This window comes from Coregonus lavaretus (assembly GCF_964263955.1).
Source record: "Coregonus lavaretus genome assembly, chromosome: 32".
Classification (NCBI taxonomy): Eukaryota; Metazoa; Chordata; class Actinopteri; order Salmoniformes; family Salmonidae; genus Coregonus; species Coregonus lavaretus.
This window is the reverse complement of record NC_140019.1, coordinates 17,726,708-17,870,886: the sequence shown is the minus strand read 5'-3', so window position 1 is coordinate 17,870,886 and position 144,179 is coordinate 17,726,708. Positions and strand designations below refer to the sequence as shown.

Genomic DNA, 144,179 nt, shown 5'->3' with positions numbered 1-144,179 from the left:
TACAAAATCAAATACTTTTTTCCCTCACTGTATATACACCTGTTCTGAAAGGCCCCAGAGTCTGCAACACCACTAAGCAAGGGGCACCAACAAGCAAGCGGCACCCTGAAGACCAAGGAGCTCTCCAAACAGTTCAGGGACAAAGTTGTGGAGAAGTACAGATCAGGGTTGGGTTATAAAAAAATCTCCAAAACTTTGAACATCCCGCGGAGCACCATTAAATCCATTATTAAAAAATGGAAAGAATATGGCACCACAACAATCCACCAAAATTCACGGACCAGGCATGGAGGGCATTTATCAGAGAGGCAACAAATAAACCAAAGATAACCCTGAAGGAGCTGCAAATCTCCACAGCGGAGATTGGAGTATCTGTCCATAGGACCACTTTAAGCCGTACACTCCACAGAGCTGGGCTTTACGGAAGAGTGGCCAGAAAAAAGCCATTGCTTAAAGAAATAAATAAGCAAACATGTGTGGTGTTCGCCAAAAGGCATGTGGGAGACTCCCCAAACATATGGAAGAAGGTACTCTGGTCAGATTAGAGTAAAATTGAGCTTTTTGGCCATCAAGGAAAATGCTATGTCTGGGGCAAACCTCTCATCACCCCGAGAATAACATCCCCACAGTGAAGCATGGTGGTGGCATCATCATGCTGTGGGGATGTTTTTCATCGGCAGGGACTGGGAAATTGGTCAGAATTGAAGGAATGATGGATGGTGCTAAATACAGGGAAATTCTTGAGGGAAACCTGTTTCAGTCTTCCAGAGATTTGAGACTGGGACGGAGATTCACCTTCCAGCACGACAATGACCCTAAGCATACTGCTAAAGCAACACTCGAGTGGTTTAAGGGGAAACATTTAAATGTCTTGGAATGGCCTAGTCAAAGCCCAGACCTCAATCCAATTGAGAATCTGTGGTATGACTTAAAGATTGTTGTACACCAGCAGAACCCATCCAACTTGAAGGAGCTGGAGCAGTTTTGCCTTGAAGAATGGGCAAATATCCCAGTGGCTAGATGTGCCAAGCTTATAGAGACATACCCCAAGAGACTTGCAGCTGTTATTGCTGCAAAAGGTGGCTCTACAAAGTATTGACTTTGGGGGGGTGAATAGTTATGCACTCTCAAGTTTTCTGTTTTTTTGTCTTGTTTCTTGTTTGTTTCACAATAAAAAATATTTTGCATCTTCAAAGTTTTAGGCATGTTGTGTAAATCAAATGAAACACCCCCCCCTCAAAAAAAATCCATTTTAATTCCAGGTTGTAAGGCAACAAAATAGGAAAAATGTCAAGGGGGGTGAATACTTTCGCAAGCCTCTGTATTTCATGTGAGAAGTCAAATGTAAACAGCATCTATGTACAGTATGAACATATCTACAGTGTTCTTGGCTTTTGTTACTATTGCAGACACAATAATAAGAATCCCAGCTTAGCGAAGTGCTTTTGAAACCAGTGTGGTCTGGACTGAGGACTGGCATTGTTCAGCATTTCTATCAGGGCTAAGTAAATGTTTTGCAGTTTTCAGATGCAACACATTTCAATGGGTCTGAGTGCTCTTATGAATCCCACTTATTAATAACAAAGCTTGTGCAAGCCATCCATCTATTCACTAATCTTTGCAGGTTGTGAGTACACGATCCAAGCACATATTTCCAGTAAGCCATTCAGCTGTGGTTGTCATGCTTTTATGAGACAACAGAACAGTGGGCTCTGAAGAGGATTGCGCTTTTTCAGCACACATTCAGTTGTCCATAGCTAAGTTGTGAGAGGCCACCTTTGTGTAAATAGCTCTCAATAGAATACTGCTGAATATCAACAGACATACAGTATTCCCTATTTGTATAATAACCTTATTTGCTAAGCTTGAGAGCTACACTTCCATTTTCATAACAGATCATTTCCTGGCCTTCTCTCTGAGGATGTCACCTTGGAGAAAGGGTAAGAGCGGTTAAGATATCGATAAGAGCTTTAATCCCTTTTGCATTAGCCTCTAGAACAGGAACGAGAAGATTCAATGTTCTGTGTGTCATCTAAATACAGCCTCTGTACAGAGCAGACGCGTGTGTCTTTTGCGGCAACACGTGTAGGACTCAACCAGGGAGACATTTAGTTGGTGCGTGGCATGGGTCACTAGACTGTATGCTAAGTGAGGGCAGTGGCTAGCCGACGTAGCCGTCATTTCCCAGCAGCCCCGCATAGATAATTAAGTGAATTATCCATAGCTAATATTCGGAAGAGTTGTGTGTGTGTGTCTCAAGGTGTCACATTACTCAAGCAGTCTCAATGAGACAATATGAAGAAATATGGGCCGTGCAATGAGGTAGGACAACATGATAGAGACATAGATCTCTTTTGTTTGCCTAATAGTTAACAATATTACATTTAGGCCTATAGGCACAGAGGTAGAACATACACTGAGTATACAAAACATTAAGAACACCTGCTCTTTCAAAGACATAGACTGACCAGGTGAATCTAGGTGAAAGCTATGATCCCTTATTGATGTCACTTGTTAAATCCACTTTAATCGGTGTAGATGAAGGGGAGGAGACAGGTTAAAGAAGGATTTTTAAGCCTTGAGACACTTGAGACATGTATTGTGTATGTGTGCCATTTAGAGGGTGAATGGGCAAGACAAAAGGTTTAAGTGCCTTTGAACGGGGTATGGTAGTAGATACCAGGCACACCGGTTTGTGTCAAGAACTACAACGCTGCTGGGTCTTTCACACTCAACAGTTTCCCGTGTGTATCAAGAATGGTCCACCACCCAAAGAACATCCAGCCAACTTGACACAACCGTGGGAAGCATTGGAGGCAACATGGTCCAGCATCCCTGTGGAACGCTTTGGACACCTTGTAGACACAATGCCCTGATGAATTTAGGCTGTTCTGAGGGCAAAAGGGAAGGTGAAACTCAATATTAGGAAGGTGTTCCTAATGTTTGGTATACTCAGTGTATATTTTATTATTATTATTATTATTATTATTATTATTATTTTCAAATTAGAAAACATTACCGAGGTCCGAACCTCGGTGTCCTCATACGTAGTTACGGCCCTGTGTACAAGCATTATGTGGTAATATAACACTGTGTTGCATCATTCCCAAAGCTCTACAACCCATCAAGAGATTTGGAATTCAGAGACTCTAGCCTAAGAGTTGATCTGGGAGTCAGTGATTTTAATGTGTCACTACAATATCATCCAATTCTCTTGGATCCCTCTTATGTTATGTTCCCTGATTTTGGAAACCCACATACAGACAGTAGCTTTGATAGGGTTGCCTAGCATCTCAGAGAGTGAAAGCGAAAAGCCACGGTGTGAAAGTTGACAGCTATGGCACATGAATGGTCTCAAGTCTAGTCCCCTGTCAAGGGGATAGTCGAAAACCGAAGCTCAATCAAATTCAAAAGCTCCAACGAAAATCTGAACTCACACTTCATATAATCCACTTTATAGAAAAGGAAATATTGGTTTAAATAAACACATAATTCAAGATCATTATCAAGTTTGAGTTCTTAATTATGGTAGTTTATCTTGAATCAGGACTCATAAAGGGGCAGTGCAGACAAAAACGTGATTTTCCTGTTTTTTTATTAACATTTCCAAACAATGACATTTCGATAATTATGATAATTACCTTTTTTGTGCAAAAGCCTGTTAAGGTGGAATGGAGTTTTTGGCCCAGATCATGACATCACAATCTGATTATTCTGAACAATGACCAGTCATGTTTTAGTTGCATATGTATCCTCCTACTTTGAAGGGGTAAGCGTGATAGGCTATAGAGCAGGGGTGTCAAACTCAGCGCACAGGCCATATTGAAAAAACACAACGAATTCGCAGGCCAGACTGGCCTTTGTTTTATTTGAAAAGATATGGCCCTTTATAATGTCCGCTTATGTACATAGGATGCTGTTGTCACGATCGGTCATGAACGAGACGGACCAAGGCGCAGCGTGATATGCATTCATGTTTATTTAACGAGTAAACGCACAACCAAAACCACAAACGAAACGTGAAGTCCAAGGTAGACAAATAACATACCTCACACGGAACAAGATCCCACAACTAACTGGTGCCAACAGGCTGCCTAAGTATGGTCCCCAATCAGAGACAACGAGCAACAGCTGCCTCTGATTGGGAACCACACAGGCCAACATAGATCTACCCATTCTAGATCTTAAACACAGAACATCGACATAGCAAACACAAACCCAGAAAATACACACCCTGACTCAACAAATACAAGTCCTCAGAGTCAGGGCGTGACAGCTGTATATAGCATTTAAACATATTTAAATTAAAGAAGAGATAAATTATATTTGTCCAGCCCATGCTTGCAGAAGTGCATAATATGCTGCAAGCCTAATCACAATGTAATTAATAACTCCAAATATCAAAAACGTAGCTATATTTTTTGGCACTATATGCATCAATGGTGAGGTTGAGTGCAGCATTGCGGCAGGTAGCTTAGTGGTTAAGAGCATTGTGCCAGTAACCGAAATGTCGCTGGTTCTAATCCCTGAGCCGACTAGGTGAAAAATCTGTCGTTGTGCCCTTGAGCAAGGCACTTAACCCTAATTGCTCCTGTAAGTTGCTCTGGATAAGAGCGTCTGCTAAATGACTAAAATGTAAATGTAATTGCTGTATGGCTCACTCAAAATGTCTTGTAGTTGAGTAGCCAGCCTAGGCTACTGATCAAATGTTGCTTTAATAGGCCTACATGTTTCTCCTTTGCATGGTGTTTTGTTGCAGGGTTATGGTTTTGGTTATTAATTGTCAAGCTTTAAAAACCGAAGCCAGACTGCAACATTTTAGTAGCCTAGCTAGGACTATGTCATGTGTCTGTACACTTTTCCTCCGCTGCGTGCTGTAAACGGACACACAAACGCAGCGCAATTGAATTTGAATTCACCAATGCAAGCTCATCAGGCTGCAATTTCATAAAGTAACTGTTGACTCATTTATACTCGCTTGTGTGTCCTATTGTCCTAGAAGTAATGTATACCCTCGTGTGAATCCTTTATCTTATAACTTTTTGACAACCAAGATGACATTTTCTGTATGCTACAGCAATAACCTACAGTGAAGACACCTCGCCATCCATCACAATTCTTAGGCCCCCCCCTTTTCGTCTCATCAACTCCTATTTGTCCCATTCCTCTTCTTCTCCGTCCACATCCTGCCTTTTTTCCCCTTGTGCCATTGTGGTTGACTCCTCAGTGAATTCATAACTGTAACCGACCTATCCGTCATGCTGTCTCTTCACCTGGACTCCCTGAGAATGCCACATCCGCTCTGTGATTCCTCTTCGTTTTCCTGCCAGGCTTCAGTGTGTTGTTGCTGTTGTTGATGCCACAGTGTGTTTGTGGCATACTTTTGTGGGCTTTATACAAGAACACTCAGCTCATGTTGGTCCAGGTCATTTGTTGATGATAATGAGCAGTATTGTGTTAAGTACTGTAAGACATTATTCAAATACACCAGTTTTTGTTATATGGCATTTCCCCCCAACTGTTTTTAGCTCGAAGGACTAAATTGGTCTGTGTATAGTGGGTATCATAAGTATTCACTCCCCCTCCCCTGTGATTTTTTTTTGTCATTGATCAACACAAAATACTCCATAATGTCCAAGTGAAAAGAAAATTCTACAAATGAATAAAAACTCAAATATAGCCGTTGCATAAGTAAGTATTTAGGCAAGCCTAAATTAGTTCAGGAGTAAAATGTGGCTTAACAAATCGCATAATAATTTACATGGACTCACTCTGTGTGAAATAATAGGGGTTGACATGATTTTTTTATGACTACCCCTTCCTCTGTCCCCCATACATACAACATCTGTAAGGTCCTTCAGTCAAGTATTGCATTTCAAGCAGAGATTCAACTACAAAGACCAGGGAGCTTTTCGAAAGCCTCATAAAGAAGGGCAGTGATTCGTAGATGGTTAACAATAACAGATCAGACATTGGATATCTCTTTATTAAGCATGGCAAGTTAATAATTATGCTGTGGATTATGTATTAAACCACCCAAATAGATACAGTCGTCTTTCTGAACTGAGCTGCAGGACAGGAAGGAAACTGCTCAGGGATGTCACCATGAGGCCATTGGAGATCTTAAATCGAATTTAGGGATTGTGATGGGAGAAAACTGAGGATGGATCAGCAACATTTTAGTGACTCCACAATAATGACCCAAATGAGTGAAAAGAAGATAAAAATACAGAATACAAATATTTCAAAACAAGGCACTGAAAGAATACTGAAAGAAAAATAAAACACGGCAAAGGAATTCACTTTTTGGCCTAAATGCAAAGCCTTATGTCTTGGGCAAATCCAACACAACACATCACTGAGTAACTGCCTCCTTATTTTCAAGCATGGTGGTGGCTGCGTCATGGTATGGGTATGCTTGACATCTACAAAGACTGATGAGTTTTTCAGGATCAAAAGAAACGGGATGAAGCTAAGCACAGGCAAAATCCTGGAGGAAAACCTGCTTCAGTCTGCCTTACACCAGACACTGGGAGAGGAATTCACCTTTCAGCAGGACAATAACCTACAACACAAGGCCAAATCTACACTGGAGTTGCTTACCAAGAAGACAGTGAATGTTCCTGAGTGGCCAAGTTACAGTTTTGACTTAAACCTTCTTGAAAATCTTTGGCAAGACTTGAAAATCACCAACACCTTGACAGAGCTTGAACGATTTTGAAAAGATTAATAGGCAAATATTGCACATCCAACTTACCCAAGATGACTCACAGCTGTAATCACTGCTAAAGGTGTTTCTAACATGTATTGACCCAGGGGTGTGAATACTTATCTAATCAAATATAATTTTTCTTCCACTTTGACATTGGAGTATTTTGTGTAGGTCATTGACAAAAAATTACAATTAAATCCACAATAAAATGTGAAAAAATACTGTCACACCCTGGCTCTGGGACTCTATATGTTGAGCCAGGGTGTGTTCATTCTGTTGTGTTTATTTCTATGTTGGCTAGAGTGACTCCCAATCAGAGGCAACGAGTGTCAGCTGTCGTTGGTTGTCTCTGATTGGGAGCCATATTTATACTGTCTGTTTTCCCTTTGTGTTTGTGGGTTCTTGTTCCGTGTTGGTCATTGTTACCGTGGACTTCACGAGTCGTTTCTTGTTTTGTTGATTGTTGTCTATTATCACTAAAGATAATAAAGTTAACCATGTTCGTTCATCACGCTGCGCCTTGGTCTATTCAATACGACGATCGTGACAAATCCAAGGGACGTGAATACTTATGAAACCCACTGTATATGATCACATACTATAACTGTTATGGTAATAATCAGGTTCATTTCTTGCTTATGTCTTTTAATAATTCATCACATGCATTATTCCTGCCTGTGAGCTATTACGATATCACCTTGCTAGCTCCTCAGAAGCTGCACAATATGGTATTATTACTTTGATGGGGGAGACTTGCTATTCATTCAGGATTTCCTTGATAATGAAATGTATTTAGAGGAATCTAGTTTATCTGTGTACACACGCATTGCAGACAGCTTCCTTCTTCTCTTGTTCTCTTTTCTGTCTCTACAGAGGGTAGACTGTGAAATAAACATATGCTTTAAACACCATATTCTGTTTTATTTAACCCTTGTTTTACCAGGTAAGTTGACTGAGAAAACATTTTCATTTACAGCAACGACCTGGGGAATAGTTACAGGGGAGAGGAGGGGGGATGAATGAGCCATTTGGAAGCTGGGGATGATTAGGTGACCATGACGGTATGAGGGCCAGATTGGGAATTTAGCCAAGACACCGGGGTTAACACCCCTACTCTTAGGATAAGTGCCAGGAGATCTTTAGCGACCACAGAGAGTCAGGACACCCGTTTAACATGCTTAATTCTATAGCTAGATGACTCCTGATATCTCCAGTGATAAGTATCATTTTTTTGCATTTATCTGTTGTGGTCTATTACTGTCTTTTTGCTAGCTAGGGGTACCTACTTTAAGTGCTGCCTGTCTTCCCAGTGGCCTACTTAGTGTGTGAACTGCTGACTGCTTATAAATTGCAGATACAGTGAGGGAAAAAAGTATTTGATCCCCTGCTGATTTTGTACGTTTGCCCACTGACAAAGAAATGATTCACCTATAATTTCAATGGTAGGTTTATTTGAACAGTGAGAGACAGAATAACAACAAAATAATCCAGAAAAACACATGTCAAAAATGTTATAAAGTGATTTGCATTTTAATGAAGGAAATAAGTATTTGACCCCTCTGCAAAACATGACTTAGTACTTGGTGGCAAAACCCTTGTTGGCAATCACAGAGGTCAGACGTTTCTTGTATTTGGCCACCAGGTTTGCACACATCTCAGGAGGGATTTTATCCCACTCCTCTTTGCAGATCTTCTCCAAGTCATTAAGGTTTCGAGCCTGACGTTTGGCACCACGAACCTTCAGCTACCTCCACAGATTTTCTATGGGATTAAGGTCTGGAGACTGGCTAGGCCACTCCAGGACCTTAATGTGCTTCTTCTTGAGCAACTCTTTTGTTGCCTTGACCGTGTGTTTTGGGTCATTGTCATGCTGGAATATCCATCCACGACCCATTTTCAATGCGCTGGCTGAGGGAAGGAGGTTCTCACCCAAGATTTGACGGTACATGGCCCCGTCCATCGTCCATTTGATGCAGGGAAGTTGTCCTGTCCCTTTAGCAGAAAAACACCCCCAAAGCATAATGTTTCCACCTCCATGTTTGACGGTGGGGATGGTGTTCTTGGGGTCATAGGCAGCATTCCTCCTCCTCCAAACATGGCGAGTTGAGTTGATGCCAAAGAGCTCCATTTTGGTGTCATCTGACCACAACACTTTCACCCAGTTCTCCTCTGAATCATTCAGATGTTCATTGGCAAACTTCAGACGGGCATGTATATGTGCTTTCTTGGTCATGGGGACCTTGCGGGCGCTGCAGGATTTCAGTCCTTCACGGCGTAGTGTGTTACCAATTGTTTTCTTGGTGACTATGGTCCCAGCTGCCTTGAGATCATTGACTAAGATCCCCCCGTGTAGTTCTGGGCTGATTCCTCACCGTTCTCATGATCATTGCAACTCCACGAGGTGAGATCTTGCATGGAGCCCCAGGCTGAGGGAGATTGACAGTTCTTTTGTGTTTCTTCCATTTGCGAATAATCGCCTTGTGTAGGTCTACAATCTTGCCCCTGACATCCTTGGTCTTGGCCATGGTGGAGAGTTTGGAATCTGATTGATTGATTGCTTCTGTCGACAGGTGTCTTTTATGCAGGTAACAAACTGAGATTAGGAGCACTCCCTTTAAGAGTGTGCTCCTAATCTCAGCTCGTTACCTGTATAAAAGACACCTGGGAGCCAGAAATCTTTCTGATTGAGAGGGGGTCAAATGCTTATTTCCCTCATTAAAATGCAAATCAATTTATAACATTTTTGACATGCGTTTTTCTGGATTTTTGTGTTGTTATTCTGTCTCTCACTGTTCAAATAAACCTACCATTAAAATTATAGACTGATCATTTCTTTGTCAGTGGGCAAATGTACAAAATCAGCAAATACTTTTTTCCCTCAATGTAGTTATTGACACATCAATCAGGATCAAGGGGCAGAGCAATTTGTGACTTGTTTTGGTAATCAGTGGCTGTATTGGAGGGGGAGTGGTTTCACCTCTCCTAGGCAATTAGCAATTAGTACAGGGAGGTGTGCTCTCTACCTCTGCTAGGCTATTAGCAATTAGTTCTTTAGTCTCTCCTGGTTTCTCAGTGGCAGCTGTAAGCGGCAATCGTGTCAGTGGCGGTTTTGTCGCAAAACTAAGACCGTCGCCGAAACAAACACGGTTCTGCCGAGTTGTTCTGCAGAGTTTTTTGAGTAAGGAAGGAGAGGAAGGCTCCACACCACTCTCTCACTTGAATATTTTACCTAGTTATTTTCAGATTATCTCATTTTGCTCTTTTGTAGCTTTGTCAACTATGTGTGTTTTTTCTATACCTGTTCGCACTGCTCGCTGTAGGCTTTACAGACACTCCCCACCCCTTGGCTGCAACCCTTCTAATTTAGTGTACCCTGCAGTGTTTGGAACTGCCGATCTGTGGTCAAGAACGGCAAGTTCATCTCAGCCTATGCTGCCCTTATGGAGACATGGATCACCCGAGAGAACACTGCTACTCCAGCTGCTCTTTCTTCATCTGACTATGTTTTCTCTCATAGTCAGAGAGCATCTGGTCCCCCTCTCACCTGTCCATCTCCTCATTTTAATTCCATGCTGTCACTGTCACTTTTCCACTCAAGCTTAACATTATTGTCATCGGTCACCCACCAGCTGCTCTTGGAGAGTTCCTCAATGAGTTTGACACCATGATAAGACGATGGCTCACCGCTCGTCGTGTGTGACCCTGGACAACACCCTCACACTGTCATTCTCTGCAAACAACAAAGCAGTTACCCGCTCCTGCAGGTTCATGCTCTACAACATCCGTAGAGTACGACCCCACCTCACACAGGAAGTGGCGCAGGTCCTAATCCAGGCACTTGTCATCTCCCGTCTGGACTACTGCAACTCTCTGTTGGCTGGGCTCCCTGCTTGTGCCATCAAACCCCTGCAACTTATCCAGAATGCTGCAGCCCGCCTGGTTTTCAACCTTTCCAAGTTCTTTCATGTCACCCCGCTCCTCCGCACACTCCACTGGCTTCCAGTCGAAGCTCACATCCACTACAAGAACATAGTGCTTACCTACGGAACAGCAACAGGAACTGCCCCTCCCTACCTTCAGGCTATGCTCAAATCCTACACCCAACCGGAGCACGCCGTTCTGCCACCTCAGGTCTCTTGGCCCTCCGACCCCTACGGGAGGGCAGCTCTTCTCTGTCCTGGCACCCCAATGGGGGAACCAGCTTCCGCCTGAAGCTAGGACAGCAGATTCCATGCCCATCTTCAAACAGTATCTTAAATGAATGTACTTTCTATGCCTGTGATATGTGGTTGTTCCACCTAGCTATCTTAAGATAAAATCACTAACTGTAAGTCTCTCTGGATAAGTGTGTCTGCTAAATGACTAAAATGTTTAAAAAATAACGTCCCATCTGAAAGACGGCACCTTACACAGGGCAATGTCCCCAATCACTGCCCTCCGAGCATTGCCAAACCTGTAACGTTCCTCTATATTAAGGCATGTTTCTAGGATGAAAATGCATGACGGACAAAGAAGAAGAAGAACACAACGGACTTAAGAGCTGTGGGGAAAATAATGTATGAATAAAAGTACCACTAAGAACCAAAGTTGTTGTATCAACGCTAAGCTATACAGTTAGTTCCTGCAAACAAGTGTTTTCATTCATCCTCCCCTGACTTTAATCACTTCAAATGCTCCGGAGGGCCCCAATAGAAGCATATAAAACAGAAAATGATGTCTCAAAGGAGTGAGTCACACAGCATATGAGGCACGTTGAGAATTCCTCCCAACTCCCCATTCTTTCATCCGGCTTCAGCCTTGATCAGAGTAGAGTAGATCAGAGGTGATATCTCTTTGGGGGGAAACCAGAGACACAAAGTAAATACCTTAAATTACAGGCACGTTACAGGTTTGGCAACGCTCGGAGGTACACAACAAACGACCATGCGTGTCTAAACACCCAATGGCAGATGGCAAGCGGTGCTAGACAGGTAGTGTGTTGTCCGATAACACTCTTTGACATGCTGTAGGCTGCACTCAGCGAAGTGGAATGGCGGCAGCATGCACTCTGAGGTGAGGTCACACTGCCGAGCCCACTGGGAATCCAGCCATTATGAAGATGTAGCGTAGTGCCCTTGGCTAGCTGCTAACACACCGCATGACCTCTTGTCGCGGAATAGGCAATTAGCGCTAAATGAAATCCGTGAAACCGAGTTGATTGGATTATTTTGTCCCCTCTCTGAGATGGCAAGGCATTAATGCAGTGAAAAACAGGCCAGGGTGATGGCTCAGTAGCCTCTAGTACACTATTGTCTTTCTGCAATTATAGTACCATATCACTGCTGTCTCCTTTTTGCTGAGGGCTGAGTGTGCTATGATTAGCATTAGCTTAAAGGGTAAGTACAGAGGACTTGTCTGGGCTCAGTGAGCAGCAGTGAATCCCTGGCTGTTTCTATCAAAGCATCACCAGACTTTAAATGTGGCATGGTGTCTTCAGGGAGAATTCCCTCTCAGTTCTCATACACCTGTACAGTCTCTCCAAGTCTCTCAGGTTCCATTCTCTCGCTCTCTGCTCTCTCTCTGTAGAGCAGATGTTTTCCCTGTTATCTGGGCTGATTCAAGGGCAAGACTGCATATAGAAATTGTGTTCTCTGAAGCCGGAGGGAGAGTATCAACATTCACAGGTTAAAAAGCTGTATTTAGCATCTTGAGCTCTGTATTCTTTTGACTCTCCCTTAGTTATTCATCCTGGTTGATATGTCCCAAGCCATTCATTCAAAGCAAGTGCTAGTTCAAACATATTTTCATTGTGTCATTTCAACAACCCCATTTAAAGCGTTGCTCTATCCTAAAATATATAGCACTTCCTCTCCAGAAATCCCCATTTGTTTTTAGTACAGGAATAGATGTAATTATTTTTTGGTAAATCAAAACTGCAACTCATTTTGGAAGTTAGGGGTATAATACAGTATGCAGTCAGGTCCGAATGTTGACAACATTACTGTTTTGAACAAAGATTATTACAACAGGGAGTTGAACTTTATATTATGAATATGAATTGTATATTACCATATTACCCGAAAATGCAATAAAACAAAGCAATTTTGAGAGGGAGAGAAAAGAGAAGCAGAGAATCCTTTCTCTTTTCAATAACACAAAGTTTATCAGGAAATATTGCTTATACAAACTGAAACAGAAGATAAAAAATATAGCTGCGGGCAGCAATGAACGGGGTTCACAGGATGACAGAAAGGATATAAGATCAGTTGGATAACATAGCAAGCACTCTATCATGTAGGAACTATCTTCCTTTATGTGCAATCAGGGAAAGCATTACTATGTTTATCTCTCAATACCACAAGGGTGACTCAAGTGAAGTTACACGTGATAGCGCTATCAGCGCTATGACCAAGCGTTATGACCATAATAGCGATGACAAGTTTCAAGTTGATAGGACACTGTAGAGTGGATTTACTGTGGTTTCAATGGACACAGAAAATCAGACTTTTGATTTGTCAATAACTCAGCCATCTTTTGACTGATCCCTTAGATTTTGTCAAATTAAGGTAGGACATATACCATGTGCCTGCATTCCAAATGGTGTCATTTGCATATTTTAGCATATTAGCGTATGTGCTAATATTCATCTATGGTATAGTATGGCCATCTTTGAATGGATCAAACTCTTTAGGGACTATTATGAGTCCAAAGACCACATTTTGAGTGAATCTGACTTTTAGTCCATGAGAAGAAGATTTGTTATGATTATTTTAAGTGTTACATAGTCCAACAAAAAGTGAATTCTTAATAGTTTCCTTATTTTTTCAGATATCAATACCAAATATAACATTGTTCATCATAGTGATGTCTGTGATGACCCTAAAAAGGTTCAAGTTGATAGGCCATTGTGGAGTGGATTTACAAAGGATTTAAATGGACATGTATAATCAGATTTCCTGATTTTATGTATAACTCAGCCATCTCTTAACCAATCCCTTAGCTTTTCTCAAACTATGTTAAGAGATGTATCATGGGCCTACATACCGGTGTTGTTTTGAGTTATGGTTCATGAGACTACATTTTTCAAAGGTTTTCCAAAATTTCCAAGATGGAGGAAAATCTATCCTGACAGACCTTATGGGTCCTTGAGGCACATTTGTTCAACATAAGGAAAGACACCTACATACAGTGGTTTTAGGTCAAACGGGGCAGCGGATATGAGGGTTTAAGTCAGACTGCTTATAACAGCTCCACCTATATTCCAATCAGTGCCATTCTTTTTGACCAAATTAGAAAAAAAGTTACCAATCTATGCTTCAGTTATTTGTTATGGTGTGAATGGCTAATTACATTGACTTCGTCATACTCAGCACCATGACCCCTTGTATTCAGTCTAACAACCCATATTTATCATTCAGAGAATGATTTCATCAAACTAACTGGATCTACTATTTTCTTCATGAACTGGAAACCTTCCAAAGAACAATCACTGAGGTGTTATAAAGTGGCGCAGTGGTCTAAGGCACTGCATCGCAGTGCTAACTGTGCCACTAGAGATCCTGGTTTGAATCCAGGCTCTGTCGCAGCCGGCCGCGCCCGGGAGACTCATGGGCGGCGCACAATTGGCCCAGCGTCATCCAGGGTAGGGGAGGGAATGGCCGGCAGGGATGTAGCTCAGTTGATAGATCATGGCGTTTGCAACGCCAGGGTTGTGGGTTTGATTCCCACGGGGGGCCAGTATAAAAAAAAATATGTATTCACTAACTGTAAGTCGCTCTGGATAAGAGCGTCTGCTAAATGACTAAAATGTAAATGTAATAAAGATCATTATTTTAGTCTATTGGATGCGCATCAGGCATTTTATGACAGGACATAAATTAAAATGATGCGTACATTAGTATTTCAAATAATCTTAAATAAAACAGATACAGTCTGGCTGTTGTCAATGTAGAATCAGTGTGGTGCTAGAAGAAAGACTGTTTGGCAGACTAACGCCTAGCAGATGTTAGACGATGAGAGATGCTGAGGAGGAGGAATAGAAGGTGAGCTTGGCCTTTAAGTGCTGCTGTTATCCATCACACCGCATGACAGCTGAATTTAAATTGAGGAGCAGAGCTCTTCAATCAATCCATTTTGGATGTCTGCTTCTGAGCAAAGGTTTTCTGAGAACACTGCAATGACAGGTCCCAATAAGTTGGCCCAGGAGAGAGAAGAAAATATAAATTGACTACTTTTCACCCTTTTGTGGGGCTCTTAAATTAACTGCGTGTATATCTTTCACACAATACATATTAGTAAAGTTATGTTTCCTTATTCCTTATACAGCATTGGTAACATTTCGGGTTTCTGTGACGAATACAAACACTCTGCCTTGACAACGGCTAGATGTCCAAAGCTCTGCTACTGCAGGACTAGGATCTGTTCCCTTCCTCTCCACGTCCCCCTCCATCCCCCACACATCCTCCCTTGTTATCCGCGTAGCACCTTATTGGCGAGGCACCCTGTCCGCAGGCTACATGATGACAGGGACCATGGCCAGTGCTGTAGCCTTCCTGTTTAGGTGTCAGATAGAGGTGAGAAGTGTCTACTTGTCCTATAGTAACAGCCTTGGAAGTCATTGCAGTAATCAATACTAAGCCGACATGCCCACAATTGGAAAAGGTGTTACATACTGTACAGTACAGTAATTAGATAAAGTCCCAGCATTTCAATTTATATCTTGTATTTCATCTTTTTGGTTTTTAACGTGCTGTTTACATTTAATCTGATAAGTCAGTTGTACAACTGAATGCATTCAACAGAAATGTGTCTTCCGCATTTAACCCAACCCCTCTGAATCAGAGAGGTGTGGGAAGCTGCCTTAATCAACATCCACATCATCGGCGCCCGGGTAACAGTGGGTTAACTGCCTTGCTCTGGGGCAGAACAACATATTTTCACCTTGTCAGCTCAGGGATTCGATCCAGCAATTTTTCCGTTACTGGCCCAACGCTCCTTCCCACCAGGCTACCTGATTAGCGCTCGACAGTTTTGTTTCCTTTCCTTCTTCTAGGAGAAGAAATGTCAGCTCTCTCAAATGTTGAGGTTTCTGCCAGGATGTGCAATTCCAGAGGCTATGTCAGCCGTCAAGACAAAGTACAGTATAAAGATACCTCAGTGTGAGAAGACCACCTATGTTGCCATCGTCTCTTCCTGTTGTCTCCTGAAGCTGGCAGCACGTTACATGAGAATCTCTTGGGCTGACAGCACCCACATTCCTGCCAAGCGCAATTACACACCCAGCGCACATAGGCCCTACCAGCAGTGAGGGCCTTGTGTACCCTGTCCCAGACCTCTTTGGTGGATCCATTGACCTATCTCCACTAGTTGTCAAACACTAAGTTCCTGTTGGGCACTGGCTCAGCATTCAACCTGAATGTAGGCTTGTTCTGTCAGGTGCAGCTTGTTGGCAGTGAAACAAACACCTGGCAGACTGGCCGTTAGTGATCCCTGTCCACAGTCTTTCTTTTCCCCGGACAGATACCGTGCTGTTGCATGGAATTTGTTTGGGTTATATAAGAACACAGAACACATTTGAAGTACAATTTGGCCAGTAGCTGTTATGAATTGAATAGACAGCTGTAAATGTAGGTATGTTTATGCAACAGCCTACAATATCTTGTGGTCCTTCAATCTTTAAACAACTATCTCTCAGATTATGTGGATATTGAATCTCCTATGCTGTGCCAGTGGAAGACTTGGCAGAGACTAAGGTCTTATTCATTGATCCAACAGGATGACATCAATAACTGTCACCAGCCTTACAATCTAGCACACCATGAAAGCTTGTGATGCGTTAAATTGATGAAATACATAATGTGTGGGATAAATCAATAGGATCTCTGGAATAATCTACATGGATTCAAAAAGGATCAGGACCCTGCAACCCAGTGGACAAATGTAAGAGCTTCTACCGCTCCCTCAGCCTTATCCCCCAACATTCCAAAACATAATTTAAAAAGCGTTTGGCAACTCAATGTGCAGTCAACTGTGTAGGTCCGCCTCAGGTAAATTAATAAATTAAAGTAAGCTGTGAACTCTAGAAAGATCACAACATTGAACTAATTGGCCAGTTTAACTAATTGGCCTATTAATATTGGAAGGGGAAGTTCCTATGGGCTTCTTTCACTTGGGTTTCCTCCTGCAGTTTTGATATGTTTATTAACCTTTCTCCCATGTACAAATGGGAATTATTAACTTATCAGTTAACCTTTCATGTATTAGTTAGTTACCTTTACAGAGGCAGCCATTCTAGGGCAACAAAGTACACAAACAGAGAGGATGGCAGCCATACTTGAAGGTCATGTGTGAATGTCAGACCACTCAAAAGTTTATGAAGATTTGGCTGGTGTCAAGGTGGTGTTAATGAAGGACTGCCAATCATAGGCTACTGCTCAACTTCAAAGTACTACCTGTTTAGTACCCATCTCACACTGTGTGGCCTCCCCCAGGCATTGTTTCAGGGGATAAAAGACAGGAAAAATGGATGTACTGCGGCATTCATGTTCCATTGCCTTGCACGCCTCACCGATAATCCTTCCCATCAAAGACCTGCAGACCTGGACAACAGCGGGAGACCAACATGCTTTTCAACTAAAGTAAGAGCACAATCATTCTGTTCTGCAGTTCCAGGGACTTAACAGCTTCTGTTGCTCTGTGCTCAGTTAATAATGCCTGCTTTATGGTTGGATATCATGTACAATAAATTCATATAGTTCTGTTCCCACTACAGTCTAAAGGACTGTTAAACTGTCATTCATTAGATTCCTCACTTTAACTGATCCAGCATGGTTAAAACTGCCAGGGGTCTAGGAACATAAAGTTGTAAGCATCATAAATATGTTCTTAGCCAAGGTCACAACAAAGGGACACTGACAAATGAAAATAACAGTGAGAGAGAACATTAGAGAGAGAGCGAGAGAGAGAGACAGAGAAAGAGAGAAATAGAGTATATTACCTACCAAAAAGACAGCATGAGAAAAGGTTTAGAACAAGGTACTTGTTCTTATCATTTATCACAGCTCAACTGTAAAATGGTCAAATGTAAATGTAACTGTTTCTCAATCTTATCACATGACAGTGGTTTGAAAGTTGCACCGTGGGGATGGCTTAAATAATATAACGGGAAACGAATTGATGCACCGGACCAAAGGTGGTCCCCATAATTAATTTCCCCCTTTTAATGATCCTGTTATGATACAAATTAACAATTACATTTCCAATATTGTTACTGTCACCCAAAACGTCTTTGCAAGAATCGTAAGTCCTTTAAGGCACCATGGGTAGTCAACTGCTAAAGCAGCATGGTCCTTGTTGGTCGGAAGTGGGCACTGTAACATGGCTTTTTATCATGTTTAATAAATTCCTCTTTGCTCTCTGGTAGGATTTGGGTTGGTGGAGTTCTGTTGAGAAATGTTGATCAAACAGTCGGTTGATTAAAAGAGTTCACACTAGCATTTCAAAGCGTCTTATTTTTTCCGGATACTTTGAGAAGTTTCTTTGCCAACTACATAACATGCACAAGTAACAAGCGTTATACTTGTTAAAAGTCTTGCATAGCAACAACGACTTTACTGACAACCTGTATGACTAGTGTATAGGATGACAGCGTTTACTTTGTATTGGCTTTTGAAGTGTCCCTTTTTTGGAGTGCAGAAGTGTAATCATTGCCAAAGAGGAGTGGGCGGTATTCTGCTGGGAAGGCATGAGTTATACAGCAGTCACCTTTTTGGGTGCCATACTTTCAGATCACTCTTGCGCCAAGGAAATATTGACATTCAAAGTGATATACAGTTGAAGTCGGAAGTTTACATACACCTTTGCCAAATACATTTATACTCAGTTTTTCACAATTCCTGACATTTAATCCTAGTAAAAATTCCCTGTCTTAGGTCAGTTAGGATCACCACTTTATTTTAAGAATGTGAAATGTCAGAATAATAGTAGAGAGAAAGATTTATTTCAGCTTTTATTTCTTTCATCACAAGTTTACATACACTCAATTAGTATTTGGTAGCATTGCCGTTAAATTGTTTAACTTGGGTCAAACGTTTCAGGTAGCCTTCCACAAGTTTCCCAAAATAAGTTGGGTGAAGTTTGGCCCATTCCTCCTGACAGAGCTGGTGTAACTGAGACAGGTTTGTAGGCCTCCTTGCTCGAACATGCTTTTTCAGTTCTGCCCACAAATTGTCTATAGGATTGAGGTCAGGGCTTTGTGATGGCCACTCCAATACCTTGACTTTGTTGTCCTTAAGCCATTTTGCCACAACTTTGGAAGTATGCTTGGGGTCATTGTCCATTTGGAAGACCCATTTGCGACCAAGCTTTAACTTCCTGACTGATGTCTTGAGATGCTTCAATATATCCACATAATTTTCCTTCCTCATGATGCCATTTGTGAAGTGCACCAGTCCCTCCTGCAGCAAAGCACCCCCACAGCATGATGCTGCCACCCCTGTGCTTCACGGTTGGGATGGTGTTCTTCGGCTTGCAAGCCTTCCCCTTTTTCCTCCAAACATAATGATGGTCATTATGGCCAAACAGTTCTATTTTTGTTTAATCAGACCAGAGGACATTTCTCCAAAAAGTACGATCTTTGTCCCCATGTGCAGTTGCAAACCGTAGTCTGGCTTTTTTATGGCGGTTTTGGAGCAGTGGCTTCTTCCTTGCTGAGCGGCCTTTCAGGTTATGTCGATATAGGACTCGTTTTACTGTGGAAATAGATACTTTTGTACCTGTTTCCTCCAGCATCTTCACAAGGTCCTTTGCTGTTGTTCTGGGATTGATTTGCACTTTTCGCAACAAAGTACGTTCATCTCTAGGAGACAGAACGTGTCTCCTTCCTGAGCAGTATGATGGCTGCGTGGTCCCATGGTGTTTATACTTGCGTACTATTGTTTGTACAGATGAACATGGTACCGTCAGGCATTTGGAAATTGCTCCCAGGGATCAACCAGACTTTTTTTTCTGAGGTCTTGGCTGATTTCTTTTGATTTTCCCATGATGTCAAGCAAATAGTTACTGAGTTTGAAGGTATGCCTTGAAATACAGTCGTGGTCAAAAGTTTTGAGAATGACACAAATACTAATTTTCACAAAGTCTGCTGCCTCAGTTTTGATGATGGCAATTTGCATATACTCCAGAATGTCATGAAGAGTGATCAGATGAATTGCAATTAATTGCAAAGTCCCTCTTTGCCATGAAAATGACACTTTCACTGCATTTCAGCCCTGCCACAAAAGGACCAGCTGCCATCATGTCAGTGATTCTCTCGTTAACACAGGTGAGAGTGTTGATGAGGACAAGGCTGGAGATCACTCTGTCATGCTGATTGAGTTAGAATAACAGACTGGAAGCTTTAAAAAGAGGGTGGTGCTTGAAATCATTGTTCATCCTCTGTTAACCATGGTTACCTGCAAGGAAACACATGCTGTCATCATTGCTTTGCAGAAAAAGGGCTTCACAGGCAAGGATATTGCAGCTCGTAAGATTGCACCTAAATCAACTATTTATCAGATCATCAAGAACTTCAAGGAGAGAGGTTCAATTGCTGTGAAGAAGGCGTCAGGGCGCCCAAGCGCCAGGACCGTCTCCTAAAGTTGATTCAGCTGCGGGATCGGGGCACCACCAGTGCAGAGCTTGCTCAGGAATGGCAGCAGGCAGATGTGAGTGCATCTGCACGCACAGTGAGGCGAAGACTTTTGGAGGATGGCCTGGTGTCAAGAAGGGCAGCAAAGAAGCCACTTCTCTCCAGGAAAAACATCAGGGACAGACTGATATTCTGAAAAAGGTACAGGGATTGGACTGATGAGGACTGGGGTAAAGTCATTTTCTCTGATGAATCCTCTTTCCGATTGTTTGGGGCAACACCTTGTCCGGAGAAGACAAGGTGAGCGCTACCATCAGTCCTGTGTCATGCCAACAGTAAAGCTTCCTGAGACCATTCATGTGTGGGGTTGCTTCTCAGCCAAGGGAGTGGGCTCACTCACAATTTTGCCTAAGAACACAGCCATGAATAAAGAATGATACCAACACATCTTCCGAGAGCAACTTTTCCCAACCATCCAAGAACAGTTTGGTGACGACCAATGCCTTTTCCAGCATGATGGAGCACCTTGCCATAAGGCAAAAGTGATAACTAAGTGGCTTGGGGAACAAAACATCGACATTTTGGGTTCATGGCCAGGAAACTCCCCAGACCTTAGTCCCATTGAGAACTTGTGGTCGATCCTCAAGAGGCGGGTGGACAAACAAAAACCCACAAATTCTGACAAACTCCAAGCATTGATTATGCAAGAATGGCTGCCATCAGTCAGGATGTGGCCCAGAAGTTAATTGACAGCATGCCAGGGTGGATTGCAGAGGTCTTGAAAAAGAAGGGTCAACACTGCAAATATTGACTCTTTGCATAAACTTAATATAATTGTCAATAAAAGCCTTTGACACTTAAGGAATGGTTGTAATTATACTTCAGTATACCATAGTAACATCTGACAAAAATATCTCGTAACACTGTAGCAGCGAACTTTGTGAAGACCAATATTTGTGTCATTCTCAAAACTTTTGACCACGACTGTACATCCACAGGTACACCTCCAATTGACTCAAATGATGTCAATTAGCCTATCAGAAGCTTCTAAAGCCATGACATAATTTCCTGGAATTTTCCAAGCTGTTTAAAGGCACAGTCAACTTAGTGTATGTAAACTTCTGACCCACTGGAATTGTGATACAGTGAATTATAAGTGAAATAATCTGTCAGTAAACAATTGTTGGAAAAATTACTTGTGTCATGCACAAAGTAGATGTCCTAACCGACTTGCCAAAACGATAGTTTGTTAACATGAAATTTGTGGAGTGTTTGAAAAACGAGTTTTAATGACTCCAACCTAAGTGTATGTAAACTTCCGACTTCAACTGTATGGTCAGTAAACACTGTGGAGGTTGGATAGAGGAGGGTAATCCCACTGGGCAAAAACTGGTTGAATCAATGTTGTTTCCACGTCATTTTAACAAAAACATTCAACGTGATGACCTTGAATCAACGTAAAAAGCTGATTGGATTTGAAAAAAGTCATTGTCTTTTTTTCACCCATCTTTTAACCTACATTTTTTGTTGATTTCACGTTGAATTCACATTAATTGACAACTCAACCAAATGTAAATAAAAACTAGACGTTGAACTGGCATCTGTACCCAGTGGGATGTATGGATTTAGATTCATAGAATGCACGGTTTCTTCCGCCGTTCCAGTCGCGTAGCTGGTAAATCATTTATTTACACTCTTTCCTCTGGGATATGATGAACCTTCAAGCTTGTGTAACTAAGCCAACATGTCTGACTACACAGCCAAACACCATTCCATAGCACTGGAAATTATATCCAATAAATTAGACCACACCTTCCTTGCCATATTAATTCATTCAAAACTTATAGTTTTATTATTTTGTTTATTGTTTTGTTCTTTGAAGATTACATATTCAACAGCATAGTTCAATGGATTGTTCAATAAGTAAAGAATCGTTCATTGTGCAGACCCTGAAGAGTCTCCAACTGCGAGCTGTGAAGTCATATTTTGTCACAAGGAATTGAGTGACCCTTCTGTGTGTCTCTGCTTGTTAGTGTGGTGTTAGTCTTCAACAGCATGCACAATCATTCTGAGTCTGAGGGCTTGGTTCTCACCATCAATTCACCTCACAAATGCTAAAATTGGAAGTTATACATTGCATTCAGAAAGTATTCAGATCCCTTGACTTTTTCCACATTTTTTTACTATAGCGGGTGATTTAGGACGGAGTCAGGCGCAGGAGGGTAAATCACAGAATAAATTGTTTATTTGGCAATACAGCGGTACGCAGCAATGCGTAAAACACTCCAGTGCGGTAAAACGGCACACTGGGGAAAACAAGGCACACAGGTGAATATCCCGGCGATACACAATACAATATAGCTCCACCGAGCTATAGTAACCTCCACAATAAACAATCACACACAAAGACAAGGGGGGCAGAGGGAATACTTATACAGGTACTGATGAGGGGATATTAACCAGGTGTGTGCAATAAACAAGACAAAACAAATGGAAGGATGAGATGAGGAGCGGCAGTGGCTAGAAGACCGGTGCCGACGAATGCCGAAGCCTGCCCGAACAAGGAGAGGAGGCAACTTCGGAGGAAGTCATGACAGTTCCCCCCCCTTGACGCGCAGCTCCAGCAGCGCGCCGACACCGGCCTCGAGGACAGCCAGTATGCCGGAGCCCCCTCGATGTCCAGAGGGGGCAGATGGACATCCCGCACCTTAGACTCCTGGAGCGGACCAGCCACCACCGGCCTGAGGAGAGACACATGAAACGAGGGGTTAATACGGTAATCAGGAGGGAGTAGTAACCTATACGTAACCTCGTTTACTCTCCTCAGGACTTTGAACGGCCCCACAAACCGCGGGCTCAGCTTCCGGCAGGGCAGGCGGAGGGGCAGTTTCCGGGTCGAGAGCCAAACCCGATCACCCGGTACAAAGACCGGGGCCTCACTGCAGTGGCGGTCAGCGTTGGCCTTCTGGCAACGCACGGCACGCTGGAGGTGGACGTGAGCAGCGTTCCACGTCTAATCCACACGCCGCAACCAATCATCCACGCAGGAGCTTCGGTCTGGCTCTGATGCCACGGTGCCAGGACCGGCTGATAACCTAAAACACATTGAAATGGAGATAGGTTAGTGGAGGAGTGGCGGAGAGAGTTCTGGGCATATTCAGCCCATGGCAAGAACACGACCACTCCCCCGGCCGGTCCTGGCAGTAGGACCGCATGAACCTACCCACATCCTGATTCACCTGTCCCACCTGCCCATTAGACTCGGGGTGAAACCCAGAGGTCAGGCTGACTGAGACCCCCAGACGTTCCATGAACGCCTTCCAAACCCGCTGGAAGATGCTTAGAAGTCTTACTCTGGGCACACACTGAGCAGGAGGAAACATACACCCTCACGTCCTTTGCCAAGGTAGACCACCAGTACTTCCCGGTCAGGCAGCACACTGTACGGCTGATACCTGGGTGACCAGAGGAGGGGGACGTGTGTGCACAATAGATGATCACGGACAAGAGACGGCACGTACTGTAGCCCAGCTGGGCACTGAGGTGGAGATGGCTCTGTGGGTAACGCCCGCTCTATGTCCGCGTCCACCGCCCACACTACAGGCGCCACAATGCAGGAGGCCGGGAGTATGGGGGTGTTGTCTATGGACCTCTCCTCTGTGTCTTACAGCCGTGACAGTGCATCTGCCTTCACGTTCTTAGTACCTGGTATGTATGACAATGTGAAGTCAAACCAGGTGAAGAACAAGGCCCACCTGGCCTGGCGAGGGGTCAGCCTCCTCGCTGCCCGGATATACTCCAGGTTACGGTGGTCAGTCCAGACGAGGAAAGGGTGTTTCGCCCCCTCGAGCAAGTGCCTCCACACGGTCAGGGCTCTGACAACAGCCAACAGCTCCCGGTCACCAACGTCTTAGTTCTGCTCCGCCGGGCTGAGCTTCTTAGAGAAGAAGGCACAGGGGCGGCGCTTGGGTGGTGTGCCTGAGTGTTGTGATAGGACAGCGCCTATCCCTACCTCGGACTCATCCACCTCCACTACGAACGGTAATGATGGATTGGGATGGAGAGCCCTCAGGTTACTGAAAGCCCTGTCAGCCTCAGCAGACCAGCGGAGCTGATGGGGGCTGCGACCTTGCCAAAGCCCTGGATAAACCTCCGATAGTAATTGGTAAAGCCAATTCATAAACCCTTACGCTGAGGTGGTGATTTGGTATCCGAGGAAGGAGACGGACTGTTGGAAGAACAGACATTTTTGTGCCTTGGCATAAAGGTCATGTTCCAACAGTCGGCCCAGCACACTGTGAACCAGGGACACATGCTCTGCGTGCGTAGCGGAATACACCAGAATGTCATTGATGTAGACCACCAAACCATGACCAAGCATGTCCCGAAAGCCTCGTTCACAAAGGACTGGAAGACTGATGGAGCATTCATCAACCTGTATGGCATCACCAGGTATTCGTAATGCCCCGTGGTTGTGCTGAATGCTGTATTCCACTCGTCCCCTTCCCGGACACGCACCAGATTGTACGCACTCCGGAGATATAATTTGGTGAAGAGGCGCACCCCGTGCACTGATTCAATAACAGAGGAGATGAGGGGTAGAGGGTAACTATAGCGAATGGTAGTTTGATTAAGTACCCGGTAAGCAATGCAAGGGCACAGACCTACGTCTTTCTTCTTCACAAAAAATTAACTTCAGGAGGCGGGTGAAGTGGAGGGACGTATGAACCCCTGGCACAGGGACTCAGAGACGTATGTCTCCATGGCCTCCGTTTCAGCCTGCGACAGGGGATAGACATGACTCCTGGGAGGCACAGTGTCTAAACGGAGGTTTATCGCGCAATCCCCCGCCCGATGAGGTGGTCATTTGGTCGCCTGCATTTTGGAAAAGCGCCATAGTGAGGTATTCAGGGGGAATGCGCACAGTGGAGGTAGTGTTTGGACTTTCCACCATGGTTGCACCAACAGAAACAGCTACAGTGGCTTGTGAAAGTATTCACCCCCCTTGGCATTTTTTCTATTTTGTAGTCTTACAACCTGGAATTAAAATTGATTTTTTGGGGGGGTTGTATCATTTGATTTACACAACATGCCTACCACTTTCAAGATGCAAAATATTATTTTCGGGACACAAACAAGAAATAAGACAAAAAAACTGAAAACTTGAACGTGCATAACTATTCACCCCCCCAAAGTCAATACTTTGTAGAGCCACCGTTTGCAGCAATTACAGCTGCAGGTCTCTTGGGGTATGTCTCTATAAGCTTGGCACATCTAGCCACTGGGATTTTTGTCAATTCTTCAAGGCAAAACTGCTCCAGCTCCTTCAAGTTGGATGGGTTCTGCTGGTGTACAGCAATCTTTAAGTCATACCACAGATTATCAATTGGATTGAGGTCTGGGCTTTGACTAGGCCATTCCAAGACATTTAAATGTTTCCCCTTAAACCACTCGAGTATTGCTTTAGCAGTATGCTTAGTGTCATTGTCCTGCTGGAAGGTGAATCTCCGTCCCAGTCTCAAATCTCTGGAAGACTGAAACAGGTTTCCCTCAAGAATTTCCCTGTATTTAGCGCCATCCATCATTCCTTCAATTCTGACCTCCCCACAACATCCCCACAGCATGATGCTGCCACCACCATGCTTCAGTGTGGGGATGGTGTTCTCGGGGTGATGAGAGTAACTACTAACTTTAAGCATCAGTTGTCAGAGCACCTTACCGATCACTGCACCTGTACACAGCCCATCTGAAATTAGCCTACCCAACTACCTCATCCCTATATTGTTATTTATTTTGCTCTTTTGCACCCCAGTATCTCTATTTGCACATAATCTCTTGCACATCTAGCATTCCAGTGTTAATACTAATTGTAATTATTTTGCACTATAGCCTATTTATTGCCTTATCTCCATAACTTGCTACATTTGCACACACTGTTTATATATTTTCTGTTGTATTTTTTTGACTTTATGTTTTTTTACCCCATATGTAACTCTGTGTTGTTGTTTTTATCGCACTACTATGCTTTATCTTGGCCAGGTCGCAGTTGTAAATGAGAACTTGTTCTCAACTGGCTTACCTGGTTAAATAAAGGTAAAAAAAAAAAAAAAGAGGTGTTGGGTTTGCGCCAGACATAGCGTTTTACTTGATGGACAAAAAGCTAAATTTTAGTCTCATCTGACCAGAGTACCTTCTTCCATATGTTTGGGGAGTCTCCCACATGCCTTTTGGCGAACACCAAACGTGTTTGCTTATTTTTTTCTTTAAGCAATGGCTTTTTTTCTGGCCATTCTTCCGTAAAGCCCAGCTCTGTGGAGTGTACGGCTTAAAGTGGTCCTATGGACAGATACTCCAATCTCCGCTGTGGAGCTTTGCAGCTCCTTCAGGGTTATCTTTGGTCTCTTTGTTGCCTCTCTGATTAATGCCCTCCTTGCCTGGTCCGTGAGTTTTGGTGGGCGGCCCTCTCTTGGCAGGTTTGTTGTGGTGCCATATTCTTTCCATTTTTTAATACGTGATTTAATGGTGCTCTGTGGGATGTTCAAAATTTATGATATTTCCGTATAACCTAACCCTGATCTGTACTTCTCCACAACTTTGTCCATGACCTGTTTGGAGAGCTCCTTGGTCTTCATGGTGCCGCTTGCTTGGTGGTGCCCCTTGCTTAGTGGTGTTGCAGAATCTGGGGCCTTTCAAAACAGGTGTATATATATTTATTTGTTTATTTTTTATTTTACCTTTATTTAACTAGGCAAGTCAGTTAAGAACAAATTCTTATTTACAATGACGGCCTACACCGGCCAAACCCGGACAACGCTGGGCCAATTGTGCGCCGTCCTATGGGACACTGTAGTGACTCCTCAAGCACTGAGATGCAGTGCCTTAGACCGCTGCACCACTCGGGAGCCCAATATATATAGTGATATCATGTGACAGATCATGTGACACTTAGATTGCACACAGGTGACTTTATTTATCTAATTATGTGACTTCTGAAGGTAATTGGTTGCACCAGATCTTATTTAGGGGCTTCACAGCAAAGGGGGTGAATACATATGCACGCACCACTTTTCCGTAATTTTTTTTTTTGAATATCTTGAAACAAGTAATTTTTTTCATTTAACTTCACCATTTTGGACTATTTTGTGTATGTCCATTACATGAAATCCCCAAAAAATTCATTTAAATTACAGGTTGTAATGCAACAAAATAGGAAAAACACCAAAAGGGATGAATATTGCAAGGCACTGTAGACACCTACCCTGACACTCTCACGACCACCCCGTGAGAACACTCTGCGGCCATGACAAGGTGGGGTCGTGTAGTGCGAGCCAGGGAAGACACAACACAACAGGGAAATCAGGGGACTCAATAATATTTGCCATATTTTTTTCAACTGTACTGTGATGTTTTACAAAAGTTCTGAATCCTTCTATTGTCATTGTTTCTACAGGATTATTATATTATTGATTGATTGACTATGACTTTTCAGATTACCCAGTAGTTCTAGCTGCAGGGTTAGCGGCAGGTAAATATTGCAATCCTTTAGCCATTCCTGGACCTGTGTCCAAAAACAAGCTACAAATGGACAGTACCAAAAAAAATGATCTAATGATTCTGTCTCTTCGCAGCAAAATCTGAAGAGCTGGGAAGATTGTATCCCCCATTTAAATAACATTATATTGGTAGCAATAATTTTATATAATAATTTTAATTGAAAGATTCAAAGTTTTGAATCCGGCGTCATTTTGCGCATCAGTTCATAAACACTATGGTGTCTGGGATGATTGTGTTGATGTGAGCCATGACCAGCCTTTCAAAACATTTCATGGCTACAGATGTGAGTGCTACAGGGTGATAATAATTTAGACAGGTTACCTTGGCGTTCTTGGGCACAGGCACAACAGGGGTTTGCTTGAAACATGTAGATATTACAGACTGTGTCAGGGAGAGGTTGAACATTTTAGTGAAGATAGCCACCGGCTGGTCAGCGCGTGCTCTGAGTACACGTCCTGGTAATCCATCTGGCCCCACAGCCTTGTGAATGTTGACTTGTTTAAAGGTCTTACTCACATCGGCTACAGAGAGTGAAATCACACAGTCGTCCGGAACTGCTGGTGCTCTCATGCATGGTTCAGTGTTTCTTGCTTCGAAGCGAGCACATAAGGAATTTAGCTCGTCTGGTACGTTCGCGGCTGGGTTTCCCTTTGTAATCCGTGATAGTTTGCAAGCCCTGCCATATCCGATGAGCATCAGAGCCAGCACAGTAGGAGTTGATCTTAGTCCTGTATTGACGCTTTGCCTGTTTGATGTCCCCCCAAAAGGCATAATTTATTTGGAAACTAATGAGGATGGCTGAGACAATTATGCTCGCTTCATTCAAAGAAAACCATTTTTTTATCCCAGGGCCTGAAAAATAATAGATGTGATCACACCACTGTGAAGTCCCCTTGAGAGGAAGTTACTATACATTTTGCATTACACCTTGTTTTGTAAGTTCTCCTGATGTGCCTATTACAGTTGCACCCCTCCTCAAAAAACCTACACTCGATCCCTCCGATATCAACAACTACAGACCAGTATCCCTTCTTTCTTTTCTCTCCAAAACTCTTGAGCGTGCTGTCTCTAGCCAACTCTCCTACTATCTCTCTCAGAATGACCTTCTTGATCCAAACCAGTCAGGTTTCAAGACTGGTCATTCAACTGAGACTGCTCTTCTCTGTGTCACGGAGGCTCTCCGCACTGCTCTTATCCTTCTAGACCTATCTGCTGCCTTTGATACTGTGAACCATCAGATCTTCTTCTCCACCCTCTCCGAGTTGGGCATCTCCGGCGCTGCTCACTCTTGGATTGCATCCTACCTGACAGGTCGCTCCTACCAGGTGGCGTGGCGAGAATCTGTCTCCGCACCACGTGCTCTCACCACTGGTGTCCCCCAATTCAAATCAAATCAAATCACATTTTATTGGCCACATGCGCTGAATACAACAGGTGCAGACATTACAGTGAAATGCTTACTTACAGCCCTTAACCAACAGTGCATTTATTTTTTTATAAAAAAGTTAAATAAAACAACAAAAAAGTGTTGAGAAAAAAAGAGCAGAAGAAAAATAAAATAACAGTAGGGAGGCTATATATACAGGGGGTACCGGTGCAGAGTCAATGTGCGGGGGCACCGGCTAGTTGAGGTAGTTGAAGTAATATATACATGTGGGTAGAGTTAAAGTGACTATGCATAAATAATTAACAGAGTAGCAGCAGCGTAAAAATATGTGGTGGGGGGTGGGGGTGGGGGGGCAGTGCAAATAGTCCGGGGTAGCCATGATTAGCTGTTCAGGAGTCTTATCGCCTGGGGGTAGAAGCTGTTGAGAAGTCTTTTAGACCTAGACTTGGCACTCCGGTACCGCTTGCCTTGCGGTAGAAGAGAGAACAGTCCATGACTAGGGTGGCTGGAGTCTTTGACAATTTTGAGGGCCTTCTTCTGACACCGCCTGTTATAGAGGTCCTGGATGGCAGGAAGCTTGGCCCCAGTGATGTACTGGGCCGTACGCACTACCCTCACTGGCTCAGTTCTAGGCCCTCTCCTATTATCTCTATACACCAAGTCACTTGGCTCTGTCATATCCTCACATGGTCTCTCCTATCATTGCTACGCAGACGACACACAATTAATTTTCTCCTTTCCCCCTTCTGATAACCAGGTGGCGAATCGCATCTCTGCATGTCTGGCAGACATATCAGTGTGGATGTCGGATCACCACCTCAAGCTGAACCTCGGCAAGACGGAGCTGCTCTTCCTCCCGGGGAAGGACTGCCCGCTCCATGATCTTGCCATCACGGTTGACAACTCCATTGTGTCCTCCTCCCAGAGTGCAAAGAACCTTGGCGTGACCCTGGACAACGCCCTGTCGTTCTCCGCTAACATCAAAGCGGTGACCCGATCCTGCAGGTTCATGCTCTACAACATTTGCAGAGTACGACCCTACCTTACACAGAATGCGGCACAGGTCCTAATCCAGGCACTTGTCATCTCCTGTCTGGATTACTGCAACTCGCTGTTGGCTGGGCTCCCTGCCTGTGCCATTAAACCCCTTCAACTTATCCAGAACGCTGCAGCCCATCTGATGTTCAACCTTCCCAAGTTCTTTCATGTCACCCCGCTCCTCCGCACACTCCACTGGCTTCCAGTTGAGGCTCGCATATACTACAAGACCATGGTGCTTGCCTACGGAGCTGTGAGGGGAACGGCACCTCCTTACCTTCAGGCTCTGATCAGACCCTACACCCAAACGAGGGCACTACGTTCATCCACCTCTGGCCTGCAAGCTCCCCTACCTCTACGGAAGCACAGTTCCCGCTCAGCCCAGTCAAAGCTGTTCGCTGCTCTGGCACCCCAATGGTGGAACAAACTCCCCCACGACGCCAGGACAGTGGAGTCACTGACCACCTTCCGGAGACACTTGAAACCCTACCTCTTTAAGGAATACCTGGAATAGTATAAAGTAATCCTTCTTCCCCCACCCCCCATAAAAAATAAATTAAAAAAAGGTGGTTGTCCCACTGGCTATCATAAATGTAATGCACCAATTTGTAAGTTGCTCTGGATAAGAGCATCTGCTAAATGATGTAAATGTACAGTGTAATATTGATGTGTTTCAAGAATATTGGTATATAGAGATCTACTATAAAACCTGTAGAGGCCACCAAGTTTTCGCCAGAGGTATGGTGTCTTTTCTGCAGAAAATCTCAATAGCTTTCTGTTTTGAAGTGGGATAAATAGTAAATTGTGGCATGATTTATTGAGTGTGATGGCTTGGCCTGACAGCTCGTTCATCCTTCAGCCCTGTTTTAAGGTGATTCACAGCGAGCATGTGTGTGTGTGTGTGTGTGCGCTTGTGTGTGTGTCACATAAATGTTTAAAGATCTGCTCACTCCAGTGTCCACCCAGGAGACTAGAGTACCATAGGCTGACCTCCTCCTTGCATCATGGCTCTGGTGATCACACTCTCTATTGTAAGGTTTTAAAGACAGAGTGCACTGGGAACCAATGGTGTTCAAGTGGCATGTACAATTATTTTTAGTTTACTATGCATGCATCAGGTTTGCTATGCATCAGGTGATCTCAGTCTCACAGAAACAGGATTAGACAAATATCCTCCCATTCTAAGGCTACATTTCAAAGCCAGGAAAACAAGGCATTTCATTTTGCCACTGTGTTCATACACTGAGCACCCTGTAAAATTCTATTTCACATTTAATCAATTAATAAATAGCTTGATTCGTTCATCAGTGTTAACGTGAACAGTACTGTATATACTGTAGCTTACGATACACTGGGATTCACACAGCATGCAGTGTTAATTACATACAAGTGTTTAACACTTGATTATAATTAAGATAATTATGGATGAGCTGAATATTTATAAGGGTTTATATGGGTTATCATTCAGGATTGTGAGAGCATCAGAACCACAGATTAGTTTACTAATCAAGCTTGATACGTACCTGTGTTGAGACAAGTAAAATAATGGCTGGTTGATTTAAAGCCAGAATCCTTAGTTGCTACATTCTCACGACTTCCTCCGAAGCTGCCTCCTCTCCTTGTTCGGGCAGGCTTCAGCGTTCATCGTCACCGGCCTTCTAGCCACTGCCGCTCCATATCTCATCATTCCATTTGTTTTGTCTTGTCTATTACACATACCTGGTTCATATCCCCCCATTAGTACTTGTATAAGTGTTCCCTCTGCCCCCTTGTCCTTGTGGGTGATTGTTTATTGTGAGGAGTAGTAGCTCGGTTGAGCTCAGTGTATTTTGTATTGCCGGGGTATTTTCCCCGTGTGCCTGTTTGTTCCAGTGTGCCTGTTTTGCGCACTGGACTGGTTACGCTGTCTTACGGAATAAACTCTTTATACTGTGATTTACCCTCCTGTGCCTGACTCCTTCAAATCACGCATCACAGAATCACCCACCCCACTATGGAGTCAGTGGGAGAGAAGCGATTGCCTGGAGTAGTGGCACGGGTCCAGGAGCATTCAACAATGCTAGGCAGCTTGGGAGAAGCGATGGATCGGGTTCTCCAGGTCGTCCAATGCCTGGAGAGGAGAGGACCCGATCTGTCGAGACCAGCTGGGCAACCGGATCCAGCCACCCACACCAACTACTGGGAGTTTGCTCGCCTCTTTCGGGCTGTCTTTGATCACCCGCCCGAGGGTCGAGAGGCGGGCGAGCAGCTGGTCCACCTGAGGCAGGGGACGAGGACCACGCAGGACTTGGCCCTGGAGTTCCGGACTCTAGCAGCTGGGTCCGGGTGGAACGAGCGGGCCCTTATCGACCATTTCCGGTGCCATCTTCGGGAGGATGTCCGAAGGGAGCTAGCCTGCCGGGACACCATGTTGTCCTTCTCTCAACTGGTGGACATGGCCATCCATTTGGACAACCTGCCGGCGACCAAAGGACATCCTGGAGTGGGTCTGCCCGTTCCAACCTGCCCGACTCGGATCACGAGCTGATGGAGCTGGGTGGAGCGGCGATCTGAGAGAGCGGAGGATGACAGCGCCAGTGTCACTCTGGTGGCACGAGAGGACATTTCACCGCACAACGTCGTCAACGTTCTTTTGGGTCTGGAGGCGGCAGGCAGGGCACTCGCGTCACCCCAGGTATCGAACACCCACACTTGTTCAGAGCAATCTGCTGCGCGCTGTACCCTACCCATCCGCTTTCATGATTACATTGTAGTTCCCCAGTGTAAGGCACTAGTCGATTCAGGCGCAGCTGGGAACTTTATGGACAGGTCATTCTCACACAGTCTAGGCATTTTATTGGTTCCCCAATCCATTACACTCCCCATCAGAGCACTTGACAGTTGACCATTAGGGTCCGGGTTTGTTAGGGAACTTACAACACCAGTCACTATGATTACCCACGAGACTCGCAAGCAAGTCACTTTTTTTTATTATTGAGTTTCCTGCTTTCCCTGTTGTATTAAGTATTCCTTGGTTAGCACTCCACAACCCCACCTTCTCATGGCCGCAGATGGTTCTCACGGGGTGGTTGCGAGAGTGTCAGGGTAGGTGTCTCTGTGTTTCCGTTGGTGCAACCACGGTGGAAAGTCCAGACAGTACCTCCACCGTTCGCATTCCCCCCGAATACCTCGATTTGGCACACGCGTTTTCCAAAAGCAGGCGACCAAGTTACCACCTCATCAGGCGGGGGATTGCGCGATAAACCTCCGGGTAGACACTGTGACTCCCAGGAGTTTTGTGTATCCCCTGTCACAGGCTGAAGCGGAGGCTATGGAAACATACATCACTGAGTCCATGCGCCAGGGGTTTATACGTCCCTCCACTTCGCCCGCCTCCTCTAATTTATTTTTTGTGAAGAAGAAAGTCTGAGCCCTTGCATTGATTATCGATCACTGAACAAGGAGACGATACGATTCAGTTATCCTCTCCCCCTAATTCCTTCAGGTTGATCGAGTCAATGCATGGGGCGCGCTTCTTCACCAAATTTGATCTCCGGAGTGCGTACAACCTGGTGCGTGTCCGAGAGGGGGATGAGTGGAAGACAGCATTCAGCACAACCACGGGGCATTATGAATACCTGGTGATGTCCTACGGTTTGATGAATGCTCCATCCGCCTTCCAGTCATTTGTGAACGAGGTGTTTTGGGACATGCTTGGTCGCGGTGTAGTGGTCTACATCGATGACATTCTGGTTTATTCCACTATGCGCGCCGAGCATGTGTCCCTGGTTCGCAAAGTGCTGGCCCGACTGTTGGAAAATGACCTTTATGCCAAGGCAGAAAAGTGTCTGTTTTTCCAGCAGTCCATCTCCTTCCTCGGATACCGCATTACCACCTCAGGTGTGGAGATGGAGGGAGATCGCATTGCAGCCGTGCGAAATTGGCCAACTCCAACCACGGTTAAGGAGGTGCAGCGCTTTATTGGCTTTGCCAACTACTATCGGAGGTTTATCCGGTTGAAGGGTGGGTCGTCCCGGCTCCACTGGTCTGCTCAGGCTGACAGGGCCTTCAGTAACCTGAGGGGTCTGTTCATCTCAGCCCCGGTACTGGCCCACCCCGATCCATCTCTACCGTTCGTAGTCGAGGTGGATGCGTCCGTGGTAGGGATAGGCGCTGTCCTGTCTCAACGCTCGGGCACGCCACCCAAGCTCCGCCCCTGTGCCTTCTTCTCCAATAATCTCAGCCCCGCGGAGCAGAACTATGACGTTGGTGATCGGGAGCTGTTTGCTGTTGTCCGAGCCCTGACCGTGTGGAGGTATTGGCTTGAAGGGGCGAAACGCCCTTTCCTCATCTGGACGGACCACCGTAACCTGGAGTACATCCGGGCAGCGATGAGGCAAATTCTCGCCAGGCCAGGTGGGCCCTATTCTTCACCCGGTTTGATTTCACACTATCATACATCCCGGTTATGAAGAACGTGAAGGCAAATGCATTGTCATGGCTGTGTGACACAGAGGAGAGTCCCAGAGACAACACCCCCATACACCCGGCCTCCTGCATTGTGGCGCCGGTAGTATGGACGATGGACGCGAATATAGAGCAGGCGTTACGCACAGAGCCATCACCACTTCAGTGTCCAGCTGGGCTGCAGTACGTGCCTGATCTTATCCGTGACCGTCTGATCTACTGGGCATACACGTCACCCTCCTCTGGTCACCCAGGTATCGGTCGCACAGTGCGCTGTCTGACCGGAAAGTACTGGTGGCCTACCTTGGCAAAGGACGTGAGGGTGTATGTCTCCTCCTGCTCGGTGTGCGCCCAGAGTAAGGCACCTAGGCACCTCCCAAAGGGTAAGTTACAGCCTTTACCAGTTCCACAACGACCATGGTCTCACCTGAGTGTTGATTTCCTTACCGATCTAATCCTCTCTCAAGGTAACACCACCATTACGGTTGTTGTGGACAGCTTTTCCAAGGCCTGCCGCCTCCTTCCTCTGCTAGGTCTCCCGACGGCCCTGCAAACCGCAGAAGCCATGTTTACACACATCTGCTGGCTCTACGGGGTACCAGAAGATATAGTGTCTGACCCAGGTCCCCAGTTCACATCCAAGGTCTGGAAGGCATTCATGGCACGTCTGTGGGTCTCGGTCAGCCTGACCTCTGGTTTCCACCCCAAGTCTAATGGGCAGGTGGAATGGGTAAATCAGGATGTGGGTAGGTTCCTGTGGTCCCACTGCCAGGACCGGCCGGTGGAGTGGTCGGTGATCTTTTTTTAAATTAATTTTTTTTTTTGGGGGGGGGGTAGATCAGCTTAATATTGCAGATAGATTGTAACTTCCACCAATGTAATTGTCTGCATCACTTCCAATACCCCATGTTTTATATATATATATATATATATATATATATATACACATACACATACACACATACATACATACATACATACACATACATATCCTTTAAAAAATATATATATATACCCCTTTATTACGTTCCAACCCCGCCACCCTTTCCCCACTTGGAGTAAACTAGTGAACAACAACGCCTAGGCCTCTACTTCCAGCCCATACCCACTATCTACATTTTATGGACACAGTCAATTTTACAATAATTACATTTTGTTTGTTCTTTCTCCTGAACTTCTTCTACTCTCAACCTCTCGGATCATTTTCATGAAGTCCATCCGGTTTGCTTCTATATGCCATATCTTTCTAACTGTGCCCCTTCACAAAAGCTCCCAACCTACAACCCATACACTTATTATGGACACAGCGTGCCTACATTATTAGTTATCTTGTTATTGTTTGTTGTTAGTTGTTATTAGTCCCATCCTTCAATTCCATTCAACACCTCCCATCTATCTTTTAACACCATCCATATAGAATTTATATTTGCCATATATATATATATATATTGTACTGTGATGTCTTACAAAAGTTCTGAACCTTTCTATTCTCATTGTTTCTACAGATTGTGAATTGAAAATAAACATTTTTGCTAATAGTATTATTATGTTATTGATCGATTGACTATGACTTTTCAGATCACCCAGTAGTGCTATCTGCAGGGTTAGCTCCAGGTAAATATTGCAATCCTTTAGCCATTCCTGTCCAAAAACAAGCTACAAATGGACAGTACCAAAACAAATGATATAATGATTCTATCTCTTCGCAGCTAAATCTGCAGAGCTGGGATGATTGTAACCCCATAGAGTGGGGAGAACAAGTATTTGATACACTGCCAATTTTGCAGGTTTTCCTACTTTCCTACTTACAAAGCATGTAGATAATTTTTATCATAGGTACACTTCAACTGTGAGAGACGGAATCTAAAACAAAAATCCAGAAAATCACATTGTATGATTTTTAAGTAATTAATTTGCATTTTATTGCATGACATAAGTATTTGATATATCAGAAAAGCAGAACTTAATATTTGGTACAGAAACCTTTGTTTGCAATTACAGAGATCATACGTTTCCTGTAGGTCTTGACCAGGTTTGCACACACTGCAGCAGGGATTTTGGCCCACTCCTCCATACAGACCTTCTCCAGATCCTTCAGGTTTCGGGGCTGTCGCTGGGCAATACGGACTTTCAGCTCCCTCCAAAGATTTTCTATTGGGTTCAGGTCTGGAGACTGGCTAGGCCACTCCAGGACCTTGAGATGCTTCTTACGGAGCCACTCCTTAGTTGCCCTGGCTGTGTGTTTCGGGTCGTTGTCATGCTGGAAGACCCAGCCACGACCCATTTTCAATGCTCTTACTGAGGGAAGGAGGTTGTTGGCCAAGATCTCGCGAAACATGGCCCCATCCATCCTCCCCTTAATATGGTGCAGTTGTCCTGTCCCCTTTGCAGAAAAGCATCCCCAAAGAATGATGTTTCCACCTCCATGCTTCACGGTTGGGATGGTGTTCTTGGGGTTGTACTCATCCTTCTTCTTCCTCCAAACACGGCGAGTGGAGTTTAGACCAAAAAGCTCTATTTTTGTCTCATCAGACCACATGACCTTCTCCCATTCCTCCTCTGGATCATCCAGATGGTCATTGGCAAACTTCAGACAGGCCTGGACATGCGCTGGCTTGAGCAGGGGGACCTTGCGTGCGCTGCAGGATTTTAATCCATGACGGTGTAGTGTGTTACTAATGGTTTTCTTTGAGACTGTGGTCCCAGCTCTCTTCAGGTCATTGACCAGGTCCTGCCGTGTAGTTCTGGGCTGATCCCTCACCTTCCTCATGATCATTGATGCCCCACGAGGTGAGATCTTGCATGGAGCCCCAGACTGAAGGTGATTGACCGTCATCTTAAACTTCTTCCATTTTCTAATAATTGCGCCAACAGTTGTTGCCTTCTCACCAAGCTGCTTGCCAATTGTCCTGTAGCCCATCCCAGCCTTAAGCAGGTCTACAATTTAATCCCTGATGTCCTTACACAGCTCTCTGGTCTTGGCCATTGTGGAGAGGTTGGAGTCTGTTTGATTGAGTGTGTGGACAGGTGTCTTTTATACAGGTAACGAGTTCAAACAGGTGCAGTTAATACAGGTAATGAGTGGAGAACAGGAGGGCTTCTTAAAGAAAAACTAACAGGTCTGTGAGAGCCGGAATTCTTACTGGTTGGTAGGTGATCAAATACTTATGTCATGCAATAAAATGCAAATGAATAAATTAAAAATCATACAATGTGATTTTCTGGATTTTTGTATTCCGTCTCTCACAGTTGAAGTGTACCTATGATAAAAATTACAGACCTCTACATGCTTTGTAAGTAGGAAAACCTGCAAAATCGGCATTGTATCAAATACTTGTTCTCCCCACTGTATAAATAACATTCTATTGGTAGCAAGAATTTTATATAATAATTTAAATTGAAAGATTCTACGTTTTTAATCCGGTGTCGTTTTGCGTATCAGTTCATAAACACTATGCATTGGGATCGGTGCATAAAAAATCTCTTCCCAACTATTTTGCAATCTATATGGGACGGCTGTCAATCCTTTGGTCCTTAAATGAAACTGATATACTTTTTTATTTTTCACAGTTTTCCTTAACCAATTATGTTCTTTAATGCAAGGCCGACAGACAAGTTCCTTACTTTCTCCTCCTTCCACTTTCCTCGTCCATTTTTGCAATAAGGTTGCAATTATTTGGTTGTAATTTTGGGTAGAGCAGACATTTCCATATGTTTTTGTTAGCTGCATGTGCAACATAACTCCACCAGTCCTACCGATGATATCATTTACAAAGATTATACCTTTTTTAAACATTTTGTCAAAAGAAAAAGGTTTTTTGTCAATTTCAATTGTACCACAATATTTGTTGCATTATTTGTTCTGTCGTTTCTGGAGGATTAAATTGAAATTGCAACCAACTTTCTATGGCTTGTTTTAGAAATAGTGATATCTGGGAGATGATTTCCTTTTCAAACAACTGAAAGTGAGTGGTTGTAATCTGAATAAAGGGAAAAAGGCCATTCTTGAACATTGGGTGAGACAATCTTACTAATTTGCTAGAGAACCAGTTCGGATTTAAGTATAACTTTTGTATGACTGAAGCTTTTAGTGATAGGTCTAATGCTTTAATATTTAATAATTTCTGTCCTCCGAATTCATATTCAATATATAAATAGGCCCATTTAATTTTGTCTGGCTTGCCGTTCCAAATAAAATTGAATATTTTTTTCTCATATAATTTAAAAAACTGTTTGCTAGGCGTAGGCAAGACCATCAGCAAATAGGTAAACTGGGATAATACTAAAGAGTTAAACAGGATGATTTTTCCACAAATTGACAGGCACACACCTTTCCATGGTAGCAAGATCTTATCTATTTTTGCTAACTTTCTATTATAATTTATTGAAGTGAGATCATTTATTTCCTTTGGGATATGTATTCCGAGTATATCCACATCACCATCAGACCATTTTATTGGTAAACTACATGGCAATGTAAAAATTGTATTTTTTATTGATCCAATACGTACTATAGTACATTTGTCATAATTTGGTTGTAATCCAGAGAGGTTATACAATGTATCTAGATCCTCTATGAGGCTGTGGAGTGATTCTAGTTGTGGATTTAAAAGAAAACATGAATCATCAGCGTACAATGACACCTTTGTTTTTAAGCCCTGGATTTCTAATCCCCTGATATTATTGTTGGATCTGATTTTAATAGCTAACATCTCGATGGCCACAATAAATAGATATGCCGATAGTGGACAATCTTGTTTCACTCCTATTGACAGTTTAAAATTTTGGAGAAATAGACATTATTTACTATTTTACACCTAGGGTTACTATACATAATTTTAACCCAATTTATAAGAGATTCTCCAAAATAGAAATGCTCCAGGCATTTATATCTAAACCCCAGTCGTACTTTATCAAATGCCTTTTCGAAGTCTGCTATGAATAGCAGGCCTGGTTTCTCCGATTTTCCATAATGTTCTATTGTTTCCAATACTTGCCTTATATTATCTCCAATGTATCTTCCATGTAAAAAACCTGTCTGATTAGAATGAATAATATCCGACAATACCTTTTTAATTCTATGCACTATACATTTTGCTAGAATTTTTGTATCACCACTGAAGTGTAAGGGGCCTCCAATTTTTTAAATGGACTGGATCTTTATATTTTCCACTTGTATCCTGTTTCAGTAATAATGAGATCAGACCTTCCTCTTGAGTGTCAGATAATCTACCATTTACATAGGAGTGGTTAAAACATGCTAATAACGGTCCTCTTAGTATATAAAAAGGTTTGGTATACTTCGACTGGTATGCCATCCAACCCTGGAGTTTTCCCAGACTTAAAGTCTTTAATTGCATCCAGAAGTTCCTCCTCTGTAATTTCACCTTCACATGAGTCTTTCTGTTTTGCTGTTAATTTTACATTATCAATAGAAAAACAATCTCTACAATTAGCTTCAGTTAGAGGAGATGGAGGCGACTGAAACGAAAACATAATAATAATAATAATAATATGCCATTTAGCAGACGCTTTCATCCAAAGCGACTTACAGTCATGTGCGCATACATTTTTACGTATGGGTGGTCCCGGGGATCGAACCCACTACCCTGGCGTTATAAGCGCCATGCTCTACCAATTGAGCTACAGAGGACCAAAGTACCTTGTTTCCTCCTTCAAAATATAATTTGGTGAATCATGGGTTACTCCGTCAATTGTAACCAGTTTCATTCAATTCTTTTTTGGTAGCATTCCTATGTTGAAGATTAAAAAAGAATTTGGTGCATTTTTCCCCATATTCCATCCAGTTTGCTTTATTTTTATAATATATTACACTTGATCTTTCTTGAATAAGTTTCTCAATTTCTTTTTGTTTTTCCTCTAATTTATTCTGAGCCTCTATGTTAATTTTTTTATTGCCATCTATGTGTTCTGTTAGACTTTCTATTTCCTTTGTTAGTATAAACTCTTTTGACCTAAATTGCTTTTGTTTTCGAGATGATTAGTGAATTGCATGGCCTCTAAAGGCACATTTAAAGGTGTCCCATACAATAAGGGGATTTGCTGTACCTATGTTATGTCGGAAAAAGTCAGTTATAAATTCCTTTGTCCTAGTTAAAAATAAGTTAACATCCAATAGGCTTTGATTACATTTCCAATATCCTCGCCCACGTGGAAATTCAGTAAGAGTAATGTATATGCCAATTATATGATAGTCCGACCGCATTCTGTCCCCTATCAACACTTTTTAAACTTTTGGTGCCAACGAGAATGATAAAGAAAGAAGTCAAGACGACTAGCTTGATTGAGTCTCCGCCATGTATATCTCACTAGATCAGGATATTTAACCCTCCATATATCTACTAGTTCTAATGTATCCATGACATTCACAATTTCCTTAAGAGCATGTGGGGTGATTGTTTGTGGTGTGATTTCCTTTACGGTCCATTGAGCTATTTAAAACAGTATTATAATCCCCCACCATAATAATATTGTCTTGAATTGCTTGCAGGGTTGATCATTTATTATATATATTGTCAAAGAAGTGTGGATCATCATTATTTGGTCCGTAAATGTTAATGAGCCACATCTATTTATTGCCCAATAACATATTTAAAATAATCCATCTACCTTGCGTGTCTATTTGGACAATTTGCACATTCGGATCGAAATTACTATTAATTAATATCATCACCCCTTTTGAATTTCTTTGCCCATGGAAGAAGTATATTTCGCCCCCCCCCCCCCCCCCCCATTCCCTTTTCCACGCAACTTCAACTAGAATTGTTGAATGAGTTTCCTGTAAACAATTGATATTATATTCCTTCTCTTTGAGCCATGTAAATATTGTTCTTCTTTTGTTATTATCAGCTAAACCATTACAATTATAACTGGCTATACTTATTTCACCATTAACCATAATGAGATACAAGTTTCAAGTCTATTTATCAATATATATGTTTGTAAATTTACCAATAATAAATACCGTAATGATTGAGTGTCCATATAGCTGGACCATGATATTTGCATTGCTTCTAAGTATCCCTTCAATTGTTCTCCACTAATTCCCCCGCTAAAGCCCCTCCCCATCCCAGGTTGAGCCGTCATCCCAGTGATCGGCATCCCACCCACATCCCTCCGGATCCCTAGGGCCCCGAGAGGCCAGGACCTATCCATCGAAAACAGCACAGTGCCACGCACAAAACAGAAGCAGATTAACCGCCAAAAGCATTTCCAATGCTGTCACCTCTCTATATAACTATTTAAAAATGTATATCTATTCAAATATCTTGCATATCTTATTTACCATCATTATCAATTAATATGCGTAATAATGTCGGCAGTTCATGCGTAGGATTTTAACATATAACCCGGATTGCCATTTTATTACATTTAATTTATTGACAAGCAATTATTATCCTAGCAAATAATTACCGTGGTCCATCCCATACCCCCCCAACATCCCCACCCCCCCCACAACAGATGCCGGACAAACACACACGCACATACTCACATACTCCAACACACTCAACCCCGCTCCTCCACAATCCACCCTAAAATCAGATACTCAACGGTTGTTATATCCTAGAGCCCAATTCAAGTGTGCACATACAGTTACAGCTGATTGAGAAAGCATGCAAGATTGAGCAGAAATTGACAACAATGTGAGATTTGATTAATCTACTTAATCTATGTCAAGTCCTAGGTGATGGAGATCAGATCCACCCTCTTCACCTGAGACACAAACACTCTGGTCCCCCGTTGTAACCATTTCCCAAGCATCTCCATGCAGTCAGACCTTTGATTATTGTGTGCCACCTGGGCCACAATGATAAACCCCCTCTCTGATTGTCCGAGTGTGACCCCCTCCCCATGGCTTACTGCAGCCAGTGTTGCCAGCACTGCCACTACCTGGGTGGGGATACCCCACCGGAATCCCCACTAGGTAAAAGGTCGTCAAGGTTCTCATTAGCAGCTTTGAGAATTTCCTTGTATATAATGCTCTCCCATCAGGGGGCTCTGGCTTTGTAGGACCAACCCTGCCAGGCAGGCTCAGAATCTTGAGGGGGCGGTGCTGCTCAAGTAGGTCTCTGACCGCATTTATTTCTCTGTTTAGGCTGCATATTCACAGCAGGTCCATAAAAGAGATGGGAACTTCTCTTTGGTGTATGGCTCACTCAGGTGGGTGTCCAGGAAATAGGGTTGGGGATCTTTCCATCATGATAGGACAATAAAAAATTAGATTAGATGTATACTATATTAAAAACTGTAAATCCCTCATCTACACAAAATTGAAAGCTCTCTCTCACTACCCCTGCTCATAGACACCCGTCGGCTCTAGGATATGCAACCATTTCCCCTTTCACTCAATTAACACCGCACCTTTCCAAACACAAAAATGCACACTACATGGTTGACTGCGGAGGAAATGGGCCGAGCGTGCAAACGCACCCACATCCCACACCTGCCGCAAGGGGGAAAGGACGCCAGGGAGAACACAGGACCAACCTCAACAACCGTCCGCCAAAGCAACAATTGCCCGCCAAAAAAGCCATGTTCTAATTAGTTGTATTTGAAGATGTATTATTCTGCTTGTTATCTTTTCTTGTTATATCGTTTTATCCTTTTTTAAATACTATACTTACTATAAATGTTATTTAATATTCCAATCCCTATGTCACGGATTCAGCCGAGGCTGCTCCTCCTCCCTGCTCGGGCAGGCTTCGGCGTTCGTCGTCCCCGGAGTACTAGCTGCCACTGATCTATGTTTCGGTGTTTGACTTGTTGTGTCTGATTGGGTACACCTGTTCCCCATTATGTTGTATTGTATTCCCTATTTAACCCTCTGTCGTGCATTGTGTGTTGTGTGTTATTGTTTGTGTCTTCGGCAGTGTGCGGGTTGTTAGTTTTTCTCCGTTGTTTGGAGACTGTTTATTTACTGGCGACTTTCATTAAAGTACGGTTTCCAGTAGCTCTGTGTCCTGCGTGTGACTTCGCCTACCGCATTTCACTGTCGCCGTTCTGACAGAATAACACACCATCATGGAGTCAGCAGGATCGGTTGTACCTAGGGGATCACTGGAGGAGCACGTAATCCTCCAAGAGGCCAGGATCCAGCACCTGGGTACCACCATGCAAGAAGTGATGGACACTTTGAGGCGATGGGAGAGGGGAGGTTTGCCCACACCTCCTCCTACGATGCCACCACCATCAGCCATACCCATCGGTCCATCTCCGGAGTCCAGTGGGATTCGGCTCTCGCTCCCGAGGGCTTATGATGGCACCGCGGCCGGGTGTCAGGGGTTCCTACTCCAGGTTGGACTCTACCTCGCCACCATTCACCCGGCGCCCTCGGGATACGAGAGCGTGTCCGCCCTCATCTCCTGTCTGTCCGGCAAGGCGCTGGAGTGGGCCAACGCCGAATGGGGTGGGATAGACGCCGCTACGGTCAGCTATGCGGAGTTCACCCGCCACTTCCGGGCAGTATTCGATCATCCCCCAGAGGGTAAAGCGGCGGGTGAGCGTCTATTCCACCTTAGACAGGGGAGGAGGAGCGCGCAGGAGTTTGCGCTGGACTTCCGGACGCTAGCCGCCAACACGGCATGGAATGAGAGGGCCCTCATCGACCACTTCAGATGCAGCCTGAGGGAGGACGTGCGTCGGGAATTAGCCTGCAGGGACACCAACCTCAGCTTTGACCAACTGGTGGACATGTCGATTCGCCTGGATACCCTGTTGGCTACCCGCGGACGTCCGGATTCGGGGCCGTCCATTCCATCCCCCACTTCCGAGCCGACCCCTATGGAGCTCGGGGGTGCTGGTGCTAGGGAGACTAGTAGGGAGACCAGGAGGGAGGCTGTCCCCTGCACCAACTGTGGCCGCAGAGGACACACTGCTGGTCGGTGCTGGGGAGGGTCTCCTAGGAATCGAGGCAGTGGGCGACGCACTGATGAGTCTTTCCCGGTGAGTAGGCACCCAACTCACCCAGAGCTCTCTGCTGATCATATGTGTATTAAAGTGGTGTTTCCCGAGGTTTCTCCTCACTCCCAGCATAAGGCACTATTAGATTCAGGCGCAGCTGGGAATTTCATTGATCGCCAGTTCACCTATAAGTTAGGGATTCCTATCGTGCCTGTTGATGTGCCCTTCCCCATTCATGCCCTAGATAGCCGCCCGTTGGGGTCTGGGTTGATTAGGGAGGTCACGGCGCCTCTCCGGATGAAAACGCAGGAGGGTCATGAGGAGATAGTACGGTTGTATTTGATTGATTCTCCTGCGTTTCCCGTGGTGTTGGGGCTTCCCTGGTTAACCGCTCATGACCCCAACATTTCATGGCAGCAGAGAGCTCTACAGGGATGGTCTGATCAGTGTACTGGGCGGTGTTTAGGTGTTTCCGTAGGGGCAACGACGGTGGAAAGCCCGAACCAAGTTCCCGCCCTGCATATTCCACCTGAGTACGCCGATTTGGCTCTCGCCTTCAGTAAGAGGAAGGCGACTCAATTACCACCTCATCGACAGGGGGATTGTGCGATAGACCTCCAGGTAGGCGCTGCGCTTCCACGTAGTCACGTGTATCCTCTATCTCAGGAGGAGACGGCCGCTATGGAAACCTAAGTCACCGAATCTTTGAGACAGGGTTACATACGGTCGTCTACTTCCCCTGCTTCCTCGAGTTTCTTTTTTGTGAAGAAGAAGGATGGGGGTTTACGCCCGTGTATTGATTATCGTGGTCTAAATCAGATCACCATCAAATTCAGCTATCCTCTTCCTCTGATTGCTAGTATGACGGAGTCATTACACGGGGCACGATTCTTCACAAAATTAGATCTCAGGAGCGCGTACAACCTGGTGCGCATTAGGGAGGGAGATGAGTGGAAGACATCATTTAGTACCACCTCGGGTCACTATGAGTACCTCGTCATGCCATACGGGTTAATGAATGCTCCTTCAGTCTTCCAATCATTTGTGGATGAGATTTTTCGGGACTTGCATGGACAGGGTGTTGTGGTATATATTGATGACATCCTAATATATTCCGCTACACGATCCGAGCATGTGTCCCTGGTGCGTCGAGTGCTTGGTAGACTGTTGGAGCATGACCTGTATGCGAAGGCGGAGAAATGTCTGTTCTTCCAGGAGTCCATCTCCTTCCTGGGACATCGGTTGTCCACGTCAGGGGTAGAGATGGAGATTGACCGCGTTTCTGCCGTGCGTAATTGGCAGACCCCGACCACGGTAAAGGAGGTGCAGCGCTTCTTGGGTTTTGCCAATTACTACCGGAGGTTTATCCGGGGCTTTGGACAGGTAGCGGCTCCCATTACCTCTCTGCTAAAGGGGGGTCCGGTGCGCCTGCAGTGGTCAGCTGAGGCTGACATGGCGTTTAAACGCTTGAAGGACCTGTTTACCTCGGCTCCGGTGCTGGCACATCCGGATCCCTCTTTGGCATTCCAGGTGGAGGTGGACGATTCCGAGGCTGGGATCGACGCTGTGCTGTCTCAGCGCTCGGGTACGCCACCTAAACTCCGCCCCTGTGCTTTCTATTCTAAGAAGCTCAGTCCGGCGGAGCGCAATTATGACGTGGGGGATAGGGAGCTGCTGGCTGTGGTTCAAGCCCTGAAGGTGTGGAGACATTGGCTTGGGGGGGCTAAACACCCTTTTCTCATTCTGACTGACCATCGTAACCTGGAGTACATCTGGGCAGCGAGGAGGTTGAATCCTCGCCAGGCAAGGTGGTCAATGTTCCTTTCCCGCTTTGTATTTAAGCTCACATATATACTAGGGTCCCAGAACGCTAAGGCAGACGCCCTGTCCCGACTATATGACACAGAGGAGAGGTCCATTGAGCCCACTCCCATACTCCCGGAGTCTTGTTTAGTGGCACCGGTGGTGTGGGAGGTGGATGCGGAAATCGAGCGGGCGTTACGTTCCGACCCTACTCCTCCACAGTGTCCAGAGGGTCGGAGGTACGTGCCGCTCGAGGTTCGCGACCGGTTGATATACTGGGCTCACATGTCACCCTCCTCTGGTCATCCGGGTATTGGTCGGACAGTGCACTGCCTTAGTGAGAAATACTGGTGGCCAACCTTAGCCAAGGACGTGAGGGTTTATGTTTCCTCCTGCTCGGTGTGCGCCCAGTGTAAGGCGCCTAGACACCTGCCCAGGGGGAAGTTACAACCCCTACCCGTTCCACAACGGCCGTGGTCTCACCTATCGGTGGATTTTGTTATGGACCTTCCCCCCTCTCAGGGGAACACTACGATATTGGTCGTTGTGGATCGGTTTTCTAAAGCCTGCCGTCTCATTCCCCTGCCAGGTCTCCCTACTGCCCTACAAACTGCTGAGGCCCTGTTTACACACGTCTTCCGGCACTATGGGGTGCCTGAGGATATAGTGTCTGATCGGGGTCCCCAGTTCACCTCTAGGGTCTGGAGGGCATTTATGGAACGTCTGGGAGTCTCGATTAGCCTTACCTCAGGTTTTCACCCCGAAAGTAATGGGCAGGGGGAGAGAGTTAACCAGGATGTGGGTAGGTTTCTGAGGTCATATTGCCAGGACCGGCAGGGGGAGTGGTCGGGATATATTCCCTGGGCAGAGATAGCCCAAAACTCCCTCCGTCATTCGTCTACTAACCTGACACCTTTCCAGTGTGTGTTAGGTTACCAGCCGGTTCTGGCACCTTGGCATCAGAGCTAGATCGAGGCCCCTGCGGTGGACGAGTGGTTTCGGCGCTCGGAGGAAACTTGGAATGCGGCGCACGTCCATTTGCAGCGTGCCATCAGGCGGCAAAAGGCGAGCGCCGATCACCACCGCAGTGAGGCTCCGGTGTATGCACCAGGAGACCGGGTCTGGCTCTCGACCCGAAACCTGCCCCTTCGCCTGCCCTGCCGGAAGCTGGGTCGGCGGTTTGTGGGGCCCTTTAAAGTCCTGAGGAGATTGAACAAGGTATGTAATAGGTTACAACTGCCCAGGTATTATCGTATTAACCCCTCGTTCCATGTGTCTCTCCTCAGGCCGGTGGTGGCTGGTCCACTCCAGGAGAATGAGGTACGAGAGGCTCCTCCGCCCCCGCTGGACATCGAGGGGGCTCCGGCGTACTTAGTCCGGTCCATCTTGGATTCGAGGCGTCGGACGGGGGGCCTGCAGTATCTCGTGGAGTGGGAGGGGTACGGTCCGGAGGAACGGTGCTGGGTCCCCAGGAGGGACATTCTAGATCCCTCCTTGTTGAGGGACTTCCACTGGAGTCATCCGACTCGCCCTGCTCCGCGTCCTCCTGGCCGTCCTCCTGGCCGTCTCCGTTGTTTGGAGACTGTTTATTTACTGGCGACTTTCATTAAAGTACGGTTTCCAGTAGCTCTGTGTCCTGCGTGTGACTTCGCCTACCGCATTTCACTGTCGCCGTTCTGACACCCTATCATTGCTAGTATTGGGTGTTCCATTATTCGACTCCTCTATTACAACTTTTAGAATAGCCATGGAGTAGTCTTTGTGTCTCTGAACATTTGGTTGTCAATATATAGTTTAGGTTAGTGGTCGGTGTTCTTGCCATGGGCCAAATATACCCAGAACTCTCTCCGTCACTCCACCACTAACCTAATGCCATTCCAATGTGTTTTAGGTTACCAACCGGTTCTGGCACCGTGGCACCAGAGCCAGACCGAGGCTCCTGTGGTGGATGACTGGTTTCGGCGCATGGAGGAGACGTTGGACGCTGCTCACATCCACCTCCAACACGCCGTGCGTCGTCAGAAGGCCAACGCTGACCGCCACCGCAATGAGGCCCCTGTCTTCGTACCGGGTGATCGGGTCTGGCTCTCGCCCCGGAATCTGCCCCTCCGCCTGCCCTGCCGGAAGCTGAGCCCCAGGTTTGTGGGGCCATTCAAAGTCCTGAGGAGCATCAACGAGGTTACCTATAGCTTATTACTCACCCAAGATTATCATATTAACCCCTCGTTTCATGTGTCTCTCCTCAGGCCGGTGGTGGCTGGTCCGCTCCAGGAGTCTGAGGTACGGGAGGTCCCTCTGCCTCCTCTGGACATCGAGGGGGCCCCGGCGTACTCCGTCCGTTTCATCCTGGAGTCGAGGCATCGGGTGGGGGGCCTTCAGTACCTTGTGGAGTGGGAGGGGTACGGTCCGGAGGAACGGTGCTGGGTCCTGGTGAGGGATATCCTCGATCCCTCCCTGTTGTGGGATTTCCACCGTCGCCATCCGGCTCGCCCTGCACCGCGTCCTCCTGGCCGTCCCTGAGGCCGGTGTTGGCGCGCTGCTGGAGCTGCGCGTCAAGAGGGGGGGTACTGTCACGACTTCCTCCGAAGCAGCCTCCCCTCCTTGTTTGGGCAGGCTTCGGCGTTCATCATCACCAGCCTTCTAGCCACTGCCGCTCCATATCTCATCATTCCATTTGTTTTGTCTTGTCTATTACACACACCTGGTTCATATCCCCTCATTAGTACTTGTATAAGTGTTCCCTCTGCCCCCTTGTCCTTGTGGGTGATTGTTTATTGTGAGGAGTAGTAGCTCGGTTGAGCTCAGTGTATTTTGTATTGCCGGGGTATTTTCCCCGTGTGCCTGTTTGTTCCAATGCGCCTGTTTTGCTCACTGGACTGGTTACGCTGGATTACGGAATAAACTCTGTATACTGTGATTTACCCTCCTGCGCCTGACTCCTTCGAATCACGCATCACATACATCCATTTTTGGACATAAATTAATGATATATAGCCATTGATTCTTGAAGAATATAACTTATAAATGCCTCATGAGCTTAGTTCAACTGTCGTACCCCATCAGAACCCAAAATATAAGCTTGTTTAACTACAATGTTTGTAAACAAAGTAAATGTAAACAAACACTATATAGCCTCAAAACATGGTTAAAATTATACATTTGATATAATGGCTGGCCAATCCTTGCATCCATACATCCATAGCTCTGTCTGAATTTGAGAGTGGTTACATTTCTCCTGCCCCATCCCTCAGCTTTTTAGCAAAACAGAGGCGGGGTTGCTCTTTGTTGTTATTTCAATTAAGGATTCTAGCTTTAATTGATGTAAGTAAACGAATTATATTCTGATATTTTGTTCCTCTGTGCGTTTAAGTAAAAAGTTATCCTTTGACAACGACATAATAATATTATGAATCAGCAATGTTATTGAACAGTATGTACAGTTAGGGGGAAAAGTATTTGATCCCCTGCTGATTTTGTACGTTTGCCCACTGACAAAGAAATGATCAGTCTATAATTTTAATGGTAGGTTTATTTGAACAGTGAGAGACAGAATAACAACAACAAAATCCAGAAAAACACATGTCAAAAATGTTATAAATTGATTTGCATTTTAATGAGGGAAATAAGCATTTGACCCCCTCTCAATCAGAAAGATTTCTGGCTCCCAGGTGTCTTTTATACAGGTAACGAGCTGAGATTAGGAGCACACTCTTAAAGGGAGTGCTCCTAATCTCAGCTTGTTACCTGTATAAAAGACACCTGTCCACAGAAGCAATCAATCAATCAGATTCCAAACTCTCCACCATGGCCAAGACCAAAGAGCTCTCCAAGGATGTCAGGGACAAGATTGTAGACCTACACAAGGCTGGAATGGGCTACAAGACCATCGCCAAGCAGCTTGGTGAGAAGTTGGTGCGATTATTCGCAAATGGAAGAAACACAAAATAACTGTCAATCTCGCTCGGCCTGGGGCTCCATGCAAGATCTCACCTCATGGAGTTGCAATGATCATGAGAACGGTGAAGAATCAGCCCAGAACTACACGGGATGATCTTGTCAATGATCTCAAGGCAGCTGGGACCATAGTCACCAAGAAAACAATTGGTAACACACTACGCCGTGAAGGACTGAAATCCTGCAGCGCCCGCAAGGTCCCCCTGCTCAAGAAAGCACATATACATGCCCGTCTGAAGTTTGCCAATGAACATCTGAATGATTCAGAGGAGAACTGGGTGAAAGTGTTGTGGTCAGATGAGACCAAAATGGAGCTCTTTGGCATCAACTCAACTCGCCGTGTTTGGAGGAGGAGGAATGCTGCCTATGACCCCAAGAACACCATCTCCACCGTCAAACATGGAGGTGGAAACATTATGCTTTGGGGGTGTTTATCTGCTAAGGGGACAGGACAACTTCACCGCATCAAAGGGATGATGGACGGGGCCATGTACCGTCAAATCTTGGGTGAGAACCTCCTTCCGTCAGCCAGGGCATTGAAAATGGGTCATGGATGGGTATTCCAGCATGACAATGACCCAAAACACACGGCCAAGGCAACAAAGGAGTGGCTCAAGAAGAAGCACATTAAGGTCCTGGAGTGGCCTAGCCAGTCTCCAGACCTTAATCCCATAGAAAATCTGTGGAGGGAGCTGAAGGTTCGAGTTGCCAAACGTCAGGCTCAAAACCTTAATGACTTGGAGAAGATCTGCAAAGAGGAGTGGGACAAAATCCCTCCTGAGTTGTGTGCAAACCTGGTGGCCAACTACAAGAAACGTCTGACCTCTGTGATTGCCAACAAGGGTTTTGCCACCAAGTACTAAGTCATGTTTTGCAGAGGGGTCAAATACTTATTTCCCTCATTAAAATGCCTTGTTATAACATTTTTTACATGTGTTTTTCTGGGATTTTTTTGTTGTTATTCTGTCTCTCACTGTTCAAATAAACCTATCATTAGAATTATAGACTGATCATGTCTTTGTCAGTGGGCAAACATACAAAATCAGCAGGGGATCAAATACTTTTTTCCCTCACTGTATGTGAAGAAACATATATCTATGCAAATGCTTAGATCTCCCATGTGTTGTGCTGGGTTAGATGTGTTGTGTTTGTGAAACAAGAACCAATCAAAGCGGGCCTCGACATGATGAATTGCCCCCCCAAGCAACACACTGCGATTTAATCTACAGAAAAGCATGTTGAATACGGGTGTGAAGGTGCAAACGAGACGAGTGCCCTGAGAGATTCATCTGAACTTTCAAAGAAATCCAATTAAAACGGTAGAGAGAAAGAGACAGACACTTGCAGGGGATGCTTTGTGTTCTCTCTGTTCAATAAGGTATTTGCTCACCGCATTACCAAGAGAAATAAGACTGAATCCCCTTAGCTATTATTGTGGTTTGATATTATTTTGTGCTGACGCTAAAAAAGAACAGGAAATGTGGATTTTGGCTGCACTGTGGTAAATACACTGTGGTAAATTTGCTACATATCAAATGTGCTTATTTCATCAGTTTATTTTCCAGCGGCCACAATCAATGCACTATTTCTCTAGAGGTGACAGGTGAAGACAGCTGAGACCATGGTACCATGTAAAATAATACCACAATAAAAAGTAGTAGTACTTAGCCCTGATGTCACACAGTAGCAGACTTAGCCCGGATGTCACACATTAGCAGACTCAACCTTGATGTCACACAGTAGCAGACTAGTACAGTAGAATGACAAGCAGCAACGTTTGGATAGGCCTATAGTATTTGTGTGTATACTGTAGAGATCATGAGCGCAATCACTATGCACTAGCCTCTGGCCTCTGTGTAAGGGGGTACATTATGGGAGTGGTGTTGCAGTGTGTTCTGTGTACACTGCTACTAAAGCTGGAAGTTGTTGAGTGTTGGACAGACTTTCATGTATTCAGGAATATTGTACAAGGGAACTGCATGTACAATTGTACATGGTACATTTCACTCCGTGATAAGAATCACTGACTCAAAGCAACAAGAGGGTAGGACAGATTTCAAACGTTGCTTGTTAGGGGGAGGTAGTTGCAAAAACGTTGGAATGTTTTAGAAGGCAACCAAGTTTAATTCAGCCTGCATTCTGTATGATGTCTTAATTTACACATGGCCAGATGGCACTACAACAACCCCAGTACAGAATGTGATCTGTGGCCAGGTGTTTCTCTGGTATAGAGCACAAGGAATATTGGAGGTTTTGTGGGACAATAGATAAAAGTGTATATTGTAGCTCTACTGTAAAACGTCATGGTTACCTCCAGACATGATCAACCAAACCGTATATCAAGTTCAACAGATTGTATTTTATTTACTTGAATTGAGAATCTTGAGAATGGAATTATGAAATCAGTGACAATGAAACTTTAGAAGAAGCAGACTCGAGTTCAGAACGAGGCCATTCCATAAAAGAATACACTAAGGTATATTAAGCTACTCGCTCCTTGTTATGTACGCTCTGGGGTTTATGTTAAATCATTCTAAGGGCTAGTGTGTGTTGTTGTGGTACCTGTTGCTTGTGTTTAGGCCAATGTATTGCCAAGGTAATGTACGCTGTCTTCGACTCACTGAATGTAAGCTCTCGCTGACTCACTGAATGTCAGCTCTCTCTGACTCACTGAAGTAATGAATTTAATAAAATCTACATAACAATACATATCTGATATGTATAATATTTTGTTTATTTCCTAAAATAATGTGTTGATTCTGTTAAAGTATAATAGTTCATGTTTTATTGTCACGCCGGATAGGTGCAGTGAAATGAGTTGTATTAGTACAGTGCCCCTGGAGCAAATTAGGGTTAGGCTTCTTGCTCAAGGACATATCGGCAGATTTTTTACCTTGACGGCTCTGGTATTCAAACCAGCAACCTTTCGGTTACTGGCCCAACGCTCTAACCGCTAGGCTACCTGTCGCCCTGTAAGGCAGGATAAGTATTAACGTATGCACCTTAAAAATATGTCTACAATTAGCTAAACTATAAATAACATATACTCATTATATGCTTAAAAACAAAAAGCATTGACAAGATTGGTAGACCAATTTGAAGGCAATGTCCTCAGCAATTTATTATTTTTATTTTTTATTTTTTTATTTAACCAGGTAAGCCAGTTGAGAACAAGTTCTCATTTACAACTGCGACCTGGCCAAGATAAAGCAAAGCAGTGCTATAAAAACAACATCACAGAGTTACATATGGGGTAAAACAAAACATAAAGTCAAAAATACCACAGAAAATATATATACAGTGTGTGCAAATGTAACAAGTTATGGAGGTAAGGCAATAAATAGGCCATAGTTCAAAATAATTACAATTAGTATTAACACTGAAATGATAGATGTGCAAGAGATGATGTGCAGATAGAGATACTGGGGTGCAAATGAGCAAAATAAATAACAATATGGGGATGAGGTAGTTGAGTGGGCTAATTTCAGAAGGGCTGTGTACAGGTGCAGTGATCAGTAAGGTGCTCTGACAACTGATGCTTAAAGTTAGTGAGGGAGATAAGAGTCTCCAGCTTCAGTGATTTTTGCAGTTCGTTCCAGTCTTTGGCAGCAGAGAACTGGAAGGAATGGCGGCCAAAGGAGGTGTTGGCTTTGGGGATGACCAGTGAGATATACCTGCTGGATCGCATACTACAGGTGGGTGTTGCTATGGTGACCAATGAGCTAAGATAAGACGGAGATTTGCCTAGCAGTGATTTATAGATGGCCTGGAGCCAGTGGGTTTGGCGACGAATATGTAGTGAGGACCAGCCAACAAGAGTGTACAGGTCACAGTGGTGGGTAGTATATGGGGCTTTGGTGACAAAACGGATGGCACTGTGATAGACTACATCCAATTTGCTGAGTAGAGTGTTGGAGGCTATTTTGTAAATGACATCGCCGAAGTCAAGGATCGGTAGGATGTTCAGTTTTACGAGGGCATGTTTGGCAGCATGAGTGAAGGAGGCTTTGTTGCGAAATAGGAAGCCGATTCTAGATTTAACTTTGGATTGGAGATGCTTAATGTGAGTCTGGAAGGAGAGTTTACAGTCTGGTTAGACAGTAAACTCTCCTTCCAGACTCACATTAAGCATCTAGGTATTTGTAGTTATCCACATACTCTAGGTCAGACCCGTTGAGAGTAGTGATTCTAGTCGGGCGGGCGGGTGCCAGCAGCGTTCGATTGAAGAGCATGCATTTAGTTTTACTAGTGTTTAATAGCAGTTGGAGGCTACGGAAGGAATGTTGTATGGCATTGAAGCTCGTTTGGAGGTTTGTTAACACAGTGTCCAATGAATGGCCAGATGTATACAAAATGGTGTCGTCTGCGTAGAGGTGGATCTGAGAGTCACCAGCAGCAAGAGCGACATCATTGATATACACGGAGAAAAGAGTCGGCCCAAGAATTGAACCCTATGGCACCCCCATAGAGACTGCCATAGGTCCAGACAACAGGCCCTCCGATTTGACACATTGAACTCTATCTGAGAAGTAGTTGGTGAACCAGGCGAGGCAGTCATTTGAGAAACCAAGGCTATTTAATCTGCCAATAAGAATGCGGTGGTTGACAGAGTCGAAAGCCTTGGCCAGATCGATGAAGATGGCTGCACAGTACTGTCTATTATCGATCGCGGTTATAATATCGTTTAGGACCTTGAGCGTGGCTGAGGTGCACCCATGACCAGCTCGGAAACCGGATTGCATAGCGGAGAAGGTACGGTGGGATTCGAAATGGTCGGTGATCTGTTTGTTAACTTGGCTTTCAAAAACTTTCGAAAGGCAGGGCAGGATGGATATAGGTCTGTAACAGTTTGGATCTAGAGTGTCACCCCCTTTGAAGAGGTTTCCAATCTCTGGGGATCTCAGATGTTACGAAAGAGAGGTTGAACAGGCTAGTAATAGGGGTTGCGACAATTTCGGCTGCTATTTTTAGAAAGAAAGGGTCGAGATTGTCTAGCCCAGATGATTTGTAGGGGTCCAGATTCTGCAGCTCTTTCAGAACATCAGCTGTCTGAATTTGTGTGAAGGAGAAGCGGGGGGGGGGGGGGGGGGCATAGGCAAGTTGCAGCGGAGGGTGCAGACCTGGTGGCCGGGGTAGTGGTAGCCAGGTGGAAAGCATGGCCAGCCGTAGCAAAATGCTTGTTGAAATTCTCGATTATTGTAGATTTATCGGTGGTGATAGTGTTTCCTAGCCTCAGTGCAGTGGGCAGCTGGGAGGAGGTGCTCTTATTCTCCATGGACTTTACAGTGTCCCAAAACTTTTTGGAGTTAGTGCTACAGGATGCAAATTTCTGTTTGAAAAAGCTAGCCTTTGCTTTCCTAACTGCTTGTGTATATTGGTTCCTAACTTCCCTGAAAAGTTGCATATCGCGGGGGCTATTCGATGCTAATGCAGTACGCCACAGGATGTTTTTGTGCTGGTCAAGGGCAGTCAAGTCTGAGGAGAACCAGGGGCTATATCTGTTCTTAGTTCTGAATTTTTTGAATGGGGCATGCTTATTTAAGATTGAGAGGAAAGCACTTTTAAAGAACAACCAGGCATCCTCTACTGATGGAATGAGATCGATATCCATCCAGGATACCTGGGCCAGGTCAATTAGGAAGGCCTGCTCGCTAAAGTGTTTTAGGGAGCGTTTGACAGTGATGAGGGGTGGTCGTAATACAAAAAACAGGCTATTTACATGGACGCACATCAAAGAACACGACCACACTAGTCTTGTAACTAGAAACTATAGATGTGACATTTCAAACTCGGGCTAACATTGGAATCTTCTGAAACAAAAGCCTGAATTTCAATTTCAAAGCTACTCATTTACTTTGAAAGGGCACAATTTAACTTTGCATAAATCCAGTCTCTTCTTTGAAACAAATTAGTGTCTTGTATTGAATCTGAGGCAATTAGGTTCCCAACAATAAGTAATTGGTATTCTGATTGGATGAAAATGCTTTGGTTTAGGCCTGGGTGGTTGGAAGTGGAAGAGTGAGTGGATGGAGGGTCGCAGGGAACATGGACTGAGTGGCCCAGATGTTTCATCAATCAGTTGCATAATAAGATATCAAAGGCTTTCCTTTGTGGATGAGGATGCTCCTTAGACTACAGACTGCACTTGCATTTCTTTTTTTCTTACATGCTTTAGACTAGAATTTCAGATGTCAGGTTAAGAGCATTACCCTCAGTTATCAAATCTCCATAGATGGCTGACAGTTACATTTTGCAACTCAGTAGAGCTTAATCCTGAGCACCGCTTTATGAGAAGTAAAGACGAGAGATTTACTCTGGGAGAATGTACTAGAATATTTAGTTGGTCCGTGTTTAAGGGTTATAAAGCTTGGGGCAGAAAATACATACAATCTTGGTTGTGAACCCACATTTCAGATGGAATGCTTCTACAGCATACCATTTCATTTGCATATATTTGTAAGTGATAAATTGATGTGAAAAAACAAGACAAACCGAAGCATACATGTCATGCATTGTAAGATACTACATATAACTAAGTAGATTGCCAAAAAGGCTGCACTATACAGTATCAGCTGAATATCCATACATGTAGTATTAAATGCATGTGATATTTAATACTACATGTATAGAAAAATATGTTTGTAATCCATCGTATGCAAGATCACTTCCTGTTTGCAATCCACATCTCCAAATGGAGTAACGTATAATATCACCTAGTGTACATAGTCTAGTTATGGTGGAGGTTATTTTATGCATGGCTCTAAATCAGGCCAGGCACTTCAGAGGAGGGGTGACATAGTCCTGATAGTCCTGCCATCATCTTATGCAAGCGCCCAAGACTCAGGGCACACACATTCACTAATTGAGGTCAGAAGATTTCTCAAATAGGACTTTTTAATCTTTCCTAGTCATTTGTTGCTCCTTTTAACACAATGAAATAGAGAAAGTCCTCCAGGGGTCCACTCTGAAATGAAATGCCCTATAATTCGACAGACTGCTGTCACTGGTGGATGGAGAAGGACTCCCACATCTGTCCCTAATACAGCGAAGGTCTCTGGGCTACTTTATTCATTAACTGTGCCCATTATAGCTTCATCTGAGCTGCCTCCTCTGCTCCAATCTCCTGTCAACGGAGTTGTTGGAGTTGTCAATCTGGGCCTCCCCTGGCCGCACTGATACCTGTCCAGCTCCACTGCTCAGAGTTGCGTGGGGAAAAGAGTCTCCTGGACGTTTGATGACAGTTAAATGGATGTCTGATGGGTTTGAAATGAATTGTGCTCCCCTCGATCTGCCATTGACAAGCAATCAATATGCAAAACAGAGGAGAATCTGTGCCTATGCACACTAAGCCTATCTGGTGGGCCAATTTGGAATAATTTGATGAGTGAACAAAGATGTTGATATTTGACGACTGACATTTCTTTGTTTTCGTCTGACTCAAAAAGAGCATCTAATGTGGTCTTCTTAAACAAATAATTGCACAGATGAATGACCAAACTAGAATATAGAGCGTCTACTATACAGTATACTGTAGGGAATATCCTTGTTACATGCAACACTAAACTAAATGTAGCCTAGTTATTCCACAAATGACGATCATTACTGGAACGTTGCTTTGCTAACAACTTGTTTTTGAGACTGTGGGTAAACCCCTGCCTTTGGAGTGGGGAGAATTCCCAGGCAAGCCTGAGCGATTAGGGCCACCATCAGGAGTGAAATCCTTTTCTATTGAGCAGAAGCCTGGGAGCTGTTCTGTGGGCTGGCTTCTGCAGTGCCCAGTGGAGAACAGTTAATTGACATTGACTTAAGCATGTCTGCAGGACACCAATAGAGGCCCAGCTCCCCCACAGTTCTGAGTGGTGTTTGGAGAGTAGGGAGCAGCTGGGTATGAAAAGGCCACCCCTGAGTAGGAATACTAATGGAATTGATTTATTTCCCTGTGTCCTGCAGCGAGACCTCGGGCTAATGTTGCCAAGGAGTGGACGGAGACTGCTGTGTACTAAACAGACCAGTTTGCTGAATAGTGATAGGGAAACAAATCTTTATTTATGGACTCAACAGTGTGGATAGTCTCCATGGATGTTCTCAAATCGGTACCAATACGTTATTGTGAGGAGTTCAATAAAATAATGTTACTTTATTTCTGGTTTTGCCAAGGCCAGCCGTGAGTCTCTGTTGTTTTTTACAGCTTTGATCCAAATGAGGAGCCATGTGACATGTTAGCAACCTTTCGAGATGAGGGAAATCTCCTGATAGCTGGCAGAGCATACAGCCATGAAACATCTGTTGCTGCAGATAGTGCTGAGGGTTCTGTTGTCCCACATTTAAACTAACAGTATGTAGTTGGTATATGATCAGCTACTTTTTAAAGCTAGAATCCTTAATTGAAACAATAACTAAGTGGTCAACCCCCCTCTGTTTTGGTAAAAAGCTGAGGGATGGGCCTGGAGAAATTTAACCACTCTCAAATTCATACACAGAGCTATGGATGCAAGGACTGACCATCCATGATATCAACATTATAGTTTTAACCACGTTTTGCAGGTATACAGCATTTGTTTACATTTAGTTTGTTTACAAACATTGGAGTAAAACAAACTTATATTTAGGGTTCTGATGGGGTACAACAGTTGAACTAAGCTCATGAGGGATTTATAAGTTATATAATTTAAGAAACAATGGGTATATATAAAACATTAGTATATATATACAGTGGGGGAAAAAAGTATTTAGTCAGCCACCAATTGTGCAAGTTCTCCCACTTAAAAAGATGAGAGAAGCCTGTAATTTTCATCATAGGTACACATCAACTATGACAGACAAATTGAGAAATTTTTTCCAGAAAATCAAATTGTAGGATTTTTAATGAATTTATTTGCAAATTATGGTGGAAAATAAGTATTTGGTCACCTACAAACAAGCAAGATTTCTGGCTCTCACAGACCTGTAACTTCTTCTTTAAGAGGCTCCTCTGTCCTCCACTCGTTACCTGTATTAATGGCACCTGTTTGAACTTGTTATCAGTATAAAAGACACCTGTCCACAACCTCAAACAGTCACACTCCAAACTCCACTATGGCCAAGACCAAAGAGCTGTCAAAGGACACCAGAAACAAAATTGTAGACCTGCACCAGGCTGGGAAGACTGAATCTGCAATAGGTAAGCAGCTTGGTTTGAAGTAATCAACTGTGGGAGCAATTATTAGGAAATGGAAGACATACAAGACCACTGATAATCTCCCTCGATCTGGGGCTCCACGCAAGATCTCACCCCGTGGGGTCAAAATGATCACAAGAACGGTGAGCAAAAATCCCAGAACCACACGGGGGGACCTAGTGAATGACCTGCAGAGAGCTGGGACCAAAGTAACAAAGCCTACCATCAGTAACACACTACGCCGCCAGGGACTCAAATCCTGCAGTGCCAGACGTGTCCCCCTGCTTAAGCCAGTACATGTCCAGGCCCGTCTGAAGTTTGCTAGAGTGCATTTGGATGATCCAGAAGAGGATTGGGAGAATGTCATATGGTCAGATGAAACCAAAATATAACTTTTTGGTAAAAACTCAACTCGTCGTGTTTGGAGGACAAAGAATGCTGAGTTGCATCCAAAGAACACCATACCTACTGTGAAGCATGGGGGTGGAAACATCATGTGGTCCTCTGTAGCTCAGCTGGTAGAGCACGGCGCTTGTAACGCCAAGGTAGTGGGTTCGATCCCCGGGACCACCCATACACAAAAAAAAAAAAAAAAATGTATGCACGCATGACTGTAAGTCGCTTTGGATAAAAGCGTCTGCTAAATGGCATATTATATTATATTATTATGCTTTGGGGCTGTTTTTCTGCAAAGGGACCAGGACGACTGATCCGTGTAAAGGAAAGAATGAATGGGGCCATGTATCGTGAGATTTTGAGTGAAAACCTCCTTCCATCAGCAAGGGCATTGAAGATGAAACGTGGCTAGGTCTTTCAGCATGACAATGATCCCAAACACACCGCCCGGGCAACGAAGGAGTGGCTTCGTAAGAAGCATTTCAAGGTCCTGGAGTGGCCTAGCCAGTCTCCAAATCTCAACCCCATAGAAAATCTTTGGAGGGAGTTGAAAGTCCGTGTTGCCCAGCGACAGCCCCAAAACATCACTGCTCTAGAGGAGATCTGCATGGAGGAATGGGCCAAAATACCAGCAACAGTGTGTGAAAACCTTGTGAAGACTTACAGAAAACGTTTGACCTGTGTCATTGCCAACAAAGGGTATATAACAAAGTATTGAGAAACTTTTGTTATTGACCAAATACTTATTTTCCACCATAATTTGCTAATAAATTCATTAAAAATCCTACAATGTGATTTTATGGAATTTTTTTCTCATTTTGTCTGTCATAGTTGACGTGTACCTATGATGAAAATTACAGGCCTCTCTCATCTTTTTAAGTGGGAGAACTTGCACAATTGGTGGCTGACTAAATACTTTTTTCCCCCACTGTATATATATAAAACATAGTCCAAAATTGGATGTAGCAACTAAGGATTCTAGCTTTAACGATTAAAACATTTGATCAATCAAATCTGATAGGTAAGCAACATGTGAAATGTCCATAGAAAGCATTGGATTGTAAATGCAATAATTGAAATGCTAAACCTCAACAGTGCAGAGTTAAAGTTTACTGTAGTACGGAGTTCAATGTTCATCCTTTTATGTCGCTGTAATTTTTATTTATTAATTAATTCCAAACCATAAGAGGGTTGGGCATTGAAGCACAAAGACAATTAAATTGGAAGATATGGATGTAACGGCAACTGCTCAAATGGAGACCTTTTTTGAGCAAGGTGATAAATGACTAAATAGAATTGCTAAGTAAACAAAAGCCCTGCTGTTCTCTAGATATAGAACTCTGTACAAACAGAGAGCTAATGCCTGAAACCTTTAAATGTTCATTAAACATCTAACCAAAGGCTGCTTGCATAACAGTACTTTTCCTCCCTGCCAGGGAAAATGCTGGAAAATGTCACACCATCGTAATTGATTAATTTAAATCCTGTGTCTGTGTCCTATGCAATGGCATTTAACATAATACAAAACAATTATTTATGTCTATAATCCTTGCTGGGCATACTTCCATCATCTTCCTAGTGGATTTGTTTGGTGTAGAAGGTTGCTGATACCAATATCAGAGACCCTCTCATGGCAAACAGACTTTATTATGAGAGGAGGCCCATTTGCATGACTTTGATGCCCCTTTACCACTCACCCTGCAACATGATTACCAGTTAAATCTTTTGGAAACAGGATCCAATCACCCTTTGAACGACACAGTACATTCTGTTCACAGCCCTTTCGCTTTTATTGAATAGATGTCAAATTTCTTGGAAAACGTGAAGATGCATAACAGCCATGTTGAGATGAAAAACGAACATCAGCAACAGAAACAGTTACAAGTGATACATTGTTGTCTGCACATGACATGTCATTGCTTTACTCAAATAAGCTAAGTATGATTTCATATTGCGGTTCTGGAAGTAATCTCTACAGTTCTACAAAATCTTCTGTCTCATTTCCCTATAATAGAACTACTTTTATACCACTGCGCTGCCTTTGAATTATTTATTAGAATTATGATATACAGTGAGCCATCAGAAACACACGACGATGAACAATTATATGAAATCACTTTATTCTCAGAGTGTGCGGTGATTCCATTTTGGCAGGAATGTTACAGAGGCTAAAAGACCAGTCTAAAATAGCATGCAGGGAGGCTGTCAGGTGGAGCTTTTCAACACAGAAGACACAAACAATTATCTTAACAACCTTGCCTACAGTACATCGCACACCATAAGCATGCACACAATTGTCAATAAATAGAGAGAGAGATAGATTGGGAGAAGGGTGAGAAGATTTTACAATACAAAAAATACTAAAGAGACAGATTCCTCGAAGTACAACCACCAATGGACGTAAACAGGAGCGATACAGACAGAAAACTGCACCAGAATAAGCACGTTCTGAGAGGAACAGAGGAAACAGTCGAAGACAATGCAAAGATAGAAACATCAGACAGTTACATTCAAGTCACAACAAAGGAATGTTTTAAGTGGGATTTTTGTCAGGCAGTTTTTATCATATCGATGGTTAATTGAGGGGTGAAATGAAAGAATGGTTTAACTTGAAGAGTGAGAAATAGTGGATCAACAGTAATCTGGCATGGTGTCTACTAGAATAGCAAACAAAGAACCATTAGACATGTGGCTTGTTTTTCAGGCATTGGTCAATAAGTGGCATTTGTTTGCGATTAGGTGATGATGACAGATAGGCAGAGATGCCATTTTATAGATAAAAGTTGAAGGTGATTGTTTTCCTTTCTGAGCACTTTCGTGACTGTTTAGTATTCTACAATGTGTTACAAGTAGGAAATCTGGAATTTTGACAGGATTTCAGACAACTGTATGTTGCTTGAAAATCTTGTCGGATTGGGCAGGTACAGTAGCTTTCTATAAAATATGTATAAGGGGCAAACCAGATCCATGCCATCTATCCAGTATCCTCGTAAATGAAAGATGTGGTGTGCTTGGTCCCTAACAACAAAATACTGAATTTTCAAACTACATTGTGGTCATTACATGATCACTACAAAATATGAGTAAAAACATACAAACGAAAAGCTAAAATACCTGAGAATTTCAAATAAAGACAAAACATGAGATAAAGAAATTGAAAGTATGAATTACATTGTGAGACATTCTATCAATAACAAGACTATTCTTTGGTTTTTAATAGAATAAAACATGTCAATGATGAATTGAATGCTGTCGATGAATGCATGTGCCAACAACTAATAAATAGAGAAGTGGTATACAGTAATTGTATAATACCAACAAGTATTGGTCGTTCAGTTCAGCTACGTTTTAGCACATTGATAAATAAGAGGCTGAAGGCAGTTCACAAGTACATAAAAATCACAGGACGTTCAATAAATGTGCTCTATAAATGACCTCAATGTTGTGGCTTTCATATGTCTAACTTTAAACATTGTAGGCAATTGGCAGGAAGGTTTGAGAGCGTACTATGTAGCTAGGTTTTACATCATGCTAATATTTATTCTCTATTTCACCGCTACTACATTAGTAAGGCCCCAGAATCACACTTGGCAGGTTTCTAACGGCTAATCTTGAATCTAACTAGCATCAACACTGGGCCGATATAAACAGTGGCAGTTTCACAAATACCATCACTTAACTGCTTGGTACTTGTCTAGTGCACTCAACATTGATTGGTTTGCAAGCAAATGTTATTATCTCAGATTGTGCATTATTGAAAAATGCTAGATAGCTAGCTAACTAGCTTGTTCACTCCCAAATAAAGGCTTAACAATCTATCTGTTAGCTAGCAATCTATAAGTTAGCTAGCTAGCGGCTATAATGCATTTCATTTTCCCCTTTGATTACATGTTGGACTTTTTTTCTGTACATGGCAGGCTAGATAGCTATTGACATTTACTTGGTCATGTGTTGAATCTTTATCTACCTCAACACGTAAAAATGGTTTTCAAGCTAAAATTCCTTACAGTAAGAGAAGAACATCAAAGTCATTCTTTACACATACTAGCGACAAATTTGTCATATTTGATGTCCATGATCCTATGAAGCCAGTGGCCATATGGATGTCCATAATCCTATGAAGCCAGTAGCTAAATGAAATGTTTGAAATATTTGGAATGTTTGAAAAAGACAGTCCATCTTAATTCATTTTTAATTAAGAAATTGATTGAAAATTATGAAATAACTTTTAATAAATTTAAAATATACTTTGAATAACTTTCAACAAAGAATTATGTGGTAGAACTACAGCACAGCAACATCTGGGGAAATTGACATAATGATCTCTGGGATCAAAATGGACAACATATAGACAAACTCAGCGGAGGACAACTCTTTCCTATGGTGTACACATGCCTCTTAAGTTATTACTAATAACTGTCTTGTCCTGCATTCTCGGCAAAGTTTAGAACACAAATTACCGGTATGTTAGAACCACAAACCAAATCCCACTGAGAGACAAGGACCCTCAAATGGTTCAAATGCTGTCAGATCAAACCCCCTACATTAAACAAATCCTCCACGTCTTTCCCCACATCACACTTCAGACTGAGGTTGTATGCTTCGCCGTTACTAGTCAGACAACGCTGTGTCTGTACACTGACACACAAAACGTATTTAAGCTCAACACATAACAATGAAGAGTGTCTGTTTTTGCTGATTCAGGATTGCACTCCCTTTAGTTAACCAACAGACACAGGACAACCTCATTTCGAACAATACTGTATATTGCACCATTGTCACTGTCTGTTCACATAAAGTGTGTTCACAACATAGTTGTGGTTGAGAAAACTATAAGTACATGTAATAAATCTATATTTACAGACATGGAAATAAGAAGAGTAAACATCTACGTCCAATTGCCGGATTTGATTCTCACAAGTCCTGATTTATAGGAGCGAAGCAGATAAAGTTAGCAACAAGACATACAACTCTATTGGTTTATATTAAGCACAGGTACATCAGGAATGTTGCCATTGTTGTTTGGTTCATTGTTGAGCATTTTCATTTTCATCGAGGCCATCTATCATCTCAAGTAAGAACAGTTAGGATGTTTATGTATAGCCTACTGTACATAGTAGTAGTGGTGTCATTGAAACAACATTGAAAACCAGAGTTATTGCCTCAAATATTAATGTATTTCACTTAATCAAAACAAATTAAATGGAATTTGTACACCACAAAATATATCAACTGCATGCTTGAAAAACATTTCTTGTTGAATTAATTATCAATTTTCTTTCTGGTTCACAACATTGTTACTATTACCAGTATCTTTTTTTAAACATTAAAACCTATGAATGTATTGGGACAGAGAACAGTATACGGATGAATTCTCAATGGAGAAGCAATAAACAGCTAAATTCAATCAAATTTGATATGATTTGGAGAATTTCTTAAAAGTTTAAATTATGGCTTATACTCTTTATATATTTTCTGGTAATCACATATATTTATTTTAAACCAGAGGCTATTTACAAAAAAAAGGGTGATTATGGTTGATATCAGATCACTTTCTAAGGCCTGGACACCTTGAAAACCTGGCATCAAATTTGTCTTTAAGTTAATGTATTGGATCTATGCAGATGTTACATAGGTTCATAGTATCACCAATCAGCGGTCTTCCTTCCAAACAAGACAATGTAACACATGGATAGGTCAGATCATTTAAGTTAAGGACAAATATTATGGCACGTTGATCAAATCCAGGGCTCTTAGAACAGGGATGTATGGGTGGAGGAGAAGGGTTGGTTAGGGTGGTGGTCTTGGTTATGTATGTTGGAAGGTTAACAATCTAATATCGGCAACACTGTTACTTTTTATTGAACATATCCATAAGTGGGCCGGGAAGGAATTTCATGACCGTGTCCATGATACTTTCCTCCTCCTCCTCCTCATCTCCACAGCCGGGTGGGACAGCCTTCTTTGGGCGGGTGAGACTCCCTTCTGCTGCCTGATCCAAAGCAGCCTGGGCCTCGGCTTCCTTCTCCTCCTTCTTCTTGATGCCGTACTGGAACAGCAAACAAACAAAGGTGGACATTTTAGGGAACAAATATAAACTTCACATCACACACGCACTTTTGTACTTTCTATCAATTTTGTCTTAGAGTTTTGTGCACCTCAAGTGTGACAATATAATACTCATAACAATACAAGATGGTAGTTATGGTTGATTTTATGATAATTACAGGGGAAGGTCCATTATCCCTTTACAGACCTTGTGCCCCGCTCTATTCAAATCAAGTGGATTTGTTCTTTAATAAAAGTCATTATTTTAATACTAATATTAATATTGGCAGGAAAATCCTCTTAGTGTAAAATCATTTCAACAACTTCACTAGTCTTTCCTCCACATTCAATTCAGGTTGAAATAATGGATCACTTCATTCTTCAAGTGATACATTTTTTGGGGTCAATTTTGTGTTTTTCTGGAGACATACCTCAATGGTTGTGTACGTACCCATTATCGTTTCAAAATAATCTCAACATTCTTCTGTCAATGATCAAGCAGTGTAAAACACATTATGGAAATAAGTTCCTCTTGCAGGACAATAAATAACAATCAATCAATTAACCAACCCGTCACCATACATTTAAGGAATTTAGGAGACGCTCTTATCAGAGCGACTTACAGGAGCAATTAGGGTTAAGTACCTTACACAAGGGCACATCAACAGATGTTTCACGTAATCGGCTCGGGGATTAGAACCAGCAACCTTTCGGTTACTGGCCCAACGCTCTTAACCGCTAGGCTTCCTGCCGCCCCATGATTTACGGTATAACATGATATACAACAAGAGAGCCCACTATACTGCACAGTAGGATCAAAACAGGACTACTTTCTCTGAGATCAGCCAGGTTAGCTTCCCACTAAGCGAGGGAGGATTGGGCCTCTATATTAGACATCTGGCTGGGAGAGCTCCTGGTGAGTTACTGCCAGACACTGAGGAGGGGAGTAGGGCCACAGTGAGGGCCGACAGCCTACCTGACTGATGGATCATCCTGGGGCACGGAAGTGGAAAATGAGTCAGACTCTCCTGTGACCCCTTTGCTGCTCTCCCATGCAGAAATTAATGTGATTCTCGGCCAGTAAACATCTTAAAAGAGGATGGATATCGTGACTTTTAGCCACAGAGAGGATATACACTACCAGTCAAAAGTTTGGACACACCTACTCATTCAAGGGTTTTTCTTTATTTTTACTATTTTTTACATTGTAGAATAATAGTGAAGACATCAAAACTATGAAATAACACATATGGAATCATGTAGTAACCAAAATTGTTTATTTGAGATTCTTCAAATAGCCACCCTTTGCCTTGATGACAGCTTTTCACACTCTTGGCATTCTCTCAACCAGCTTCATGAGGTAGTCACCTGGAATGCATTTCAATTAACAGGTGTGCCTTCTTAAAAGTTAATTTGTGGAATTTCTTTCCTTCTTAATGCGTTTGAGCCAATCAGTTGTGTTGTGACAAGATGGGGGGGGGGGGGGGGGGGGGGTATACAGAAGATAGCCTTATTTGGTCAAAGACCAAGTCCATATTATGGCAAGAACAGCTCAAATAAGCAAAGAGAAATGACAGTCCATCATTACTTTAAGACATGAAGGTCAGTCAATACAGAACATTTCAAGAAGTGCAGTCGCAAAAACCATCAAGCGCTTTGATGAAACAGGCTCTCATGATGACCGCCACAGGAATGGAAGACCCAGATTTACCTCTGCTGCAGAGGATAAGTTCATTAGAGTTACCAGCCTCAGAACTTGCAGCCCAATTAAATGCTTCACAGAGTTCAAGTCACAGACACATCTCAACATCCACTGTTCAGAGGGGACATTGTGAATCAGGCCTTCATGGTCGAATTGCTGCAAAGAAACCACTACTAAATGACACCATTAAGAAGAAGAGACCTGCTTGGGCCAAGAAGCGGACATTAGACCGGTGGAAATGTGTCCTTTGGTCTGGAGTCCAAATTGGAGATTTTTGGTTCCAACCGCCGTGTCTTTGTGAGACGCGGTGTGGGTGAATGGATGATCTCCGCATGTGTAGTTCCCATCGTAAAGCATTAAGGAGGAGGTGTTATGGTGTGGGGGTGCTTTGCTGGTGACACTGTTTGTGATTTATTTAGAATTCAAGGCATACTTAACCAGCATGCCAACCACAGCATTCTGCAGCGATTCGCCATCCTATCTGGTTTGGGCTTAGTGGGACTATCATTTGTTTTTTCCAACACACCTCCAGGCTGTGTAAGGGCTATTTTACCAAGAAGGAGAGTGATGGAGTGCTGCATCAGATGACCTGGCCTCCACAATCCCCCGACCTCAACCCAATTGAGATGGTTTAGGATGAGTCGGACGGCAGAGTGAAGGAAAAGCAGCAACAAGTACTGGATATTTGAAGAATCTGAAATATAAAATATATATTGATTTGTTTAACACTTTTTGGGTTACTACATGATTCCATATGTGTTATTTCATAGTTTTGATGTCTTCACTATTATTCTACAATGTAAAAAATTTTAAAAATAAAGAAAAACCCTTGAATGAGTAGGTGTGTCCAAACTTTTGACTGGTACTGTAGTTCGTGAACAGGGCCTCAGAAGGGGGCAAGGCAGGGTGTGCTCTCAGTACTATCTGAGGCGTATAGAAATGCTAATACTAATTTTGTCATGATAACGCAAATCAAAAGTGTGTAAGACATTCATTAAAATACATCAGACTTTTTCATGATTCTTTCATGGTAGGCCTCTTAGAAAAAGCACTCTCTCATCTTTGAGGCTTGAGCAATGAAATAAGCTGAATGACTCACACGATTTTCCAAGACAATTCCTGACTGCTTTACACAACGGCACAATAGAGGCGGCGCAAGTTTGCTAGAAGTTACTAGAAAAGCTGTAGCATTTTTCTGATGCCAATAGTGTGGTTGTGCATGTGGTTGTGCATGCTGGAGAAGATCAACAGAGATGTTAGTGCATCTCGGTCACATCTTGAGTGGAACATGGAGATGAAGTCTTAATCCTGTTGTAAATGAGACCAGCTAGGTGCCAGCGTCGCCAATAAGACGCTGCGTCTTTAGCCCCCTCTCTTTGCATAGCAATTGATCGGCATCAAATAGGAAGTTGGTTTTCCCACAGTCGGTAATGATCCCACACATTACTCCACGCTTAGCTACAGATTCCATGCAGCGAGGAAACCTTTAAGTCTGGTTTAAAGACTGATCACACCTATTGTGTTGGATGTTAAAGGCCCAGTGCAGTCAAAACAAAAACACACTTTCCATGACATAGACTGACCAGGTGAATCCAGGTGAAAGCTATGATCCCTTATTGATGTCACTTGTTAAATCCACTTCAAATCAAATTAAATCAAATTGTATTGGTCACATACACATACAGTGGGGAGAACAAGTATTTGATACACTGCCGATTTTGCAGGTTTTCCTACTTACAAAGCATGTAGAGGTCTGTATTTGTATCATAGGTACACTTCAACTGTGAGAGACGGAATCTAAAACAAAAATCCAGAAAATCACATTGTATGATTTTTAAGTAATTAATTTGCATTTTATTGCATGACATAAGTATTTGATACATCAGAAACGCTGATCTTAATATTTGGTACAGAAACCTTTGTTTGCAATTACAGAGATCATAAGTTTCCTGTAGGTCTTGACCAGGTTTGCACACACTGCAGCAGGGATTTTGGCCCACTCCTCCATACAGACCTTCTCCAGATCTTTCAGGTTTCGGGGCTGTCGCTGGGCAATACGGACTTTCAGCTCCCTCCAAAGATGTTCTATTGTGTTCAGGTCTGGAGACTGGCTAGGCCACTCCAGGACCTTGAGATGCTTCTTACGGAGCCACTCCTTAGTTGCCCTGGCTGTGTGTTTCGGGTCGTTGTCATGCTGGAAGACCCAGCCACGACCCATCTTCAATGCTCTTACTGAGGGAAGGAGGTTGTTGGCCAAGATCTCACGATACATGGCCCCATCCATCCTCCCCTCAATACGGTGCAGTCGTCCTGTCCCCTTTGCAGAAAAGCATCCCCAAAGAATGATGTTTCCACCTCCATGCTTCACGGTTGGGATGGTGTTCTTGGGGTTGTACTCATCCTTCTTCTTCCTCCAAACACGGCGAGTGGAGTTTAGACCAAAAAGCTCTATTTTTGTCTCATCAGACCACATGACCTTCTCCCATTCCTCCTCTGGATCATCCAGATGGTCATTGGCAAACTTCAGACGGGCCTGGACATGCGCTGGCTTGAGCAGGGGGACCTTGCGTGCGCTGCAGGATTCTAATCCATGACAGCGTAGTGTGTTACTAATAGTTTTCTTTGAGACTGTGGTCCCAGCTCTCTTCAGGTCATTGACCAGGTCCTGCCGTGTAGTTCTGGGCTGATCCCTCACCTTCCTCATGATCATTGATGCCCCACGAGGTGAGATCTTGCATGGAGCCCCAGACCGAGGGTGATTGACCGTCATCTTGAACTTCTTCCATTTTCTAATAATTGCGCCAACAGTTGTTGCCTTCTCCCCAAGCTGCTTGCCTATTGTCCTGTAGCCCATCCCAGCCTTGTGCAGGTCTACAATTTTATCCCTGATGTCCTTACACAGCTCTCTGGTCTTGGCCATTGTGGAGAGGTTGGAGTCTGTTTGATTGAGTGTGTAGACAGGTGTCTTTTATACAGGTAACGAGTTCAAACAGGTGCAGTTAATACAGGTAATGAGTGGAGAACAGGAGGGCTACTTAAAGAAAAACTAACAGGTCTGTGAGATCCGGAATTCTTACTGGTTGGTAGGTGATCAAATACTTATGTCATGCAATAAAATGCAAATTAATTACTTAAAAATCATACAATGTGATTTTCTGGATTTTTGTTTTAGATTCCGTCTCTCACAGTTGAAGTGTACCTATGATAAAAATTACAGACCTCTACATGCTTTGTAAGTAGGAAAACCTGCAAAATTGGCAGTCTATCAAATACTTGTTCTCCCCACTGTATTTAGCAGATGTTATTGCGGGTGTAGCGAAATGCTTGTGTTCCTAGCTCCAACAGTGCAGTAGTATCTAAAAATTCACAACAATACACAAATCTAAAAGTAAAAGAATGGAATTAAGAAATATGTAAATATTAGGATGAGCAATGTCAGAGTGGCATTGACTAAAATACAGTAGCAGTATGTAAACATGATTAAAGTGATTAGTGTTCCATTATTAAATTGGACAGTGATTATATGTCTATGTATATAGGGCAGCAGCCTCTAAGGTGCACAGTTGAGTAGCTGGGTGGTAGCCGGCTAGTGATGGCTATTTAACAGTCTGATGGCCTTGAGATAGAAGCTGTTTTTCAGTCTCCCGGTCCCATCTTTGATTCAATCAGTGTAGATGAAGGGGAGGAGACAGGTTAAAGAAGGATTTTTAAGCCTTGAGACAATTGAGAAATAGATTGTGTATGTGTGCCATTAAGAGGGTGAATGGTGTGACGACCCTCCCACTCTGTCTGCCGTGTTCTTTCTCTCTGCTCTTGTTTTCCTTAATAGGATGTTGGTGGGCGGAGCTGGGAGGGTCGTCAGCAAAATGGGACACACCTGGGCTCGGGTGTGTTCCGGGGATAAATACACCTTCCCCACCATACATCGAGGAGACTCCATGCAGACACAATGTTGGTTTTTGTTGTGGCATTTTGGGGCTTCTTTGTGTTCGTTTGTTTTGGCACCTCTCAACACCCCTCATTATCATAATCTAGGCACGCATCCACTCACTTCCACTACTGACTACACACACCATTGTTACTTGTATATAGTTTACTTTGTGTAATAAATATATTTTTGTTATTTCCTTATCTCCGCGTTGTCTCCCTCTTTGTTATGGGCTATGAGCCGGTTCGCAACAAGTGGGGGTTCGTCCGGGATATAAGGTTGGTTCCTAGATATTTTGGCATATAGTATTTTTCTGCATAATGATGGGTTAATGCTAATTGGGATGCGCTTTGGTTGGTATTCACTGCCTAGTCTTATAAGTGTTCGGTATAGTGACTTAGAGACGTATCAGTGATTTTGGTTGTCCGGTGACGTCATCAAACAGGTGCGTTGCCTGGAAAAGCATGCCAGTAGGCCTAATACTAGTGCCGTTAAGCTAACTGGTAAGTGTATTTTGTTGGGGAGAAAACGTGGAGTTAGTGTTTTGATCAACTCTGTAGGTGCTTTGTTCACATCTTTTGTTACAGCTTTTTTGAGCTACGCTGTTTGGTAGGCCCAGTGTTGGTTGCCTTTGTTTGTTTGTTTGGTAAACTTGCCACTGCGGTGGATAGTTGGTTGTGTGCTGCTTTGGAGAGAGGAACATTGGTTCGTTTCCAGGACCCTGCCCAGGCTGGAAACTCTTGCTCTACTCGCTGTTGGGACATTGTACTCACCTCCACGGACCAATCTGCTGTTTACCTCAGTGGGAGATTTGGGTAGGGTAGTGCCATTTGCTACCCGGAGCTATAGCCTTTCTTTTCCCCTGTTAGGCTTAGTGACGTGTTCCACTTTGGAATACGTTCGGCATGGTTATTTTGTTTGTTATTTTTGTGTGGTGTCCGTGGATGGAGCAGTTGTCTTGGGGGCACATCTGTGGCTCGGGGGGGATCCACCAGCATGCTGGGGTGGTTTTCCGTGCCAGCAGGCTACAGTGTGTATCCGCACGAAGACTAGGGTTGAGCTATTGTACAATTCAGGGAAGCTCCTTAAATATCTAATCTCTCTCCTGTGGTGACCAGTGTGATTGGCGCTTCTCTTGTTGTGGTCCGGTCTGGTGTGCTCAGTAGAGGGGAAGAGCAAGAAAAAAAAAATTCTAGTCACCTAGCAGTTACTTGTGACTATGGCGTCTAATGTAGACGAGTTCATTCGCGTTCCATCATAGGAACTGTTAGAATTATGTACTAAAGAACAGCTGTTGAAGATCGCTGAACACTACCAGGTTGAAATTAGTGATAAACCTAAAAAATTCAGTTAGGTTGATATTGAAGGCCAATCTGATGGAGAGTGGGATACTCGTAGTTACCACTGGGCCAGCCTCTGCCGAGGACTCATAAGGCAGAGCTTCATTCATCTAGGGTTGAGCCTGGCTCCTGTGGTAAAGTTGACTTCAGTCAAGAGTGTCACTACTGTCAGGGTTCAGGTCATTGGAAAAATGAATGTCCTGTTCTCAGGGCTAAGGGTAAATGTAGTACTCATGCTAACGTTAAACCTAAGCCTACGGCGTTAGCAGCGTCTGTTCCACATCCGTTCACTCCGTCTCATGCCCAGGTGCATGTGAAAGTCCCAATTGACCCAGGTTATTTACCTTTCATTACGGAGGGTTTTGTGTCTCTGTTAGTAACGTGCCTGTGAAGATCCTGAGGGATACAGGTGCCTCTGAGTCGTTTGTGTGAGTCTGTTACCCTTCTCTGCTGAGACTGATTCGGGGAATAGTGTTTTAATTAGGGGAATCGGATTGAACACTGTCAGTTCCATTGCATAAACTGATGTTTGATTCTGAACTGGTGAAAGGCGTGGTTGTTGTAGGGGTGCGTCCTTCGTTGCATGTTGAGGGTATCGACGTTATCCTTGGGAATAACTTGGCTGATGAGCGTATACGGCCTGTCGTTTGTAGGGATTCCTGATGAGAGCTCGCAGTAGTTGTTTTGTGTGGGAGGCTATTAGTCAGGTTGTTGTACCAGTTAAGTTTCGTGAGTTGGTGTTAAACTTCCCACGACAATGTTGCTGGGCATGAGGAAAACCTACAATTTACTGAGACACACCTGTCAATTAACGGGTAAAATTAATCAAGCTATTAAGCCGGTACCACTGTTTCCTATTCCTGTAGTCAGCCAGCCTTTTGAGTATCTGATTGTTGACTGTGTTGGTCCTCTGCCTTGCTCTAAGAATGGTAGTACTTACCTGTTCACTGTGATGTGTCAGACCACTAGGTTTCCTGCTGCCTATCCTCTCCGGTCTATCACCACTAAGTCCATGCTAAAAGCTTTGACTCAGTTTATCTCGCTGTTTGGAATCCCTAAGGTTATTCAGAGTGACTAAGGTTCTAATTTCACCTCTAATCTGTTTGGTCAGGTTCTCCAACAGCTCCATATTAAACACAATTTAGCTAGCGCCTATCACGCGCAGAGTCAAGGAGCGCTGGAACGTTTCCATCAAACACTGAAGTCTTTGTTGAGAGCTTATTGTACGGAGATGGATATGGATTGGGAGGAGGGGTTGCCATGGTTACAGGAGAGCACAGGTTTCAGTCCAAATGACCTAGTGTTCAGACATGGTGTGCGTGGGCTTCTGGCAGTGCTCCGGGATGACTAGGGGTCCCCCAGGCCACCTCAGTCCCTGTTGTCTTATGTGTGTGGCTTACGGCTGCACCTGTGCGCCGCTGGTGGGATGGGTGAAGAGGGGCTGTCATCTTCACAGGGGAGGTTGAAAGGAATATTTGATTGGCGAGCTGAGCCTTTTCACTTTAATCCAGGAGACCAGGTTATTTTGTTGGTTCTCCTTTTCAAGTTTCAAGGTCCCTATACGGTTGTGCGCCAGTGCACTGAGCAAAACTATCTAGTTGCCACTCCGGAACGGAGGAAAGCGCATGAACTGTGCAATGTAAATCTGCTAAAACCCTATTACGCACGTTCCTCTGGAGCCGGGAGCCGAACAGTGTGAGTCCGCAGAGGACGTTAAACCTGTTATTTTGGCAGGTACTGTTACATCGCTGGGTTCTTTTTGTCATGCTGTGTCCGTGCATGGTGAGGAGGATGTCCTTGGTCCCGACGATTGCGTACTACAGGGTAGATTGAACATTTTTGTCACTGGCAGTTTTGGATAGCCTCCTCGCTCATCTACCTTCTGATAGGCAAGACGAGGTGGTGGGTCTGATTCAGAGTTTTCCAATTTTGTTTTCTGATATGCCTACACTAACAAACTTAATAGAACACGATATTGACGTTGGGGATGCTGACCCCATCCGTCCGCGGTTCTATAGAGTTTCTTCAGAGAAACGTAGTTGTCTGGATGCTGAGATCAGGTACAGTGAGGGAAAAAAGTATTTGATCCCCTGCTGATTTTGTACGTTTGCCCACTGACAAAGAAATGATCAGTCTATAATTTTAATGGTAGGTTTATTTGAACAGTGAGAGACAGAATAACAACAAAAAAATCCAGAAAAACACATGTCAAAAATGTTATAAATTGATTTGCATTTTAATGAGGGAAATAAGTATTTGACCCCTCTGCAAAACATGACTATGGCAAAACCCTTGTTGGCAATCACAGAGGTCAGACGTTTCTTGTAGTTGGCCACCAGGTTTGCACACATCTCAGGAGGGATTTTGTTCCACTCCTCCTAATGTTTCCACCTCCATGTTTGACGGTGGGGATGGTGTTTTTGGGGTCATAGGCAGCATTCCTCCTCCTCCAAACACGGCGAGTTGAGTTGATGCCAAAGAGCTCCATTTTGGTCTCATCTGACCACAACACTTTCACCCAGTTCTCCTCTGAATCATTCAGATGTTCATTGGCAAACTTCAGATGGGCATGTATATGTGCTTTCTTGAGCAGGGGGACCTTGCGGGTGCTGCAGGATTTCAGTCCTTCACGGCGTAGTGTGTTACCAATTGTATCTTGGTGACTATGGTCCCAGCTCCCATTGACAAGATCCTCCCGTGTTGTTCTGGGCTGATTCCTCACCGTTCTCATGATCATTGCAACTCCACGAGGTGAGATCTTGCATGGAGCCCCATGCCGTGGGAGATTGACAGTTATTTTGTGTTTCTTCCATTTGCGAATAATCGCACCAACTGTTGTCACCTTCTCACCAATCTTGTCCCTGACATCCTTGGAGAGCTCTTTGGTCTTGGCCATGGTGGAGAGTTTGGAATCTGATTGATTGATTGCTTCTGTGGACATGTGTCTTTTATACAGGTAACAAGCTGAGATTAGGAGCACTCCCTTTAAGAGTGTGCTCCTAATCTCAGCTCGTTACCTGTATAAAAGACACCTGGGAGACAGAAATCTTTCTGATTGAGAGGGGGTCAAATACTTATTTTCCTCATTAAAATGCAAATCAATTTATAACATTTTTGACATGCGTTCTTCTGGATTTTGTTGTTGTTATTCTGTCTCTCACTGTTCAAATAAACCTACCATTAAAATTATAGACTGATAATTTCTTTGTCAGTGGGCAAACGTACAAAATAAGCAGGGGATCAAATACTTTTTTCCCTCACTGTCCAGCTGGGCTTCTCCCTGTATCTTGGTCAGTAAACCGGATGGGAAAAACTGATTTTGTACTGACTACCGTGAGGTAAACATTGTCACTAAGCCAGATTAATTTCCTCTTCCTCGGATGGAGGACTGCGTTGATCAGGTCGGAGCAGTGAAGTTTGTGAGCAAGTTTGACCTGTTAAAGGGCTACTGGCAGGTGCCACTGACGCGTAGGGCATGCAAAATCTCTGCCTTTATTACACCCTTCAGTCTGTACTTGTATTTGGTTATGCCACTTTTCAGCACCTTATGAATAGGATTGTCTCCGGTCTGGTCAGGTGCGATGTTCATCTTGACAATGTAGTGGTTCATGCAGATACTGGTGGGCACGCGTTTTTCTCATGCGCGTTGTCCCTGAGTGTTGTGACGTATGCGTGTCGTCCACGTGACCGGCCACTGTTTATTTTGTTTTGTGTTGTCCTGTTGTCCTATTGCTCCTGTCATCTGTTCCCTGCTGTCCTCGTTTTCTTCTTAAAGGTTGCTTCCTGTACGCAAAGGTTGTTGAGGTCTGGGGAGGATGAGGTTGGTTGGGGCAGTGGGGCAGTTTTAACCAGGGCGGTATGTTGTTTGTGTTTATGTATGGTTGGTGTGGTGTTCGATGTAGCTCAGTTGGTTGTGGGTTCGATTCCCACGGGGGGCCAGTATGAAAAAAATATAAAATAATAATAATATATGCACTCACTAACTGTAAGTCACTCTGGATAAGAGCGTCTGCTAAATGACTAAAATGTAAAATGTAAATGTTAATGTGTTCCGGGGTCCTTGGTGGTCCCCGGTTCCGGGGTGACGACCCTCCCACTCTGTCTGCCATTTTCTTTCTCTCTGCTCTTGTTTTCCTTATTACGATGTCGGTGGGCGGAGCTGGGAGGGTTGTCAGCAAAATGGGACACACCTGGGCTAGCGTATCTATTTATGTAGCTAGCTATTTATTTAGCAAGCTAAAAACACCGGGCCTAACATTAGCTAGCTAGCTGCTGGGAGGATGTCATATAATTTCTCGGTGTCTACAGCTAGAGATGCAGGTGTCAATTGGTTTGCTAGCATGAAATGTGAATCGCTTTACTTGCTAGCTTGCTATGAAAACTTGAATGATATCCACAGTTAGCATATCTCTTAGTTGTCAATCAAATATATTTGGCATCAATCAAAGGGACAGGCAAGTTCCCATTCAGTTGTAAAAACATGGGTTGGGACAAGCATGCATTGGCAGGCAAGCTGCAGAAGGACGAGCAGTCTACTATTCCCCATCGTCTATCAGTGCAATTTTGACAGCCAACTAGATTAAAAAGTTTGAGAGGGTTTATCTAATGTTCCCTCGTTCGATTTTAGCTCATCTCGCTCTGGCTAGCATTAGTTGTTGATCATGTTGTTATTGTTCATGTGCATAGGCAACTGAAGGACAGAGAGCCTACCTTTTCATGGTTGTTTGATCAATAGGACTGTGAAGTTCCCAAATGTAAGAGGAAGTTCCCCTCCCCACTCAGACCACTCCCAGACAGTCCTAGCAACATTCTTGCTTGAGAAATTAGTCTTTGCTAAGAATATATATATATATATTTTTTTTTTACAATTTTAATTGAAAATAATTACATTAAGGTACTTAATTGTTACCCAGAAATGATCTGATATTGAGAACAAAACTGCTGCATTGAACATTCAAGGTAATTTCCTCAGAAAACCAAGTCTGTAAATCATCTCATTGCTTTCTCTCCCTTGTGTTGGACTCTTATTCCTGCCTTCTCAGGGTTAAATTCAGAGTTACGCAAAAGGGATTGAAGATATTTACACAAGATTCATAATTTAACATGATTACATTTTTACCTTATCCCTGATGCCCTGTCGGACGTTTTCTCTCTCCGATTCCATTTTTGCATATTTTGCCTTCCTCTCCTCCTCCTGTTGCCGAAGTGCTTCTTGTCTTTCCTCCTCCTTTTTCTCCGCATCAGGATCCTTCTCAGCCTCTTCCCCACCCAGCATTTTCCCCATGTCTTTGGTAGCTCCTTTAGAGGTGAAAGGGGGAAAGAAATGTCAGTCATGGGTCTGTTATGAGGGAACCCACAGTAAAGTATTGAACAACAGAGGAAACAAGAGGCGACCACCCTAAACGTGAACCCAATCAAAGACCCTCTAAATTATTTCCTTTTGATGGGCTTTGTGTAGGTCTCTTGACAGAGGCTGAGCCACACACAAATGTTCCAACTGGACAGTGGATCAAGACTTGAGAACGAAGGGCTTTTTTATGGCTTGGAGTTCTATGGCAGGATTTGAAGATGGCTGATAATAAGCAGATAATAGGACTGATCCTCTCATTGATCTCTACCCCTGGCCGGGATTGTTAGATATGCTAGAAAAAAGAGCACAGAGAAGATATGTCTTATTCAATGACATCTGAATTTCATTACGGGAATATTGCCCTTGGGTGCATCACTGGCTCACTTTTATTCCGAAGTGAAAAGAGTCTGGACAGAGTTGCCAAAAACCAAGTGAATAGGCATTACCTCATAGACAAATTGCTTATACAAACTCTGCATTGACCAAGCAGATGGACATTTACATACTGTATGTCGAAATAGAGGACTATTGGGAAGGAAAAGAGAACATGAAGACAAAAACACAGGCAGTTATTATAAATGGAGAAGAGGGGAGTTGATTAACATCTAATGGTTTATTCAATGCATACATTTGGCTGAAGTAGTTGTTAGTGGTGACAGGTCATATAGATCACATCTGGGACGTGAGAATATTTTCCTTCCCAACTTTTTGGAAAGTAACACCTCATCATAATTAAGCGGTTTGCTTGGCCTGCAAAACGAACACTATGCCAGCTGCTCTGAACATTAAGAGAAAAAATCACATTAGGACAATCACATCACTTACACTGTAAAATTAAACAAAACCACTTTGCTACCTTTTTGATGTCTCTGAGAAGGATGCTTGTGTATTTTCCTAAAATCAAGACAACACACTTCAGCTAAATACTCCCATGAATAATAGATTAAAGAATGTCTACATAACTGTAAAATATGTAAAAGCCAAATAATACATTTAGAGAGAGAGTAAGTCCTCTCTGAGTCAGATTGCAGAGGGCTGCTCCAATGTGCGTTCCCCTCACATCGAGGTCTGACACAGAGCGTGTCGAGGCATGAGACATTGTGTATTCAGTCCGGAAACTTCACCTACTCTCCTCCAACAGCTGGACGCACGCCTGTGCTCTCTCTCTCCCTTTCTCTCCCATCTGCCCATGGATACCCAGACACCCTCACACACCACACCGCTCATGCCCCAACTCGCTTGAAATCTTTTTTAATGAGGACTGGGCCTTCCTGGTGACAGAGGGAGATGCAGTGGAGATGGCTCCACCACACCCCATCCTTTATGAGCATTTCCCAGTCCAAAAGGCTTACTCTTTCAGCATTAGCCCCACTGTCTTGATCCAATCTGTGCAAAGTTCTGACAAGCCAGGCTGCACCCAGCTCTCCAGAGGAGGAAGCCGAAGACACGGCCATCTGGTTTCAACCCGAAATGTAAGAGATCGCCCGCCATGACCTTGGGGGTCGCTGGCTACTCTCCACTTTGTATTCTGATGCTGCCAAGCAGGAGTTAGGCAAAGCTGCAGTATCTCGTCCTGAGAAGAATAAATAAATAAATAAACACACTGTCTATTTGGTGATTCATTAGCGAGATAGCATAGCAAACAAACGACTTGGACTAGGTTTTGTCGACATCTCACAAAGGTTCAGTTGAGGTCTCCTCGTTGCTTTACACATCAGTCTTAACAGTTTGCGTCTACAGTGGATGTCGTATAATGTGACATTGAACACCAATGTTGACGATACGGTACACGCAGGGGTGAAATAGGGGTGAATTAAATGGAGTTTCTCTCCTTAGTATTGGAGACCACATTGATTTATAATGAAAAATTATCTGTTTAAAATTGCACAATCCCCCACCTATAAAATGGTCGTTTTGAGATGCTTCCATTTCCAATTATGGTCCACTGTATTCATTGTATAATGAGTGGGTTGTGATGTTACATTGTGTCTTTAAATGTAAGCCATTTGGAAGCTAGCTGAATGCAAAGTTAAATCTGAATGAGACAATAAAACTATTGACCTTTCTACAAAACCCTTAGAATGTAATTAATTCACAGCTGAACAAAACGGTTACTTTTGGAGAACTGATGATAGGCAAGGCTGTGATTAGCTGTATTGAAGAGCCAACTCATTGCAGTGACTTCTACAAAGATCATTCTACAAAGGACAAAAAACATCGGGGCATCAAGGGGACCAATTATTTTACTCTAACTAATATTTTCACTCAAGGTCAGAATAAACAATACCCATCTAAACAATTTCTTGAACTTCTCTACAAGGTAGGAGCCTCTGTCAGTGATTTCCCTCTAGCGTGTGTGGAACCACAGACATTTGAGTGAACACTCTCCATGGTTGTCAGTAGCCTGGGGAGATGTTTCCAACTTGCACACACAGTGTTTTCTACTGCTTTAAAATAAACAAGTATGCCATTGTTTCACACAGCAAGTGTGAAAGTTCTCAGTCAAATTAAATTCTAAATACATTATTTTGTCATGGGGTTTCCATCTCTGTGTGTGCAATGCTGTAATTATAATTTATTTCACACAGGATGGCCCTTTCCTGGCCCTTGGCTGTTGTAATAAACCAGAAAACCTACATGGAAACCCTGGCCTGCGACAAAACAACTTTCATAGGTATACTGTATATTCTCAGCCTTGCTTGCTTTTATTATTGTTGACGATTGCATCTGAACGTGAGCACAACTCATTTGTGAACTCCTGTGTGCTTCATTATCTGCTTTTAATTAATGCAATTTTCTCTTAGCAACGCTGTTCTGTTCCTCTTCTCCCATCACACCGTACGCTTAATCTCCGCTCCCCAGGCTAATTACCTCATCTGATTGTGACAAAGTTGCTGTGGAGCAGCATGAGACAGCCACCATCCCTTTAGTCTTAGTGGTGCCACTCCCTACCAGCTGTGTAGCCTAAGTGCTAACGGAAATGGTCTGGATGCTGAGGCCTTTCGGGCGCATTCACTGAGATGAGTCTCTGTGTAGCGGCTAGCTAACAGGCGTTAACGGGCGCGAACTCAACAGAGCTTAAAAGGGTCTCCTCAGCTCACTTTGGCCCTAGGGCCAATTTTAATGGGGAGAAGGGTGAGTGTGCATTGTGCACAAAGAGTTGAAATTGAAAGGGATCAGAATAAAGTTGGCTTAAAATGTGCCATGTTACGTAAAGGAATGCAGTGGACTTGGTGGAGAGTGTGAGAGTGATTGGAAGAGTGGATGAAATGGCACACTTGACAGGGTGTCTGTGTGTATGTGTGTCTGTGTGTGTCTGTGCATGTTTGTGTGAGTACACAGTAGGTGTCTTACTTGTGTGTGTGTGGCAGTGGAGGCTGCTGAGGACAGGATGGCTCAAAATAATGGTCGGAACAGAGCAAATGGAATGACATAAACACATGAAAACCATATGTTTGATGTATTTGATACCATTCCACCAATTGCGCTTTAGCCATTACCACGAGCCCGTCCTCCCCAATTAAGGTACCACCAACCTCCTGTGGTGTGTGGGTGTTTGGAGGTGGCTCCGTGTAGGTGTTACTGGCAGAGAACAAAATGTACCACTCTTGTCGGCATGTGACTATGTATGCGTTTGTGAGTGGGTTGTGTGGGTTTCTCCGTTACTGCCAGTGGTACTCCTGTCCATGTATATGCACCACTTTGTGTGTCTGTGTGTGTAAGAAGGTCACTGTTCCTTTTTGAAGGACTGCGAGGGCGGCGACGGCGGCCCCTGCCGAGCCCAGACAGGTGGCGTTAGCAGGGAGCAGCGGGACTGTGTGTTCCTTCTCCTCCATCTGTCACCCATCACATGACCCTCCATCTAGCCCCACATGAACTATCATCAATAACTTCATGTACTGTAATGAAAAGTGCTATATAAATCACATCTATTATTATTATTTTTTTAATCATCTGAACAATAGGAATCCTGCTACTTCCAAAATGTGGTTCATTGTTGCATAGTGATAGACATCGCTATGACGGTAAGGATCTTCGACAGGACATCATACTTTGGGTGCAGCAATACTGTGCTGTTCCTTCAAGCTACCTCTCAAGCAGGGTCAGGTGGTAGGATATTGTGAAAGCAATGGTCGTTGCAGAGACACATAGCAGGCACCAACCTAAAGGACACACCAGTTTGTTCAAACAGCCAAGAAATAGCTTGGTTGGTTAAATAAAAAAAAACACTGACCACAGGGAGGTAGTTTGCTTTTTCACATGGATTGCAAGAGCTAGATCAATTCTCCATTTAATCTCTCCTCCCCAGCAGGCCAGTTAGCCTCCCCACACACATCCACCATTTCCCAACCAGTGATGCAACTCCAAAAACCATAACAGCGTGCAAAGTATAATCTGGAATTATATATCTATCGGTGGTGGGTGAAGTGGGGTGGGGACACCACAATATAAAAGGGCCCCAGGGGCTGAGGGATTTGGCCTGCAGACAGGCCGGTAATGAGACTGGGGGTTTTTATGTGTCGGCGAAGGGGGATGGGGTGGAATAGGGAGGATGAGGTACGCTGGAGCCACAGCCACCATATCTAAGTAAATCTCCCGGGGAAGATGGGAAACGGAGGCAGGAGGTTCATCATTGCTGCGTTTTATCCCCCATTCTACGCCATTATCGTAGGACTGCAGCTCACAGACTTTCAGCATGGAGATGAGCTAGCAGGACCCAACACATGTATCACTATGAGGCTCACACCAATCTATCTGCAGAGGACGCAGGTCACCCACGGTCCATTGTTTACCACAACCAAGAGCCACATTTGCAATAAAGTAGAATTCACCCCCAGTGGTATGAGTGTGTAGGGGAATACATATAGTATTGTCGAAGGGAGCACATAGACAGAATCATAAGCCGCACAATGATGATGTCATTTGGACAGCTGTATTCTCTTTTCGCCACAATCATAGGAGTGGTCCTACCACTAGCTGCCTTTAAATAAAGTTTAGGGCAGATGGATTTTCTCTGCTTCCTCAGATACGCACTGTCTTTAGTGGAGCGTGCTGTAACAATCATTGGCAGCCCGGGGTGGTTCACTTGGTTGCCTGCCAGAGATCATAGAAGGCCATTGCGGACCTTCATAAGTTATAATGCTCGTGTCACTGGGTAAACTGTCACGGACGGCAGCAAGGTGGAGAACACCAACCCACTGATACTGAGGTAACTGAGGAGTGAAGAGGACCCACTTCACAGGATGTGAGATAAAATAAAACACCATGCTGAGTAAACGCTGGGTGAATGCTAAAGTCTGTGTTCTGTGACTTTTACAAGCCTTCTGCTTAACAAGAGCCTTCAGTTCTGAGGAGATGCAGGAAGATGAGAGGGTTCGGCCAAACTGAACGAGACACAATGTGACAGACTGGAACTGTGCAGCTGAAGGGCACTATACCCTTTAGACAAAACATTTCCAAACTCAAATGGGGCATAAAGTAGCCCTCTGTAGAGAACAGCAGTATAGTACAGATTAGAGCGTACATTAACAAAATGTATTAATATCTAATACTGTGTGTTAACATAGTTTTCTCCTGTGTATTCATTCTAAAGAGAAATATGTTTAGTCCAATGCTCCAGGGTTGTTAAAGGGCACAGCTGGAACCTTTCAATCCCACAACTTTCAATTTGGTACCAAGGTCTAAATATAACCAGCCAGTCTGCTGCTAATGCATGTAATGCTGCAATGAGATAATAGGTAAACATTAAAAGCATCTATGAAGGACAAAGTAATGAAACCAGACCTAATGTACATAAAATAGAGGTCTGCAGAATGTCTTTCCTTCTAGGAGGAATCGTGTACTTTTATATTAAAATAACTAAATTTCAATTTCTGTCTGACTTGCGCCCCAAGCATCAAATAATCCAATACCACTTTGATACAGAAAGACACATTTCTATCATCTATGCTTTAATCAAATCAACATAATGACAAGTTGGCATGTCATTTTTGTTGCATATTTCAGATACAATACCAGACTTGAATTTCAAGGGGACAATAGTGTGGAAATGGATGTTGAGTTGATGTGAACATCCTCCCCTCCAGAGTCAGTCACCCCTTTTGACCTGTATGCTGTCTGAGGGGATCTGCTAAGACTCCTCCTGACCCAGAGAAAGAGAACACTGACCCAGAGAAAGAGAACACTGTTCGTCATACATGGGCTAGTGAAAGCCATTAAAGGTACTTCATCCTTGCCCTTGCACTCCAGCAGAAATGGCATCCCCCAAGGTTCAATTCTTGCTCCGCTGCGTTTTGCTCTTTTAATTCCCTAGGCTCTGCCATGTCAGCTAATTTCTATGCTTTTGATACTTAGCTGTTCTCCACCATTATCAGCATCCTCTGCGTGCCTCTGTCTTTTTGAAAAGTGTAGAAGAATTAATAGAAAAAGTTTCAAATACCTTTAATTTACCAAGATTGTTTTGAGGACTGATCACCCTGCAATGGAGGAGCTAAAATAAATGTAACTGTCATTAGATCAAGCTCATTACATTAGCATGCCCCCAATTCGGAATCCAGCTGTCAACTAGAAGACCTATTCAGATGGGTTCATCTGGATGTAGCTAGTTACAGACGCCCACGCCAAACTGTTTATGCATTAGATGATTCCCAGGGTCATGCAGCCAACTTACAAATTATTCAGGACCTAATTATAAATTGCTTGTGCAAGTGTAGTTGTGGTCCTATTCACTTGTTTCGCCAGGTGTGGTTGTTAAAAGCAATTAAGCTGTTGTCACTCCAGGAATATTTTACACAACTCGTAGTTTTCGAAGCTTCCATATAATTGCCTCTGAAACATGATTTGATTAGTTTGGAAAGTAAGGCAAAGAGAATCAGGCTTTCAAATTAAAATGACAGGTAATCAAATCCATATGAACTAAATTGCAAGATAAAAGAGGGTGATAGAAAATGTATTTTAAAGATCTGCAAAGACATATAGATCTAACACTGTGTCTAGGACTATAACCCCATAACCATCCGAGGCAGAACTTGCATGTCACCTGCATATATGCTATTACCTGACACCTCCCAATCAGTACCTGTGAAACACATTTCACAACTGTTATGTGATTAACAACTCTACATGTACACGTCATTGTCTCAATTATCGCATTACTTTGAATAACTAGTATAAAGGTGTTATGTTTCATTACATTTCACATTTTAGTCATTTAGCAGACGCTCTTATCCAGAGCGACTTAAAGTTAGTGAGTGCATACATTTTCATACTGGCCCCCCGTGGGAATCAAACCCACAACCCTGGCGTTGCAAACACCATGCTCTACCAACTGAGCTACTCAGAATAGCTACTCAGAATAGCTTTACCTGTTATATCTACAGTATCTACAATGCCTTGCAAAAGTATTTATCCCCCTTGCCATTTTCCCTATTTTGTTGCATTACAACCTGTAATTTAAATGGATTTTTATTTGGATTTCATGTAATGGACATACACAAAATAGTCCAAATTGGTGAAGTGAAATGAAAAACATAACTTGTTAAAAACATTCTAAAAAATAAATAACAGAAAAGTGATGCGTGCATATGTATTCACCCCCTTTGCTATGAAGCCCCTGAATAAGATCTGGTGCAACCAATTACCTTCAGAAGACACATAATTAGTTAATAAAGTCCACCTGTGTGCAATCTAAGTGTCACATGATCTGTCACATGATCTCAGTATATATACACCTGTTCTGAAAGGCCCCAGAGTCTGCAACACCACTAAGCAAGCGGCACCACCAAGCAAGCGGCACCATGAAGACCAAGGAGCTCTCCAAACAGGTCAGGGACAACGTTGTGGAGAAGTACAGATCAGGGTTGGGTTATAAAAAAATATCAGAAACTTTGAACATCCCACGGAGCACCATTAAATCCATTATTAAAAAATTGAAAGAATATTGCACCTCACCAAACCTGCCCAGAGAGGGCCCGCCCACCAAAACTCACGGACCAGCCAAGGAGGGCATTAATCAGAGAGGCAACAAAGAGACTAAAGATAACCCTGAAGGAGCTGCAAAGCTCCAGAGCTGAGTTTGGAGTATATGTCCATAGGACCACTTTAAGCTGTACACTCCACAGAGCTGGGCTTTATGGAAGAGTGGCTAGAAAAAAGCCAATGCTTAAAGAAAAAAATAAGCAAACACGTTTTCTTTTGTTGCCAAAAAGCATGTGGGAGACTCCCCAAACATATGGAAGAAGGTACTCTGGTCAGATTAGACTAAAATGTAGCTTTTTGGCCATCAAGGAAAACGCTATGTCTGGCGCAAACCCAACACCTCTCATCACCCCGAGAACACCATCCCACAGTGAAGCATGGTGGTGGCAGTATCATGCTGTGGGGATGTTTTTCATCGGCAGGGACTGGGAAACTGGTCAGAATTGAAGGAATGATGGATGGCGCTAAATACAGGGAAATTCTTGAGTGATACCTGTTTCAGTCTTCCAGAGATTTGAGACTGGGACGGAGGTTCACCTTCCAGCAGTACAATGACCCTAAGCATACTGCTAAAGCAACACTCAAGTGGTTTAAGGGGAAACATTTAAATGTCTTGGAATGGCCTTGTCTAAGCCCAGACCTCAAACCAATTGAGAATATGTGGTATGACTTAAAGATTGCTGTACACCAGTGGAACCCATCCAACTTGAAGGAGCTGGAGCAGTTTTGCCTTGAAGAATTGGCAAAAATCCCATTGGCTAGATGTGCCAAGCTTATAGAGACATACCCCAAGAGACTTGCAGCTGTAATTGCTGCAAAAGGTGGCTCTACAAAGTATTGACTTTGGGGGGGGGGGGGGGGGGGGGGGGGGGGGTGAATAGTTATGCACGCTCAAGTTTTCTGTTTTTTTGTCTTATTTCTTGTTTGTTTCACAATAAAAAATATTTTGCATCTTCAAAGTGGTAGGCATGTTGTGTAAATGAAATGATACAATCCCCCAAAAAATCAATTTTCATTCCAGGTTGTACGGCAACAAAATAGGAAAAATGCCGAGGGGGGTGAATACTTTCGCAAGCCACTGTATTTGAGCTTTTATTGTGAATTTGGCAACCAAGAGCTCAGGTCTGTGGCCCTCCCTTGGAGATTGGCATTTGTTGTAATGATATTTTCTACGTGAGTGGAAACGGTGGCGTTGCTCCCAGTCCAGCTCAGCTCTGCATTAGATCTCTTTGTACAACCGTTTACTTGCTTTGACAACTGAACTACCCCATTCACACGGAGGACAATTGCAATATCCTCTGAGGTAGCTTTCCTCTCTCAGTATTTTCAAAGCCATCGCTAAACTACTTAAGTGGATGGTTCCGGCACTCTGTTAATGCCATTCTTCTCTGTTTGAAAGGAAGTCACATGTGAAGCTGAAACGTGATCAAGATATACAGTAGGGTACATACCACTGCAATCCATGGTAAATCAACTGTAACCGCAATGGTGTCAGGTAAGAGTTAACATCAAAGAATTCCCCTAGAATCTAGAGTATCAGATTAGCATAAATTGTCCTCTCAGTTGGGATCACTCTAGAAACTGGTTGTTGGGGACTGGGTTAGTGTTAGTGTTAAATATTAAATACTAATTATTGCTGTTGCAAATGACAAATAATGAGTTGAAAAGGAAAATACATTTTCAAGAACATTCAGAATACGAGTGAGGTGTGGGTCTTTATTTGAGTCTCTGTAAAGACCCTTTTCCAGTACACAACACACAGACGTCACGCACAGATGCGCGCGACTCTTGGCTGCAGTAAGCAAGCCATCGCCATCTGTGCGCATTCAACATAGCCTAGATTTACATTTGTATTACTTTTAAACAAATAACTTTTTTATGTTCTCATATGCTTACAATGATGTTTTGATTCTTGCTTGAACAGTCGCTAAGATTATATTTGGTTGTGATCTTTGCAAAATAACTATTTTGGATGCAGCAGTTGTTAGCTAGAATGCTAACGCTCATTGACATAGGCTGTAGCAAAAGCTAGCCAAAGAGCCATTTTACTGGTTGAAGATGAAGTGTTTCTATAAAAAATATAATGCAGTTGATTTGCGATGATGACGCAAACATTATATTAAGCAGGACATTCATACAAGACTTAAAATCCAATTATAATCCACAAATAGTGTTAAATGCACTCATAAGCAACATGTAAACAGAGGCTTTTTTTGCTGGCATTCTATAAGAACCCCCAACTTGCGCGCATCACCCACAGAAAGGAAGGTATATCACAGTAGGTTGAATTTCACTTGATGAGAAGATACTGTGTGTAAAGGTAGAGATGCAAGACCAATTTAGGCCTACAAACATATCAGTGTTTACTGGCTCCAGTGACCAAGACAACAAATAGTGTTAGAACATCTGAATCTCAAACCCATTACCCACGCAATAGGAAAAGCCCATGTACTTGTAATAAAATGTAAAAATGTGCTTTTCAATGTCTCTGTTAGTTGGAACATGTTGCTTGCAACACGACCAGGGTTGTGAGTTTGATTCCCGCATAAGCCTCATATGCCTTTTGAATATGTTTACTGTAAATCGCTTTGGATGAAAGCCTGTGATAAATGAGCCTATTATTCCTGATATATAACAGATTTTAAAATTAGGTCTGACCTACAAAGTTGCCATCAACTTGGGCATTATCCTAATTTCTCCGCTGCGCTAGGAGGGTTCTCTAATATTTTGGTATTTACAGTATTTTCAGTGTAATGCATGCACATTGAATTGTAAGCCTTGGGGCTCCAGTCCCTTCCCCCAGTCCCTTCCTGGTGACTTTGTCTTCAGCTCCCATCTTACTTCCTGGCTTCATGCTAATGTAAGATGGTATGATTCAATCCTTTCTTATCCGATGCTTGCATGGCTTTGGAAGACTCGCTCTGTGAATTAGTCCAGCGAATCCATAGCTCCCTTCTGCGCATAATCACATCTCCCCATCCACTCTGCCATTCCTGAGAAACACTCATCGATCACGCAGGCAATCTGATTTCTAAGATAACTAACACCATTATTCAAATATGAGATTACTTTTCCCTCACCGTCATCCATGGGCTGAATTTGTATGGCTTCGGTTAAGCGTGTGATATATGAAAATCCAATTCATGCCAATCCCTTTCTCAGTATGTCACCTATGTGGGAGCACTAAGAGTGTCACTGCAGATCTCTGAAGATTGTTGCATCTATACATTCCGAGCGTGTGCCTCTAGAATCCACACTGTTTGATTATATTGTGTTTCTTCATTCTTCATTTGATGTGCTCTTTTCTTAGGCTCTTGAGTGTTTACAGTCAGTCACATAGAACATATCAGCTGCTTGGGTATACTAATAAAACTAAGCCTAAATTAATCTCCTTTGTCTTTATGTGTGCTTTGTGTTAACCACTAATGCTTGCTGATGCAAATGACAAATAGTGACTTGAAAAAGGAAATGCATTTAGTATGGAATATTTCAAGAGGTACCATTTGTGACAAATTCATATGTTCTGAAAGCACAATGACAGTAAGTAATATAACAGGAATATATGTTTTTTTTGCTTGGCCCTAAAATAATGACTGTCCTTCCTGTTCTCCTCATTTTCTCCCACAGCGCTGTCAAACCCTATTGTAATGATGGGAAACTGTCTAATAAAACATCTCCTTTCTTACAAGGGTTGATGGCCCATTGAATTATTGAAAGCTTTGTCACTTTTGCAGATTTCAGCCTCTTTATATTAATGTCATGTGAAATATTTCTGAATTATGCAAGTCAAAATTGCCTGACTTGATGGCACATACTGTATGTGTTATTAACCACATTTTTCACCAGACAGTCAAAACTCCTGGCGGAGGCTAGTGTTTGTTTTTCTGCTAATATAATTTTAAAAATATACTGAAAATGATGAATACCAACCATCATACGATTATCTCAAGTCAGTGTCATTATAAGCTCTTAAGCCAGGGCTGATGTTAGAATACCACCAAGGCTGATGTTAGAATACCACCAGGGCTGATGTTAGACTACCACCAGGGCTGATGTTAGAAATCCACCAGGGCTGTTGTTAGAATACCACCAGGGCTGTTGTTAGAACACCACCAGGGCTGATATTAGAAATCCACCAGGGCTGTTGTTAGAATACCACCAGGGCTGTTGTTAGAATACCACCAGGGCTGATGTTAGACTACCACCAGGGCTGATGTTAGAAATCCACCAGGGCTGTTGTTAGAATACCACCAGGGCTGATGTTAGACAACCACCAGGGCTGATGTTAGAAATCCACCAGGGCTGTTGTTAGAATACCACCAGGGCTGTTGTTAGAACACCACCAGGGCTGATATTAGAAATCCACCAGGGCTGTTGTTAGAATACCACCAGGGCTGTTGTTAGAATACCACCAGGGCTGTTGTTAGAATACCACCAGGGCTGTTGTTAGAACACCACCAGGGCTGATATTAGAAATCCACCAGGGCTGTTGTTAGAATACCACCAGGGCTGTTGTTAGAATACCACCAAGGCTGATGTTAGAATACCACCAGGGTTGATGTTAGCATACCATCAGACATGTCCAATGCACACACAGTGACCAGCGGACTGCTGCTCTGAGTTCCGAGTTCTTTGAAGTGTCACACTGGGAGAGAGGGAGCTGAGAATTGAGGTCACCGTTGGCTTCTGTAACAGTTTGCCGTAGCTGGGAGGACAAGCAGGAGCTGGTAAAGAGGATTGGCCGAGGAGGAGACAGGAGAGAGGAAGCAGGAGAAAAAAAGAGAGGAGACAGGAGAGAGGAGGGAGGAAAGAGGAAGCAGGATAGCAGAGACAGGAGAGAAGAGAGAGGAGTCGGGAGAGAGGAGACAGAAGAGAGGAGACAGGAGGAAAGGAGACAGGAGAAAGGAGACACGAGAGAGGAGAGAGGAGAGAGGAGACAGGAGAGAGGAGACAGGAGACAGGAAACAGGAGAGAGGAGACAGGAGAGAGGAGAGAGGAAGCAGGAGAGAGGAGTCAGGAGAGAGGACACAGGAAACAGGAGAGAGGAGAGAAGAGACAGGAGAGAGGAAACATGAGACAGGCAAGAGGAAACAGGAGACCGGAAGCAGGAGAGAGGAGAATGGAGAGAGGAGAGAGGAAGCAGGAGACAGGAGACAGAAGAAAGGAGACAAGAGAGAGGAGAGAGGAAGCAGGAGAGAGGAGAGAGGAAGCAGGAGAGAGGAGACAAGAGAGAGGAGAGAGGAGAGAGGAGACAGGAGACAGGAGAGAGGAGAGAGGAGAGAGGAGAGAGGAGACAGGAGAGAGGAGAGAGGAGACAGGAGAGAGGAGACAGGAGAGAGGAGAGAGGAGACAGGAGAGAGCAGACAGGAGAGTGGAGACATGCGAGAGGAGAGAGAAGACAGGACACAGGAGAGAGGAGAAAGGAGAGAGGAGAGGTGAATCAGGAGAGAGGAGACAGGAGAGAGGAAGCAGGGGACAGGAGACAGAAGAGAGAAGAGCGGCAACAGGAGAGAGGAGACAGGAGAGAGGAGACAGGAGAGAGGAGAGGGGAGACAGGAGAGAGGAGACAGGAGATAGGAGAGAGGAGAGAGGAGACAGGAGAGAGGAGACAGGAGAGAGGAGAAAGGAGACAGGAGAGAGCAGACAGGAGAGAGGAGAGAGGAGACAGTAGATAGGAGAGAGGAAGCAGGAGAGAGGAGACAGGCGAGAGGAGAGGGGAGCCGGAGAGATGAGAAAGGAGATAAAAACAGGAGAGAGGAGAGAGGAGACATGAGATAGGAGAGAGGGGAGAGAGGACAAGAAACAGGAGAGAGAAAGCAGGGGACAGGAGACAGGAGAGAGGAGAGAGGAAACAGGAGAGAGGAAGCAGGAGAGAGGAGACAGAAGAGAGGAGAGCATCGACAGGAGAGAGTAGAGAGAGTACAGGAAACAGGAGAGAGGAAGCAAGAGAAAGGAAACAGGAGAGAGGAGAGAGGAACCAGGAGAGAGGAAGCAGGGGACAGGAGACAGGAGAAAGGAGAGAGGAAGCAGGAGAGAGGAGACAGAAGAGAGGAGAGCGGCGACAGGAGAGAGGAGAGCGAGTACAGGAAATAGGAGAGAGGAACCAGGGGACAGGAGACAGGAGAGAGGAGAGAGGAAACAGGAGAGAGGAAGCAGGAGAGAGGAGACAGAAGAGAGGAGAGCAGCGACAGGAGAGAGTAGAGAGAGTACAGGAAACAGGAGAGAGGAAGCAAGAGAAAGGAAACAGGAGAGAGGAGAGAGGAACCAGGAGAGAGGAAGCAGGGGACAGGAGACAGGAGAAAGGAGAGAGGAAGCAGGAGAGAGGAGACAGAAGAGAGGAGAGCGGCGACAGGAGAGAGGAGAGCGAGTACAGGAAATAGGAGAGAGGAACCAGGGGACAGGAGACAGGAGAGAGGAGAGAGGAAACAGGAAACAGGAGAGAGGAAGCAGGGGACAGGAGACAGGAGAGAGGAGAGAGAAGGCAGGAAACAGGAGAGAGGAACTAGAGCGGAGAGGGAGAGGGAGAGGAGCGGAGCGGAGCGCTCTGACTTTAACACAGCCACTGACCTTCGCCTTCCGACCAACGCCAGGTGCAGCATATCAATTTTCCAGCTCCCTGACTGTTTATTTTCCACCCTATACAACCCCCCTTCTTCCCCGTTCCAAGTCCTTTGGCTATTAATGGTTTCTTATGGGAGCATGGGAGACAGTCAAGGCTGGGGCAGCTTGAATGCTGCAGGTATAAATAGCCACAGTACAAAGAGATATTGTAGTTAGATTAGAGTGTGGGAAATTAGACAAAACATGGCCCATGATGAAGAATGCTAGTGGTTATGCAGCATATTACCGAGAGAGATAATCCATCCCAAATGGATGGGTGCCATTCAAATGGGCACTCAAGATCAAGGTTTTTGGCAATCATTTGAAGTCCTAGGTTGCACCAGATTGGATGATAACTCTCCCCGATATCATTTGCACTAAAATTAGAACAAAATGAGAGATTGACAGTAGTAGAACGCTTTCTACAGAGAAGAGGGCACTGATGCCAGTTACTCCTTTTCTATCATGGTTGCATCCATTATCTATCGCTAGAAAGGAACCCTAGGTACTGTATGTCAGCTTAGGTTTTGTTTCCTGTTTTGTATCCTAATGTACCTCCCTTTGTTCTGGTTATGCTAGCAGACACAAAGTCCTCTGTATTGGACACAAAATTTGATCTCTAAAAGCAAATAGCAAATCCTCAACATGAGAAAGTGGGAGCAATACTAGAGAAGAATACAAATCTCTTCTTGTCCCCTTGTAGACCATTAAGAGGGATTGCTCAGTCCCCCTCGAGGACTGGCCTCAGGGCTGGAGTGAGCATCAGGTGTTGCAGTCACTTACACGCAGTGTACTCATCATCGAGGCTCACCACCCCGGTCAACTCCCTCCCGATTCCCTCTGCTCTCCAAGACCGTGCAAGTTCATGCCAGCGATCACTCAGGCATTCTGATTAGTTTTATGGCCTCCTTGTGCATTCTCAAAGGCGGCGGTGGCATCAGCGTTGTCTGTGACTCAGTGAGTCACGATACGGGAGAGACGCGCAACCTGCCACCCTGAGTGTTCATAGCCAACATTGCCCCGTTCTATGAATCATTACTTTAATGCATCTGACAGGAGTTGCTTGCTCGGAAAATGTACCATTTTATCGTTTTGGGGGGAATGGCAGTTCATGTTGACCCCTGGAGGTTTTTTGTGTGAACCGGAAGGTGTTAGATGTGTGTTGATCTGGTATCAAAGCTGCTTAGATGCTCAGCTCGCTGGTGATAAAACCCCAAGATGAACACCAGAAGGGTTATCTGACCCCAGGCTGTAGAGATAAGACTCCCCCTACAACTGGCTGGTGCTGTGTACCCAGAAAGCTCATGGAGGAGTTTATCTATTAGGACAGTACATTCATGTCTACACTCAGAATCTGCCCATGAAAGATTATTCAACACATAACACTCCAGGTGCTGTTTTTCTCCCCTCATCACTGAATAAACACTAACTACTCAACACTCCTCACATCACATACTCTCTGTTTGCAATCCAATTGAAGCCATAAGTAAGTTCTACTGCATTCCAAATTAGTCCCATTCTCACCTCCAAACCTGCCTATCACTTCTATTCTACCCTCAGTAGTGTCTCTGAGCATGAAGCCCAACAGAGGAGGAACCTGGTCCAGCTTGACTTAACCATGACCAAGAAAACCCATACAAATAAGGAGTGTATAGCACTTTACTAGCTTGACATAGTTTTTTTCTTATAAAATATGTATCGTTCTATTAATTATTTATCTTGTGTTTACTCTTTGCATCTAATGATACTACATAATCATATACATTGTCCTGTTGTTTTAGCATTTGTATCAACGTTTTGTCCTGTGTTGTTTTCCTTTGAAGCACATGGCTGCTTTTGAATGATTCATCATGCGTTCTTGTGACTATAATTGCATCACTCATCATTTTGAGCACTCACTAAATATATTTACCATGACATGCATGTTTAAGGAAATTCATTACCTCAACAGTATGATGGAGTGAATGGAAAAACAAGACAAATGTTACAAATGACACAAAGTTTTATTAATGGGACGTCCAGTGCTGTCTTGATTGAAAACTGCTCATAGTTGCACTTTGATATGTTGACACACTCGACATGAGCCAACTCCACTGTTAATTAATAATTCATTTCATCTTTCTCAAACAGGCATTCTTAATCTGGAGTCATTACATTGTTATGTCTGCATTAGTGTCACGATCGTTTACAAACGAGAAGGACGAAGGCGCAGCGTGATAAGCATACATGTTTATTGAAACGAATGAACACGCGACAAAACAACAAACGAAACGTGAAGTCCAAGATAACACACAAACATACCATAACTGGAACAAGATACCACCACTAACAGGTGCCAAAAGGCTGCCTAAGTATGGTCCCCAATCAGAGACAACGAGCTACAGCTGCCTCTGATTGGGAACCACCCCGGCCAACATAGATCTGCACATGCTAGATCTAAAACATAGAAATCAACATAGCAACACACAACACGGAAAATACTCACCCTGACTCAACAAATACAAGTCCTCAGAGTCAGGGCATGACAGTACCCCCCCCCCCCAAAGGTGCGGACTCCGACCGCGCCACATAAACATAACAGGGTAGGGGCCGGGTGGGCATTCCGCCTCGGGGGCGGATCCGGCTCCGGGTGTGACCACCACTTACTCTCCAACTCCCCGTTGCGCCCCTAGTCTGGTCTGGACCTCGGCGCGCTGCTTCCCCTCTCCTTCCTCCCACGAAGTACCAAGCCCTGTCTGGACCCTGGTGTGGGAGACCCCGAACCTGGAGAGGGGCTGATGTCTGGGTCTGGACTGGAACTGCTGACTGGAGCTGGACCCGACGACGGTGGATCGAACTGCTCTGGCTCCGGAGTGGAGCCGCTGACCGGAGCTGGACTGGACCCTGGTGGAGCGGATTGCTCTGGCTCCGGAGTGGAGCAGCTGACCGGTGCCGGACCAGGCACCGGTGGAACATGCACGGGCCGTGCCGGACTGGACACACGCACCACTGGCTTGGTGCGGGGAGCAGGAACGGGCCGGACCTGGCTGATGACGCGCATCCCTGGCTTGGTGCAGGGAGCAGGAACGGGCCGGACTGGGCTGACGACGCGCACCACTGGCTAGGTGCGGGGAGCAGGAACGGGCCGTACCGGACTGGCGACACGCACCACTGACCTGGTGCGGGGAGCAGGAACAGGCCGGGCCGGGCTGGCGACGCGCACCACTGGCTTGGTGCGAGGGGCAGGAACAGGCCGGGCCGGGCTGGCGACGCGCACCACTGACTTGGTGCGAGGGACAGGAACAGGCCGGACCGGGCTGGCGACGTGCACCACTGGCTTAGTGCGGGAAGCAGGAACGGGCCGGACCGGACTGGCGACACGCACCACTTGATTGGTGCGAGGGGCGGGACTGGGTTCCTTCATTAACCCCCGCTCCTTCTGCTGCCTAACCAGCTCCTCTCGCCGTGCCTCTACACTTTCCTTCTGCTCCCTCTGAACCAATGACCCCCCTAATCTGGTGGCCTCCTCTGCTAAACAGCGGAACTGCTCTATCGCGGCCTCCTGCTGCCTCGTCGTCCACGGCGTGAGCCCCCCCTAAAAAATGTTTGGGATTGTCTCCCCCCCGTGATCATGGCCTCCATCCCTCTTGCCAGACTCTCGCTCATCTCCTCCCAAGTCCATCCTCTCTCCTCATCACGCTGCTTGATCCAGGATTGGTGGGATCTTCTGTCACGATCGTTTACGAACGAGAAGGACCAAGGCGCAGCGTGATAAGCATACATGTTTATTGAAACGAATGAACACGCAACAAAACAACAAACGAAACGTGAAGTCCAAGGTAACACACAAACATACCATAACTGGAACAAGATCCCACCACTAACAGGTGCCAAAAGGCTGCCTAAGTATGGTCCCCAATCAGAGACAATGAGCTATAGCTGCCTCTGATTGGGAACCACCCCGGCCAACATAGATCTGCACATGCTAGATCTAAAACATAGAAATCAACATAGCAACACACAACACGGAAAATACACACCCTGACTCAACAAATACAAGTCCTCAGAGTCAGGGCGTGACAATTAGTGGTTAATGGATAACTTTAATGAAACCTTGTGAGTCTAGCTGACCCTGTGTTTCACTTGTTGTAGTTGCCTTGACTTCAGTGAGAATCCCTATAAACTATAATTACTGTTTTTCAAAATGTAATCTATGTAGCACTTCAAATATCTCAGGTCTGCTGCTTCTTAGTGTACGTAGTCATGGTAATAGTCAGAGTATTTGAAATCTATATTGCAATTTGGCTTGGCTCTACATTTATGTACTACCAACCATTAAATCACTGTTGCATCGTGGAGTGGAATGAGAGAAATGCTATCAAATACATCAAACTCATGGTTTACATGGTTTCCAGGTGTTTGACACCATTCCATTTGTGCTGTTCCGGCCATTATTATGAGCCATTCTCACCAGCCTCCTGTGCCTAGGGTACATCATTTGCTGGACCACGTTCAGAGTATGAAAGGCATAAACCCAATAAAGTTAGACCTGCTTTGTCTTGTCGTCTTTCAGGCTGTGCAGAGGTGCTGTCGGCAGCACATCCAGAAGACCAGAACCCTAACCCAAAGTCATCAATACCTCATCAACAAATGGCTTTTATCCAGCCTTTAGGGCCAAGGATCTTTGTAAAGGGTATGGATTGGAGAGATACCACAGTGCTGTTGTCCTCCAGGACAAAGCCTGTTATTGATGTCTGACCTGTGCAACGTCCTGATAGCCAACCTGTCAATTCCCTCTCCAGATGATCGCTGTTTCCCGATACAAAAGCAAAAGACGTTCCATTCTCAAAGACATTGGGCCCTAAAGCTGATATCGATTTGATAATTTTGTCAGAACAGGGATTCAATGTACGAGCGTGACTTTCAGCCAGGTCAAGCTAACAATAAGCATTATTGTCTGTCAGGTGAGAGTGCTGAGGCAATCGGGTTGTGGATTGCCCTGTGGTGGAGTCTAGGAGATAACCTTTACGCCACTGGCTGGTCTCCCCTCACATCTAGAATGGATCAAGCCATCTGTCTCTCTCTATGTCAGCACAGAGCAGCTCTGTATGCACCACTGTCTGCCATCCCCTCTATCACGTCCCACAAATCAACCAGTCAGATGTGAACACTGTCTTTGATTCGGCTTCTGTTGCAAAACTATCTAATTCAATTCGAGTTCTCTCCTTCCCTTTTATGTGAACCTCCCAGTTCTTTCATCCTCTCCGGATTCTTCCATAGCTGCTAAATCAAAAATATAATAAAAAAATTTAACAATACATTCCCCCGTCGACAGCACCCCCAACCTAAAACATCTTCCTGCGGCCATGGAATCTTGCCAGTCATAAGTAGGTCCACATAACATCTGTTAACAAGTTAGGGCTGCAATGTCAATCCAGATCATGAAGTGATCTGATTTGCTATTGTTGTTTTGTAGGGGAAAATCTCCAGTCTGTGCAAAAACAGACCTTATTTTGGATGGGTTTCCATGACTCATTGCCAGGATGTAAGTGGCCAATTCCAACCTCTTTCCATCCCAAGCCACTGACAAAATTAACAATCCCTAAATTGAAGCAAGTGTAGCATTTGCCTTCCAATTCACATCCGCTAACTAATTAGTGCTCTATTGTGTCCAATGGCTGCACCACCTTTTTGATGGTGCAGATTCATCCACAGAGTGTGTTTAAACATTATCGTCCTGCAGGGTTTCCTAGTCAACCTATTTGTTTTCCAGATGAGCTATATGCATAGTGAGTGTTAAGCTGAGAACATTGACTTCATAAAATTGTATTTGACTGTGAAAGCGTGCGAGCCAGCACACGTATCAAAAGACAACCCCTCAAAGAGCCCTTTCTCTTCACTTGCATTAGAGAGGGATTTGCTGAACTATTTTCAGAAGCGAAAGCAACAACAGCAGTAAATACCAAGTGAGCCTTGAAAATGAACCTATCGGCGTCACAAGTGAGGAAAAAGTAGTAAGCACACTTTGACCTCTCCAGCCTCCAGTAATGGCTCAACCTGTTTTTCTTAGATGCCTGGCATTGCCTTCAACCAGAGAGCTTTAGGGCATCCATCAACCTTCTGCAGGTCAGCAGAGGTCCCCACACTCGCACATGGCAAGTATTTTCTTACTCGCCCACATTTCTGGAGAGTGCACCTTGATAGAGGTACTTGTTAAAAGCCACAAACGCAGCTTGAAGACCTTCAACTCAAAGATGTTGTGCTGTTATTCATCTCAGAAGAAGGTGGAGATATAGTTCTGTCTTCGAAGTAGTGAGGATGTAAACCAGGAAGTCTATTTCTAAATTGGATGCTGTGTATCAACATGCTTTCACAATGTCACTTCTTATCCTATACAATTAATAGTTCCAGCATCCAGCATGCTATAAAATCACAATCTCAGTATTCAAAGGTAATCAATCCCTTTCGAATTTGAGCTCAAATACAAACCAATGCCTATGAGTGAATCTTTCACACCCCTTGACTTGTTCCACATTTTGTTGTGTTACAGCCTGAATTTAAAATGGATTACATTTAGATTTTTTGTCACTGGCCTAGTTTTGTCATCATTTCAAAGTGGAATTTCGTTTTTATAAATTTTTACAAATTAATTACAAATTTTAAGTTGAAATGTCTTGAGTGAATAAGTATTCAACTAAGCCTAAATAAGTTAAGGAGTAAAAATATATATATATATTTGCGAGAAAAAAACATATGGGGGATTGGAAGTGATGCAGACAATTACATTGATGGAAGTTACAATCTATCTGCAATATTAAAGCTGATCTACCCTCTAAAAAAGAAAAAAAAAGAAAAGAAAAACACTGCAAAAAATGTGGCAAAGCAATTCACTTTTTGTCCTGAATACAAAGTGTTATGTTTGGGGCAAATCCAATCCAATACATTAATGAGTACCACTCTCCATATTTTCAAGCATAGTGGTGGCTGCATCATGTTATGGGTATCTTTGAAATCATTAAGGACTGGGGAGTTTTTCAGGATGAAATAGAAACTGAGATAAGCACAGGCAAAATCCTAGAGGAAAACCTGATCAGTCTGCTTTGATCAGACACTGGGAGATGAATTCACCTTTCAGCAGAACAATAACCTAAAACACAAGGCCACATCTACACTGGAGTTGCTTACCAAGAAGAAAGTGAATGTTTTGAGTGGCGGAGTTACAGTTTTGACTTAAATCTACTTGAAAATGTATGGCAAGACCTGAAAATGGTTGTCTAGCAATGATCAACAACCAATTTGACGAAGCTTGAAGAATTTAGAAAATAATAATGTCCAAATGTTGCACAATCAAGGTGTGGAAAGCTCTTAGAGACATACCCAGAAAGACTCACAGCTGTAATCACTGCCAAAGGTGCTTCTACAAATTATTGACTCAGGGGTGTGAATACTTATGTAAATGAGATACAGTATTTCTGTATTTCATTTTCAATACATTTGCGAAAATTTCAAAAAACATATTTTCACTTTGTCATTATTGGGTATTGTGTGTAGACGTTTTGAATTCAGGCTGTAACACAACAAAATATGGAATAAGTCATGGGGTATGAATACTTTCTGAAGGCACTGTAGGTGGAATGGAATTTTGATAAAAACCACCAAGAGTAAATAATGTCTCCCTCTCTCTGAGAGCGTATCAATTCAGAGAGCAGTTTTGTTGAAGGGCATATTTGATCAAGTGAGGCTGATGCACAGAATGCAGAAGGGCTCATTTTCAGATTTTCATCACATTCCATTAAAGAAACACAGTAGGGCCTCCAAATTGTTTATTATGCATGATAGGAACTGGCTGGCACATAAACAGTTTGCCAATGCATCCGTCACGCCCAATCCAACGGCACGTCTCTTAAGCGACGGGTGGAGTTTAGTTATGGAAACAGGCTAGTTTGACTCTAGAGACAGCACCTGATCCGCTCAGATCTCTACTATGAGACGGATGAATCATAACTGTGACTCAGTGCCAGATGGATGAATTCCAAAGTCAGCATATCCCCAAAACAAAATCCAATTTCCTCAATGATTCCCGCTCCCTATACACCTAACTCCTAAAGTCATTTGAAACTGACCCTCCCATTCACCACAGTTGATGGCCAACTGAGCATTCCTCCATCCACAATTAAAATGCTATCCGGTAAAAAAAAAAGTATTCGAACATTACACCTAATCCCAATTGTCCTTTTTCAGGAGCAAGGAAAGAGAGGAATCTCCCTTGGACAAATGGCACGTGACGCAGCCTCTGACATTATCAGCAGAGACCAGGGCATTGCTCTGGCCGCTCTGGCCTCCACCAGCAGAACCCAGCCCAGTCCACATGTCCCTCTCCCCAAGCCTTCAAAGCTATGGGGCCAAAGGCCTGCTCAGCACACAAATGACCAACCAGGCACATACTTGTACTCTACTTCACTAGAAGTAGAATGCACACAGGGCACCATATGGAGTTACATGTAGAATGTTGCACAATATAATGACTCCTGAGCAGAGCAGAGCAATTGGTGGATTGGATTATACAGGCTTTGGTAATTGGTGGATTAATTAGCTGACTCATTGACCTTCATCTGAACCTTGGGTTCCCCACTGAATAAATTATTTGAGGGAAATCTTGATTAAAATCCCTCTGCGAGGCCAACTCTCCATCGTAAATCTTGATTTCAAAGATTTTATTTGGTTACAGCAATACATTGAGATAATACCCTGTATGCTAGACTGTAACACCACAATTTCACCTTTCAACTTTCACCTTTCATTTTGTCATACTGTGGTGAGGGTGAAAAGCTGTGTGTTATGGAATGAATGGTACTGTAGTGAGTGGGCTACACAGACACACACATACACACGTATGAACAGACACACATGGAATCGGCACCAGACACCAGAAGTGTACATGATAAATGACCTAGCACACCAAACAGGGCCATGGCTGTTTAATAGACCTTCAAGTCAGTTTGGTTGACATAATTGATGAGCCTATGTTTGACTAAGGTACAGGGAGGCAGCAGGGAGGAAGGTAAGGGAAAAGTGAATGCGTGGAGAGACCAGAATGGCCTGTAACCTTAAGGGAACCACGTCTCACCTTTATTATATCGATGTTGGCTAAATCCTGGCAGAGGGAGATAGGGATTTTCTGCCAAGATGACATACGAAAGAGGTGGCCATTTTGGAAGGTGGTCAAGGAGGCACAGTGAGGATAACCGATGCTCCGGCCAAAGGATCTTAACATACTGCCAGCCATTAACATACTAGTCTCTATGGGTGGTGCAGGGTAGCATACTGTATCGGAGACCCGAGTGGAACATTTGCGTTTATCTAATGGCCAACGTCACAGGCCTATTTTCGACAGAAGTAGTTCCTTTATATAAATAGCCCTGACACTAGCATTTTAAGTCTCTTGACTGAACTTTTCACTTTTTGCTCAACTTTTCACTTTCAATATTGGGAACGGAAGAACGGCCCAGCGTGTATTCTGGGTGTCTATTTTAGTGGAAGAAAGTTTTGCTAAATTAGGTCAAACGATTTACATCGCCAAGAGGATAAACAGTGTTTCAATGCTACGTGACCACAAATAACATTTTTGTCCACATTTCAGTAGAGATAACGCAAAGATTAACTGATTCCAATAAATAAATCATTCTAAGATTCGTAACAAAAAAACTGTTTTGTTATTTTCAACTATAGTGCTCTGCTGTAAACCAATGGTACAATGATAGTCATTCCCCTTTGCTGATTCTGAGCTTTGCACTTGAAAGCATTCCCAAAAATGACGATTATATTTGGATAGTCTGAAGTACTACTTGGCACCCTGTTGCCTTAATGGGCAACACCAGGCAATTGTTGATGATGATCATGTACATTTCATGAAATGTCAAGCAGATTCAAATGAGACAAAAACACATGTGGCTTCAGAATTACAGGCAAATTGCTTCCCAAAGAATATGTAACAGTAAAGATGTAGGATCTTAATTTGATCACTCTTTTGTTGCTGAGAATTTTCAGGATATTCTTTTCAGGAGTTTTAAGCTTCTAAAATTTGTAATTTCCAATTACAAAATTTCAGACTTGATTAGCCTTAACGAAAAATGTATCAATCCCTTCAAAAATGTCCATTAATCATAATCCACATAATAATTCACATTTCCTGTTGCTGCAGGATTATTTTCCTGCTGTAGCAAACTGGCTCAAATTAAGATCCTACATCTGTATGATATCAGTTCAAACTGTAAGTGAATCTATACCAAGCTCTGAAGTTGTTGGAACTGTGTGAAAAAGCCTTATATGTTTTTCTCACTGAAGCAGCTTTTTATGACCTAAACTGAAGTGAGCTTTTTGTGTTGAATTGCCGTAATATAGGTGCAAATATCCAGGCCAAACAAATGAGTCACTCCCTCACGGCACACTCAGACGCAACAGAGGAGAGTTAGCCCATCTGTGACGTGCATATGTGCGAGAGTAATGTGTGTATGTCTGGCTATTAGTTTTAATTGTTTGTGTATGTTGAACTTTCCCTTTGTATTTCTGTCTATATGTGAATAATGGCATTGTCAGTCTCTCTGTGTGTGTGTGTGTGTGTGTGTGTGTCTGTATGTGTGTGTGTGTGTGTGTGTGTCTGTGTGTGTGTCTGTGTGTGCGTGCGTGCGTGCGTGCATGTTTGTGTGTGTGTGCATGCGTGTGTGTGTGTGTGTGTGTGTGTGTGTGTGTGTGTGCATGTTTGTGTGCTCGTTCATGTCTGCTGTGGGTGGTGTCTTCTCTGGGCCCCAGGATGGCATGAGGCATGATGGCATGAGGGGGCTACAGCACAGTCGTAATCCCTACTGCCTTCAGCCAACAAGGGCACTGCCAAATGGGCTGGCCAGGAGGAGAATGTACAACTGCTGACCCCTAAAGAAGGCTCCATGCTGGACACAGCCTGTCTGAACCTCAACCCAACACATCCGCCTCAGCCTGCCCGCCTGCACAGACTGCACAGAGGGCTGGGGAATCAACATGGTAAGACAGACAATATGCTGCAATATGCTGCAGGTGTGTGTTGGAGGGGGTGAGTGAGTGAGTGTGAGAAGGTACGACTCTGAGCCATAAATACAATAAATTCAGAACAAATTAAACCATTTATCCATTTCCATTTCACACGCTATCTCCCTTTCATTTCAGCAGTTATCTCCCTTTTATTTCAGCAGCTATCTCCTTTTCATTTTAGCAGCTATCTCTTTTTCATTTGAGCAGCTATCTCCCTTTCAATTCAGCAGCTATTTCATCCTGATGGTGCTGTATAACTCCTCATAGAGAGCAGACGTGCTACATCAGTAAGCCTCCTGTTGAGAGAAGAGAATGCACATTCATTATTAAAGGATGATGTCATCATTGGCTGAGGCACCTGCTTGTAAGTGCCCAATAAGTCATCTCCCAGTAACCCAACCTCTCCATTTCATCTCTCCATTGAACCCGCAGCAGTGCAGGTGGGTCCCCTCCTGGCTAGCTCGTCATGGATGCTGTATTGATTCTGTCACCCTCCTGAGATACTGCCGCTAACTTCCTGGTCATACACACACACACAAACACACACTCATTGAGTAGTATACACTATTAGCTGTTTCTAAATCAATAAGCGACAGCGCTCATGCGGCACACTCGACTCCCTGGATGTCACAGGTAGACTGTTTTGATTTCCACTCCACGCTAAAAGAAAAGAGCCATTTGGAAACATAATTAGCCGCGCGGCAGCTAAGGAAGCGATTTTGTTATTGTACTGTAGTTATGGTAAGAAAATCTTATTTGACTCCACGGTCTGCTGAGTTTTAGCATGGGATTATTGTAATAATGATAAGGGTAATAATTGTTCTGACAGCAATTATAATAATGCCACTGATATTGTGTTTCTGCATATCTATTTAATAACATTACTTCCTCATCTTATTTATTTATACATATATGCATAATCCGGGGTTCAGATATTCACTAATCAAACAAACCATTTTTTACACCAGGAATCCAGATTAGGAGCTTTGATTGACAGCGGTCCGCATCGCACCCCTCTTGGGGTTTTACCTCCAGTGGTCATTGGTCAATCTCCCTCTCTCCCACTACAGTGGAAGGAATCTATCATTATTATAACATGAGCACGGAAAACACATAGTGACCTTAAGGGGATATGCCAAGGACAGACCTCACAGGATTGATGAGGGCAGATGCCAATACATCAATCATTTCGAGATTGCTGTGTTTCTCTTCCACCCAGTCCATTACTACTGCAGCTATAGCTTTGTAGTGGGGCTTAAGGACTATGCCTCGCTCAAGCCCTTATTCATGGGTTGCACGTTTCGTCACAATATTGTTTTGAACATTCATTTTAGGACTGATGCCCGACTGAGCATTGTCAATGAGCGCTGATGAACAGTTAATCAAAAGTGCATTACAGTGGATTGTAAATACACTATATATACAAAAGTATGTGGACACCCCTTCAAATTAGTGGATTCGGCTATTTCAGCCACAGCCGTTGCTGACAGGTGTATATAATTGAGCACACAGCCATGCAATCTCCATAGACAAACATTGGCAGTAGAATGGCCTTACTGAAGAGCTCAGTGACTTTGAACGTGGCACTGTAATAGGTGGCCACCTTTTCAACAAGTCAGTTCGTCAAATTTCTGCCCTGCTAGAGCTGCCCCGGTCAACTGTAAGTGCTGTTATTGTGAAGTGGAAACGTCTAGGAGCAACAACGGCTTAGCCGCGAAGTGGTAGGCCTCACATGCTCACAGAACGGGACCACCGAGTGAAAATCGTCTGGCCTCGGTTGCAACACTCACTACCGAGTTCCAAACTGCTTCAGGAAGCTACATCAGCACAAGGACTGTTCGTTGGAAGCTTCATGAAATGGGTTTCCATGGCCGAGCTGCTGCACACAAGCCTAAGATCATGCCAAGCGTCGGCTGGAGTGGTGTAAAGCTCGCCGCCATTGGACACTGGAGCAGTGGAAAAACGCGCTCTTTGGAGTGATGAATCATGCTTCACCATCTGGCAGTCCGACGGACGAATCTGGGTTTGGCGGATGCCAGGAGAACGCTACCTGCCCCAATGCATATTGCCAACAGTAAAGTTTGGTGGAGGAGGAATAATGGTCAGGGAATGTTTTTCATGGTTTGGGCTAGGCCCCTTAGTTCCAGTGAAGGGAAACCTTAACGATACTGCATACAATGACATTCTAGACGATTCTGTGTTTCCAACTTTGTGGCAACAGTTTGGGGAAGACCCTTTCCTGTTTCAGCATGACAATGCCCCCTTGTACAAAGCGAGGTCCATACAGAAATGGTTTGTCGAGATCGGTGTGGAAGAACTTGACTGGCCTGCACAGAGCCCTGACCTCAACCCCATCGAACACCTTTGGGATGAATTGGAATGCTGATTGCGAGCCAAGCCTAATCGTCCATGTTCAGTGTCCGACCTCACTAATGCTCTTGTGGCTGAATGGAAGAAAGTCCACGCAGCAATGTTCCAACATCTAGTGGAAAGCCTTCCCAGAAGAGTTGAGGCTGTTATAGCAGCAAAGGGGGGGACCAACTCCATATTAATGACCATGATTTTGGAATGTGATGTTCGACGAGTAGGTGGCCACATACTTTTGGTCATGTAGTGTACATGAACATTTCAAAAGGAGGCAAATAATTAGTAGGAAAACCTTTTGTCATCATTTTGATGTCGCCAGATTGACTTTAGATGCAGTACAACGTTAGCTAGCTAGCTAAAACTGAGGGGAGACCACCAGATTTTAGATAGCTAATGTTAGCATTGCTAGCTATTGTTGATGAACTTTGCTAGCTAATGACAACATTGTCATCTGTCTAAAGTAAATTTGACAACATAATAATTATGGCAAAGTTGTTTCCTACTATACTGAACAAAAATATCAACGCAAAAGGGCTTTATTACAGACATAAATACTCCTCAGCACCACCCATACCCCCTTCCATATCCAGCAATGAAAAACCGAATGTGGAGGTCCTGGGCTGGCGTGGTTACACGTGGTCTGCGGTTGTGAGGCCGATGCACGTACTGCCAAATCCTCTAAAATGACATTGGAGGCAGCTTATGGTAGAGAAATGAACATTCAATTTTAAAGTGGCCTTTTATTGTCCCCAGCACAAGGTGCAACTGTGTAATGATCATGCTGTTTAATCAGCTTCTTGATATGCCACACCTGTCAGGTGGATGGATTATCTTGGCAAAGGTGAAATGCTCACTAACAAGGATATAAACAAATTTGTGCCCAAATTTGAGAGAAATAAGCTTATGTGCGTATGGAACATTTATAGGATTTTTTATTTCAGCTCATGAAACATGGGACCAACACTTTACCTGTTGCGTTTCTATTTTTGTTCTGTGTAAATATGTGTCTTCTTTAGCAATGTCATCGTATTTCCAGGACACTATAGTGTAATTTAGATTAAACAGTCATTAGCTACCGTTCAGAATGACTGGGCTTATCACAACTTTTGGGCACCACCGTGGCAGCTTGAGAACGTTCATTCATAACAATGGCATGACGCGACCTAGTGGTGGAGGTGCAACCTATGAATAGCCTATATAGCATTGGATGCTAAGCTACTATAGCTGTCTTGCTATGTCCCTTAGCCTTTTAGTGTAGGATGGCAGTCAGTGAAGCCCATGCGTGCAGCTCACAATGACGTGCCCCATTTCAGCCTCATTAGCAGAGAGGGCCAGGACTGGGCTGTTTCCACGTGACTGAGCCAGAGAACCAGAGATGGAAGGGAGGAGAGGAGAGGAGGAGAAGAGAATGGGAGGAGGTGGGGAAGGAAAGGGGCTACTTGGATGCTGGGGGGTGGGGTAGATGGTGTGTGTGTGTGAGTCAGGTGTTGAGCATGCATGCGTTATTATCTAATGCTGGTCAAGGTGGAGGGGAGGCTATTCCCTGAGCAACAAAGAGAGTTGTCTGAACATCCTGTATGTCATAACAGTATGACCTTGCTGTTCATTTTGAACTAAGGCTGAAAATCCAATCGCTGTTTAGACAAAGGTGGACAAAATACAAGCCTATTAACCCTTTACACTTGTGGGAATTGGCCTACAGTGCATTCGGAAAGTATACAGACCCCTTTACTTTTTCCACATTTTGTAACGTTACAGCCTTATTCTAAAATGGATTAAATAGTTTATTTCCCTCATCAATCTAAACACAATACCCCATAATGACAAAGCAAAAACAGGTTTATAGATATTTAAAAAAAAACTGTAATATATCACATTTACATAAGTATTCAGACCCTTTGCTCAGTACTTTGTTGAAGCACCTTTGGCAGCGATTAGAGCCTTGAGTCTTCTTGGGTATGACGCTACAAGCTTGGCACACCTTTATTTGGAGAGTTTCTCCCATTCTTCTCTGCAGATCCTCTCAAGCTCTGTCAGGTTGGATGTGGAGCGTCATTGCACAGCTATTTTCAGGTCTCTCCAGAGATGTTCAATCGGGTTCAAGTCCGGGCTCTGGCTGGGCCACTCAAGGACATTCAGAGACTTGTCCCGAAGCCACTCCTGCGTTGTCTTGGCTGTGTGCTTAGGGTTGTTGTCCTGTTGGAAGGTGAACCTTCGCCCCAGTCTGAGGTCCTGAGCACTCTGGAGCAGGTTTTCATCAAGGATCTCTCTGTACTTTGCTACGTTCATATTTCCCTCGATCCTGACTAGTCTCCCAGTCCCTGCCGCTGAGAAACATCCCCACAGCATGATGCTGCCACCACCATGCGTCACCATAGGGATGGTACCAGGTTTCCTCCAGACGTGACGCTTGGCATTCAGGCCAAAGAGTTCAATCTTGGTGTCATCAGATCAGAGAATCTTGTTTCTCATGGTCTGAGAGTGCTTTAGGGGCTTTTTGGCAAACTCCAAGCAAGCTGTCATGTGCCTTTTACTGAAGAGTGGCTTCCGTCTGGCCACTCTACCATAAAGTCCTGATTGGTGGAGTGCTGCAGAGATGGTTGTCCTTCTGGAAGGTTCTCCCAGAGGAACTCTGGAGCTCTGTCAGAGTGACCATTGTGTTCTTGGTCACCTCCCTGACCAAGGTTTTTCTCCCCCGATTGCTCAGTTTGGCCGGGCGCCCAGCTCTAGGAAGAGTCTTGGTGGTTCCAAACTTCTTCCATTTAAGAATGATGGAGGGCACTGTGTTCTTGGGGACCTTCAATGCTGCAGACATTTTTTGGTACCCTTCCCATGATCTGTGCTTCGACACAATCCTGTCTACGGACAATTCCTTCGACCTCACGGCTTGGTGTTTGCTCTGACATGCACTGTCAACTGTGGGACCTTATATAGACAGGTATGTGCCTTTCCAAATCATTTCCAATCAATTGAATTGATCACAGGTGGACTCCAATAAAGTTGTAGAAACATCTCAAGGATGATCAATGGAAACAGGATGCACCTGAGCTCAATTTGTAGTCTCATGGCAAAGGGTCTGAATACTTATGTAAATAAGGTATATCAGTTTATTTATTGTTACAAATATGCAAAAATCTCAAAAAAACAGTTTTCGCTTTGTCATTATGGGGTATTGTGTGTAGATTGATGAGGATAAAACATTTTTTAATCCATTTTAGTATAAGGCTGTAATGTAACAAAATGTGGAAAAAGGGAAGGGGTCTGAATACTTTCCGAATGCACTGTATATGGGTAGGACAAAATGTTGACATTTTTACGTTTTAGTCATTTAGCAGACACTCTTATCCAGAGCGACTTACAGGAGCAATTAGGGTTAAGTGCCTTGCTCAAGGGCACATAGACAGATTTTTCATCTAGTCGGCTCGGGATTCGGGCATTTAACCCTAATTAAACACTCTTAACCGCTAGGCTACCTGCTGCCCTAAAATGAAATATTTCTTACGAGAAAAATATAAAAAGCATATGCATAACCATGGTAGCAATTGAAAGGGAACATTTAGGAGATTATGGGGAAATTATTAGACCAAAGGTGAGGACACAACAGTTCACCTGACACTAGACTGAATCCAAACAGTACAGTGTTGATTTTATGTGCATTTTACATGTACTCTACTTTTCGCCATATATTGGCAATAAACTGTCAACTACATCTGCCTGATAAATTAAAATATAATATGAATTTTGGTTCAAATATGTTACATTTATTTGTTTTAGTGTCATAAAGCAACTGAAGAAAAAAACTAAATTGCTACTGTGTATACCACTTGAATGAAGAAGAAAAATGCAATTTTTGTCAACTCTGTAAAACAGCAATGTCAGATTTTGGTCTAAGGTCAACTCCGTCAGAGTGCTAAAATATATGATAGAATAGTTATGTTTTTATTGAGGATTTTCAAATGAATAACTTTCCATATTTTGCAAATGTTTGTATTGAACTTTTATTTTTAGAGGCAATAATATGTCCATTTTCAGTATCTGTTGTCAACTCCGTCAGTGACTTGTCAACACCAAATCAAATCAAATCAAATTTTATTTGCCACATGCACTGAATACAATAGGTGTAGACATTACAGTGAAATGTTTACTTACAAGCCCTTAACCAACCATGTAGTTTTTTAAAGAAAAAATAATATTACAAAAAGTGTTAGGTAAAAAATAGATAAGTAAAAAATAAAAGCAAATAACTAAAGAGCAGCAGTAAAATAAAATAACAGTAGGGAGGCTATATACAGGAGGGTACTGGTACAGAGTCAATGTGTGGGGGCATCGTCTAGTCGAGGTAATTGAGGTAATATGTACATGTGGGTAGAGTTAAAGTGACTATGCAAATAGTCCGGGTAGCCATGATTAGCTGTTCAGGAGTCTTATAGCTTGGGGGTAGAAGCTGTTAAGAAGCCTTTTGGACCTAGACTTGGCGCTCCAGTACCGCTTGCCGTGCGGTAGCAGAGAGAACAGTCTATGACTAGGGTGGCTGGAGTCTTTGACAATTTTTAGGGCCTTCCTCTGACACTGCCTGGTATAGAGGTCCTGGATGGCAGGAAGCTTGGCCCCAGTGATGTACTGGGCCGTACACACTACCCTCTGTAGTGCCTTGCGGTCGGAGGCCGAGCAGTTGCCATACCAGGCGGTGATGCAACCAGTCAGGATGCTCTTGATGGTGCAGCTGTAGAACTTTCTGAAGATCTGAGGTATCCATGCCAAATCTTTTCAGTCTCCTGAGGGGGAATAGGCTTTGTCGTGCCCTCTTCACGACTGTCTTGGTGTGTTTGGACCATGATAGTTTGTTGGTGATGTGGACACCAAGGAACTTGAAGCTCTCAACCTGTTCCACTACAACCCCGTCGATGAGAATGGGGGCATGCTCAGTCCTCTTTTTTTTCCTGTAGTCCACAATCATCTCCTTTGTCTTGATCATGTTGAGGGAGAGGTTGTTATCCTGGCACCACACGGCCAGTTCTCTGACCTCCTCCCTATAGGCCGTCTCATCGTTGTCGGTGATCAGGCCTACCACTGTTGTGTCGTCGTAAAACTTAATGATGGTGTTGGAGTCGTGCCTGGCCATGCAGTCATGGGTGAACAGGGAGTACAGGAAGGGACTGAGCACGCACCCCTGAGGGGCCCCCATGTTGAGGATCAGCGTGGCAGATGTGTTGTTACCTACCCTTACCACCTGGGGGCGGCCCGTCAGGAAGTCCAGGATCCAGTTTCAGAGGGAGGTGTTTAGTCCCAGGGTCCTTAGCTTAGTGATGAGCTTTGAGGGCACTATGGTGTTGAACGCTGAGCTGTAGTCAATGAACAGCATTCTCATGTAGGTGTTCCTCTTGTCCAGGTTGGAAAGGGCAGTGTGGAGTGCAATAGAGATTGCATCATCTGTGGATCTGTTGGGGCGGTATGCAAATTGGAGTGGGTCTAGGGTTTCTGGGATAATTTGTGTTGATGTGAGCCATGACCAGCCTTTCAAAGCACTTCATGGCTACAGACGTGAGTGCTACGAGTCGGTAGTCATTTAGGCAGGTTATCTTATTGTCCTTGGGCACAGGGACTATGGTGGTCTGCATGAAACATGTTGGCATTACAGACTCAGTCAGGGACATGTTGAAAATGTCAGTGTAGACAATTGCCAGTTGGTCAGCGCATGCTCGGAGTACACGTCCTGGTAGTCCGTCTGGCCCTGCGGCCTTGTGAATGTTGACCTGCTTAAAAGTCTTAGTCACATCGGCTACGGAGTGCGTGATCACATAGTCATCCGGAACAGCTGATGCTCTCATGCATGCTACAGTGTTGCTTGCCTCAATGCGAGCATAGAAGTGATTTAGCTTGTCTGGTAGGTCCCCTGTAGCTCAGCTGGTAGAGCATGTTGCTTGCAACGCCAGGGTTGTGGGTTCGTTTCCCACGCGGGGCCAGTATGAAAATGTATGCACTCACTAACTGTAAGTTGCTCTGGATAAGAGCGTCTGCTAAATGACTAAAATGTAAAATGTAGGCTTGTGTCACTGGGCAGCTCGCAGCTGTGCTTCCCTTTGTAGTCTGTAATAGTTTCAGGCCCTGTCACATCCGACGAGCGTCAGAGCCGGTGTAGTACGATTCAATCTTAGTCCTGTATTGACTCTTTGCCTGTTTGATGGTTCGTCGGAGGGCATAGCGGGATTTCTTATAAGCGTCCGGGTTAGAGTCCCGCTCCTTGAAAGCGGCAGCTCTACCCTTTAGCTCAGTGGGGATGTTGCCTGTAATCCATGGCTTCTGGTTGGAGTATGTACGTACGGTCACTGTGGGGACGACGTCATCGATGCACTTATTGATGAAGCCAGTGACTGATGTGGTGTACTCCTCAATGCTATCGGAAGAATCCCGGAACATATTCCAGTCTGTGCTAGCAAAACAGTCCTGTAGCTTAGCATCTGCGTCATCTGACCACATTTTTATTAACCGAGTCACTGGTGCTTCCTGCTTTAGTTTTTGCTTATAAGTAGGAATCAGGAGGATAGAGTTATGGTCAGATTTGCCAAATGGAGGGCGAGGGAGAGCTTTGTACGCGTCTCTGTGTGTGGAGTAAAGGCTGGTCTAGTGTTTTTTTTCCTCTGGTTGCACATTTAACATGCTGGTAGAAATTAGGTAGAATGAATTTAAGTTACCCTGAATTAAAGTCCCCGGACACTAGGAGCGCTGCCTCTGGATGAGCGTTTTCCTGTTTACTTACGGCCTTATACAGCTCATTCGGTTCAATCTTAGTGCCAGCATCGGTTTGTGGTGGTAAATAGACAGCTACGAAAAATATAGATGAAAACTCTCTTGGTAAATAGTGTGGTCTACAGCAAAACCTCAAGACTTCTTTAGTATTATATTTTATGCACCAGCTGTTGTTTACAAATATACACAGACCGCCACCCCTTGTCTTACCGGAGTCAGCCGTTCTATCCTGCCGATGTAGCGTATATCCCACCAGTTGTATGTTATCCATGTCGTCGTTCAGCCACGACTCGGTGAAACATAAGATTTTACAGTTTTTAATGTCCCGTTGGTAGGATAGCCTTCATCTTAGGTCGTCCAATATGTTTTCAAATGATTGAACATTGGCTAATAGGATTGATGGAAGAGGCAGTTTATTCGCTTGCCATCGGATCCTTACAAGGCACCCCGACCTACGTCCACGATATCTCAGTCTCTTTCTCATGCGAATGACGGGGATTTGGGCCTTATTGGGTGTCTATCCAATACGAGGTGAGTAATTTTCGTCCAATACGAGGTGAGTAATCGCTGTCCTGATATACAGAAGCTATTTTTGGTCATAAGAGACGGTGGCAGAAACATCATGTACAGAATAAATTACAAATAACGCGAAAAAAACACTAATAGTACATTTGGTTAGAGGGCTGTAAAACGACAGCCATCTTCTCCGGCGCCATTTGCCATCACTGATGGCTAACCCCCTTAAGAACATTTTTGGTGAATATTCTGAAAAAATATTGGAATCACTGTTCTGCAACATATGTTTAAACAATTGAAGTATTTGCTAATGGATAATGTTTGCTTGATAAATGTTGTTTTATGTTCTAAATCTAGAAAAACATGGCAAAATGCTAACATAATTAGCCCTGGAGCATTTAATAGTGCTATAAAACAAAACAAGAAGAAGTTTGGAGATTTGTATTACATATTTGAATAATCGAATGTTAGCATTAAACAATCAAGGCCTTTCAACACTTGTTGTACAAATGAACTGCCTTTTATGGTGTCTGATGGAGTTTACCTAAATCCAGTTAGAGGGATTTTATGAAAAGAATTCGGAAGTTGTACATGGTGATACTTTGATCTATCAAAATATTAAGACAAATATTTGTGGGAAAAAAGTGGAGATTGTCCTGTCTTTCAAGAATCGCTGAGCTCTAAAACATCAACATTTTCTCTCAGCCTCATGGCAAAATGTGTAAAATAGAATGAGATTAGCTATAAAACGGCACATTTTTCTCTTGGCGCCATGGCAAGAAATATACAGTACCAGTCAAAAGTTTGGACACACCTACTCATATAAGGGTTTTTCTTTATTTTTACTATTTTCTACATTGTAGAATAATAGTGAAGACATCAAAACTATGAAATAACATGTAGTAACCAAAAAAGTGTAGTTTATATTTGAGATTCTTCAAATAGACACCCTTTACCTTGATGACATCTTTGCTTACTCTTCGCATTCTCTCAACCAGCTTCATGAGGTAGTCACCTGGAATGCATTTCAATTAACAGGTGTGCCTTCTTAAAAGTTAATTTGTGCAATGTATTTCTTTCTTAATGCGTTTGAGCCAATCAGTTGTGTTGTGACAAGGTGGGGGGGGGGGGGGGGGGGGTATACAGAAGATAGCCCTATTTGGTAAAAGACCAAGTCCATATTATGGCAAGAACAGCTCAAATAAGCAAAGAGAAACAACAGACCATCATTACTTTAAGACATGAAGGTCAGTCAATACGGAACATTTCAAGAACTTTGAAACCATCAAGCGCTATGATGAAACTGGCTCTCATGAGGACCGCCACAGGAATGGAAGACCCAGAGCTACCTCTGCTGCAGAGGATAAGTTCATTAGAGTTACCAGTCTCAGAAATTGCAGCCCAAATAAATGCTTCACAGAGTTCAAGTAACAGACACATCTCAACATCAACTGTTCAGAGGAGACTGTGTGAATCAGGCCTTCATGGTCGAATTGCTGCAAAGAAACCACTACTAAATGACACCATTAAGAAGAAGAGACTTAATTGGGCCAAGAAACACGAGCAATGGACATTAGTGTCACGCCCTGGCCTTGAGAGCCCGGTTTTCTTTGGTTGGTTTGGTCAGGGTGTGAATTTCTATGTGTACATTCTATGTTATTGTAGATCTATGTTGGCCGGGTGTGGTTCCCAATCAGAGGCAGCTGTCGATCTTTGTCTCTGATTACCTATGTTGTGGGATCTTGACTCTTGTTTGGCTTGTTTGTGTGTAGCCATTGTGAGCTTCATGTTACGTTGCTTTTGTTGTTTTGTTGTGTGTTAACTTCGTTAATAAACATGTATGCATTCCACGCTGCACCTTGGTCCAATCCTGTACTCAACGAACGTGACCATTAGACCGGTGGAAATGTGTCCTTTGGTCTGGTGTCCAAATTTGAGATTTTTGGTTCCAACCGCCGTGGCTTTGTGAGACGCGGTGTGGGTGAACGGATGATCTCTGCATGTGTATTTCCCACCGTAAAGCATGGAGGAGGAGGTGTTATGGTGTGGGGGTGCTTTGCTGGTGACACTGTCTGTGAGATGGTTTGGGATGAGTCGGACTGCAGAGTGAAGGAAAAGTAGCCAACAAGTGCTCAGCATATGTGGGAACTCCTTCAAGACTGTTTGAAAAGCATTCCAGGAGAAGCTGGTTGAGAGAATGCCAAGAGTGTGCAAAGCTGTCATCAAGGCAAAGGGTGGCTATTTGAAGAATCTCAAATATAAAATATATTTTGATTTGTTGTTTCATAGTTTTGATTTCTTCACTATTATTCTAGAATGTAAAAAATAGTAAAAATAAAGAAAAACCCTGGAATGAGTAGGTGTGTCCAAACGTTTGACTGGTACTGTATATCATATTAAACATGGGTTGGACGGGGGGCCTTGCTCGGACTTTGCGGGGGCCGCGAAACTGCGGTTCGGATAGGCTCATTCTGTTCAGAACAACCCAGGGTATGATGCCATGTCATCTTGTAACTGTACATCAAACAGTGATCATAAATGTTGACACTGTATATGACTTGAGTTTTATGATATGGAAATGTGAAATGCACATTTGGACTCACGGGTGTTTGGCTTACTTGTATGACATTATAATCCTCAACGTCTCATCTTTCAAAATACATAGAGTCGTCTTAATTTACAGCATTTCCCTCACTAAGACAACAACAAAACAATTCAAAAGTGGCCTAATTAGCGGGAGGGATGGAGTTAATTTCTTGTCACGGCTGTCAATCAAACCCATAAAGCGCAGAGCCAGAGCTCTGATGTAATGTATAGCATGTTACTGTACAGCCACTGCGTTCCAATTTAGGCATTTATCAGTGTCCAAATCTGCCAGTGTAAAGGGCTACGATGGGGAAACAAGCCAAACTTCATTAACCAAAAGGCAATCTTCTTCCACACACACATTTCCCACATCTGTAGGAGAGAAATAACCAAGAACATGTCTCCAAACTGCTGAAGGTTAGGACCTTGGCACCACAGCTCAATTTCCTCACGTGTGAAATCCCTTTGCACACAGTTCAGTGGATTCTACTCATTTTCTTTATCGATGTAGCTGTGTACACCTGACCAGGGGCCCTGACAAACTGCCTTATCTAGCAGCTGTTTAATGCAATGAATCCCATCTCTTCCTCTTTGAGCCCTTTCTCTCCCTAATCAGTCAGTGTTGGTTTCTCCCGCGTATCCATCATCGCGTCTCAGAATGCACAGCTGTCAAAAGCCAGCGATGACGGGGTTGCATGGCAAGTCATGTTTTTTATGGCAAGGGACAAGGTTGGGTGTGTGTGTGTGTGTGTGTGTGTGTGTGGAGGGAGGGGGCTGTGTAAGGATTTGAGAAGGTTTACTGTATTACACTCTATCTCTAGGTTTAGCACCTCTCCATACAAGACACTTACTTACTTCACCATCCACTAGATTGATTTGCATATTGATGATAGGATCAATTTGTTATATTCATTAAAAAAATAATTACTCTATATGTTAATCCCAAACAGGGACATCTCAGCTCAAGTAATTATCAAAAGCAAATCATGCATATTGAATGTGCACTAATAAAATTGTTGAAGATTAAATTAGTGTTGATAGACTTTTGCAGCTGGAAGATAAGGAGCAGTGTAGCACAAAGTCAAGATGTACTGTACTGTACTGCACAGTAAGTATGTTTGTAATGGTGCTCATTGGAAGGCTACAGGTAGGCTACCACTGTATTCGTTTTTTGGAAGGACGATTGTTCAACCCCTACGCTCCAGATGACCTTCATGGTAGAGTAAATTGCTCATTAAGGATACGGGCTTTAAAACATGTGCAATGCATCTGTGCGGATACTGAAATGCGCAAAATTGCCAAGAGCTCTCAACAAAGGGACTGACTAACTGCTGGAGTTGCAGTGCGCAATTGCGCATAACCAAACCCGTGTTTATTCAAAATATTATCGACATAATAATCTCTTCGACATAATCTATCAATAACCATCCAAACTTTCTAAATATATCAAATATGCATGTTCAAATTTCACCAATAAACATATAGCTTACAATGATGAACTGGCATAGGTAATATTCCAAGTTCACTTTCCCAGAATATATACATAACAATAAGGTAACAGTATAACGTGATAGTTGTGTATCTCCAAAAACCCATTAACCAATATAAACAAAGTGCTTTCAGTCGCCTTAACGGACCTCGTCATGACCCATAGTCTGGCACTGAAGATCTCACTCGGACGCTCCCGTATCTCCCCAAAGAGATAACAGCCTAAGACTGCATGATCTCATCAGGCAGTGGTAGCATAACGTCAGCAACTTACCTCCCAACGCTTGCTTCATAACAAAATCCATGATGATGGCTTTTAATTCCTGCCTTCTTTATCCTCACGATCTTACATTCAGGTCCAGCAGGAGAAATAGTCCTTTATTGCCAGATCTAAAGTAAAAAGAAAAACAGTCGGTGTTGAGTTCCCACTGAAACGTGTAACTTGTCTTGACCGAAACCCTTTACTCTGAAGAAACTTTTAAAACCCTATTCAGCCATATTTCTATAAGAATCCATTGATGTAAATAATTGAATATGCCTCTTAGCACCAATAAAAATAAGCATGTAATAGCTCATAGGTAGGCTGACTGTTCAGGGCGCCATAGGAAGGACACCAACCGTCAATATATCAGACCTCATAGCCTATACACAGAGGCATGCACAATCATGCATGTACCTTTTTTCACTGACACAAATAACAATATGGTGCTATACACTTCTCCTACACACTTAGTATGTTCATTGTTGGCCTAAAACATCACATTTGATCATGTCTGGTTTGTTATTGAGAATTATAAAGAAACTTGTGTTCTTATTGGTAGGTTACTCAAAGTCTAAAATGTGTCCCCGATACTTAAAACCACGTTTACAACTATTTCTTAGAGGTCTCCACATTTCCCGGGAGTTGCAGAGGTGAAGGGTGATGACCAAAATACACAATAATCCTCCTCATATTGAAAACTTCCATCTTCCAATACACATAATTTATATTTTAAGGATTCCAAATGTTTGTCAACGCATCTACAACCGATCAATATTCATAATTCCTATAACCTACGATGTTGTTTCATGAACAATAACCATGCCTTTTTGATTGTATGTAGCCTATTGCAAAAATAGCGTATGCATTTAGATTATCAGTCAATGTCAACATAAAACTGATGAATAAAGGCGTTGCATTTGTGAAAGCACCATGGAAATGATTGCGGTTATACAGAAACACTTCCTTGTTCGACCAAAGGCAGGTTTCAGCACCATTGCTAGTGGAGAGCTCCTTTCTCACCCTTCAACATAGTTAACCCGACAGAAGGGTTTTCTTCAGCGCTCATAATAATTACCTGTCCGGCGATTGGAATCTATCAAAAACGTCAGTAAGACTCTCAAAAATGAAGTTTCCTTGCAATGGCAGGCGATGATATTAAGTGCAGACTCTGAGCATCTCCGGTTTCCTGGCAAAAAGGTATGTCCTTGCTCCTTCTTGCACACTGGCTATATGAGTGTGTTTATGAGGGGAACTGCAGCTGATGAAGGAACTCACTGAATCACATGGAGAGCTCCCCTCTGAAACGTCCCACGTTCTGACCGAAAGAGAGCGATCAATTATTGATGCGGTCCAGGCTTTGTGCGTCCCACCCCTTTCGGTCCAATTGTGTATCCTTGAGTAGTTTACCGGTATATAGCCGACAACCAAGAATACCAAATGGACGGCTTTTATGACCAGCTATATACCTGCCTTTCTGCCTTTTAACAATGTCTGACCTACATTCTATTTTCCCAAGCGTCTGTTTTTGTGTCTCCATGTGGTTGAATGCATCCCTTTTAAGGTGACATCCATCTAGGGTAGCCTTCCATTAGGCTACACATATATATATGAAAGCAAAGGACAACATGTGTAGGCCTACTTATCCATTGTCAGGTGTTTCTTGAGCACCTCGGTTTTTTAGGTTTGTCTCATCATTGACACAGACTTAACCAGATTGCAAAGGTTTCACATTACATTTAAACAGGGGTGAAAGTAAGGTGGTATGGTCTGGTACGGTGCCTGGCAAAATAAATAGTGGGGGTACGCCATACCGCTAAAACATGAGCCTATCAAAATAATTAAAACAAAATGTCAAGAAAACTGTAGGCTATTACACCATTATTTATCATTTCCGCATGTCAGAGGCATGAAAAATGAGCGAATGGGCATGAAAACGGGTGGTATAACCTACGCTCCAAAATGCGATGTGGTTCAAAGAGAACACTGACATTTTGCCAAGGCAGTGGACGCATAAATTCTGACCTAATTACAATTGGCAAATATCATAACACTTTTTGGTGTTTTGTGTAAGAGATGTCTCTTTCCATTCACCAAGGTTTGGAGGCTGGTCATTTGAGTAGCCTAGTAAAGGAGCCCTTTGAAGTGATCATTTGACAATCAGATGAAAACATCATGACTGGTTGTGTTCATGCCACAATAAAAGGTAATACATTTTCAAAGTTAAATGAGGACTAGGCCCACAGAGACTAGGCCCACAGAGATCCTATTGAATTAATAGGGATTCTATATGTAATTCTATGATTATGCCCATAAATAATGTTGGTGCACACATAGGAGTTCCCTTACCAGGAAGAAATGTAATCTACCCACACCCCTGCCCACCATTGGTACTTGGCCCAGTTCAAACCTTTGTTAGGCCCAAAACCTCTGTCCTCCAATATTGTATTGGCCTTGCAGATGTACTGTAGCAACATCATGTGTCGATATTTTCAACACAACAATGATGTAATTTACTGCAATTAAACATTTATAGCAGAATTGGCCACCATTAGCCAATAAGATGGTGGAATTAGTCGCAGATTCAGCTGATCATCTTTGCCTGTTAAGCTTTGACTGATAGATTATTTAATGGAATTCTATGTGCAGTCATTTGGAGGCTTGCAATGTTTTCTGGTCTTCTTAGATTCACATTGATTTAACCTTTCCTCCAATTAGATTAGAGATGGGTAGGGTTAAATCATCCCCCATTTAATGTAAAGCTCTCCCAGTTTAAAAGTTGAATTAGCAAAAGGGATAGATATTGTAAGAATATTAGACGATAAATATACCCAACGCAGAGGACTAGTGGTCAAGAGGACTAGGGGTCAAGAGGACTAGTGGTCAAGAGGACTAGTGGTCAAGAGGGAATTAACAATCAATGGAAATAGTTGTTTTTCAGTTCAACATCTGTTTAGAATCTTTGTAGTGGTTCCAACCAGCGACTCATAGCTACATGTGGCAAGTTCTAATTGGTCCAAATGGTCTATACATTGAGCCTGAAACAGGATACTTGGGGGTTTGGCAAGTAGCCCAATTTTATTGCAAGGAATTCTAATTGGTCAGCCACATGCTAGACTTGAGGCTATAAACTACATCATGTCTCTTTGTTCAGTGGAGAAACATTGAGAACAGGGAAGAATTAACATCTACCATCTACTTCCCAGCATAACTATGATTTATTCTTCTCCCCCTGATTTGCTTTGGGGTCTGTGTTATTGAAGAATAACATCAACTGCTAACAATATGTACACATCTTGAGTTGGCTGGTGACCTTCTCTATGCAGACACATATGCACACAGTAGACACTCTGTATGTCTTTCAAAGTACATCATTCATAGGAGAAAACGCAGTAGCATGCCTGCAGGTTGTTCGCAGACTAATCAACAGTGTGCCATAACTATAAAGTACCCTGGTACTGCAGTACTCTCCCAAGCCTGGTTTCAAAGCCAGCCATTTGTGTGTGCATGGCAACCCAAGTAATGATGATGCACGTATCGAAACTAAAGCCCTGTAATAGCCAGGATTACAGGTTGACGTGGGTGTCACAGATTTCTATGGAATTCAAACCTGACATTTTGAGATATTTCTCTCTCCACCCACCGAGTGCAAAACAAGCACCACAGCGTAATCCGTTGCTTTTAGTGAGCCCACATGAACAACATGGGCCCACACACATAGTAATATAGAAAACAAACAAACTAATTAATGGGCTTTGTCAGTGCTCCATCATCATGAACATTGTTACCATTGTTGTTGTAATTATTAGCATCGGGGTGCCTTGGATATACTGTACTGTACTGTAAATGCCATTTCAGTGCATTGCATGACATTCGCCCATTTAAACACTTTGGCTTACAATGATCAAACAAACCCAATCATGGTCAAAGGCTGTGTGGTTGGAATTGCTAACCATGCAAGTCTATCACAAGAAGCTGTAATATTATACATTGTTTGTACTGCAGTTCACAAGCTAAACGTCATTAGTGACCTATATGGATCTACAGAATCTCTTACATTTGCATATGTAAATGTAAACAGTTTTTTGAGGGACCTCCAGTATTCCACTGTAATAGATTGACACGTTTCCTGAAATTAGGGCGCATGTCGACAATTTTTCATCCTCCCCTTTTTAGCTTTCTCACTCGTTTAATTTTGAGAATCCAAACAATGAGGTTGGGATTGAACATGCTTGCCAAAACCAGGTAATTAGACTTACTCTGCAATTCCCCACAGAGGTTTTTCCCGAACACCCACAACTTAATAAGTGGAGATAAAACCCAAGTAAACTCAAACAGCATTATTGCTTTGTATTGACTGAAATAGGTTATAGATCCATAGCCATAAGCACAACACATAGGAACATGTACATAAATGAACTTGAGATGAAAATGAATATTTTTCATGATTCATCAGTTGCTTTTGTATTGCTCACATTTTGAAGTCACCTTGGAACAGGTTATTATTAATCTTACATTTTAGTTGACGCTCTTATCCAGAGCGAATTAAAGGAGCAATTAGGGTTAAGTGCTTTGCTCAAGGGCACATTGACAGATGTTTCACCTAGTTGGCTCAGGGATTCGAACAAGCAACCTTTCAGGTACTCGCCCAACATTCTTAACCGCTAGGCTACTGGCCACCTTTAATAAAGTCAATTTATTCCAATTTACAGAAGAAGCTGCTGACTAATATAATTGAAGGGGTTCAACCAAGGTGTCCAACCAACTCAGACGCCAGCCCTAGACCATCTTGAATCCCTTCCAATGCTTCCTTGAGAGAACCACTGATCTCTCAACACAAACAGATATTGATTCGGATTAATTGATTTTGACACTCATTACAATATGTGACACGTTTCAGGAAACTAGGCATATGTCGCGGGTCACTACTTCACAGGAGAGCCATTTGAACGTAAACTTTTTTTAAAAATCAAAATACGTGTTCTGGCAGAAATGCCTTCTGGAACATGTGAACTTTCATGTGCCTTAATAACAAACTTGTATGCCATCTGTAAATACGAATACAATTGTTAAATTACGAGCCTAGTTGGTTAAGCCACAGAAATAGACAGCAACCTTCCCACTATCCATGATTGGCTGAGATAATGAGTGGGCTGGACATGCCGAGAGAGGAGTTCGGATTGGTCTGCCATATAGAAGGCTTCTGTCTATTTGAGCTGGTCAGTATGTGTAGGTAATCCTGTCTAAGGCGGCTTAAAAAAAAAAAAAGATTGTGTAGTGGAGCTGCATAAGTGTTGCTCTCCACTTTCTGGAGCATCGAGTTTTGAAATCAGTGGAATGATTTTATTTTTATTTATTTATTTTTGTCATTTAGCAGACGCTCTTATCCAGAGCGACTTACAGGAGCAATTATGGTTAAGTGCCTTGCTCAAGGGCACATCGACGGATTTTTCACCTAGTCGGCTCAGGGATTAGAACCAGCGACCTTTCGGTTACTGGCACAACGCTCTTACCCACTAAGCTACCTGCCGCCCCAATGATGATAGCTAAAGAGATGGAGAAAACACCTGTCTCCGGATTACATCTTCAAACTAAGGGCAACCATGGCATCCGTGACAGGGAGACGCGTCCATCATGTATGATGACGTGTACGGGTAAGATATTACACACTTCTAATTTTGACAGAAAGTGGTTTCATTTCAAGTTAAAGTGTACTGTTAGCTAGCTAGCTAACGTTAGCTGGCTGGCTCGCTAGCTAACGTTACGTGTATGATGTAATTATTCATATCTCAGAGCCGTTTGCTTGGCTAGTTAGACTCTCTTAGACTCTGTAGCTGTAGCTCAATTGGTAGAGCATGGCGCTTGTAACGCCAGGGTAGTGGGTTCGATCCCCGGGACCACCCATACGTAAAAATGTATGCGCACATGACTGTAAGTCGCTTTGGATAAAAGTGTCTGCTAAATGGCATATTATTATTATATTATTACTAGAGCCTAATGTTAGCTAGCTGGCTGGCTTGCTAGCTAATGTTACGTGTATGATGTTATTATTCATATCTCAGAGCCGTTTGTTTGGCTAGTTAGAGCCTAATGTTAGCTAGCTAACATTGAACCTGGTTGGTTAGCTACCACTACCAGCAGATTCATGCAAGGGTAGTAACGTCATGAGTTGGCACTATGGTTCATTATTTAACTAGCTAACATTAGCTGGCTGGCTCGCTAGCTAACATTACGTGTATGATGTTATTATTCGTATCTCAGAGCCGTTTGCCTGGCTAGATAGAGCCTAATGTTAGCTGGCTGGCTCGCTAGCTAACGTTACCTGTATGATGTTATTATTCGTATATATATATTTGCTTTCTAGCCATTCACCTGTCCGGATTTGCGATATTCATCTTGTTTACCTGGTTAACCATCTTCAGTTTCTAGAAAGCCTCTAATTTTGAACCAAACACTCAAGTGTTCAAAGAGACTTCCAGTAAACCTTATACAATCCACATATATAAAAATGGTTTAGCAGTGTACTAAAGGAAATACAACTTCTACACAAGGTTGCATGGTTTGGCCATGGTCCTCTGTAGCTCAACTGGTAGAGCACGGCGCTTGTAACGCCAAGGTAGTGGGTTCGATCCCCGGGACCACCCATACACACAAAAAATGTATGCACGCATGACTGTAAGTCGCTTTGGATAAAAGCGTCTGCTAAATGGCATATTATTATTATATTATAATGCATCTTCAGTTTTCTGTGTATTACAAAAGACTAGAGACACAGTCATTGTAATGCATGCTCTGCCTCTCCGAGCTAAATAAATCACACTGATCTGCCCAAGCTAATCTTTGCCTTAAAATGGTGAGTTGGCCTCTAAATCAAGGTGGGTAATCTACAAACATTGATGACGTGTATTCCGTTGCCCGTTCCGCCTTCTGGAGGCTCAGATCCCGCTTGATGTGTGGACATTTTTATATTTATTTTTTTAATTTAATTATTGATCTCCCGAAAACTTCTGAAACCCTACCTCTTTAAAGAGTATAAAAAATCTCATGGCACTTGTATAAAAAATATCAATGTACTTGTATTTTCCTAGTAGCACTGACTTTGCTGATGACATGTACTTGCTACGATTGTGAATTGTTGTTGTCTCACCTAGTTATCTTAAGATGAATGCACTAATGTAAGTTGTTCTGGATAAGAGTGTCTGCTAAATGTAATGTAAAATACATTTCCCCTGGAGATTGTGTGTTTCATATGATCACCTACTGGAGGACACAGGGATGCTATAGGGTACTATTGGAATGAGGCCTCTGCTTTCTTCTCCGTTCTCCTCTTACCTCTGGGAAGGATGGGGACGCTCACTTGCTAGTTGCTGATGGTGGTGGTGGGTAAATAACTAGGAAGTTGGTATATCTATCCATCATCCTGTCATGAAATACCTAATCTCCAACCAATGGAGGCCATTATAGTGGGCATATTACATCCTGGTATTTGGGGATTCCTCCTAATGGATACCCTAATATCATGCTTCTATACCTGGGGTTCCTCATTGAGCACACCTTGCAGATCTAAAATTACTGAATAGGGGTAAGAAATATGGCCAACAGGTGATATTGTAACCCTATTGCTCACCCATCCATACATTTCAGATCCATAAGAAGTAGAAAGTAATACAAGCGAATATAATAGTGTAATATAATAAATAATAGTTTTGTGGATAAGAAAAAGGAAATAAATGAAGCTGCAATGTGTAAATGTCAATCCAGTCATATAATATCAACCTAATATTTTAACGTGGATAATTATTGAATAGTAATCCCTAAGGTGTCAGTCCCTTTGGTGCTGCTGCTTGTTACTGGAGATCGACTTTGGTTTATTAATATGTATTATTGAGGTTGCACTATTTAATGAATGATACCTTGCAGCATATTGCACGGGAGATGTGGGGATCTCAATTTAATAAGGGCAAGTGTGCAAATAGGTTATAATATGACACCCAAATGACTCCTTGAAATATGTCGGTATTGTATTGTCTTGGTATCGTTAGCATGTGGCTTGCATTTCCATTCATTTTCTATGATGCAACTGCCTTCCGGTCTGTAGCTAGCATATAAAATAATTATAATAATAATAATATGCCATTTAGCAGACGCTTTTATCCAAAGCGACTTACAGTCATGCGTGCATACATTTTTGTGTATGGGTGGTCCCGGGGATCGAACCCACTACCTTGGCGTTACAAGCGCCGTGCTCTACCAGCTGAGCTACAGAGGACCACAATTAGGAGTCATTAAGCCTTTGGCTACTTGTAGTTGCAGTTGAGACTTGGGGGGTGTATTATGGTGATGACTTGAGGTGGGGTGAGTGATGACCACACACTTAAATGATCATGACCAATTATCCAGGAACTTCCCTGATCCACCCATGGGGAGTGCTTACGCACACACACACACACACACACACGCACATAGCACTCAGACAGTGAGTCACAACATGCCTTTGCTGCCATGATCAGTCCACTGCTGAATAATTTCTGATATGCCTCTGACGTTATGAGACAGATCAGTGCAGATGGCAGTATATACTATACATGTAGGCTTAGTGCCTCCTTGAGGAAATAACCTCTTCTGGGAGTTGGGGGTGAAGAGCTCCGATGTGCTGCTTCTGCCTTTCCTATTGTTCAGAACCCTGGGAGGAGCCATTCTAGGGGCTGGTGCCTTCCTCCTCCCTCTCCAACCCTCAAAGTTCCAGAACGGTCCGAAAATGGTTGCAATTGTGGTCAGGGAGAAATCCAAACCAGCCTAATTGGAATCAATGGCATTAGAGTCATTGGTGATGCATTTCCTATTTACACTGAACAAAAAGCTTATTTCTCTCAAATGTTGTGCACAAATTTGTTTACATCCTTGTTAGTGAGCATTTCTCCTTTGCCAAGATAATCCATCCACCTGACAGGTGTGGCATATCAAGAAGCTGATTAAACAGCATGATCATTACACAGGTGCACCTTGTGCTGGTGACGACGAAAGGCCACTCTAAAATGTGCAGTTTTCTCACACAACACAATACCACCGATGTCTCAGGTTTTGAGGGAGCGTACAATTGGCATGCTGACTGCAGGATTGTCCACCAGAGCTGTTGCCAGAGAATTTAAAATTCATTTCTCTACCATAAGCTGCCTCCAACGTCGTTTTAGAGGATTTGGCAGAATGTCCAACCGGCCTCACAACCGCAGACCATGTGTATGGCGTCGTGTGGGCGAGCGGTTTGCTGATGTCAACGTTGTGAACAGAGTGCCCCATGGTGGCGGTGGGATTATGGTATGGGCAGGCATAAGCTACGGAAAATGAACACAAATGCATTTTATCAATAGCAATTTGAATGCACAGGGATACCGTGACGAGATCCTGAGGCCCATTGTCGTGCCATTCATCAGCCGCCATCACCTCATGTTTCAGCATGATGATGCACAGCCCCATGTCGCAAGGATCTGGACACAATTTCTGGAAGCTGAAAATGTCCCAGTTCTTCCATGGCCTGCATACTCACCAGACATGTCACCCATTGAGCATGTTTGGGATGCTCTGGATTGACGTGTACGACAGCTTGTTCCAGTTCCCAACAATATCCAGCAACTTCGCACAGCCATTGAAGAGGAGTGGGATAACATTCCACAGACCACAATCAACAGCCTAATCAACTCTATGCGAAGGAGCTGTGTCGTGCTGCATGAGGCAAATGGTGGTCACACCAGATACTGACTAGTTTTCTGATCCATGCCCCTACCTTTTTTTTTACGTACAGTATCTGTGACCAACAGATGCATATCTGTATTCTCAGTCATGTGAAATCCATAGATTAGGGCCAACCTAAAATATTGTCATATAATATAAATACAGTTTATACCGGTTTTATACTAATTGTCTTCATAAATAGCCTCTAAAATATATGTAAACAGAGCATATCTGGCTGGCTGGCTGGCTAGCTAGCTAACAAACATACAGTGCAGATAATTTTAAAATTGATTGTTTTACACTATCCTATCACAACACTGGCAAACTGTGGTTGACCAACTCCTTTAACCAAAATGGCTGACCTTTTATAACATAAGAAAGTTCACGCCCATTCTAGTATTTTAATGCCTAATTCTATGATAATCTGAAACTCTACACATCCCCAGCACCTCCTCTCTCGTGGAGAAGAAAAGGGGGGAAGAAAATAATTCACCTGCGGCCCTTATTTTCTACCAAGGTAATGTCATTATTTAGCTCCCTCATGAGGCCCACCATGCGTAGATCATCAGGACGGTAGGGGATCTGTGGAGAGGTCAAAGGCCATGGGCTGCTCCTCTCGGTCTTTGGTGGAGTCACATCTTTGGGTCTGGGTCCCATCAGTGAGGCTTAGGGCGGCCAGCCTCTCTGTTACCACTGCTGTATCTGACTGGACAAACTCAGGTTGGCCTGGAGGGATCCATTGTGGATCCAGGGGATCCGTTTACTGCCTAGGTTCCCAGTTGACCGTCTGTGCAGTGAAGGGATGCTGCGGGATACGATCTCGATGTCCCTCATTGTCATTGGACTGTCATTGGTCAAAAGGTTGGATATGTAGACCATAGCCGCTTCCTCACTCCAAAATCACTGACTGAAGTTGACCTTAGAAATGAGTGAAAAAAGGTAAAAACCTACATTCAAAAAAACAAACATAACTTTAAAATTAAATAATGGATCAAGCATCTTATCAACCCTCAAACTCATACTCAAAAAACACCTACAAATTGAGCATTAGAAATTAAACATTTTATGTAGTTAATTCTCAGAAGTACCTTCTGGGTCCATGCGTGAATCCGTCTGGAATTTAAGTTCCAGCTAGTCGATTGTTTTGCACCATTCTCAGAAAATTCTTAATGACTGCAAATCTGTTTAATCCGAATAGTATCCATATTGGAAAATATTTGCTATGATCTACTAACACAGAACATGAGTTCCCTTGGAAACCATATTATGAAATGTCCAACATTCTGACACAGCAAAGCCCTTGCTCGATTGGAGGGCAATTTGACTGAATTCTGGAATTTGACAGGCATAATGACGTCATTGCATAACCAGTGTTGGGGAGCAGCAACTAACAGTAATTTTAAATAATAGCACTTCCAAAACTATGTCAAACATTCTATTTCTATCACGAAAGCATATTCTGTTACAGTCAACTCCATTATAATTGAGATCGGAGGTGACTGTGGTTAAACAGTGTTCAAGGTCGTATAGGAAAACTGTGGACAATCAGTTAGCTCCCACACACACCATAGTACAGCATAGTACAGCCCCCTGCCTACCAAAATCCTATCTCCTAGCTCCTGCTACCATTCACAACTCCTCTCTCACCTAGGTCTCCTCTCGTTGTTTTTGGGTCACACTGGAAAACATGGAGCCACAGAGTTATTCTTTCCCCTTAACCCTGCCACAACCAATTTCTCCCCCTCATTCATAGAGTCATTATAGGATTTGATTTTGATTATCCTCTGTGTGTGGCGTCCGCAGATACAGATGTAGGATCTTAATTTGACCCGTATTGTCGCAGCAAAATAAGCACGATTATTTTGTTGCACCAAAATAATCCTGCTTCAACAGGATTCAAAGGTTTAGTCCATGATGCTGCTTGATCGGTGGTTAAGCTGGTTAAAATAAGTCTACATGTAGGGTTGAAAAATGTATTGAAAGTTCCCCGAATTTTGCCACCCTAGCTATATGAAAAGTGAAATTCTCTTAATATATCTGTTTGTTAGTGTGGGTTTTCATTATGTAAATCAAGCTCATCTGCATTTCCTGCGGCGCTGAAAAATTCTCAGCAACAAAAGACTGATCAAGTTAAGATCCTACAAATCTGTATGCATAGGCTGACATTGAAGAGACTTTCTCCATTATTGCCTTTTTTATTTGGTCATGCACCAGAGGTCTTAATGATGGGGAAAGGAAATAGCATGGGTAGTAATGTGAAATAATGCTCTGGGAGAAGTAGGTCATTAAGATGAATTGCATGAAGTCACCAAATAGATTTTCGCTGCATGTGGACAGTGCTAAACACACATGTGATTGTGTGACAGTATGTTCTTACAACAAAGGGAGGCATGTTGTCTTAACACAATAATTCTAGGTCCTTTTTATACCCTTGGCAACTAGGCTTATCCCTGTACGTGCCAACTAATGGATTCTGTGCTGTGGTATCATCATACATTGACACAATTTGAACAAAATTAACAGCATAATAAAACCTTAGCTGAATTCAGCTATATTAGACAGCTCAGCAAATTTGAAGTGTCACTTTCATATACCAAAGGCTAGCCCATAGGTGACAAATAACCAAGGTGATAAAAATAAATAATTGATTACAGATGGCTAACATCCCTTTCCATTGTTTTACGATACAAGTACAAATTCACAAGACAATGTTCCCTCGATCCAAATTGTTTTATTTTGAACCGAATAGCAGTAAACTGAAAACGTTGGGGGAGTTTGATAAACAACCCACTTCTTTCTGGAGTGTTAACAAAGCATGGGGGACTGAAGGTCTGATGTTTATTAGAAGTGTAAGTGGAGTGTGTAATTGACTCCTTGTCTCAAGGAGAAGAGAGTGCTGCTAAGTCTAATATTTCTCAATGGGCTCCATTGTTTCGCCCTCACAACTCATCAATCATTCTACCGTCAATACAGAAGAGCATCATGGCCAGACAATGCTTTCCCCCTAGTGTTCAGCCAGGGACAGAGAGAGTGGGTGGAGTTGCACTGTAGGGTGGAGCACATAGCAGTTCTGCTCATCACTGAAAGTCGTTCCTCTGAGTGTGTTGCCAAAACTAAGTAAGTACATGGTTAATACACAATAGTGTAACTTAAGTTACTGATTCTTACCAACTATGGCCCCTTTTGCATTTTGTACACACACTAGATTGGTAAACCAACTCAAAGGAATTGTGCAATAATCTCTTAAGAGGTATTGCTTCACATAGCAAGACTTCTGTAGGGTCACTCGGAGTTCATTTGCAACTCTAGCACCATGGAAGTGCGGTTTTGTGGCCGATGGGACTTTTATCTCTGTTATTCATGATTCGGGAACTAACGTTGTGCTCTTGAGAGAGCGAGAGGAAGAGCTAAAAATGCCACAGCTCGATGCCTGATTATTTAAGTGGTTGATATACTAGACATTATAAAGACAAGTAAAGACTAGTAATGAAGGCTGAGGATATAGCGTACCTTGCTTAAGACTAGACTGAGCACATCTATTAAAATGATTTGGCAATCAGAAATGGGATCAGCGGTCTTGGGATTTTAAGCTATTTTTGTCAAATCTGCTGATTGAACGAACCAGTCTCAGGCACTCATAGCAATCTTGGATTAATATCTCCTGCAGCAACAGTCAAATTCAGAGCCTCTAGAACACATTGGTGTGATGTTTCATGGAGACTGACGATATAGAAGCTCTACAATTTCTGGAAAAATTGGCCAACGATGACAGCATAGCAATGAAAATAACATTAATAATAAACATATAAAATAACCTTGACATTAGATGTAGAAACACTTGTTGTTACCAAGGCCAGTTCTATAGTTTACGTACCATTCACAGAGCTCATTTTAGACCCTAAGCTAAACTAAATGAAAGTAATCAATGTGGAATAGAGAGGCTCTTGCTTTTGTTTTCATGCAGCAGCCTCATAGTTTTATGCAAATAGTTAATGATGGCCAATTGTAAAACTTGGATGGGCAACAACCCACAGGTGAGGGAATAAAGGGTTGCTTTTGTGTCTGACCAGCTGTCACACTCGCCTGCTAAAGAGGTAGTCAAATATACATTCTGTACTGCCGTGTCCCAATACTCTCAAAGCACTTCCTTTTCTTGATGACTACTCATATTTCAAAGGAATGGATAGCTTTCTGCCATATTGCTTTTATTTAAGTTCTCTACAGATCAGTGGTCAGTCATAATAAAAGGAATCAAGGAAAGGAGTCTATATGACTATAGAGACACAGAATATGACCCAAATGAAGCATTGGCATAAAGCTGGGTATAAAGGAAGATAGTAAACTTGAGGGAGAGTTCAGGAGAATAAGGCCATGGTCCTCCACTGGCAAGGAAAGTAGTTTATTCCCAATGCAGGTGTGCGTTTAATAAAATATGGTGGAGTAAATTAGGTTTGTGACAGGCCAGCTCCAACGCTGCAGTGGAGCATTAATTAGCATCCCTTGATAGGTGTAAAATGTTAATAGTTTGACTGATCACATTTTCATGGAGCAGAACAGGTGAGGCTCGCGCTCAGCAGTAGGCTCATTCAACCTGCATGAACCACATGGAAAGCACAAACTGAAACATACAAGCGAGGTAGGGGCTGGCAGTTTCGAACTCGAAAAGAAAACTGAATAAAACTAACAACAACAACCAAAGCCTGTATTGATCAAAATAATCATACTAGTATGCCGAAAATGAATATAGCAGTCTTACATCTATAGTTATATACACAATGGCATACACACAAAATGTAATATGACATAAAATGAAATGGACAACATGGCAATCTGTTGTCAAGCAGATAAATGACATGAGGCCTAGTAGAGCAGAACAATAGCAAGAAACAGAGGGATAGAAACAGAGGGATAGACACAGAGGGATAGAAACAGAGGGATAGAAAAAGAGGGATAGTAATTGAGGGATAGAAACAGAGGGATAGTAATTGAGGGATAGAAACAGAGGGATAGTAACAGAGGGACAGTAATTGAGGGATAGAAACAGAGGGATAGAAACAGAGGGATAGTAATTGAGGGATAGAAACAGAGGGATAGTAACAGAGGGATAGTAATTGAGGGATAGAAACAGAGGGATAGAAACAGGGATAGTAACAGAGGGATAGAAACAGAGGGATAGTAACAGAGGGATAGAAACAGAGGGATAGTAATTGAGGGATTGAAACAGAGGGATAGTAATTGAGGGATAGAAACAGAGGGATAGTAATTGAGGGATAGAAACAGAGGGATAATAACAGAGGGATAGTAATTGAGGGATAGAAACAGAGGAATAGTAACAGAGGGATAGTAACAGAGGGATAGAAACAGAGGGATAGTAACAGAGGGATAGAAACAGAGGGATAGTAATTGAGGGATAGAAACAGAGGGATAGTAATTGAGGGATAGAAACAGAGGGATAGTAATTGAGGGATAGAAACAGAGGGATAATAACAGAGGGATAGTAACAGAGGGATAGAAACAGGGATAGTAACAGAGGGATAGAAACATAGGGATAGAAACATAGGGATAGAAACAGAGGGATAGAAACAGAGGGATAGAAACAGAGGGATAGTAATTGAGGGAAAGAAACAGAGGGATAGTAATTGAGGGATAGAAACAGAAGGATAGAAACAGAGGGATAGTAATTGAGGGATAGAAACAGAGGGATAGAAACAGAGGGATAGAAACAGAGGGATAGTAACAGAGGGATAGAAACAGAGGGATAGAAACAGAGGGATAGAAACAGAGGGATAGTAATTGAGGGATAGAAACAGAGGGATAGTAATTGACGGATAGAAACAGAGGGATAGTAACAGAGGGATAGTAACACAGGGATAGAAACAGGGATAGTAACAGAGTGATAGAAACAGAGGGATAGAAACAGAGGGATAGAAACAGAGGGATAGAAACAGAGGGATAGTAATTGAGGGATAGAAACAGAGGGATAGAAACAGAGGGATAGTAATTGAGGGATAGAAACAGAGGGATAGAAACAGAGGGATAGAAACAGAGGGATAGAAACAGAGGGATAGAAACAGAGGGATATTAATTGAGGGATAGAAACAGAGGGATAGTAATTGAGGGATAGAAACAGAGGGATAGAAACAGAGGGATAGTAATTGAGGTTTAGAAACAGAGGGATAGAAACAGAGGGATAGTAATTGAGGGATAGAAACAGAGGGATAGTAACAGAGGGATAGAAACAGAGGGATAGAAACAGAGGGATATAAACAGAGGGATAGTAATTGAGGGATAGAAACAGAGGGATAGAAACAGAGGGATAGTAATTGAGGGATAGAAACAGAGTGATAGTAATTGATGGATAGAAACAGAGGGATAGTAACAGAGGGATAGTAACAGAGGGATAGAAACAGGGATAGAAACAGAGGGATAGAAACAGAGGGATAGAAACAGAGGGATAGAAACAGAGGGATAGAAACAGAGGGATAGTAATTGAGGGATAGAAACAGAGGGATAGTAATTGAGGGATAGAAACAGAGTGATAGTAATTGAGGGATAGAAACAGAGGGATAGAAACAGAGGGATAGTAACAGAGGGATAGTAACAGAGGGATAGAAACAGGGATAGTAACAGAGGGATAGAAACAGAGGGATAGAAACAGAGGGATAGAAACAGAGGGATAGAAACAGAGGGATAGAAACAGAGGGATAGAAACAGAGGGATAGTAATTGAGGGATAGAAACAGAGGGATAGAAACAGAGGGATAGAAACAGAGGGATAGAAACAGAGGGATAGTAATTGAGGTTTAGAAACAGAGGGATAGTAACAGAGGGATAGAAACAGAGGGATAGAAACAGAGGGATAGAAACAGAGGGATAGAAACAGAGGGATAGTAATTGAGGGATAGAAACAGAGGGATAGTAATTGAGGGATAGAAACAGAGGGATAGTAATTGAGGGATAGAAACAGAGGGATAGTAATTGAGGGATAGAAACAGAGGGATAATAACAGAGGGATAGTAACAGAGGGATAGAAACAGGGATAGTAACAGAGGGATAGAAACATAGGGATAGAAACATAGGGATAGAAACAGAGGGATAGAAACAGAGGGATAGAAACAGAGGGATAGTAATTGAGGGAAAGAAACAGAGGGATAGTAATTGAGGGATAGAAACAGAAGGATAGAAACAGAGGGATAGTAATTGAGGGATAGAAACAGAGGGATAGTAACAGAGGGATAGAAACAGAGGGATAGTAACAGAGGGATAGAAACAGAGGGATAGAAACAGAGGGATAGAAACAGAGGGATAGTAATTGAGGGATAGAAACAGAGGGATAGTAATTGACGGATAGAAACAGAGGGATAGTAACAGAGGGATAGTAACACAGGGATAGAAACAGGGATAGTAACAGAGTGATAGAAACAGAGGGATAGAAACAGAGGGATAGAAACAGAGGGATAGAAACAGAGGGATAGTAATTGAGGGATAGAAACAGAGGGATAGAAACAGAGGGATAGTAATTGAGGGATAGAAACAGAGGGATAGAAACAGAGGGATAGAAACAGCGGGATAGAAACAGAGGGATAGTAATTGAGGGATAGAAACAGAGGGATAGTAATTGAGGGATAGAAACAGAGGGATAGAAACAGAGGGATAGTAAGTGAGGTTTAGAAACAGAGGGATAGAAACAGAGGGATAGTAATTGAGGGATAGAAACAGAGGGATAGTAACAGAGGGATAGAAACAGAGGGATAGAAACAGAGGGATAGAAACAGAGGGATAGAAACAGAGGGATAGTAATTGAGGGATAGAAACAGAGGGATAGAAACAGAGGGATAGTAATTGAGGGATAGAAACAGAGTGATAGTAATTGAGGGATAGAAACAGAGGGATAGTAACAGAGGGATAGTAACAGAGGGATAGAAACAGGGATAGAAACAGAGGGATAGAAACAGAGGGATAGAAACAGAGGGATAGAAACAGAGGGATAGTAATTGAGGGATAGAAACAGAGGGATAGTAATTGAGGGATAGAAACAGAGTGATAGTAATTGAGGGATAGAAACAGAGGGATAGAAACAGAGGGATAGTAACAGAGGGATAGTAACAGAGGGATAGAAACAGGGATAGTAACAGAGGGATAGAAACAGAGGGATAGAAACAGAGGGATAGAACCAGAGGTATAGAAACAGAGGGATAGAAACAGAGGGATAGAAACAGAGGGATAGAAACAGAGGGATAGTAATTGAGGGAAAGAAACAGAGGGATAGTAATTGAGGGATAGAAACAGAAGGATAGAAACAGAGGGATAGTAATTGAGGGATAGAAACAGAGGGATAGTAACAGAGGGATAGAAACAGAGGGATAGTAACAGAGGGATAGAAACAGAGGGATAGAAACAGAGGGATAGAAACAGAGGGATAGAAACAGAGGGATAGTAATTGAGGGATAGAAACAGAGGGATAGTAATTGACGGATAGAAACAGAGGGATAGTAACAGAGGGATAGTAACACAGGGATAGAAACAGGGATAGTAACAGAGTGATAGAAACAGAGGGATAGAAACAGAGGGATAGAAACAGAGGGATAGAAACAGAGGGATATAAACAGAGGGATAGTAATTGAGGGATAGAAACAGAGGGATAGAAACAGAGGGATAGTAATTGAGGGATAGAAACAGAGGGATAGAAACAGAGGGATAGAAACAGAGGGATATTAATTGAGGGATAGAAACAGAGGGATAGTAATTGAGGGATAGAAACAGAGGGATAGAAACAGAGGGATAGTAATTGAGGTTTAGAAACAGAGGGATAGAAACAGAGGGATAGTAATTCAGGGATAGAAACAGAGGGATAGTAACAGAGGGATAGAACAGAGGGATAGAAACAGAGGGATAGAAACAGAGGGATAGTAATTGAGGGATAGAAACAGAGGGATAGAAACAGAGGGATAGTAATTGAGGGATAGAAACAGAGTGATAGTAATTGAGGGATAGAAACAGAGGGATAGTAACAGAGGGATAGTAACAGAGGGATAGAAACAGGGATAGAAACAGAGGGATAGAAACAGAGGGATAGAAACAGAGGGATAGAAACAGAGGGATAGAAACAGAGGGATAGTAATTGAGGGATAGAAACAGAGGGATAGTAATTGAGGGATAGAAACAGAGTGATAGTAATTGAGGGATAGAAACAGAGGGATAGAAACAGAGGGATAGTAACAGAGGGATAGTAACAGAGGGATAGAAACAGGGATAGTAACAGAGGGATAGAAACAGAGGGATAGAAACAGAGGGATAGAAACAGAGGGATAGAAACAGAGGGATAGAAACAGAGGGATAGAAACAGAGGGATAGTAATTGAGGGATAGAAACAGAGGGATAGAAACAGAGGGATAGAAACAGAGGGATAGAAACAGAGTGATAGTAATTGAGGGATAGAAACAGAGGGATAGTAACAGAGGGATAGTAACAGAGGGATAGAAACAGGGATAGAAACAGAGGGATAGAAACAGAGGGATAGAAACAGAGGGATAGAAACAGAGGGATAGTAATTGAGGGATAGAAACAGAGGGATAGTAATTGAGGGATAGAAACAGAGGGATAGTAATTGAGGGATAGAAACAGAGTGATAGTAATTGAGGGATAGAAACAGAGGGATAGAAACAGAGGGATAGTAACAGAGGGATAGTAACAGAGGGATAGAAACAGGGATAGTAACAGAGGGATAGAAACAGAGGGATAGAAACAGAGGGATAGAAACAGAGGGATAGAAACAGAGGGATAGAAACAGAGGGATAGTAACAGAGGGATAGAAACAGAGGGATAGAAACAGAGGGATAGAAACAGAGGGATAGTAATTGAGGGATAGAAACAGAGGGATAGTAATTGAGGGATAGAAACAGAGGGATAGTAATTGAGGGATAGAAACAGAGGGATAGTAATTGAGGGATAGACACAGAGGGATAATAACAGAGGGATAGTAACAGAGGGATAGAAACAGGGATAGTAACAGAGGGATAGAAACATAGGGATAGAAACATAGGGATAGAAACATAGGGATAGAAACAGAGGGATAGAAACAGAAGGATAGTAATTGAGGGAAATAAACAGAGGGATAGTAATTGAGGGATAGAAACAGAAGGATAGAAACAGAGGGATAGTAATTGAGGGATAGAAACAGAGGGATAGTAACAGAGGGATAGAAACAGAGGGATAGTAACAGAGGGATAGAAACAGAGGGATAGAAACAGAGGGATAGAAACAGAGGGATAGAAACAGAGGGATAGAAACAGAGGGATAGTAATTGAGGGATAGAAACAGAGGGATAGAAACAGAGGGATAGTAATTGAGGGATAGAAACAGAGTGATAGTAATTGAGGGATAGAAACAGAGGGATAGTAACAGAGGGATAGTAACAGAGGGATAGTAACAGGGATAGAAACAGAGGGATAGAAACAGAGGGATAGAAACAGAGGGATAGAAACAGAGGGATAGAAACAGAGGGATAGTAATTGAGGGATAGAAACAGAGGGATAGTAATTGAGGGATAGAAACAGAGGGATAGAAACAGAGGGATAGTAACAGAGGGATAGTAACAGAGGGATATAAACAGGGATAGTAACAGAGGGATAGAAACAGAGGGATAGAAACAGAGGGATAGAAACAGAGGGATAGAAACAGAGGGATAGAAACAGAGGGATAGTAATTGAGGGATAGAAACAGAGGGATAGAAACAGAGGGATAGAAACAGAGGGATAGAAACAGAGTGATAGTAATTGAGGGATAGAAACAGAGGGATAGTAACAGAGGGATAGTAACAGAGGGATAGAAACAGGGATAGAAACAGAGGGATAGAAACAGAGGGATAGAAACAGAGGGATAGAAACAGAGGGATAGTAATTGAGGGATAGAAACAGAGGGATAGTAATTGAGGGATAGAAACAGAGGGATAGTAATTGAGGGATAGAAACAGAGTGATAGTAATTGAGGGATAGAAACAGAGGGATAGAAACAGAGGGATAGTAACAGAGGGATAGTAACAGAGGGATAGAAACAGGGATAGTAACAGGGGGATAGAAACAGAGGGATAGAAACAGAGGGATAGAAACAGAGGGATAGAAACAGAGGGATAGTAACAGAGGGATAGAAACAGAGGGATAGAAACAGAGGGATAGAAACAGAGGGATAGTAATTGAGGGATAGAAACAGAGGGATAGTAATTGAGGGATAGAAACAGAGGGATAGTAATTGAGGGATAGAAACAGAGGGATAGTAATTGAGGGATAGACGCAGAGGGATAATAACAGAGGGATAGTAACAGAGGGATAGAAACAGGGATAGTAACAGAGGGATAGAAACATAGGGATAGAAACATAGGGATAGAAACATAGGGATAGAAACAGAGGGATAGAAACAGAAGGATAGTAATTGAGGGAAATAAACAGAGGGATAGTAATTGAGGGATAGAAACAGAAGGATAGAAACAGAGGGATAGTAATTGAGGGATAGAAACAGAGGGATAGTAACAGAGGGATAGAAACAGAGGGATAGTAACAGAGGGATAGAAACAGAGGGATAGAAACAGAGGGATAGAAACAGAGGGATAGAAACAGAGGGATAGTAATTGAGGGATAGAAACAGAGGGATAGTAATTGACGGATAGAAACAGAGGGATAGTAACAGAGGGATAGTAACACAGGGATAGAAACAGGGATAGTAACAGAGTGATAGAAACAGAGGGATAGAAACAGAGGGATAGAAACAGAGGGATAGAAACAGAGGGATATAAACAGAGGGATAGTAATTGAGGGATAGAAACAGAGGGATAGAAACAGAGGGATAGAAACAGAGGGATATAAACAGAGGGATAGTAATTGAGGGATAGAAACAGAGGGATAGAAACAGAGGGATAGTAATTGAGGGATAGAAACAGAAGGATAGAAACAGAGGGATAAAAACAGAGGGATAGAAACAGAGGGATAGAAACAGAGGGATAGAAACAGAGGGATAGTAACAGAGGGATAGTAACAGAGGGATAGAAACAGGGATAGTAACAGGGGGATAGAAACAGAGGGATAGAAACAGAGGGATAGAAACAGAGGGATAGAAACAGAGGGATAGAAACAGAGGGATAGTAACAGAGGGATAGAAACAGAGGGATAGAAACAGAGGGATAGAAACAGAGGGATAGTAATTGAGGGATAGAAACAGAGGGATAGTAATTGAGGGATAGAAACAGAGGGATAGTAATTGAGGGATAGAAACAGAGGGATAGTAATTGAGGGATAGACGCAGAGGGATAATAACAGAGGGATAGTAACAGAGGGATAGAAACAGGGATAGTAACAGAGGGATAGAAACATAGGGATAGAAACATAGGGATAGAAACATAGGGATAGAAACAGAGGGATAGAAACAGAAGGATAGTAATTGAGGGAAATAAACAGAGGGATAGTAATTGAGGGATAGAAACAGAAGGATAGAAACAGAGGGATAGTAATTGAGGGATAGAAACAGAGGGATAGTAACAGAGGGATAGAAACAGAGGGATAGTAACAGAGGGATAGAAACAGAGGGATAGAAACAGAGGGATAGAAACAGAGGGATAGAAACAGAGGGATAGTAATTGAGGGATAGAAACAGAGGGATAGTAATTGACGGATAGAAACAGAGGGATAGTAACAGAGGGATAGTAACACAGGGATAGAAACAGGGATAGTAACAGAGTGATAGAAACAGAGGGATAGAAACAGAGGGATAGAAACAGAGGGATAGAAACAGAGGGATATAAACAGAGGGATAGTAATTGAGGGATAGAAACAGAGGGATAGAAACAGAGGGATAGAAACAGAGGGATATAAACAGAGGGATAGTAATTGAGGGATAGAAACAGAGGGATAGAAACAGAGGGATAGTAATTGAGGGATAGAAACAGAAGGATAGAAACAGAGGGATAAAAACAGAGGGATAGAAACAGAGGGATAGAAACAGAGGGATAGAAACAGAGGGATAGTAATTGAGGGATAGAAACAGAGGGATAGAAACAGAGGGATAGAAACAGAGGGATAGAAACAGAGTGATAGTAATTGAGGGATAGAAACAGAGGGATAGTAACAGAGGGATAGTAACAGAGGGATAGAAACAGGGATAGAAACAGAGGGATAGAAACAGAGGGATAGAAACAGAGGGATAGAAACAGAGGGATAGTAATTGAGGGATAGAAACAGAGGGATAGTAATTGAGGGATAGAAACAGAGGGATAGTAATTGAGGGATAGAAACAGAGTGATAGTAATTGAGGGATAGAAACAGAGGGATAGAAACAGAGGGATAGTAACAGAGGGATAGTAACAGAGGGATAGAAACAGAGGGATAGTAACAGAGGGATAGTAACAGAGGGATAGAAACAGGGATAGTAACAGAGGGATAGAAACAGAGGGATAGAAACAGAGGGATAGAAACAGAGGGATAGAAACAGAGGGATAGAAACAGAGGGATAGTAACAGAGGGATAGAAACAGAGGGATAGAAACAGAGGGATAGAAACAGAGGGATAGTAATTGAGGGATAGAAACAGAGGGATAGTAATTGAGGGATAGAAACAGAGGGATAGTAATTGAGGGATAGAAACAGAGGGATAGTAATTGAGGGATAGACACAGAGGGATAATAACAGAGGGATAGTAACAGAGGGATAGAAACAGGGATAGTAACAGAGGGATAGAAACATAGGGATAGAAACATAGGGATAGAAACATAGGGATAGAAACAGAGGGATAGAAACAGAAGGATAGTAATTGAGGGAAATAAACAGAGGGATAGTAATTGAGGGATAGAAACAGAAGGATAGAAACAGAGGGATAGTAATTGAGGGATAGAAACAGAGGGATAGTAACAGAGGGATAGAAACAGAGGGATAGTAACAGAGGGATAGAAACAGAGGGATAGAAACAGAGGGATAGAAACAGAGGGATAGAAACAGAGGGATAGAAACAGAGGGATAGTAATTGAGGGATAGAAACAGAGGGATAGAAACAGAGGGATAGTAATTGAGGGATAGAAACAGAGTGATAGTAATTGAGGGATAGAAACAGAGGGATAGTAACAGAGGGATAGTAACAGAGGGATAGTAACAGGGATAGAAACAGAGGGATAGAAACAGAGGGATAGAAACAGAGGGATAGAAACAGAGGGATAGAAACAGAGGGATAGTAATTGAGGGATAGAAACAGAGGGATAGTAATTGAGGGATAGAAACAGAGTGATAGTAATTGAGGGATAGAAACAGAGGGATAGAAACAGAGGGATAGTAACAGAGGGATAGTAACAGAGGGATAGAAACAGGGATAGTAACAGAGGGATAGAAACAGAGGGATAGAAACAGAGGGATAGAAACAGAGGGATAGAAACAGAGGGATAGTAATTGAGGGATAGAAACAGAGGGATAGAAACAGAGGGATAGAAACAGAGGGATAGAAACAGAGTGATAGTAATTGAGGGATAGAAACAGAGGGATAGTAACAGAGGGATAGTAACAGAGGGATAGAAACAGGGATAGAAACAGAGGGATAGAAACAGAGGGATAGAAACAGAGGGATAGAAACAGAGGGATAGAAACAGAGGGATAGTAATTGAGGGATAGAAACAGAGGGATAGTAATTGAGGGATAGAAACAGAGGGATAGTAATTGAGGGATAGAAACAGAGTGATAGTAATTGAGGGATAGAAACAGAGGGATAGAAACAGAGGGATAGTAACAGAGGGATAGTAACAGAGGGATAGAAACAGGGATAGTAACAGGGGGATAGAAACAGAGGGATAGAAACAGAGGGATAGAAACAGAGGGATAGAAACAGAGGGATAGAAACAGAGGGATAGTAACAGAGGGATAGAAACAGAGGGATAGAAACAGAGGGATAGAAACAGAGGGATAGTAATTGAGGGATAGAAACAGAGGGATAGTAATTGAGGGATAGAAACAGAGGGATAGTAATTGAGGGATAGAAACAGAGGGATAGTAATTGAGGGATAGACGCAGAGGGATAATAACAGAGGGATAGTAACAGAGGGATAGAAACAGGGATAGTAACAGAGGGATAGAAACATAGGGATAGAAACATAGGGATAGAAACATAGGGATAGAAACAGAGGGATAGAAACAGAAGGATAGTAATTGAGGGAAATAAACAGAGGGATAGTAATTGAGGGATAGAAACAGAAGGATAGAAACAGAGGGATAGTAATTGAGGGATAGAAACAGAGGGATAGTAACAGAGGGATAGAAACAGAGGGATAGTAACAGAGGGATAGAAACAGAGGGATAGAAACAGAGGGATAGAAACAGAGGGATAGAAACAGAGGGATAGTAATTGAGGGATAGAAACAGAGGGATAGTAATTGACGGATAGAAACAGAGGGATAGTAACAGAGGGATAGTAACACAGGGATAGAAACAGGGATAGTAACAGAGTGATAGAAACAGAGGGATAGAAACAGAGGGATAGAAACAGAGGGATAGAAACAGAGGGATATAAACAGAGGGATAGTAATTGAGGGATAGAAACAGAGGGATAGAAACAGAGGGATAGAAACAGAGGGATATAAACAGAGGGATAGTAATTGAGGGATAGAAACAGAGGGATAGAAACAGAGGGATAGTAATTGAGGGATAGAAACAGAAGGATAGAAACAGAGGGATAGAAACAGAGGGATATTAATTGAGGGATAGAAACAGAGGGATAGTAATTGAGGGATAGAAACAGAGGGATAGAAACAGAGGGATAGTAATTGAGGTTTAGAAACAGAGGGATAGAAACAGAGGGATAGTAATTCAGGGATAGAAACAGAGGGATAGTAACAGAGGGATAGAACAGAGGGATAGAAACAGAGGGATAGAAACAGAGGGATAGTAATTGAGGGATAGAAACAGAGGGATAGAAACAGAGGGATAGTAATTGAGGGATAGAAACAGAGTGATAGTAATTGAGGGATAGAAACAGAGGGATAGTAACAGAGGGATAGTAACAGAGGGATAGAAACAGGGATAGAAACAGAGGGATAGAAACAGAGGGATAGAAACAGAGGGATAGAAACAGAGGGATAGAAACAGAGGGATAGTAATTGAGGGATAGAAACAGAGGGATAGTAATTGAGGGATAGAAACAGAGTGATAGTAATTGAGGGATAGAAACAGAGGGATAGAAACAGAGGGATAGTAACAGAGGGATAGTAACAGAGGGATAGAAACAGGGATAGTAACAGAGGGATAGAAACAGAGGGATAGAAACAGAGGGATAGAAACAGAGGGATAGAAACAGAGGGATAGAAACAGAGGGATAGAAACAGAGGGATAGTAATTGAGGGATAGAAACAGAGGGATAGAAACAGAGGGATAGAAACAGAGGGATAGAAACAGAGTGATAGTAATTGAGGGATAGAAACAGAGGGATAGTAACAGAGGGATAGTAACAGAGGGATAGAAACAGGGATAGAAACAGAGGGATAGAAACAGAGGGATAGAAACAGAGGGA

The 144,179-nt window shown here is 43.2% G+C and overlaps 1 protein-coding gene across 1 annotated transcript; it reads right to left on the bottom strand.

The window, feature by feature from the left end:
• Nucleotides 1-63,856: 63,856 nt before the first annotated feature.
• On the bottom strand, nucleotides 63,857-117,971 carry LOC311107540 (complexin-1-like; the record flags this gene model as incomplete). Its single annotated transcript, XM_084150047.1, has 3 exons — nucleotides 63,857-66,023; nucleotides 78,112-78,290; nucleotides 117,941-117,971. 3 exons carry the CDS (start codon nucleotides 117,969-117,971, stop codon nucleotides 65,826-65,828), a joined length of 408 nt encoding a protein of 135 aa, XP_084006173.1. The 3' UTR covers nucleotides 63,857-65,825.
• Between the last annotated feature and the right edge of the window lie 26,208 nt (nucleotides 117,972-144,179).